Source organism: Strigops habroptila, chromosome 4, assembly GCF_004027225.2.
Source record: "Strigops habroptila isolate Jane chromosome 4, bStrHab1.2.pri, whole genome shotgun sequence".
In the NCBI taxonomy this organism is placed as follows: Eukaryota; Metazoa; Chordata; class Aves; order Psittaciformes; family Psittacidae; genus Strigops; species Strigops habroptila.
Window position 1 is genome coordinate 80,292,949 of NC_046358.1, and position 144,179 is coordinate 80,437,127.

Below are 144,179 nucleotides of genomic sequence, written 5' to 3' on the forward strand. Positions count from 1 at the left end.
TTCCCCAGCTTTACCTGGTGTGGCAGCATCCTCTGATGAAACACGGCAAGGACAAAAAATTTATAATCATTCCATACAGAAAAGCCAAGAGGACACAGGTATTTAAGAACAGTTTAGCTATTCAGTGCTCCTTTACGCATGTACCACGCCTTGATGTTAATAAAAGTTGCACACTGATACGGAATGGAGAAGTAGGCCCTTCAGGGCACAAAAATAACCATATTCAGAGCACCACTAAATAAATACAATGTAAAGATCAAATCACTCCAAATACTGAATAAATTGAAAGGCAAGGAGATATTAAAGAGGAAAAACAAAGTCATCCAGCCCTCCTCCAAGCTGGTATCTAACTGTCTTCAGCACAAAAACATGGATGAAAAGGAGGGTCAGGTACTAAGAGGGGACACTAGAAGTGGTCCCATAAATGGCTGAGCATTTCCAGTCCTCCATTTCCTTACCCCTCTGGCATCTTCCTGAGGAGATGTCAAGGAGGTGAGTAAAGGGCTGAGCTCTCCAACTGCAATACAGCAAAGCATGGGCTCAATCTCACATGGAATCAACCCTATAAAATATCACATCACCCCATGCCTGCATCCTCCCTGTCTGACACATTGCCACTTGTCCTTTCCTCCCACAAAACTACCCCGTGGCTCCTTCCATGCAGCCATCCTGCACCGTCAGGTACCAAACCCCCTTCCTGGGCTGCTCTGCAAAGCCACAGCCTTTTGGATCCCTGCAAGCTGGTCACAGCTGGGCTACAGTTAGCTGGGATCTGACAGATCTTCTCAGCCCCTGCCAGCTTAATGCCAACTGCTGCACCTCTGACCAGATGTTACCCTCTCCCTATCACTTGTGTGAACGCTCTGTTGTATGAATGATGTTCAACACTGTTGTCAGGACCAGTGGATGAGCAAAGCCCTGCTGTTCCTATCATCTCAAGCCACCTTCGCTCATTTTATTTAAATGAGCAGCTGCACTGGCAGATTCTGGGAGGATTTTGGGGATCTTGGTGATGAGCAGTTCTGCAGCAGAGATCTCTCCACTGGACCACTGCAGCCACAGGAGGGTGTGTGTCTTTAAAACCTTGAGCGTCCTCCTATTATTAAAATAATTTCAAAAAATCAGTGTGGCATGATGCTGTGCAACAGTCAAGCTGCTTGTTCTTTGCACAGCCTCTTAGATCATGTAGAAATAACGTGCATATGCTTTTGGGGCAGAGACCAGAGTTTATTTTAAGAGGTGCTTTAGGATCAGACAGTCACCGCTAGCTCATCACATTTACTATTCAGGATTATTGGACCACAAGTGACCTTTCAGATTCTTAAGACTTGGATTACAAAGGGCTTTACATACTAAGCCTAATGACTTGAATTATAGCCTTAGCATCCTGACAATCAGAACAGGACTATAAGCATTTTACTTTCTTCTATCCACAACACAGCTTGGGCTGGATTTTGAATCCATTACAAGGGTACAACAAGCCAGTGCCCATCATAGTGATCTAGTTGAGTTGCAAGAAAGATAAGATGACCTAGGTAAAGGTCATGTCTGAGAGAAATGGTAGGATTTTCTAGATAAATCTGATGAGACATCTGTCTGCCTTCCTCCAAGACAATTATTTTATCATTTCCAGATATTAAAAAGTCACTCTGAAATGCTACAGCACATTTTTATCCATGGGGCCGCAGTAGCAGGACACAGTATTTTGTCATTTTCAAATCTCTGCAATAAATTTTGTGGGACTGATATTATCTTCCTGTAACTGGCTGAACTAGAAATACTTTTCAAGAAAAAGAATACCTCAAGAAAAAGAATTCAAGTGTCAGCAACTTCTACGGCACCTGATCTTAAGGCATGCATGCTGTAGTTGTCGTTTTCAATCATCATTCACACAGTTCAACATTACAGTGAAATTTGTTTCCTCTCTAAGGTTGTGTTCTTCATTACCTGCATTCAGTTGCCTTTTGCCAGCACCGATGTTGGAGTCCACCGAGCATCCTTCAAATCATTCCTGCAGACAATTCAAAACACCAGTGGCTTGCAAGCTGTATAGCAGGTCAAAAGTTTAATTTGACCAATAAAGCAATTTTATGAGGTATACAAGACCCACAGCAACGATGCAAATAAAGGTTGATTGATGCATTCTGCTGGCTGAAATGCTGCTCTGTTAACAAGGAAGGGGAACATCGGCACAAGCAGAGCAGAAAAGTGTGCAAGACGTGCTGTTTGCAGGAGGACAGCATTCTCACATTCCCTTCGTTCTTTTTGTGGAGCAGCAACCATCTGTAACACTCGAGTCAGGAACAGCATAAACTAAGACTCACCTGCCATGCTTTCATCTTCTGCTGGGACCCCCCTCAAAACAAAACCCAAACAAAAATGAACAGAGACACTCTGTCTGCTCTGTGTTAACAGGGTAATTCAACAAGAGTCAGTATTTTCTCATTAAACAATGTCAAAGATACTCTTGATCTCTCTGCGGTCACTTTTTTCCCCTCCCTTTGTCCAAAGACAGCTGAGATAATAAAAAATAACTTGGAAAACAAAGAGGGAATCCCTGGGTTTTTTCAGAGAGCCAATGAGTATTTTCAAGGACCGAACCAATCTCTGGAAATAATCGTCAAGTTCACTGTAGTTTTCCTTCCACAAACTGTGTTCTGCAGTTGGCAGTCTTGGCTTTTCAAAAGAAAAGTGATACAATGAAGTGCAGAGAGCTAGTTCATGCCATATCACTGCACAGGTGATAATTTTCGAATGAGTTTTGTTTAAATATCACAGACTCAGAATCCAGGTATCTACACCTGGCTTATTTCAAAATACATGTTAACTTCTGCATTGCCTAACTTTGATGAGCTGTTTTGCTCCTCATCTTCTTTGCTAATTCAGTCAGATGAACTTTTCCATGCATCAGTTAAAGTAAGTTATAATCTGCTCAGGAGCTTGTACAGGAAGGAAAGAAGGATCCTGCTGCAATATTCATAATGCAACCATCCGCTCACTGCAGAATTTCCATCTCTGAGATTAAGCAGCATATTAAAAGCATTGGAAATAAAAATTATCTAAAGGGTTTTCTTTTTTTTGATTAAAAAAAACATCTGTCAACAGAATGAATTCGGATTGAGGTATGTGCCCCCTACAAACAGTACAAGGACATCATTTCTAAGAGCAGCTATCACTGTGGCTGCACCTTCACTGAATTTACCCTTCAAACTGCTGTAGCCAGGTGTTTCCTTCATGGGACTGGAAGTGGGATGGGACGAAAACAGATCATGCTTCTGGGGTGAGTTTCAAGTTCATCCACAATGACTTCAACAGCTTCTCCAGTACCTATAAGCAGCAGAACATGTCCAAGGGATTGCAGCCATCCAGAGGTTTTATAGGCTGCTGTGAAGACACAGATACTCTGTATTTCTATTATAGTAACATGATCATCACAAAAAGTGAAGGACTAGAAGTCCTTTCTTGGGCTGATCACCTTCACTGGTGACATCTTCTTTGAGATGTCACCAGTGAAGTGAACTGGTTTGATGATGCTGCTGAGCACGCTTAGATTTGACCTATTTAATGCCAGCAGTTTGTACACAGAGCCTTGCTTAAGCCAACCCTGGTATTTTCAACTCTTCTGGCCCTAAGCGCTAAGCACAAGCAAGAGTTCAGAGAAGCTCTGTATTTATTCTTTCCGGCGTATCTCAGTGCCCCATTAAACAAGGACAAAAGATTTCCTTATGTAATAGGGATAGTATTTGTTATTTTTAACGTTATGGCAGCCAGGATTTGTGCCAGGTGGCATTTTGCCTTAACCAGGCAACTTCAGGAGGTTACATTTCTGGCTGTCATCCTTGCCCTCTGGTATGTTTGATGCCCATACATGGTTTCTTGGCTCTCTGTCGCCATGTCTATCTGTTAGCCTGTATTTGTGACAGCTCACGGATATACCAGTCTTATTTAACACAGTAAATCAGGGTGCTGGGCAATCACTTCAAGGATCCTGCATGAGCTTCTGCTTCCAATAAAGGGTACTCTCTTTGTGAAATTCATGATATCTATTTATACGTATCTATGCTACCAGAGAAACACTATCACTGTAGCTTAAGTTTTCAATATGCCAAAATAGCTTTAAAATGGCTTGTTTAGTCAAATTAAGCCCACAGAAAGTGGACAAATAAAATGGTTGCACCTCTCAGCAGCTCAAGACTGAAAACAGGCAGCAAGGCCAAGGAAGGCATTAAGCTGTGGGCTGAGCATCCTGAGCAGACGAGATTCTGTGGCCTCATGTCCCAAAGCGCTCCACAAACAATGCTGCTCACTTGCAAATTCCATAAGCAGCATCACTGTACTGGATTCTGGCAATTTCATGGAGCTTAAGAAAGCCTGGCTGATACAAAGGATGCTGCCAAAGCCTTTTGTATCTCTAGACCAGTACATGGAAACTGTGTCAACATCCTCCTTTGGGTCCAAAGATGCTCAACAGCAAAGGATGATTTTCACAGTGCTGTAGCTAGACTGAGCTATTTACAAGCAAATGAGAGTGACAGATTCTGTGTGCTATGGCTTTCAAGTCTATAAAATGCACGTGGGATCATGAGGAGAAGAGATGCAAATTGTCACTGCAAAAGGCTACATGGTATTTCAATTAGCAGCAAACCTTCTTCAAAAAATCTGAATAACTAAAGCTAATAGGAAATATAATTCCACCTTCTTATGAATAGGAGAGTTACTTGGAATCTTCAACTATGTGCTCACATAATTTAGGGGTTTTTACTTGTTTGCTTCTAACACAATCCCTGTTCATTCAGTCTCCAGGCTGGAAGCACAGAGAGGTAGAAGTTGAATTCTTCTGGCCATTTATATACATGTGGCATTTCTTGGCCTTTTAAGTATTTGATTTTGAAACCTATTTAACTTTTTGACGTAGGTGTTTTCGTGGGTTTTGTTGGGGAATGCCAAAAATTTTCTGCATGTAGGGGAAAAAAAAAATCAATAAGAGAAACTGTGTGACTGTTGTTCTGTTTTTAACTGAAGGGCCCTCCCTCTATGTCTATACCACCAAACTTTCTTAGTAGCACAAGCTTCTTATTCAGCTTTGTTTTGACAAAGAAAGATAAACCACTGTTTTGCTTTGCCCTCCCCCCACCATTTACTCAGTGGTTTTATTTAGTTTGGTATTCCCTGCTCCTCGGAGGGGAAAACAAACATATTTTGAAAAAATCATTATTTTTGACCTTATTAAGTTGTTGACTATGTATGTTCTTATGAGGAATTTAAAATAGAATGCAATTATAAATTACTGCTAAAACGAGCTTGTCCTGCAAAGGCAAGGACATTTAATTGTGTCCTTGTATGACTGGAATCACTGTAAACAACTAATATTCCTATTTGCAGGGACAGAAATAACTAGCTCATTCAGCTGTACAGAAAGGAAGACATAAAAGGAAACCAAAGGCTAAACCAGAATAAGCCACTGGAAAGTCTTATGTCAACAAAACTGGATATAAATTAAGTAACATCAATGCAGTATTTTGACTGCAAATGAACCAGAATATTAAAATAGGTTTTAAAAGGAACATTTGTGATGAAACATCTATGACTAGTTCCTATACCAAACGAATAGGAAAGTTCCTGCTTATTTCTTCTGTGCAGGATCAAACCCACACAGCAAAGTTGTTTCTCTAAGCTTTACTATTATTTTGTAGACCTAAATTTTTAAATCGAGAATTGTAGCAGAACTGCAAAGAAAACACTGAATAAATGACTTATCAGTCACACACAATGGAAAATGACATAATTAGAGGTTGCATCACACCACATAGGCGTGAAGGAGTAAAATTGAAATTACACAGACAATTTCCATTCTTATGTTTTCCAATTTTCTGAGTGCTTGACTTTGCAACTTAAATCTCTTTCATGATTGTTTTTTTCTGACATGGAATTGCAGATACGTGAGTAGATTTTAATGTTCATTACTTTGCCTTACTCAGTGGCAAAAGTGAAGAAAACCCAAACAAACCAACCCTAAGCTCAAACCGAAGTGCATTTCTAAGCTATTGGAAATGATGGGGGATGAGTCAGGAGTCATCTTGCTTTAAAATCAACAGAAACACAGCAGAGCTATTCTCCAGTGAGAGGAAATAAGGAAATAAGCTACACATTCAACAGCTACAACACACCCTTTCCAAATATGAACAGAGAATTCATTTAGCCAGTAATTTTATAACCATGATAACAAATTAAAATTGGGGGCAGACAACTGAGAACCAAGAAGATGCACAATCCATAGCAAGGATCAGCCAAATTAAAGGGAACTTTCTACATTGTCAATTTTTGAGTAATTAGTACTTCCATTAGAGGCACAGTTCCAGCTTTAAGCAATTCTAAGTAATTACTGTTCCTTTATTTCGCCTAGAAGTCCTGACTTCAGCATTCTCTTAGGATATGAATTCTTCTAGCCAGAGCTACACAATACAGATTAACTCAACTAGAAGACAATTAGAGTGGGCAGATGAAGATGAAATTTGTCAGTCTGCACACACTGTTACTTCTAGCCTTGGATGCAATTTTTATTAACACAGTAGACTGATTTAAACAGAGGCAGAGACATGGTTTTGTCCTATCTTTATCCGTACGATTGCCTAAGCTATAAGTGATGCTGAGATCTGAAAATTCTACATGACCAAATGACAAAGTGAATGAAGTGCCAGATTATATCTTCCTGTGCAGCTTCGACCAGCTACAGGAATTCAATAACTGATTATACACTTAATAACTTAAAATACATGATGGAGGAAATCTTGCTATACTTATTCATCATGTAATGCAAATTCCTAGATGAAAATGCCCAGCTGAGCAGGAAGCAGAAGCTGGCCTGGTGGTGAGCATATGGAAAAAAGAGAATTTGATTGCCAGAGATGTTATTGCATTTGCATGCTGTGTTGGATAAGCTGTCTGGGTGCTCACAATCTTGTCTCTAAAATGGGCCTGAAAATACATCTCTCCCAAAAATGTGTTTGTTTTTACTTTTTATGGGTGTTTTGATGATGACTTGTTTGCCAACCGGTTGAGGATTCTTAAGAAAAGGGGCAAAGTAAAAAAGCAAAATGCAATTAAGTGTCCTTCCTTATTTGCACTACAACATCAAGTATAAGACAACACTTAAAATATTTCATATTGAGCTTTGAAACCTAAGACATGCTCAGTAACAATGCAAAGCAGAAGTTTTACAAGCCTTTTACCCGATTTCGAGACACCACTGACCACTGAACCGTAGCATACACCAAGAGACACGTGGCAAAGAACATCATACTTTGCCTTCTCTACTGAACACAAACATAGCAACAATTACCTTAGTTTTTAACTTCCGAATTTTCTGTAGCTGTAAGAAGCAGAGGCCAAAGACTATGTCCTTCACCCAGGAATCTGTAGCACCGAAGGAAAAGTTGGAACTGCAGCTGAGGAAGAGGAGAGCAGAGCAGGACCTCACTCACAGAGGTCTTTTACTGCACTGGTGAGAGGCTTTAACTGTTCTTTTCCAAATATTATTGTTCACATGGACTCCAGACTGGCAGGCCTTATGTGCTTTTAATATTGATTGCTATAAAAAGAAATATGATGTTCTTGATCTACAAAGCCTCACTTCTCACAGATTTGTCAGTGCTTGCACATGATCAAAACTAAGGTCCAAGAAAGGCAAATCTTGCCAAATCTGTCAAAATCATAAAAGGTTCACATCTTTTTGCTGGGAGCTTACCTTTACAATCTTTTTTATAAGTCCTCTCCAAAATATAGTGCAAAATACAGTTGTAACATTCTTGTGCTTTTCGGCTACGAGGTATATTAAAAGCACAATGAGGACTCACAGTTTTGTGTGACTGGGAAATCAAAAGTGGCAATTTTCAAATCTCTCTAAAGAGAACACGAATTCTTCTCTGACATCATTTAAGCTGAAAAAAAGACACTTTGAAAACTTCATCTGTGAGAAATTCCTATTTTTCCTGATGGAAAGAAAAATGTATCAGGTCATGCTTGGAGTGACAGCAGTTTTTCCCAGCTGCATATTCTCAGACATAAAATACAAGGTCCAATGATCTTTCACAAGTTCACTAAATGTCAGTATCACTTCTCTTTATTACAGATCCTTTTCACCAACTTTTAAACTGCGAGGTCAGTTTTATATAGCTCTGGGCCTCAAAAAGCTCTAGGCCTTTGCTGCATCCTCTGCAGCCCCCATCCAACCTCTGCCCCATGGTAACTGGAACAGTACCTGAGCTGCTGCTGAGGGATCAGCAGCTCAGCAGAGAGGCTGTTCACTGCTGCTGAATTCTGCTGGAGTATCCATCACAGTTATTGTGTTAGAGCAGGACATGCTGGTCCCTAGTCTTTTTTGGCTGAAAACATCACCTTCAAGAAGTCAGAAAGCGTAAGTTATTTGTTACTAGCAATATATTTCATACTTCTAAAGATTTGCACTAATCCATGACTGTGAAGGCTGTCAAATCCACTCAAATGCTTCTTATTGAAAAATTAGGCCTGCATATCCATAGATCCTTCCCTCCTCCCCTCACCCAAATTAAAGCTGTAATTCCCAAAGACAGCCACTCTTCTTAAACACTACACATTTCATATAGTTGTTATTAATAAAGTATGAACAATGTTTGCAGAAACATTAAAGAATCAGGTCAAGAACAGTGACTGAATACAAGTGTTATTAAATAAGCCAATCATCCAACTTTTGAGTAATTAATGTCCTTGTTTTCTACTTGAAAGCCTCATATTTTCAGCATGTTCACAGGAGACAAATGTCTCACGTCAAAGCAAATGAACACAAATTAACTCTTTTGGACGCCAGTTACATGAGAAAGACAAAAATGCAATATTGGCAGGCTGGCTACAAAATGTTGCAGCACAGCACTTCTCATCGTAGGGTAAGTTTTGGTACAATCAGATGACTTCACTACATATAGTCAAAGGATTTAGTCTGTTCCCATCTGTGCATTATCTGAATATCTAAACAATTGCCATAATGCATTTGAAAACTTTAAAATATAAAAGGAAAACTAACAAAGCTGATGGTATCTCCAGATCACCGTGTGAAGTACTAATAAGCAACTGTGTTATACAACCCATGTTCAACAGACTGAAAATGATCTTTCCCAAATCCAAATGACATACTTCTAAAGCTGAAAGTGATAGATTACAGCTGGCTGAGCAAGCACTGTACTGTATGCTCATTTTAAAAGCTGCCATTGTAAAAGACCCTCCAGGTTTTTTGCTGGTTCCTTTGCACTTCTTATTAAGAACTGTAAAGCTCCTCTTATTTAACAGTAATTACAGGGGGAGGTGGAGAAAAACTTACAAGAAAGAGAGGTTTATTTTTCTAAAGATAGGCACTTCAGATTACTTTTAATAACATGTCTACGGACCAAATATGTTATTTTTATTTTATCACCTCAAAACAGGATAAATATTTGCAATTGTAAAAACTTACGTGTACAAAATCTGAACACCCAGTATTAGGATACATACAGTATTAGGATTCTTATTAGAAAATATGTCTCTACAACCAATTTATAGTCTCTGTATATGACAACCTGTTCTTCTCTCCACCAGGCAACTGTTAAGACAGAAAAACAGTCTCAGGACAGCAGCTGCAGAACTTGACGTATGCGCTCGCACTTCTCCAAGAGGTCTGGGTCTTCTGCATTGGCATCATCGAATTCCTTCATAAAAGCTTCAGCTTTCTGCACAGTTAAGTCTCGTGCATTGCCTTGAAGCCCTTGCAGATAATCCAGTAAAATGGTGAAATACTTGTCTGGAACCTTTAAAGAAAAATCAAGAAGAAAATAAAACCAACTGTTTAACTTTCTTCTCTCTTAATACTCATTCACAATCATGTCAAAACACCACCTGAAAGATAATTAGAACTGCATGGGCTTTTGTGTTTGCCAGTGCCCACCTCTGAGTGGAAGTGTTTCTTGCCAAGGTTCAAGCTGCTGGGAGGGATGGACCGTGGTGAGAGGACTGTCATGTGCTCAGATGGGCAAAGCATCTGAGAGGAAATTCTAAGCAGATGTGGAAACGCTGATCAGCAAATGCAAACACCCCTGACAATGAGCTCAAGGCTGAGAGTTGTTGGTATTAAAAAAACCCAACTACTAGCCAAATCCTACTTTTGGAAACATGTATGCAAACCCTACCAAATTCAGTGAGAATTGCATGCACATGTCTGAGGAAAGAATTTTGCGGGAATTACCCTCGCCCCTACCCAAAGTCATTTGTTTGCTGAGATGAGACACCACCCACCATCAAACACTTTGACAGAATACTCATACAAAGGAAAAGAATTCGATTTGAAAAACAAATTGAAATTCAGACATATGGAAATAATTTTTAAATCATGCTGACTAAAACTGATAGGCTCTACTAACAGGCCTAACATTAAAAGCAGTTTAGTCATCTCCAGTTGCATTACCTCCATTTCACTTCCTTTCTAATTAACTAGTCACAGGTTAAATTTTAGCTTATCGGGTACAACATACAACTTAAATGAACATTACATTAAATAATCTTGGCACTAGCCTAGCAAAGGCTGCTGAATTATTTATTCGATATTTCAAACCAGTGTATTTTCAAAAGCATTAGGTGAACAGATCTGCACTGAAGCATATCTTAACTTTATGTTGTGTATCTATGGAACAGATTTCAGCCAGTAAGAGAATATTTTTGCTGTGAATCAGGAGATGTTAAAATGACCTAATCCTGCAGATATTTTCCTCCATGTTTAACTTTACACATATAACTTGACATGAGTCAAGTTAAACACATACGTAAGTATTTAAAGGATTGGAGACTCATTATTCGAGGGCTGTTTCAATTCTGCAAAGTATCAACATTTCAGAGAAGACAGAGCTTCAACAGATACTTAATTTATAACTTAGTTCTCCACTGACATTTGGCAGCGTAACTTTGATCACTGAAACTTCTATCACTCCAAAAGAAGAGGAAGAAGGAATATTCCAACAGTGCCTTCATCAATCAGGGGTACTTCAAAGTAATAAATCAAAACTAAAGTCTGCATTTAGCCTCATCACTTCTACACTATGGAAAACTTCCTAATTCTTCACACAAACACTCCTGCATTAAAGAAACAATACAGATACAAAAAAAAATATTTTACAGTGACTAACACTGAAACAGATGGTATGTGAAGTGTTGCTATAATATACAAATTAAACACATTTAAACATAATGAAAAATGCCTATATTTTTGCAACCTTTTTACTCAGAGTAAGCTGGTACAAATAACAAGCAAAGACATTCAGATACAAGCAATCTTGGCATGATAGTGCTCCTTTAATGCAGATGCTCAGTACAGGGTTTTTAAAGCTCAGCAACATTTCTATGTTTCAAACCTTAGCCAAGTTATCTACGCAATTTACACCTCTTGTTCTCAGACCTTGTGGTATAGTCATATCTCACTCCGTGGAATTAGTTATTATTGTATCATTTAAGCAAAGTGCTTGAAGGCACAATTAAAAGCCTACTCTAAACTTAGAAATACTAAGTGTGCAGACAGACATGTGGCTGCCTGAAGCCTAGAAAACATGTAGTATTTTGCCCTAAGGATAAGTGCTCAAGTGTTCAGAAAGTCTGATTTTTTGTTTTAACGCAGCTATTAGGTTTATCTCAGCAAAAGCTTACCTCCTCAAAAGCAAAAGCCTCAAAGAGGTAAGATAGTATCATATTTCCTCTTAACTTAGACATACAATAGAGCTGGACCAGCAAAAGTGGTGGCAAAACTAATGAAATTCAATTTTAATTATCAAATACAGTAGTACAAGACCTGAATTTCAGGGACTCTTGGTGTGGTTTTATAGGAAGGAACACAATCTGTCTTCTAAGATCAGTTTTTGGGCTGGCTTGAAATTGGATATCCAGATCTCCCACCACGGCTCTGGCAAGTGGAAGTGATGCTTATGGGATTTTATTATTATTCTTTTTTTAAACTGCTTTGACATTTTTCTTGTTTCTTTTCTCTCTCACACACTAACCTTGCCTCTGTTCTCTTACCAGCTAATATGCACTGGAGCTAACATGGAAATATCCCAAAATAATTACTGTCATCAGGGAAAAAGGGCTGAAACACTACAGAATAGTAGCAGGAAAAGAACAGTTATCACTTTTAAATTATACTATGTAACTCTGGAGGTTTCACGCTTTTTAGACTTGCAGATGCCCACAGGTTTTGCAAAACAAATACAGGTATCTGCACAGAGAACTTCAGCTTACTGCAGCCAAGCTTGCTTTCCTCAGTCACCTTCTGAGGAAGCTTCGGAAACCCCTCCAGGCCCCTGCAGCCGAGAAGCTGAAGACAGCTGATGTAGTTCCTTTCTAAAAATGCTGTGCCAGATGACAAGGATCAACAAATGATGTAGTGTTTATTTTATACGGAATCCTGAAGCAGTATGTACACTGTAGGTATACGGGCTTGGCTTGGAAGCTGTCAGCCAACCACCAGATGGATTTTAAAGGGACATTAAAAAAAGCCTCACGTTGCAAAGGATTTTAAAACCTTAACTTGTTTCTCATAGAAAGAGGCCTATCAGTACAAGAAACTCAATTCACTCCTTTGCATGGCTTTTCAGTAGGCATCCAAGTGACACCATGAGATCAAAGATGCTGTTGAGGAAGGAAAGAAACTCATGTCTCCTTCTGTATTTTAGTCATGCTTGGATGGATATCCAACAGATTTTATTCTGTCATGGATAGGAAGTTGAATTGCATATAAAAAATATTCAAATGAAGATGGTCTGCCCTTCCCACAGTCCTGATGAAGAAAGAGACTTCATCATCTGCTTAATTACAAGCACTTGAGCAGTTCTACTAACTACTGCATCTGAATGCAGATGTTAATCATTATGTAAAGTTCATATTCAATGCATCTCTGATTATTAAAATACAAAATATGTGAATTTAAATAAATCATAGCACTTTCAGCAGATTAAAAAAAGGGGAAGTTTCATTTCAGTGTTGAGAAATAAGGAGTTAAGCTGTGTTTTGATATATAACACAAATGCTACTTACAGTTGATTATTTCCCAGTATATTTCAACACAAAACCCAAAGTAAACAGGTAAAAAACTAAAACCATCATTCATTCTGCTCTGTAAAACGATTTCTAGGTAGTTTTAAAGAGCCTACACTGATTCTGAAGGGTTGATAAAGACTTTTACAGGAACAACTTAAAAACAGAAGTGCAAAAAACCTAGATACCTACAATCAAATTTGTATTCTGCAACTAATCTCTTTCAAGTCTGATATTCTGTGAACACTTTTGCCCTTATGAAACTCTGCTTTTAATTATCTGGTTCTCTAAAAGTATTTTTATCATAAAGGTAACACCCTATGTCAGGTGATTGTCTTAAGAGCTGCTGAGTAATTTGGGTTAGGAAGATTGGTAATATTCAAATCCTGAAGCGCACACAAAAAATCAGCAAAACCTAACTGAATGTCAACTAAATGAATCAACAAGAAAGGCCCTGTGCAAACAGCTGGATGTTTGCTCTACTGAACAACACAATGAATGACTGGAAACCCCCATTCAACACCACAATGGCCGGATGCTTATTGGAAATTCAATCTATGTTGGTTTTTAAGTTATGAAATGAATGGATTTCAGTAATGAGGCAAGCTTATCTTCTGGTTATACTTTATGCTTTTCACAATCAACATCAGGTTTCACTTATATTTTAATGAGAAAGCTATTTTAACATCTTGGCAAGATGGCTGCACATCTTATATGGAGCCAGAGATATCTAAAGCAATATGAGAATCACAATTTATAGTATTGGGTTCCACATTGAGAAATTAAGGATGACTCAAATTCTCAGTAAACTCCAGATTTATATAAAACATTAATCTGCTCTATTTATGCTTGACATATATCAAGTATAAAAATGACATATATAAAGTATAAAATTCTAGTGTACACAGGGGAATGATCACCAACAAAAGAAAAAGATTAATTACAAGCAATCAAAAAGATTCCAGATTTTATTAAAAACAAAAGTAACTGATTTATAAATTATTTAAAAACTATTAGCAAAGTGCATGGCTACTACTGGCAACTTTTTGTTAATAAAAATAGCTACAACTAATGTATAAAACTTTACATCATATTTGTTCTGAGAAGAAGCAGCATTAATACAAACCTTCTCTTTATCATACATGTGCAAGAGAAGCCAGGTTTGTCTTGTCTTTTGAAACTTCCATTCTTCTGGGTTTTCAGACCAGCTGTAGTAAAAAAAAAGTACATTAAATACCATGATTGAAACATTAATTATTAATAAAATATTTCCTACAATGACTCCATGTAACTTTATATGCACGACATAGAGTTTCATGACACTCTGTGAAACAGATACTAGCATGCATGTTGTGTGAGTGGCCAAAAAGAACACAACGAACAGCTACTGGGCTTCCGTGCAAGAAGTGAAAAGATTATAGGAAGACGACATGGCCAAAACTGTCACAAATTTTCATCAGAAAGCACTTTTTCCTTGAAGTTAAAAATCAAGACCCACTCCTCAGCTTTGACCAATCCTTTATGAGAGGTCATTGCCCTCATTTGACCCACAACAACCAAATCCTTACCCCAGCTGCAGGGCTACTTGACTATGCAGGGAGATGGAGGGGACAAGGAATCAAGTTTGGGTTTCAGTAAGCTGGTATTTCACTATAAATTGACATGAAATTAAGCAGGCTCTAAAGGACTGGAAGGAGAGACTCATGCTACACAGTCACCTCAACAAAGGCTGAAGCCCATCACAGATGACTATTCTAGAGTAGAGAAAAATCTTTCTTTAGGAGCATATGTTTTAAGGCTGGGATTTGTCTAAAAGTGACTTAAATATTGGTGTTCACAGCACAGGAAAGTGCTTTTTAGGTCTCACTCTCCCCAGGAATTCTGATTCTAATATGTAGCTCAAAACTTCAGGCTGCTTCAATACTGTTAAATTGAGTGGATAAAACAAATGATTAACATCTGCAGATGTTCTTGGACTATTTAGCGAACACATTTTAAATATGCAAAGTTTTAGCTGGGTTAAAATGTCACAATTACGTACATCTTGAACATGATTTTAAAGCTGGTATAATCTGTTTTAGGTGAAGAAAGAGACCTTTATTTCTATAAACAAAGAGCAAGCTAGCAAATCTCACTATAAAGTCTGCTTTTTAAAAGAATGTGCTTGAAAATTAGCATCTTACTATGTACAAAATCTGTCAGTACACTGAAATATCATTTAAAGATCCAGAAGAAAATCTATGAGGAGAAAAAACAGAAATTTTTACACTTATTTGATTTTTCTCTAAAAAACAAGTCTCCAGAGGGTAGCATTCATGATGCCTTTAATGTTCCAGCTTGTTTTACACAGCAACAGAGAGCAGAGAAATCAATTGAAAAGCCAGCTGGGTATGAGAATTAGTATTGTTTAAACACTGCCAAGTCTAATAAAGCAAAAGTCCTCATATTCAGTGAATGTTGCACCAGCAAATACATTTTTCAGTCAATTCAATGAAAGAGGAAAAACCAAGACCACAAATTTGTGCAGAAAAGTTTCATGGAAGTCCCTGCAGAAAACCCAAAGAAAAAAAAACTTATTGTCTTGATTTTCAAATTCATGATAAAGAAAAAGCAGCAACAAGTCATTAGGGTTATGACCAGCTAAACTCAATAAAAATGTCTGTAACCAACATATAAGGTAAAACTCAGACAAATAACAGGAAGGATAAACAAAACACAAATAACCACAAAATATCATAGTCAAATTAAATCCACAAATAAACTGATTTAGAGGTCTCCTTTGGGACATTGCAGTAAATGGGCAAAAGTTTGCAAAACAAATATTGCACAAAACCAGAAGCCCAAAAGCTGACTGCCAAAAGTTACAGAATTAAATAAAACAATATTATTATCGAGAAACCATCATTCTCCCATCACCACCAACCTAGAAACCAAAGTATGTGCAAAATAAAGCTCATTCAACCCTCGGTGTCACTTGGCTTTGCAGCAACATGCCCAACTGAACAACAACTGTCAAAATACACCACCTGTAAAGTAAGGAGTTGACAGAGAATGGACTCTTCATTAGGGACTGTAGTGGTAGGACAAGGGGTAATGGCTTCAAACTTAAACAGGGGAAGTTTAGATTAGATATAAGGAAGAAGTTATTCACAGTGAGGGTGGTGAGGCGCTGGAATGGGTTGACCAAGAAAGTTGTGAATGCTCCATCCCTGGCGGTATTCAAGGCCAGGCTGGACAGTGCCTTGGGCGACACTGTTTAGTGCAAGGTGTCCCTGCCCATGGCAGGGGGGTTGGAACTAGATGATCTTAAGGTCCTTTCCAACCCTAACTATTCTATGATTCTATGATCCTATGAAGTAAAAAGGGCTTTTCTTGTGGGTGCAGTTTCTGGGGAAAGGAAACGCAGTAGCTCCTAACTGAGAAACTGGAACTTCTGCAGGAAGTAATGCAGCAAGACTATTAAGTCCTTCAAAAAACACCCCAAAAGACAATGATGGTGCTTGCTGTTAAAAGAAACCCATTCTTTTATGAGGTTCATCCTTCTGAACAACTACACGGAAGATGTTATACGAAATGCTGTCTATTTGCACACATGAAGAAGAAGGTAAGTTTCAAATCAGTTTTTATGTTAAATAAACCTGGAAGCAGTTTCCATTTTAATCTCTGCAAGGTGACAAGAACAAGTTGAATGACATATCTGTGACTGCATCCTGTGAAAACAGTCCTTCTTCTAACGAAAACCTTTAACATGTTTTTATTTCTTTAAACCATACTATGTATCTATGTATTTGTGATTATATTCTTTGGTTAGACACACCTACATAGTACTCTGACTATTTTATTCTCTGCTAGTTTTACGTTTCTATCACTTACAGTATCACCTGACGACTGTTAGACATTAACGTGAAAAATACAGCCTGATTTGACTAATCTCCTATAAAGCTACAGGATGTTAAAATATCTTTATTACCTAGTTTATAAACAACTGAGACCAACAGAAGAGTGCACTATAAGGTTAATTGCTCTTATTAGCCTATTACCAAAACCATATGCTCTCTTCTAAATGTTAAGGCAAGCCATTATACTTCTGCATCTAAGACCCCACATTGACTTTCACTCTAGTGAACTCTCCTGTAGGAAGAAACAGAAGTTTCAACTAGTCTTCCTGAAAGGTTTTGCTCTATATACACCATAATAACTGATATAAATAACAAATTCTTTAACATTAGCAACGGCAGGAAATAACGTTTGTGCCTATTATAGCACTGGAGCTGCACAAACCATTTCTTTTGCTTTGCATTCTGTCCAGTTAGACTCAAATGCTAAATGAGTACGGTAAAAAGAGTAGTATTTTCCTTAATAGACTATGGGTGTACTCATATTTTCAGAGAATGCTCCCAAGTTTTTAACTGGTACTTTAACCATGGCTGCATCAATTCTTGTTTCTCCCCCTTCAGGAAAATGGTCCCTCTCTTAACTGTAATTCCTATCAAACTGTGTGCAAAATACTCATGATAATGGATGCACAACCTTTAAGACAGATAACCTGAGGTTGCTCCCTGTAATTGCCCCCCCCAGCAGTTATTAAAAGTTTTCCACTGATTCCTATGACTATGACAGCTTTTTTCCTACTATGACAGCTTTAAAACCTATGGAAAGTATCGCTCCATGACAGAGTGAGAGGGGTGTCTTGTTTATCAGAATGACATCATTAGTACATTTTTAGAAATGTTCAACTTTTAAACTACAAAAGTTGAAGCTCTGTAACACAAGAGAAGTCTCATTTTGCTGTTTATATGCAGATAAGCTTCCTTGACATACTACAGCAATAGAAAAGGCTTTTCCTTTGAGTGATAAAATATACAGAGTAAGACCAACTACATTATAGTTTAAAAAAACCTTTTTATGGACAATCACAACTTCTTCCACAGTTTGAATTAATTTGGAAGCCTTTAGAAGCATCTATATCCAGATCTAATATAAACTACGGAATTGGATCAAAAATATACATGTGTAAAACATGTATTTTTCCAGCACGCCTCGGGCTAATTTTCAATATATTGTACAAACACTAATTGCCTTCTTTACGCAGTTAATGTTTGAATTTTTTTTACAAGCTCCAGCTCATTGAAAAAACACATTGGTTGACTTTAGTTAAAGAGAACTTTTATGTTTGTGCAAACGATCTTCCCAAATGGCTTTGAAATTGAAGATATAGAGGAAATGAATCAAATTAATCAAGCAGCTTAGGGAATTTTACATTTTGGAGTTTGGACTTTAGCATGAGAGACTCGTGGAAAAACTACCCAAGATTCTCACTGGTTTATCTCATAAATGACTTTTAGTCTCTACATTAAAGTAACCTCACACAGATCTGTTCCCAAAACATGGGAACATAGGCAGTATAAGTAGGCAAACAAAAGACAACTGGTAGTGTTCAGGGCAGAGTGCTCTCTGGATGTCCTAGCAGAAAGGGAAGGGGAAAGGAAAGTAGGCAAATTGGTTCCAGAAACACAGTAAGAGACAAACATTATTGTTACAAATTGGATTCAGGAAGACAACACAAAGCATCTGCTCAGACTACTTGGCCAGGACAAAACCCTACAACGCTATCACAATTATTCAATAATCTATGTGTATAAAAACACTGTGCTGAGAACCAACCATTTTACTCATTCAACTTGAAAAGATTATTGGGTAGGAAACAAGTCTTGAGAGACCAGAAAGACAGACAGATATGTGACTGTTGAAAACCTTCTGGAAGACACAAGAGCACTGCTGCGTGCCAAATGCAAGGACACCTAGATTCACCTAAATCTGCTGCTCCAATTTTGTGCCACTGGTGGCCCAGCATGGATATCTGTCCAAGGTAAAGCATACAGCCCCCAAATTTAGATTTCTCCAGCATCCAGCCCACACTTAGCATCAGGGAATTAATCCGAAAGGTTTCTCCGGCCGTGAGGACCGGGTCAGAGTGCTGCCTCCTCTTGCTTTCCTGTGATTTACCCATGAGGACTCTTGTCTCTTATTCTCTCAAGCTCCACTGAGTCTCAAAGGAGGGACAGAGCAATGGATCTGGTCCATTACACCACACTCAAGGCTACACTGAAAAGATCTATTGAAAACATTAAAAGCAGCGCACTACACTACTATACAAAAATTGTCACATTAGAGTCATAGAAATATAGAATCAACCAGGTTGGAAAAGACCTTTAAGATCATCAAGCCCAGGACTGTCAAGCCCACCACTAAACCGTGTCACTGAGGGCAAACTGATCTCCCCTCATGGCTGCCCCTCACGATCACCAGTCACAGCCACCCCTCATCTGCCCCCTCATAGTGGCCCCACACTGTATAACTGCCGACCCTAACCCTCATGGCCACCCCTCATCTCCCCTCAAGATCTCCCCTCATGGACACCCCTTACGTCCCATGGCTGCCCCTAATCTCACCTCATGATCTCCCCTCACAACCACCCCACCACTCCCCTCATGATTTTCCCTCATGGCCACTGCTCCTGTCCCCTCACGATCTCCCCTCATCCCTCATGGCTGCCCCACCTGTCCCCTCTCCATCTCCCCTCATGACTGGCCCACCTCTCCCCTCATGATCTCCCCTCATCTCTCATGGCCACCCCTCCCGTCCCCTCACAATCTCCCCTCACCCCTCATGGCTGCCTCTCCTGTTGCCTCACCCTTGATGGCTGCCCCTGCTCACCCCTCACGATCTCCCCTCGCCTCTCATGGCCACCCATCCTGTCCCCTCACAATCTCCTCTCATCCCTCATGGCTGCGTCTCCTGTCTCCTCACGATCTCCCCTCGCCCCTCATAGCCGCCCCTCCTCTCCCCTCTCAACTGCCCCACCTCTCTTGTCATGGTCTTCCCTCATGGCCGCCCCTGCTCACGGCTCACAATCTCCTCTCACACCTCATGGCCGTTCCTCTTCCACCTCATTTATCTGCGTACTTTTCTGTTTTGATACACTCAGTTTTTCATCACCATGAAACCTGTCTTTAGGGATCACCTATGTTGTGATCCCACGTGCCCCACAAGGAAGACTGAACAGAAGTTCTGGTACATCATTAAGGCTTGTAGGCATCAAGTTAAACGTTTTACTTCCGAAGCTCTCTGCAAACAGTGCAAAAGGTTCATTGCTGCACTCACTCCCTATCCGTAAAATGTGGATAGCAGGTGCTTCCTCAATAAAGAACAACCATGCACTAAAAAATTCCCTTAAAGAGATTTAAAACCTTGCTTAAACACTTGGCACTCAAGTGGTTTGCTGTAATATTTCACAATGCAATACATACAATAGCAGCAGCTTTAAAATACTGCATTTATGTTTAAGGTGCATTTATGTTTAAGGCAAGCTCACTGCCCTTATAAGGCCCAAATCTGGAACGTCTGAATGCTGTTATCAAGCCAGTTCAGCCCTGAGTAACATCACATATGGCCAACAGGTGAGCAGAGGAACCCAGCACCTCAGAGCGCCTCCCTGGAACTGCTGGAAGCAGCACGGAGGGAGCAGAAATTTGGCATAAGCCCATTCTTGTGGGAGAAGAGCCATTTTATGGATGGGGTTTTATATGGCTAGATATTAAAAAAATATGTATGTGGATGGAAGTTTTATATATGCCCTACAGCGCATATAGTGAAGTAGGAATAATATTTTTTTGTCCAGTTATAACACATGCAATTATTTAAAGGGAAATGTAAAAGTGTTTATTTTTCTTGGACGTATTCAGAATTTCTTCTTCTTCTCTCAGGGGCATTTAAAATGAATTTGCTTTTATAAAGATATAGTTTTTGAATGTCTGTCAACACTTGCATGCCCAGCAAGTTGCCTTGCAGTGTGCTTCAGTGCTCAATGCAATGTAAGAGGAAGTCTAATTCCAAGTGCATGTGATGCTCATGTTCTTCATTTGAAAAAAACCATCCAAAATTTAAACTCTAAATAGATTTCAATGACTTGACCTGAATGGCTGTAGTTAAAATCTTAGACACACTAGTCTGTGGCAGAACTCAATATATAGGTTTGAGAGAGAGTCATAGCCTTTATTTTAACTGTGTTTTTCTTGTGTTATGGATGACTCTGTTTACCTGCCAATTTCAATTCCTGGACAAAGTTAATATATTTACACTGCTATTCTCAAATCCAGTTTAGATGCTGATTAAATTATGACTCAGATAGAGGTTTTCCTTATTTTCCTGGAAGACAAGAAGAGACACTAACAGAGCTCTTTTGCCAGAAGAAAACTTTCTAAAATTGTCAACAGATTTTAGAATCAGTGCCACATTTTTGGTTGAAAATCCTGGCACCATTTCTCAATCTGTGGTTTAAAAACAATTTTTAATATATTCTTCCATCTGGTTTAGACACAGCATAATGACTAAAGACTTGTGAAAAGGCGAGGGGAGGAAGCTTTTTTTTTCCTCTTTTATTTAAATTTAGGAACCACACATACAGGAAAAAATAAACTTACTTTTTAGTGTCCCATTTTTGTCCTGATGTCCAATATAAGGACAGATTGTATCTGACTGTATCCGTAGAGCAAACTACACAGAATTTTCTTAGAAAGTATTTATAAAGCAAAAGGAAAGGGCCTTTGTGCCTCAAAGCAAAGCTTTGATTAAATCTACATAAAATGTTTATCACAGCGTATCTTTTCTTATATGTACTTTTATCACTTGCCATTATTTGTAACGTTTTATATTATGTTTGCATCCTGAAGCTTCAGCCAAGCTAGAAATCCCCTTCCTCCTCCACTGCAGGCACTGTTCAAACGCAACATGAGACATCCCCTTGAAGAGCTTCAAGTATAAACAGATGAGACAGATGATAAGTGGAAAGGCAAGATGACCCAGAAAACTGCAACGATGCGTCAAAATCATACAGCAGGTCATCAGTACAGCTCATATCTCTTATATGGTACAACACACATAGGGTGTCTTACTGTGATTCAACTTGTCATGCACACCAACCTACCTACATATGCCGAGAGTGTTCCACTGGGAAAAAACCCTTTAATTTATTATTTTAATTCTTTTTCTAATACAGTTATTTAGTTGCTGGTATCTGTATTGGCCTGCCTGCAGCAAAATTGCATTTTGATCTGAAAATATATTTATAGTAGTAATAATATGCTAAGAACTTTCTGTTGTTTTCAGTAATAACAAAAAGGTCAGCAGTAGGCGTGAAAGCCCACCATTAATATTACTGTATTATTAAGCTAAATGTGCTTTTTATTTTACATACATTCATAAAAAGAAGACAAGGCCAGAGTTAAATTATCACAGAAGAAGAATAAAAAATAGAGTTTGAGCCCTTCCCAGCCAATCTGTTCTGCTCCTGCAAGAAATATACAACTAAATATACAACTAAATGCTATCCCATTGCTGTGCTCAAGTCCCATCTCCTCTCCAGATGTCCATCTTTTCTTGCACTTAATTCTGGTCACACTGATGCCCAGACCAGAAATAAGAAAAAGGGAAAATGAAAACAACTGTTATGCCTCCCTCCCATGAAGAACATCCTGGGTGGTACGAGGAGATAAAGAAGGTCCTATAGCCTGTATGAAAATCATGTAAGAAGCCAGCTGCAAGTAAAAAGTTGGCAACAATCCATTTATATAACTGCTTTCTGATGATCAGATGAGGGATATGCTACCAGACCCAGAAAAAACAAACATGGTCACTTCTCTTCTGCCTTACCATATTAACATCCAACTGTGGTACAGAATACTCCTGCCAAGGCATGGATTCAAGCTGAGTTGCAACCGGCTCATTTTCATTGCTTTTTTATTTTAAATCTGCTCAAAAAACTTAAAAAGGTTCTCTCCCCTCAGCATCTCAAAGAAGAAAAGAATAACAGATCAATCAATTAAGGGCATTTTTGCATTTCAAAGGAAGGATTTGAAGGGCACATAGGTTGAAATCAGGCTGAAATCACTGCTTATGACTCTGATTCCATGTTGTTGGGAGAAGACTAGGTTCTGGAGTGGTTCTCAGCTGGAGAAAATCCCAGTGAGCAGTAAAATCACTGGATTTTACTACTCACTGCGATAAGCAATGCAAGTCCTTTCAAGCCAGATCTAGAAGATTCAATTCTATTGCTCAGTGCCACAAAACTACAACAGTAACATCCAGTCATGGGTATACAGCTAGTGGGGCATTAATATACCCTAATCTTGTTCTGGGTCTATACAAAAAATTCTGTCGTTTCAGCAGTGCTGGCTCATACCTATACTAGCTATACTTAAAATATTACAGTGCTAATGAAAGAAGAATTAGACAAGTTACAAAAGGCTGCTATCAGAAGTCAAGTATTTACTAACATGATAAAAAAAGTCAGTGTAATTTTAAGGCCTATCTCAAAGCTAGCAATGATTAAAAAAACCCAACAAACAAACAAAACAAAACTAACTTCTGGCTTTTAATAAGAAAACACCAAAAATCTATTAAAGTGTCATGGTTTTCCGTATAGCGGTGCTTAAGAAAATGCCGGATAAGAAACCAACTTCATTTATCAGTGAAAATTTTTGAGGAAGGATGAAGAAAGGACCCCTTCGAGAAGGATTTGAACACTGAAGGTGTTGGCTTGATCAATTTTGCTTTGAACCAGCCAGGATGCCAAAGTGCCAATTTATTGCTCAGTACACTGTGTGGAAAGTTTGTGTTATTCAGTTATTACGCATGGGCTATGTCAAGAAGCCCTGAAGCTACATAATGACGCTGGCACCCTGTGAAGGTGTCTAATCCAGCTGGGCCTCTGACCAGGAACACTGCTGAAAATGCATTGGTTTTTATAACCAGGTGTTGTTAACTCCAGGTTGGCTGGTTTTGTGCTGCTTTTACCTTTGGAAAGACCTAATGGGCTTCCAAAGCCAACAGGATCAGAAGTGCTCTTCTGCAGTTCCAAACTCCAGAGTAACATTTGACTACAATATGAAAAAGCAATGCTCTCTCTCTACATTAATGAGTTCCCTGTGTACCAAATGCCTACCTGCGCTAAGTCCTAGCACCATGCACACTGTTCCTTTCTGGCTCTCAGCATCCAGGATATCTGGTCCTAGTTGCAGGGAGCCCAACTGGCCTCCTTTCCTCCCCACAAGATTCAAATCCTGTTCCTGCAGACTTCCCAAAAGGGCTTGCCTTGTGCCTCTTCCACATCACTGGCTTATTCTGGTGATGATGTTCTAGGCACACAGAAGACATTCTGGATTGTCAAATTCTTATCGAGCCCCTTTACTTAACTGAGTTCTCTTAGGAAAGTATTGAAGAACACGTATTTATTAATTTGGATGCCAGCCCTAAATGCACTGGCTAATTAGACATATCTTATCATTGTTACAGGAAGCCCCACACAGCCCTCTCCAAATAACCCATCACACAGATGGCTTTTACAGTGTGTTTGAGAGGATACCACATTTGGGTTATTCTGGACCAACAGCAAGAACATGCATAGAAGCTTTCAAAAAAACCAATGACCTGTCAACCACCCTTGTCATTTTTTACATACCAATTTGGACACCCCATGCCTGCATGATTAGGAAGTATGGCAGAAGCAGAAGGAGTGTTGCAGACCCCTAGCCATTTGAATTGCCTAAATTGTAACCTTACAGAATGATTTATTCTTTTTGCAGAAGAGTTCTAAAAAGGCACAAGCCAATGAATATATCAAGATCAACCTAAAAGTGTACAGCAGCTGACAGCCCACTCACATTTTCTTGATTTAGCTGCTGTGTTCAGGTATCTCTCACTGCATAATAAAATCTGCTGCTGCACTACGGTATTCAGGACAGTATCAGATTCTCCTCTTCTAATATCCTGTGATGTGCATTGCACTACTATGATTTTAAGTAATCTATGCTTAAAGAGGCTGATCTGCCAATTACTGCTTCCTGCAGATGGCTCTCATTCCAATTCAATTTTATTCATATAAAAGTAATTACTGATACCTTTTGGGGCATCATCATATTAATAAACGTGTGAAGCGGGAGACGAGTTTTATTAAGGATCCAGTTTTATTATTTCAAAACTATTGCTTGCTATTCTAACTCTGTCTAGGAAGCCCTGACAGCTCCCTGGAGCTAATTGATTAATAATCATTGCCAACTGCATTTTAAATTTTAATTTTGGCTTTGGCTGACTAGACTAAATGATTCCCTAGAGCTACGAAACTACTCGCCACTATTGTGAGTATTTGGGCACTGGATGAATAGTTTGAATGTGTTTGAGGAAGTGAGCAGCAGTGTTAGTTCTCCTAGATGTAAATTTTATGACACAGAGAAAACATAAAACCTTCTTTTTTGCATTTCTGCCATGTCAAGAACACAGCCTGAATGGAAGAAGATGAGTGAGTACAAAATGCCTTTTCTCAAATCAAGAAGATGGGTTAAGGATGGGATGCCTGGGCTCCGGGCCAGGCGCTAGGCAAGGAGTTTAGAGAGCCAGGGGAAAGCAGACTTCAGAGGCTGGGAGGAAGAAGCTATGCCTCATACACCTTCAATGAAGCCTCACTGCAAACAGAATTTCACTAAAATAAAGTAAATAATCCCTGCAGTCTGCTTTTAGTTTAAAAATACCAAAAGCTATTTTGTTGTAACAGTTAGATGTGAAAGGGGCAATTTTAATTATTCTGGTTTTATCTGACCTGAGTAGTGCACGAGTTTTCCTCAAGACAAATGGAAAAGGTCAAAGTGATTGTGTGAAGCGTTGAGCACTCACAGCTTCAGTGAGCAATGAAGGTGTCTCATTACTGTCAGGATACAGTCTTGAAGGAGACTGGCCTGTTATTAAAGACTTCTGCTTTTGAATTTCCCTAATACATCTCACAAGGTTTCTAAAAGTCATTTCAGATGAAATAATTTATTAAAGCTGCGTAATCATTCAATTAGATGCAATCTCTTTTGTATAATATCATGGACAGACGAAAGCTGGATCTCAACGAGAAATATCTAATGGCTGCATTTAATAAACTCTTAAGAAAATTCATTTATACTAAATTTTATTTTACTGGAAATGAGAGTCATTAAGAAAGGATGCATTAAATTTTCTTAACTAGGTTTGGAAATAAAGACATTTTACAGGAAAGAGAATCAGGCAAAGAAACCTTAACTATTTTTACTCCAATATTTATGGACTTCACACACATAAGCTAGTTTTCCCCAACTGAGGAAGCACATTACAGCATGACGGTTAATTACCACTAATGCAATTTATAGCTGTGACAACATATATGTGAAAATGAGGAAACTCAAACATCCTACTGCAAAAATTATAAACAGATAAAAGCAAGCTAAACTTTGGAAAAAATCAGTTCACCAGGAATGCATGGGAAGCCTCCTCAGGCCCATGAGAACAACTTAAGAGCCGCCAATCTCATCTGATACATCATCATATGTGGGAGAAAATTCTTATGTATGTGACTGAGAATAAAAGTGTTGTCTGCAACCTCCAGCTGGCTAACTCAGGAAATGTTGCTCCTAGTTTTATCAGCAGCAATAAAGTGGAATAAAGCTGCTCTGGTCATTTGTAGCAATACTACAAAGGATCACAACTGTGAGGAGACCCCAACCACAGAAGACAGAAACCTCTCCCAGAGTAGCAAGAAGGGTTTGGAATATTAATCCACACATTGCATGTCCACCCAGAGACTAGTATAGTTGCTAACTGCCTTTAGGAATGTCTTGAGATGCCACTACAGAAAAAGTCCATGCAAACTCCTCTTTCAGAATAAGGAATTGAGAAAATCCTGCAGGTCTCTTGGGACCAGACGTTGGTGTAGGGCCAAAGAAAACAGAGCCTGTGTTCAGATGAGAAGAAAGTTATGTCTAGTTTCCCTCCTGTCACTTGTTTGAAAGGAGACCCTCAGATAGTACAAGGACTTTGGTGAGTCACAGACTTCATCGCTGTTTAATTTACCCATCTGAAAAATGGGGTAATATAACAATTTCTCAAAAGCTGTCATAACAAGAGGGAATACATTAGTGTCAAAATATTCTTCATGCATTTTGACAAAATACAGTCATGATATGCTATCAGGAAAGGTACTATGGAAAAGCAAATTACCATTACTATGATGGGGAGAGGATAGAGAAAATATCTTTTAAATGCAAAAAATAAAAATCCCTTTAAAGATGGGGCTGGTTAGTTGATAACATATTTTTCAGCTGATCCTGTAAATGATAGATGTCAGATGAAAACATTTGTGACTTCATGTTAATGATGCTATTAACTACATTATTTCCCTCTGAGAATGTTTGAACAAAATGCCCAAGTAAATATTTTGACAGCTTTGTTTCACGCTGAAAAAATGGTAGAAGCACAAAGAGACAGAAAGTTTCAAAGTAAATCACTCTGCAGCTTCTCCTGAAATATGCTTTGAGCTGTGTACTTCTGACCTTCCATAAAATTATGCAAAGATTTAAAAGACAAATTATTTGATTTGGAGCCATAAAGCAGGATTAGAGTTTCCTAATCTATTTCTCCCTTTTTGTTAAATTTAGTGACCACTTATGGTTATGGAAATTACAAGAAGAAATCTCTTTCCTCTGCCATAAACTAAGTAGGACAATGAGCAGATTTAGGGAGACAGAACAGCTCCTGACTCTGACGGAGAAAAATTTAGTATGGACATGAGCTTCCTTTGCTTTCTCCTCTTAAGCCATATGTTAGGGCTAAGCAAGCTACTCCAAAAACATTCCCGACAGAAAAGAGTTTATCCAGAATATGAATATCTAAGCCATAAGAGATTTGGTTCAGGGAAAGCAGTGTTAGTCCAGCTGCTCTTCTAAAGCTCAGCTGAATGTGTTGCATCATTAGCATTTACTAATTTGGCTGGAAAATCATGCAATCATTGATGTTTCCAAAACTTCCTACTTCTCAATGAGTTGAAATACCACAGAGATACCTGCAGCATCTGAGAACTTCCACACACAACTAAGCTTAAAAGTCTTAGAACATGGTATTTCAGAATGTTCAAAGCAATCGCCTGTTTTGTCTCTAGAAACCAGAGCTGCTTACCCAGCAAGCTAGAAATGGCAAAATACATCCAGAAACACCAGTATGGAGAGGACTTGCCTGAAGTGACTGAAATGATATAAAAAAAGTAATTCTGTCCATCTGGAGCATTTCCAGTAGAGTATTAAAGATACCCAGAATATATTCCTAGGGTTCATTTTCTTCCCAGAAGTTCTTGGTAAAAATAACTAAGATTGGCTCCAAGCTACGTAAAGTTGTTTTTTGTTCTTACTTTTGGTTGCTGTTTTTAGAATCACACAGTAAATAACACTATTATTTGTCAGTATTAGCTTTAACTGACAAGTTTATCTTCAGTAACAGCTGAAGAAGCTTTGGTGCCCGCTCTGGCACTGGAAGTTGTATAACTTACAAATGACCACCATGCTGTGCTTGAGCTCATTTGTAGTGAGCCATGACTTCTTAATTCAGCTTCATCTGGGTGTTAACCTGGTTATTCAGCTTCCAGACCCAAGTTGGTATTTCTGCACAGCACTGTGCAGACAGCTTCCTCTGTTCAGCATTAGCATCTCTTTAACCGCCTGCATTGCAAAGTTGGACTCGAATGGAAGCGCTGCAGAATGAAAATGTTGCATTCCTTTTTTTGGTGAGACTTCACCAGGCAAAGCCTGGATCACTCAGTCTGGATAGCTGTTTTTATAGGTGGAACATAAGGAACAGTAATCTGCATGCACTTACTAAATTAAGATGTTAATGTGCTTCTTGCAAAGCAGTGAAATTGTTGTATTGGAACCACAAAAAGCAGCTAACCCACCAAGAAGTTAATAACAGTTTAAAAGCAATTCCTGAACAATATGACATCTTGTGGATGTCATGCAAGGGTTAGAAAAACACTGGCATGGCTCCAACACAGTTCTGCATATCACTTGCCATCAAGACACAGGAAAGTGAATCCAGAAGCCAGTGAGTGTATCGTAGGGACTGAAAATCATCAAGTCTGGCTGCCGTCAGACATCTTGACTAAACAGGCAAAAGCTGTATGGTGCTGTTACTGAGAGTGTAACGTGACATTCACAGAATCCTAAATGCATGGTTTGAATAATCAGATGATAATGAGAACAATAACATCTGGAAATGTATATTGTAAAGCCAGTTCTGAAACAGGCGGGTATCTGACTTGCTGCAGCCAGGCTGAAGTACGATGAGAAGCACTGTCCCTTCTATAGCCAGTGAAAAATTTATTATGGCTATAGCTGGCATGTTTATGCCAACACTGTCATTAACACAAAACTGAGTAATAGTTTGAGGGCAGAAAAGAAACCCAAAGGTTTTTAGCACGCAGCAAATTAAATGTGAAATCTCAACGTGTTATGTCTCAAAGAAGAATCCAATGTTGTTAGCCACAGACCAAAGCCGGAGTGACAGGGAGCAGGAAGGAATCACAGACTCTCAGTCCCTTCTGTGTGAAGCTGGAAGGTGGCTCCAGTAAAACAGCATGTTGGCTTCCAGGACTTGCATTTCCAGAACTTTCACAGACACACGAGTTCAAAGAGCAATAGATCACATCAGTGTACGGAAGAACTAGCAACAGATGAAGGATTATGGATGTACTGATTCACCAAAGGGGCAGCGAGACTGAGAAAACTGATAGAGCCATGTGAAGGACGTAAACACCAGGACAAGGAGAAGTTCTTTGCAAAATGTGGGGCAATACAGTGAATTAGAAAACCTTGCTCAATCCCAGGTCCAACACAGCAGTGCAATTTTTCTGCTTCCTATACCTAACAGCAATCTTTGCCTTCTGCAGAAGATAATATGCTTAAGTGTGTTCACAGAATAGCCCTAAGCAGCATCAAATCTGTGAAGTGAATATGCCCTCTCTGCCTACCCCCACAGGAATAACTGCTGGCATACCAGCACCCTAAAAATAGGAAAGGTGTGGGCATTGCAACAGAGAGCTTTGTAGAGTTTGTGAGTAATGCCGGGGCTGCTAGGGAACTGCAAACAAACTGAGGCGGCTTCATCAGATGCCACGGGGTACTGAAGTTACACAAGGGAGTGTAGGATAATGATAAGGTAAGTCACTCTTAATAACATGAGACTACTTTGCCACGGACAGAGATAGTGGCTTCCTTTAAAATAAGGAAAGTCTGTCCAACTGTCAACATCAATTGGAAAACATTCAGTTTTACAGACACACTGATTTACGTCAAGGAGAGGAATCCCACTTAGAGGCAGGTCAGGCCCTGGTAGAAATTAAAAGTCAAGCAATATAGAAAGTTGGAGAAGTGCTAAAACAAATTCACTGATCTCCAGAGTATTAGGAAAATTGCAAGCCTTTGAAATCAGATAGTAGCAAGTGCATGCCCAAGTTCATATAAAACAGCCGCAGAACAACGCCAAATGCAAATTTATCCTGTATCTGACTCTCTGGATTCATGAGGCTTCTTATGGAACTAATGAATCTGACAAAATGACTAAAAGCTTGTATGAATAGATTAATTACATCCATAGATAATGCTTGCCCCAGAACCTTTAAAAAATAGCCCTGTGATTATTAAAGCAAAATTAACCTCCATCAAGATTCCCCTAATCTTTGAGGAAAAGCTGCTCTTTCAAGACACCTTAAAGGCCCAGCTGTTGAAGGGAATTCAGCAACATCGCTGTGTCTCATTACAATGGTTTCTTTTAAATTCACATACTATTTTTTGCTACAGGCTAATTGAGATTCATCACTTGAGCAGTTCTCTGATATTTTATGAAGCTCAAGATAACTGATGAGCTTTTATGTATGCTGCACCTCCCTATCAGGAAGAAAACTCATTCTCCATCCTGAAGGGTGGGGGAAGGAGAAATGACACTAAATGCTAATGTTAGTTGTTATCAAACCCAAGGAGTCTGTCTCTGGAGGGAGAAAAAAAGATCTGTGTATGTTTAGATTTCTAGTGCATCAATTACTTTTAATATCTAAAAACTTAAGCCATTGATGGTGAAACATCAAAAAGTTTGAAATTAATAAAGATTAAGGCCAGCAGCAATGAGAATTACTTGAATAAGTTCAGAATCAAACATCAAGTCACCACTGACCACAGCTAAAAAAAATACTCCATGAGAGGAAAAACAGCTTCAAAATGTTGTGGATCAACGAAGCAAACTACATCTGACACAAGCCCACTCAATGTACTTTAAATTTAGAAACTGTTTTTCAGCATTAATAAGTGAGGTCATATTTGCTCAGAAGCTCTCCCAGTAGAGTCACCTGGCCCCAAATGTGGTAGGATGAATGGTCAGTGATTTCCTGAAGGGTGACAGTCATCTCAGCTTTTGGCCACAATCTCAAATGCTGCTGCCCTATTTACCGCCCAGCACAAGCCTCTCCTGGTTCCTTCAAAACTCAGAAACTTCTTAGATGCAAACACTGAGTGAACACTAAGCCACCAGTTATTAATGCCCCTCTCCACATGGCCAGCAGGAGTAAAAACCTGATATACTTTAAACACGCTATTTTAATCTATACTATATACACACAGGAAGAGAAATAGTATTAAAAATATCAAAATAAATGCTTATAGCAGCAACCCTCAGACTTCTGTATTCTCTGAAAGGAAGAACAATGTTTCAGCTTTAAAATCTCCCATGCTTGGCATTGTTTGTTATAAAGTTTGAGGGAGGACTAGGATCTGTTTCCATTCTGCAAACACAGCAGATAAAAACTGCCCTGGGTTGTACACGGCTTTCAGCAGCACAGCCACTGCGCTCAGCAAAAACCACCTTGTGTTCTGCAGAGTCAGACTGTTTTCTCTCTCGATGGGAAATTCTGTCTGTCTCCACTTCTGTGTTTCTGCAACATGCCCTTGTTTTGTATTATTCTTATAAGCATCTTTAAAAATATCTCTGACATTCTCTGCATCTCACCTACATTTAAATTAGGGATGGGGAAAGTAAGATCTATAAAGCAAACTGAAAAGACAATGCCATGGGAAACATTCTGGTGACGTATATTACTAGTGTAATATAAACCATTACAGCGAGAAAAGAAACATACTCCAGCAGCTTATTTTTAAAGTTTAAACACATGATAAATAAAATTGCAAGGCTTAGGAAATTCACAGCAATATCCAGATAAGGATATTATCTATTACTTCTACCTTGGTTGATATCAATCTTGTAATTCCACATACTTCCAGTGACATCTTTTCAGATCTCTGTCTATGCCTTTGATGGGTGATGGAGAAAACCATATGTGCAGATCCATAGAGCAATGAACTTTCTAAGCCAAACGCAAGAACAGAAGCATTCCAGGAGAGAAAGGCTTGCCAAGACAAACAAGTTCTGCCAACATTTTAACACCACAGAAGGTCAGTTAGGTTATAATTAAGTCTAATTACCATTTTCATGAATTGCAACATCTTTTCACTTGAAGGCACTTAGTGCTCAGAAAAAGATGAATTTTTATTTTATATTTTCCAAGAATCATAGTAATGAGACATTCTAATCTTGGCTTTAAACCTGAATCACCACTTAACATCATAAAGAAAAAAGGCATGTCATCATTAAAAGAAAGAGACTTGTGCAGTTTATTCAACCACTCATACTTTCTCAGTCCTGCTTTTCCCTATTCCTATGCAGTGATTTTACAGGTTTTCCCTCTTCTGTTCAACGCCACTCTGGATTTTTTCATTATTCCACATTTTCTTTTTTCCTTCTTATAGTTTTATAACCTTTCTGCTTCACTTTAGCTCCCTATTTTTAATCTTCTGTATATCTTCAGATCTTTCTCTCTGCTCCCCAGCCAGCTGAAGAATCTGACTGCAGTAGACTTTCTTCTATTTCCACAGGCATGCCACAATTGCTGCGTTAGACAGAACTGCATTGGGAAACTGCCTGAGCTTATCTCATCAAGGAAAAAGGGGAGATAAAAATTGGTGAAGCAAAGACATTTTTTTCTCCCCTTTTCCTTTTCCCACAGGTCAACAGAAAACAAAAGAGGAAAACAACAGGAGCCATTTGGCTGCTTCTCCTCCATCAGGAGTGCAAAACCTGGTTCATGTTCGTCCTGGTCTAATTCAAATGAGAAATCAGCTGAAAAGCCTGGTCTATCAATGTCACCCAGCTCAATGGGGAGACCCTTCAGCACCCTTAGGTCTGGCTGGGGGCTGCAGTTTGCTAGTGGCATCAGCTGCTGTTGCATGTAGCCATCTCACACAAATGGGGAAAAAAGCCTCTCTCAATGGCTAGGATGGGCCTCCAATAAAATGATAATTTGACCTCTCTGGAGGCCAGCAAATAATGAAGGATTATTTGTTTTCAGACTCAAATAACAAACCTGGAAAACTGGAAGAACTGGCCAGCCTGTAGCACACTGTGCCCAGCAGCAGGGAGGTTTACAAAGACCCCCAAGAGGGGCACACATCGCAGCGCTACCGAAGACAGCCACATGCTTTGGTCTAGCGCTGCTCTTCGTGAGAAGCATCACTCTGAACCCAGCCCTGTTGCTGCAGTGCTGGTCCTAAAGCCATCAGAAAGGGCAGTACGCAATTAGTGGTCCTGCCCCCCACACGCTGCATGCCTTACTCCCTCCCATTAATGCTCTCTTCACTAACTCCTCTCAACTTAAAAGATGAGGCACATCTTTCTGACAGTCACCTTGTGTCTCAGTGAAGAGAGAAGTGCTGCCTGTGGGCTGCCTGCTACTCCCACTTCATTTTTTAAATGGAACATTAAAACCTATTACAGAAGCAGAGCCTTCTAAGCACAGGACACTCCCCCTTTTATTAGCTATGTTTTATTTCCTCCAATTAAAATCTTGCTAATTCTCCCTGACCTTACTGCTTGAAACAGAAATTTATTCTCCTGGTGAAGAATTCCACATACCAGAAAAGATGAATCTGCATTCTTAGGTAACTACTACTTCTAAATATGCGTACGGCCTACAAAATAAGTTTCATTTTCTCCTGCAAAAGTCAAAAGCCCAAATGTGTAACAAAAGAAAAAGTCTTTCACTGAATGCTTTCTAACATTTTCCTTTTAAAGTTATCAAAGCAAATTTCACTAAAACAAATCCAATCTTTTCCTGTCATAGGCTAACACCTCATACAGTTGTACTCTCATACAGCAAACAGTCTCTTAATAAATAAAAAGGATATTTTCAGTCATCATATGGTACTTCAAGTTCCACCTGTCCTACTGGAGATTCACATGTCATCAGGGAATGAAGATGCCACTTCACTTAGCAACCCTTACGTCATGTAAGGATTTTTATTGTAGGTGGGGCAAAACAGAAATCCACAGCACCCTTTTGTTTACTTCCAATTATATTCATCTCTTCATCTATAAGATTAATTTATCCTCCCACATATTATTCATGCCTGTATCCCTACAAAAACATGTAGACTGAAACCCTTGACCCACTAAAGTTGCTGGGGGTTTTGCAATGGACTTTCAGAGCCTGGATTTTAGTTTCTCTTCCCCTGCTAATACATTACTTCTCTCATTACTTTAAATCCAGTTGTTTCTTTTCTCAGTCTTGCTGAGTTGAAAAAACATCTGAGGTAAAAGGATTAAGCTGTTTTTCTGTAATCTGCAATAGTGCAAGATGGGCTCAGCACATTTTGGGCTAGAACAGAGCCTATGGTTATGTTTGCTTGGCAGGTCAGCATCTTATGACTGCCCTGTTAGGTCTACAAAATTCAAAGTGTCTGTTGCTGAAACAATCCCTCACAACCTATTGCTGTACATATAGTCCTTGAACGGTGTATTACAAGCCCAAATGACACAGCAGGTTTACTATTTCAAGGTCATTTGGTACAGGTTAAGTGAAACTCTGGGGTTAAATTGGTTCAAATATTAGTTCAATTAGAGTTTCATATACTCTCATCTAACAAGGTGAAAAGTCCATACAGATAACAGTGGAATATCAAGCAAAACCCCACAGCTTGTTCCTTTGCTTTCCAAACCTGAAATCTGTAATCTAGAGATCCGCCAGTTACTAGCACACATACCAGAGCATAGTCCGAGCAGATGGTTCAAAGCCAACTGTCAATCTGTTTGCAGTTCAAACCTGTGGTGAACTACTCCAGCTGTTTTCCAGATCGAAAATATTATTGTCATTTTGCTATCACTGCATGCTGTGGGTTATGCAACAAAAATGCACGTGTCCCTCTGCCTGGAATGCAATTAATTTCCTCCCTCCCCACTGAGAGTGGTAAGTAGCAATTCAGACAGTCTGGATGCTTCAGTTTTGAGCATGGCCAGAGATACAACCCTGGAATCAATTCACATGGTAACCCACTATTTGTAACATGCCAGCCTTCAGGAGGTCTTACAGACAGGGCATATTTTGCAGTTTGGAAAAAAATAAGCACTATTGTCCTGTTTATACATGACCTCTTACTGTCTGTAGGGTACTAGGAATGCTCTGCTGTAGTTAAACCATAGGCTTTGCTTTATGTTGGAATATTGAGTATTCTAAATAAGTGCACTAACTAGATGAAGTAATTGCTTCTGATCTGAAATCAGCCACTACACTTGATGTGTACTTTGGTATGCAAAAATAAGGCATTGTACACTGTTAACTTTAAAATAGTAGCATAATCCCATTTTAATTTGCAAATATCCAAACATGGTGCAGGTGGTTAAATTCAGACTGTAATGCTTAACCACTTCATGCAATTTGCTTATATAAAGAGAACAACTGGAACTCCTTTGCTTAGAACAGTGCACTCCAGAAACAGAACTAATTTCCTCAATGCAATCTTTTCTGCAACGTGCCTTTCATCTTCATAAGTGCAGCTAACCCAGTGGTATTTATAACAGCTACAAGATCAGAAAGACAGGAGCTGTCTTCCTCTATAAAACGTTTGCACCATACTTAACATCTCTCAGTTGTTTCTGTGATACAAATGCAAAGGGGTGATCAACTGTATGCTTGGGTGTCAACTGAGATGAAACATTAACTTAGTTCTTAACTGCAGCAATTTCCTTTAATGTGTTATTACTTGGTCCAGCTTGTTCTGGATTTCTGGCACAGTTTACAGCTTACTCCTGTTGGGAGCACCTGCAGTGGTTCTACTAGTCCTACCTGGTTAAATAGGCCAGAGCCAGCTCAGATCCTGACTGCTTTTTGGGCTCCACCTTTTTAGTAGAGATTCCAGCTTCCCTCATCAGCTGCTTTTCCTTCTTCTTGCGCTCCTTTTTTAGTTTTCTTTCCAGTTTCCTCCTTTCCTCTGCAGTAAGTTCTTCCTCTTCTTCTGTTGCCTGAAATAACATTTTAATCAAGTATTAATATTTCTATAGAAAAGCAAACAAAATATGCATAAAAGCAATTATGCATATTTTGCATACACAACGGAAGGATACCGGTAATACTTAAAACCAGAAGCTTCAAGCTTTGTAATTTTACTGCTTACTATACTTCCATCACCTCTCTACTCTGCTCAATTCACAGCACTGTAAATATTGCACTTGAAGGAATCTATAGAACTGCCCACTCCAGATGACTCTACTGTTCTCAGCAGTACAGTAACCTGAGCACCTTCTAGCTATATATTAAACATATCTAAAATTTGTTGTGCAAACCCCTGTGTACCTCGGGAAGCAGGAGAGATTTGGACACTATGAAGCCACCTCTTCCGTGCAACCTCCCAGTAGCAACTGAGCAACCAAAGAAGAATGGAATTCTGCAAACAAGACTCTTACACTGTATTGGTCTTGCTTTTAGATATTTCTAAGCACAAGATTGGTGGTGCTAGTTCTTAGCTTATATGATAGTTACAGATCTCACAGAGCCCCAAATAAAACTTTGATACCTTCATACGGTTTAAGGAACTGCTGCTTCTCAGTGACCTCCATTTCAGCCTGGAGAAGAGAAGGCTGCGTGGAGACCTCATAGCAGCCTTCCAGTATCTGAAGGGGGTCTATAAGGATGCTGGGGAGGGACTCTTCCTTAGGGACTGTAGTGGTAGGACAAGGGGTAATGGGTTCAAACTTAAACAGGGGAAGTTTAGATTAGATATAAGGAAGAAGTTCTTTACAGTGAGGGTGGTGAAGCACTGGAATGGGTTGCCCAGGGAGGTTGTGGATGCTCCATCCCTGGCAGTGTTCAAGGCCAGGTCGGACAGAGCCTTGGACCACGTGGTTTAGGGCAAGGTGTCCCTGCCCATGGCAGGGGGGTTGGAACTAGATGATCTTAAGGTCCTTTCCAACCCTTACGATTCTATGATTCTATGATCAGGCAGTGCCATAAAATGCAGTCTAAAGGTACACACAAGGACTGTAATGATTTGTGAATGACTTCATTAATTAATCCATTTGCTCAGCAACAGTTGTACCAGGTTCAGTAAGACAACCTGAGCAAGTGACAGCTTCCTTGCTGCCCGCTATATTTATAACATGGGATCTCTGGGTAGAGAAAACTACCCACTGACAGCAGTGGAAATGGCATGAATGTAAGGTGGCCCAGGAAATGTCTACCTTAGCTGCACACGAATAGACTCTGAAGCAGACTACTATCTGACAAGGACAGAAAAATGGGAGATTGCATGTGAGCGCTTGTTATTTAAATCCATGATTCTTCTGCTCAAAATAAATTTTCTGGTATTTCTGCCAAATCTGCATGTCCCTTGGACACTTCAGCTATAAACTGATGAAGGTGGAGTATACAGAGACAAGTGAGGCAGTCCGGAGGAGTTACCCAGGCCTACAGCAGCTGTGTTTGCATCTCACATCTCAAGATCGGGGAAGATAAAGGAATTTAACCGCCGCTTCCAAGAACAGTAATTATGTTCACAGAATGGACTTGGTTCAGATCCAGCAACTTTACTGTAGCATCATACTTGCCAGGTAAGGACCTCTGCTAGAGCTTTGGAAACCCACGGAGGCCAAACTGAATGGGAAAGAAACGTTCTTCCTTCTCTCCCTGCTCCCTCCTCACTTGTTTGAGGAACCCATAACTGAAACCTGAATGCACAAGATCAACTGCTTTATGGAAAGGTTGGTTAAAACCACTTTATAAATAAAAAATCTTTAGTGTTGTATTAATTTGTGTTAGTTGAGTGCTTCCAAATGAAAAACCTGACATGTTGGTCTTAACAGTATTCTTGCTGATGTTCAAGCAGAGGATAGTTAAACAAGGCAATACCTGAACACAAAGACACCTGCTGAGGACTAGTATTTGTTCAGTGTCAATTCATGTATTGTCTAACTTGACTCTGACTCATCTTTTCAACTTTTCTGTTTTCAAAGATCAAAAAAGGGCAATAAAGCAGAAATTAGAATAACCAGAAGTGGGACAGTAAAGAGAATTTAGGTTGGGGTTTTTTTGTTTAAAATACTTTCAAGCTACTTTCATGGAAAAGCCAGCATTCCTGTGCAAACACATGCGAAAAAGCAACATATGTTGCATTTACATAGAAGACATTTTCTAACTCATGCTGAGAATAGAATAATATTTAGGGTGAAGGTAGGTACGTAATTGTTATACAGGAAACAACGTTTTCAGTTGAAAAGCCACCCTGGTACTTACTGAAATAACAACCCAGCCGCACAAAGCCCAGGCAAACACTGAGGGTGGTCATTTATAAAGTGTTTGTAAAAGATGACTGCAGCAGCTGTCCAACAGACGACACACTATGGTTAATCTTCCTTTAAAAATCATGTAATGAATTTGTTTACTTTTCTGCGAGCCACGAAGCTTTCAAATAAAGTGACTGTGGCACATCATTAGAGCTGGCCTGATAAAGAGGCCTCTGCTTCTTCATACTTACAGTAAATGCGTATCTCTGTACCATCCCTTCCCCCCCACATTCCTGGCATTATCAAAAAGCTTTTTATCCCTCTCGCTGACCGCTCCATTAAAAACAAAACAAGTTGCTCCCTCCCTGTAGGTCCCAACATAAATACCGAGCCCTAACAACGTTTGTTTCCAGCATCGCAGTGGATGCACCGTGGGCTGTCTGAAACAAGAGAATTGTTCTCCCTGTGGGGCTGGTGCTGTCCTGGGCACGAAAGAGTCAGGATTTACAGCTGGAGGTACCTTCTGCTGGCCCACAGCACCATCCAAGGAAAATCGGATTCATCAGGCTTCTGTTTGGGACTCCCAGCACACATACTGTGAAAGCGCTCGCAACCTTACAGCTCAAACAGCTTTTCTAGTTGCAGCTATACTTTTATCCATCCATGTTGACTTGATTAATCTAGCGGTACACACCACAGTCTGTACTTGACTGATTTTTTTATCTGAAAACCTCAATTTTTATGCGCTTCATAAACCACCTACATTTGGTGGTACATTCTCCACTGAAGCTGAGGGTAGTTTTATAACAATTCATACAGAAAAACCAACACAACCAAAACCAACCTTCCCCAAAACCTGGGACTCAAAAGAAAACAAAACCAAACCTTTCACTGGAATTTAAAGCCCAGTTGTATTTATTTTAGCTTGGGTGATCTCTGTTACAATACTCTGCTGATGCATCTCTCCTTTCTTTAAATCAACAGCCTTATTTTTTAGGTTTGCTTTCCCTGAACCATTAGTGTGACTGTTCTTTCTGAAAGATATGCCCAAAGTTTGTGAGCCATTTGGATTAAGAGTTTATGTATTATGTCATTTAAATAAAACCCCCCAACCAACAGCACTTCATTGTTTTGAGGTCATAAATATTCCACGTTGTCTCCTTCTATATTTATAAAGTGACATCACAATTTGTAGTGCCACAATTTAGTCTGAACTACAACATTGTAAAGTCCGTATTTGAGCGTGTGAGACACTTGTTTATTGATGTGATAAATTTAAACCACATGCATCCAGAAAAACACACCACTTGCTTATTTGCAAAACCTGCTGAGAGCTACCACACCACCTTGGATTGTGGGCTCATTAGATCTCAATCTAAACAAGGTCAGGCTAGGTCAGCACACTTGAATGAATGACATTCAGAGGAGAGCCAGTGTTCTCTTGTGATTAAGGAGGTGGGAGTCTTCCACTTGGAAACTTTCCAGAAGCCCTGAAAAGGTGCTAAAAGGGGTATTGCCACTGGATGCCATATTGTGAGTAAAAGACAGACCCTCAAATCTTTAACACCTATGCTTATAAAAACCCGTATCATCTTTGCAAGGGTACGGAGATGTCAGCTCAGACATCCCAAAGCTCATACTATACCATGTCCATCTGCATGCAGAGAGCTGTGACTGCCAACACAGTGCCCTTCACCAATGCCAGTCTCTAAATTTCTGAATTTTGTGTAAACATAGTAATATACTGTAAATAGCCTAAGACATCAACTAAAAATACTTGGAGGCTTCAGCTGTGGCAGTTTTAGACAGCAGTTAAAGCTTTCCATTATTCTTTGTAATCTGGAAATATTGCACAAATTTAAAACATTTTGTAGGTGATCTTTAGAAATGAGCTTACCCATAATAAAAGGGGAGCCATCTCAAACTGAAGCATTTAATAGTGTAAAGCAGTGCTGCTAAGCAATTCAGAACAGAGAAAAATAACTATAACTGCAAGAGAAACTGGCAGAAAGATGCCCCCAAGACAGGATTTCTTGCAGCTATCTGACCCCTTTTTCTGCAAAAGTGTCAAAACCAAACAGATGAAGTTTTTCAGAGACTGCATCTGCATAAAAGCTTTTAGTGCCAGAGGACTATAAACCGCAATAGGTGGGTAACCTAATACCAAGATGGTATTAACAGCACACTAATTGTATTATGTTTCAGCAGAGCAGTAAGTGCATTTTTTAATTTGTTTCCACATTCATAGTTACCCAAAGGTCCTTGGCTCCATACTTGAGTAGAACTGAAGACATCTTCTAAAGACTTCTGTTCCTTCTCCTTGCTCGTCACTGTTTCAAAGACTCCTACATTTGCATCCCCAGTTGCCTGCTGCCAGCAAAGAATAAACTTGACAGATTCAGAAACTCTGAAGAAATCCCACAATGAACTGAATACTCATTTATTACAAATTTGCCTTTGGGATTCGTCTGTGTAGGTCTGTCTGAGCTTTCCGCCTGCTCAGGGGTTCAGCTTCACTGCCAAACCTACAGCAGTAACCACAGACCAAGCCACAACACCAAATTTACTACTTATTAGTACCAGTGAATCCAGCTCCTCCAAAAGCCAATAGACTCGTATTCTTTTCTACCAGCACAGCAACACAAGTCTGTACAACAGCAAAGCAGGCAACATTAGAAATTCAGAGGAATAAATTATAACTTGACTAACAGTGACAAATGTATGAAAAGAGCATCAAATTTTTGAACTCCAAGGAGAAAGATGTGAAAATGGATGATAAGGATTATTTCATAGTAGGAGCACTGTATTGCCTTGTTTGTTCATTAAGTTCATGTTATTTCATAACTTTTAATACAGAGAAATGTCAAAAGAGGCTTTGTTCACTGACCAAGAGCTGACGTGGAGCTACCAACCCATCGCATAATGGCTTCTGCTCACAAATAGCCTTTTGCCCCAAATATGCCCCGTGCAGGCTATCAGCATGCAAAACGTCCTGTTTCTGTCTTACACAATACATTTGATCCCAGATAAATAACTGGCCATCTGCCAGCTTAAAAACAAAAAGCGGAATCTACAAACACTGTTCAAAACCTACAAAGAAGAAAGGCTGGCAAACCCTTAGATGCAAGGTTCATAAAAGAAAGATTGACAAATGATTTACTATCTGAGGCTTGCCAAAGAACTGTGCTACGACTACAGCTATAGAATTTGCATAAAATAGTTCACGGCCATATTGATTTTAAATAACTATTTTCTATCATTTAGCACCTTATGAAAAGAAGAAGTATGATGAAAGAGGGCAGATGAAATTTCATTAGCATGCCAAAAGCATGTTTTGAATGAAAAGTAACATTTCTGGAAGAACCCCCTCATCTCGCGTCTGTAGCACTCACAGAAGATGATTTTGGAAAAATTATACATTGCTCAAAGAAAAACAGATTATTTTTTTTTTCCCATAAAAGTTAGGTGGTTTTAGAATCTCAACTCCCTACAACAAAACCACTGGGAATTACTTACATTATATTGATTTGGAAAGGTTTCTGTAGGTGCAACCTGGGCAGAAAAGCCTCAAACAAGTTCTGCAGGAAGCCAGATTTAAATAAGAACAGGCTTTTTATCTTTCTGATCCAGGAAAGTGTTCTTTTAGTGGCTGTGTAAATGCCAGGGGTTTTTAAGCATCCTTGTGGACACAGCCATGGTACCTCACAAGCGCAAGTGATCAGGTAGCATCCAAAATCTGCAGCTGTAATTAAGAATAGCTGCACCTTTATTAGCTTGAAACCTGGCTTAATTCACAACTATGTGATCTTTACATGTTTCACAGATTTATAGCCAATTCTGAAGAGCACATAAAGTGTTATCATTAGAAACTGCTGCATAAGAAGAAATTGAACAATTTACTAAATTAAATGAAAGCCTTTATAAGCACACAGAACACCATGATTCACAGAACCTAGCCTCTTGAATTCCACTTTATAGATTGCTTGCTCCTATAAAATACATACGGTAGTAGATTATGATCTAAGGCATCAATTAGTATTGTATTTTATTTCTCATTTTTCTCCCCCAGTATCACAGTCCTGAACACAACAGAAATATTTAAGACACCACCACGACTGCAGGCTCGGGGAATGCAGTTTTGCTTCATTTGCAACTACAGCCCTGCCAGGAATTCTCACATATTTGTTGGAGGATTTTTGCTTACTCTCTTCCCATTAATTAAACCATGTTCACCAATCGGGAGAAGATGGAATTAAAAAAAGGAAACCCCTTGGAAATCATTGGTATCCACATCCCTGTGGCTCACATACAGCCCTTTTAACCCGTCCCCAGAAACACACGCAGAGGAATTTTAATAGAAGGAGCACGAGGCTGTCGCAGCACTCGGTGTTTTCATCACCACCAAAGTCGTCTCCTTTAGGGGTGCTGATGATTTCTTCTGAAGCTGAAACAGGCTTTGGGCTGTGAGAGGAGGCAGGAGCAGAGCGTAGGCTGTTCTGAAATCCTTGCTGGAGAATTACATAAAAAAAAAAAAATAAATAAAAAATAAAACAACCCCAAACCACGAGCTCGATCTCCTCCAATGAAAGAGGTACCACAGGGTGTAGGCAGGTTGCCAGGCGAGCTCGGCAGCGTGACCGCACTGCATTGAGTTTCTTTAATGAAAGCCAGGAAAGAACACATTACACAGTGTTTCTTCTGAGAGCCAGCTAGCCTCCAGTGATTGAAATCAATAAAAACAGTCGGCAAGGGGCCCAGTGGGGGAAGAGAGAAATCTCCACTACAGCATTCAGTTTGCTTTCCACTTTCTCCCTCCCCCCTAAAGTTAGACTCTGAAGATCACCATGACAAGCTACTTTGCTTCCAGCGCTGGGAAGACGCTGGTGGGGATTTAAAGGAAGCGAGCGCTTTCCTTCGCCTCCCTACCTTTGCTCTCCCCCCCGGCACGAAGGAAATGAAAGGCTTTCTTGGAATTTGAATCCTGCCCGGAAAAACTTCACTGGACAAGTGCATCATTCTGCATTTCAGGAAAGGGATGGATTTTATGGTCGGAGAATGCTAAAAGGTGAGAGGGGGAAGAAAAGCAGGAATCTGATTCAGCCAGAGCCCATGTACAGGCTAGGATGTCCACCACGGCGGAGGGGACCTCTGAAGCTGCGGGAAGGGCTGCAAGCAAGCGCCTGAGGTCGGCACAATCCACATCCTGAAGGAGCCGGAACGTTGGGGAACACGTGACCGACACACTGACCCAGGTAAGCAGAACCACTTTTACCGACTCTGTACCGCATCCAAGACTGGAGCGAGACCTTTCTGCTCCTGCCTCTACGGATTGCCCCATGTCCTCCCTCGTTAACCTCAGGCATGTTAACACTAAGCTTGTCCCGTCTGAAAACATGTCATGCCACTAATCCTCACTGAGCTATAAAACATGCACAAAAGCCCTTTGTTTACCATTTTTGCGTTGAAATTTGCTAGTTGACAAGGTAGAACAAGTCCAGCCCCTCCAGGAGCTCACGCTCCGGGGCCAGGAGGGCTCGCTCAGAGCAAGGGAACATGACTGACACCACACGCTGGAGCTGACTGCGCTCTGAGAGAGTGCCAGTAATGAATTTCTAATATGGTCCATATTTATCTATTTTATTTATGTATTTTAATCACCATAGCAGCCACATACAGTACATACTTGCACCGAGCTCCATGTGCTGATCTGTACCATGAATTGCAGCAACTTGCATGCATGGGGGCTCGCCTGATTGTTTTGTCAAAAAATTACTCGTTAAAACAGCCGAGGGGGATTTCTGGCACACTATTTAGGAATGACTGACACAGTATTACCCAGCATGTGATATTCTGACATGACCCTGTGCATGCAGTTCTTATACAGATATCCTACTCAAAATGGGAAAGACACAATCACAGCTGTAGATCACAACATTCTGCTCAAGTTTTAAGCCAACTTCAGATTGTTTATCTAGATTTCCGTGAGACATGAAGGGTGAAATCAAAGCCTGCCTTTTTGCAAGGCAAGCAGAAATTATGATAGCTGCATCTCTTTTCCAGCAGTGGCAGGAATTCACTAGAACAGATAATGAATAGATGCCTGTGGAGCAAGAGCAACCATGCTTGCCCCCTCCATGCTGGTCACCATTAGATGTTGACAGGAGCACACATGCTCACTGCCAGAGAGAGCTGTGGAGGGACTGGATGCCTCCACTTCCACTCAGTGTTTCAGCACCTCATTATCCCAGTCCCGCAGGGTACACAGTCTGGATGACTGATGCTAAAGATGAGACTTCCCAGCATCTCCTCCATTTCAGTACCAGCAGACAGAACGCAAGAATTTAGTCCAGCAAGTGCATACGTATTTCTGCAGGTGCAATGTTGCTCTTCCTTTAGAAAACACAGCCTTTTAAGGGTGATTTTATGATTTTCAAATCACATGGAAATGGCAATGACCCACACACTTGAAGAGTGACCTGGAGAACACCTCCATAAGGGACTGTTATTTTTTGCAGATGTTGAAGCATTTTTAACGCATGAAGTGTTCTGATCAAGCTACAAAAATAGCTGAGGCAGGATTTAAATAGTAAGAAGTTTTTACACTGATTTTATCAGTCCAGTTTTGAACTCTTCACACAAAACAGTCACAAAATTATAGCTGAGAATGTCATTAAAGAACAATAATTCACAACATAAAAAGTGAAGTTATGATTCATAACAGAATACGGCCCCATATGAGGTTTTGGGCATATCCACAGACCCATGATCCACCTTTTCAAAACCTGCTCCATGCCTCCCCTGCACAGATGCTTTGCAGAAATGACAGCACCTTCATGGCTCAGGAATCACAGCAATCACTCCCACACCAATCAACAAGTCTGTTTTGCACTGCTCTTGGAGCTAAATTTATCCTTATGCAGAGGAACTCACTGAAGTCTTTACTTAAAATTTCAAACAAGGAAAGCTTAGGTGGGACTTAGACAATGCAGATCACTTGTACCCACATTCTCAAGCTCAAATGATATTCCTCCCCTTACTCCCTCAGCAGGAAATGTAAATATTATCTTTAAAGCAGAGTGCAGGGTATTTTTGTTCAGTAATGCATTTTTCAGAAGCTCAGGGGTCTGAGTTTCCACAGCATCTACTGTCAATGGAATGTGTTCTTTTCAAACACACAACATAGAAGCCTTTTCCCGTTCAGAAGTTCTGACCAAACACAGATATTCTGGCAGTCATAACCCAAGGCAAGGCTCGTCAAAGTGTTTCAGTCACACCAATGCTATTAAAGGAGATTCCCTAAACAGTAACCCAGTCCTTCAGACTCCTCCTTTGAGTACAGAGATCTGGAAGAATCCCATGTTGCTCTGATGAGTTGGATACAACAAAACAGAACCAATGGGAACCTATTTCTCACATTTCTACAAGTCTTGATAGTCCAGATCTACAGGAGCACTTCGTCCTCAAAAACAAATCACATCTTCACCATAGTCAAGAGCTCCTAACAGCTCATGCCAATCGTCCTTACAGCCACTTTTACTGGTAAAAGAGCATTTTGAAAGCAATAATAAGGTTTTGCAACAGTCAGCAAAGTAGATGAAATGAGTTTAAAGGTGGAAGAACAAACATACTGTTTTAATCTCACCTATCAGAATCTTTATGAAGGGAAATACCTGGGAATCTACAGAACAAGTGGAATACCTATTCCAAAAATGCTGAAATTCAATAACAAAAGTGCAAACACCAGGGTCTGCTAACCAGCTGGGTAGCCCATCTTGGGTGAAACACAATACTGGTGTCTGTGCTGGTGGAAAAAGAGTGCTGCTATCCCTTTCAAATGAATATGATCTGACACTTCTTGAATACTGTAAAGCTTCAAGGTATCTCCTTTCCTATTTACACCAGTGGTTCATGTCACAGTACTGGATTCATTCAGCTGAGTATATTTAGTTTGCTCAGTCTCAAATTGTCAGCTTCTCTGTTACATGCCCTTCTGACTCAAAAATGGAACATAATTAAACATATAGTTGGAGAAGGTACAATTTTCCCCCACTTATGGGAAAGGCTGGTGAAGCAGAACACTAGTAATTAAATGAAAAATCCATGGTTATCAATCCCTAGGAAAGGTGGCTTTCCTCACAAGTCAAACAGGAATCCTTACGTTTAACTCAAATTTTGTTAAAAACAAAAAGCCATCAAAACACGTAAAAAAATTCATACCTCTTTAACAACAAGTTGTCATTAGCTTCAGCTCTAGAGTACAACAGGATCTATACCTAGAGGGAATTAATGTCCTTGTGTATATGCACTCTACTTTGAAACCTTCAATATTCTCCCAGACCTCAACAAAAGTTCTATTCATTAATTTCTTATTAAATGAAACCAGCATCACTTGTAGTTTGCTACACTAACACCTGTTGAAAACCCCAGAGAAATATTCCAGAATGTATTTCATACACACTTTTAAATACACCCAACTACACACACATATGCAGGAACAGGCAATTTTCAATTTGTCATGAATGAGACCCAGAAGGAGACACTCAGGAAGATGGAGTGGGCAGGATTCATTTCTTTAGCAGAATGTTTTCATTCATGATTCGACAACCCTAAAATAGACACCCACAGCATTGCCCAGAACACAAGCAGCCCCTCAACTCTCCTGTACATTCATACCATAACAGCTGAGCACAAGGGTATCAACAACCTCAACTCATGTCTTGCCGCTTGATTTGCTTTATAGTAGGATAAATGGTTTGGGAGACAGAGAATTGGACCTTAAGTTTGGTTATGAAAAGAGAGATGTCTTAACAAAAAATAAGGTATGAATGTGATGGACATTACAGATTTTTGCATTTGACTTTATGCCTAGTGATAAGCAGAGATGGGTGACTTAGATTGGGACGATTAATTTCTGTGAAATTATTCTTGTAAATATATATAATTTCCATGAATAGACCTTTGAACACCTGTACGCAGAATCTGAACTTGGTTAAAGAAACAAGTACTATAAAGCTCCGCTTGTATCTCAGGTACAGTTCAGTTCCCACTGAACATTCTGGTTTAGGATGTTTTGTCTGAAGGGGAAAGGTAAAGGAATAACATTTCTAAGAGCTGGCGCAAATTACATGATGTAGCTTTTTTTAGGTCTGCCTGCTGCTCTTCCAATCACAATGATCAAGTGCAACTAGTTCTGTCTCGTTAAACATGACTGGTAGGAATTCCATCCATATTTCAGCATTTTGAAAGTCTATGAAATTAAAGTGCAACCCATGCCCAACCCCTACTTATTTACCAATGCTTTACATGCTTTCTGTTCTTGTGAGCTCCCTGATTAACTATACATCCACGATACTAACTCTTAAGCTCTCCAGACTTATCACACAGTCCTGGAATACTGAAATGACATCTGATTTTTATAGCATCAGGTATGCCCTCATATGCTTTTGGGAGGCAGAGCAGAAAATTGAAAAACAATTATGATTTAAGACCCTAAATCAAAACCTGTTGACTGTTTAGTAAAAATGCTCTATAAAACCTGCTTGTATTTCAACAGACCACACTGAAGGATATCACTGTAAAAGCAGCACACAACAAGGTGGTGGTGGTGGCTGCTTATTTTGGAATTAAGGCACCTAGCAAGTCCACGAGAGATGGACTGTTGTGTAGAATGATAGACCTGGGCCCTAGAACTTCCACACAATGTAAAGCTGAGCTTAGCTATTAGAGGAATTCTGCAGGAGAGAAACACAGCAAGCAAAATAATACAGTTTGCACAGCATTCTTCAACTCTCAGCTGGTAGTTATTTTAGGGAATCAGAGTTCAGAAAGCTGCCATACATAGTTAAAACACTGTCATACAGTGTTTTAACTACTGTAATTAACATAACAGTTCTGGTCTATGCTTTCTAATGTTTAGATATGTGACTCAATTCTAGTTGCAGTCAGGCCTTCTAAATTTCAGGTTTTTTAGCATGAGCAGAGCCTTCTATTACTACACCGCTGGGCTAGGCTTGGCCAAGGGCGAGATACTGTGGTTAGCACATCTTCTACATTCATTTATCTAATGACTAACCTGAGATGCCACTTCATAATTACTTTGAAGACTCCTGCTGCTCTAAAGAAAGCCATGGGGCTGATTCTAATGTCCAACCTGAAGAACAGTGATATATACTGGAGAATGCAAACGGCACACAAAATGAAAAGAAGAACATAAACCCTGCATACATGAGGCCCTCACTGGCAAAGTATATAGAATGTTCTTAAGTTGACAGTTTTATAACTCTAAATGGTTTTGCAAATGAAATCCAAACAAAAGAGCAGAGATGTACTCTAAATCACTCAGCAATTGCTGCTTAGAAAAACCAGCAACCACTAACTCCAGCATACAAAAAGAGTTGCTTTAAGTAAGCTTAATGAATGGAAAAAATGTCAGATTTTTTGTTGCTGTTCCTTCAGCTTTATTTTCCTATATTCTTGAATCTATACACATAATGATTCAGTTCACTCTGACAAATACTGTATAACCAACCATCAATCACATCAACTTTTTATATGTTGAGAGAAGTCAGATACCAAGTGATAAAACGAGTTCAGGCAGAGGGCATATGTTAAGCAGCTGTGAGTCCATTTAAGCTGTCTATATGCCTAAAAGCTTAATGTCATTACAGAGAGCTCTGATTTCTTCCTTTCCCACCTTACACTAGAATATGACATTATATATAATAGAAATCATTAAATTACAGGAAGAAATACAGTCACACAGTGACTGCAGCAGTACAAACAATATGCTTATAAATTAGATGTAGTATATTTTGCTTACAGTTCAAGATTACACAACCAAATACTTCTGTTTAGGCTCTAAAGAAAGCTTTACTTATGAATAAAAGAATCTCAGGTAATAGTTTCAGATACAATTTAAACCGACATAAGTTAGTATTGCTGCCAAAAGACACACTCTCCATTTTCTCCCACCTCTTCCGCGGGTTGGCACAAGTGTTTGAACAGTCTTGTAAACTCATCTGGGTTAAAATCATCTCTCTATCCCCCCCAAAAGGTTACTTGAAAACCAAATCAGTTCCTTAATTCAATTCACTGTGAATATTTCTGCCAGCAAAAGAGGAGGTGATAGAAAGGTGGAAGCAAGTGTCTGTGCAGCCTATGGGATCACATTTTTTTGCAGCCTCTGGCTGAAGACACCATTCCTCAAAATAAATAAGTGTAAAATAAGTAATGTAATAAAAATAAGTGTAAAATACGTAATGTTGCTATGTCCACCTTTCACATATAGCGATGAACTTCAGCTTGCCAACTCTCAAATTATCAGAGATCTTTTGGTATTTGGTGCTTTTAGGAGTGCCATGCATTGCACAGTTTTGGACTTTCAATTATTTCCGTCTCTGGAATAGATGGGGTAATACAAGGAGAAAAAAAAAAAAAGGTTGACGTATGTGCTAAACCACATGAAATACCACAAAGGGAGAATGCAATGGAAGAAAGGGAAACAAAGGCAAAAGTAAACACATGAGAAAAGTGGAAGACAAAACCCTTGAGCACAAAAGTAATATGACTGGAATAGCTGTTCTTCTACATTTAGCGAGATGGCATCTCCCCAGACAAAGTACAGGACACAGCAGGTAAACAGAGACACCTCCAAATGGAGAACATGCAGCTCTTCCTGCTTGTTGCTCAGATATAGATGCTTAACATTGACTACAGAATCCAAGAACATCACCCAGAAGGCAGCTACTATTTCTCAAAGTTAAGCAAACAACGAGGTGGTATTTTTAAATGTATGATTTCTGATTTTTTATGTAACCCAAGACTACCAAAATGTATGCTTCACATTTTTATTATTCAAAACGTGTCAGGCACAAATCAGGCTATTGGGAATCCAAGAGAACCATTTTCCTTCTACACAGAGGGTAAGCATTTGTAATTGGACCATGACAACATGGACCAAACACCTTCTTCACTAAGTATTTGATAATTTTGATTAAGATATTTTTCTTGCAGACTCAAGTAAGTAAGTTGAAAAACATTAATAGATAACTAGTATAGTAATTTATAAATGTTTATAGTGTACTGAACTCACATTTTCACAATACTGAAAGTATCAGCGTAAAAGAGAAGCCCCTCTCTGTTCTTAGGTGAGCTACTTGTTCCATTATTTTCTCCCTTTAGATGATACTTTCTGGCTGCTGGAGCTGTTATTCATTGAATCACAGTGTTTAACTGCTCAGCATATACACTGACTTCCTGCCCATCAAAACCTCTGAAGCATAGCTTGGAAACAAACAGCCAGGGAAAGAGACTCCAACTGGAGCTGTCAGGTTTTCAAGCCTTTTCAAGTTATAACTGAAAGGAGAAGCTGTGTTTTATAATGAGCAAGAAAATCCCCTTCACTCACTACCTACCCACCAGTGTTCAGCAAACACATCAGAAGCAATTTTTTGCTTTTGTTGCAAAAATCTGTGGCTTTGCTTGCTTATTCCGAGATGGGTAATGGCAGCAAGTCAATTATTAAACTGCTCTAGTTGTTTAACAGATGAGTTCAAAATGAAATTTAACTTTAATAATTTAGTTAAATGTTATCCTCTAGTAATAACCCCTACCTGTAACTTTATTAAGATCTAATCTAATAAAGAAAATAAATTATCTTCACAGACTATCCAAATACAAATATATGACAAGGTGTGGTCAAGGCAGTTAAAGAGAGAGGAGAACAATACGCGTTGCCATCCTCTGTCCTTCCTTTTACATTTCCTCTTGGAGTTGCATCATGTCTGAAGGCATCATTCAGTTTGGCAATTACTCAAAGCAAGCAACTGTCAAAAATTAAACTCTAGGAATTGTTTAAAAAGGCTCATAATTATTTAAACAGAACATACAATAATCACTGGAGGCTGTAACCTCAAACTGGGGACACACAGTGATGTGCTATACACTACCAGCAGAACAGAGCAGAGCAAACTTAAGAATCAATTGAGAATTTGAAATCTTACTGCAAAAACTTTAATTTGGTCTACTTCAAACTCTTAAGTCATAGGAAGCATGAGATCTAATAGAATCATAGAATTATAGAATAGTTAGTGTTGGAAAGGACCTTAAGATCATCCTGCTATGGGCAGGGATGCCTCACACTAGACCCTGTTGCCCAGGGCTCTGTCCCACCTGGCCTTGAACACTGCCAGGGATGGAGCATTTACCACTTCTTTGGGCAACTTGTTCCAGTGTCTCAGTACCACCCCCACAGTAAAGAACTTCTTCCTTATACTTCTATACTTATTCCTTCATACTAATGATTTAGATTACTACCAGGATCTTGAGGCACAGCCATTGAGACAGAAGGCAATCAGATATCTAAATCAAACACTGCTCTCAAAAAATAATGGAGAACCTCCACCTGGGAACTGTGTTTTAGTGTCAGGACAGAAGACTGCTCTGCCTTCTGAACCCACCCACTTAAAAATGTGTTTATCTCAAAATCAAGTTGATGTTCAATTACCATATTACCTTTTTGCCGAAAATATACAGCTAACATAAAAGTAACTCAACAGATCAGTGTAACTACAACAGAAATAAATCTGACACACATTTGCTTCTCATGAGCAAAAAGGTAAAAGAAAATTACACATTTCTAGCATTAGACAGCATTACAATTTGACTGGTCTTTCCCTAGTTAAACTACTAGAATTTAAACACACAACTGTGTTATTTTAACATGAATGCACACAACAGGAAGAATTATGCAAGTTGCCAAAACATTTGTTTGACCAGTTTTCATCAGAAAGGTCTTTTATTGTGACCAAAGTACTTGGGTCATTGGTACAGAACTAATGACACATAAAAGTGTTCAGGTACAAAATGTCTAGTTCTTCAAACGTTAAGTTAATTTGTTTTCTAAACTTAAACCAATATTTGATCAGTTGATCAAATATTTGACATGCATTTAGCTAGTTATCTAGTTAGAAAAAGGGCAAATGTATTTAAAAGGACTTTTTCCCCTTCAGTCACTATGGAAGGAAAGTTAGATTTTAAGATTTTTTTTTACCTGTCTCAGATTAGACCCTTCCAAACAGATTATTGCTGTAAGGACACTAGTGGTAAGTGGGAAACGATTTAGGAGTAGGAGTGCTTTAATAGGAAAGAACAGATCATAGAATCACAGAATGGTTTGGGTTGAAAGGGATCTTAAAGCTCCTACAGTTCCAACCCCCTGCCATGGGCAGGGACACCTTCCACTAGACCAGGGTGCCCCAAGCCCGTCCAACCTGGCCTTGAACACTGCCAGGGATGGGGCAGCCACAGCTTCTCGGGGCAACATGTTCCAATGTCTCACCACTCTCACAGTGAAGAACTTCTTCCTTATATTTAATCTAAATATCCCCTCTGTCAGTTTAAAGCCATTCCCCCTTAGCCTGTCTCACATTCTCCTGCTGTACACCTCAGCAAGGAGCTTCTCGGTGACCTCGTGAGGAGGGGATTTGGCCCAAGTAAAGAAGGAATTATACATCAGTGATTACTTTACTACACTATCATTTTTCCATAATATTTAAATAAATATCCTTTTGAACAATACAGTACTCAAGAAGTAAGTATTTTAGGTGCAAATCTATAATGTTTCCACACACACACACACAAAATTGCCATTAATAACATGCAGCTCAGGTACTCCTGAAGCTTTCTTCAAGTGCAGGTACATGCTACTGCTTGCTAAGTGTTGAACCATTGAACAGTTATCCTCTGCAGTGGAATACGTCCCTTTACTATTTAGGTGAAAGGAATCAACATTTGACAGTAGAAACATTCCTATTAAAATCTATGCAAAATTTCTGACAGGCTGCAAAAGACATAGTCTAAAGAAATGAAAAGCATCATCATCCCAAGGTTTATATTCAGTTTAAAACTGGAAGTATGATCAAAAGACTTGAAAAAGAGTTGTTACTTGGAAATGAATAATTAACCCGGAATGCCTCCTAAACTGTTCAGCACATAAATTTACTAGAAGTAAAAGCAGAAAAATAACTTTCTAATACAGTTCCTCTTACAAGCAATTGGCAAGGGTTTTTAAGCATTTTTATCTATTCAAAAAGTAGATCTACTCCCAAACTGTTTGTATATCTTTCCCTTTAAATAGAAAAACTGCTTTAAATCCTACATTGAGAGGTGTCAGAAACATAACCCATATAAAAGAGCACACAGACCTCTGAAGTCTTCTGAAATCCTTAACCCAAAATAAAAGCCTTAAAGCTTTCATTACTTTCTTTTTAGCTTTTTAGAATAAGGTTTGTATTTGAATTTCCATCAAATTAGTGTTATTGTTCCTGCTACTGTAACAATTTCAAATATTATTAAGTTTTGTTATTCTGTCTGAAAACTTTCGAATCATCTGTCTTCCTTACAGAGTTACACGGTTACAGTAGGACACCAACTGTAGGTTCTCCACAATCCTCCAAAAGTTCCAGTGAGGGAGATGCCATTTGTGAATTCTACTTCAGCATATGTTTAGTATACGAAGTTATTTAAGTGCTGTACAATAAATAATACAGCAACATACGCTTTCAACACATTTGGAAGTAAAGTCATAAAAAGTCTCGTTTTGGCCAAAGTGCAAAAATGTACATGCAACAAATGTTGCAAATAGGAAGCCACAAAATCCACTACAAAGATGGAAAAATTTGTAGCATTTCTGTGGCTCTTTCTCCAGACTGATAATCAGAATTAACCCTAGACCATAAAATACCTAATTTGCTTGGTTAACAGGGTCTTTTGTAGCTCCGTCTCCATCTCACATGCTCATCTGTACATGAGGAATAAGCCACAGCAGCACTTCAGTACCTTCGTTAACATAGAATCCAGACTACAAAGAGCTCCAGAGTAAGCAGAAAGTGGATTTATGGTATTGGTACAGGCAATGTATTTTGAAGAGCTGTAGTGGCTCCACAGTAATTAACAACATCTTGGGATAATTGTTCACAGAGTATTTGGCTTGTGGTGACTCTCAGGCGGTGATCTTGCAGAAATCAGTAATTAGAAACTATTACAGTAAGATTTAGAAGGCTTTGCCAGAACAAGCACTGGACACAGCATCCTCCCTCAGGAAGAAATGGACAGAGCCTCGAGCAACATGGTCTGGTGTGAGGCAACCCTGTCCATGGCAGGAGGGTTGAAACTGGGTGATCTTAAGGTCCTTTTCAACCCTAGCCATTCTATGATTCTATGATGGATGAAGGTGTAAGCTGCACTGCCACCCATTCTTCTGTAAACGCTTAGGTGGAGACATCTCTGACAAACCTGAAAATACTCCCAGTGCTCATGGGGGGACTCTGGTCTACACACATGTGCCCAGTCAGTTGTTTCATGTCCATGTCAAACAGGGTAGGTACCACCAAGGGCGGGAAAGATCTCCAGGGTTAGTGCTAGGAACACTGCTCCTGGTACACAATGTAGCACAGGGCTTCTTGGCGTCCTTCACTATGAGCAGTATTGCTGGTTTGATGCTAGTGTTTTGTACGATGCCTGGATCATTTGAGATGCTTTTGGTATGAGATGTCAGCGGAATCACTGGCTTAGGCTTTCCATTCTTGTCTACTGAAGGAAGAGATCTGTCTCCAGTTGCTCAAGATGAGTGCTCCCTTCTCACCTTTTGAGTACGTTGAGGAGGGGGAAGTAAAAATGCATGGAAAACTTGTAATGATAATTCAGTCTTGAACGTTTATACAGCTCACCTGGCTGACGTAAAATCACTCACAGTTGTGAGTAATTAAAAACTAACTCAACAGATAAAAAGTGTTTGTAGGCAAAACCACAGTTGGATCCTCCCCTGCAGTTTGTAAAACTGTCTAGTAAGGTCTGAACTTCTGTATTTGCTCATATTATATCTGAAGGCATCTCAGTTCAAATGGTTTCCTGATTAAAGATAACATATGGGACCAGAAAGAAAGGAGCCTCCCCAGAGCTGTAGAATCACTGCACATTCAGCACTGAATCACTACACAACCCTTTAACAGGAATGTTATTGAAATGCCATGTCTCATGCAGATACCAAATCTAAACTAAACTTGCTGTGCTGTGCCTAAAAACTGCAACGAATGAAAAAGAATTCATCTGCTCTACAAAGAGGATCTGTGAAGAGCGCTTTTACCCTGGGAGCCAGCTTATCAAATATCCACTCTGGAAGTTTCGAAAGGAAACATTAGCATTTTTCTACTTTAAGAAAGGGAAAACGAAAATCTTTGACTGCAACTCTTTCTCAGCACCAGATGCATTATACCAAGTCATGATAAAAACATACATTCCTGGTTACTGAAACACTGGTGGGTTAATACAGGGGAAAAACGCACCAAGAAAGTCAGACTTTATCTGCACTGTTCTTACAGTGGGTTGACAATGTAATAATTTGAATTTTTTCATTTTCATATTATCTCTGATAGTTTGTTCCTTCTGCTTTGATTTACTGTATAAAATCTCCAAAATTATAAAAGTACATTCCTATTTCAGTCTTTTTGGTTTCACTATATATTTTTATTACCTTATCAGGCCTTAAATCCTAGGAATGCCCTTGCTCTGTCTGAAAGAACTAAAACGCTCTTATATACACATGTAAAAAGAACACTTAGTATTCAATCCTTTTAGCTGCAGAATCAAATGCACCCGATGGAACACAACAAAGAATCAACGTCGGACATACATTTCAAAGACGTTACACAAGTGATCAAAGAAAAAAGGGAAGAAATCTAAATTAAAGCTACTTGCATATCAGACTCTGCATAAACTGTTGAGTCTTTTCAGTGGCATAAATACGTTTCAGACTGTGCCACTAATGTGACATTTTAATGGTGTGAGAACTATAAACAAACTTCTTAAAGATAGATAATAACCTATGAAGTCTGCTATGCCATTTAAAGAACCAAATAAACAAGTATACATCTTTCTTTTCCTGCCAAAAGTGGACATCACACGAACCCTGGCGATGGATGCTATAGACCCGAGAATATTGTCATGTTTTCTGGACAATGAAGTGAAACCACAGAAACCAGCAGGAAAAGCAGCCAAGCTTAGCCACCGTATTTGGGCACCACGATCCTATAAATACACATGTAGCACCTCAACATGGCTACAACCATCATTCTCCTTGTAAGAAAATGATTAGTTGTACTACGCTGATAATATACTCTGAAATACCCAGGAATCAGAATCAGTTTTCATGTAATAATACCAGAATGTGTTTCCACACTTGAGTAATAACATTCTTCTGTAAATGTGCAGCAAAGATGTGTGCAGTGAAGGACCAGTAAAACAGATCCTGAGAATTATGCAGCATCTAGTCCAATCCAGTTATCAGTAAAGGCAGGGGAGGAGGACACAGGAGGACACATACTGAGCTACCATAGCTTACGTTGATAAAGGAGCTGGCTGGAACTACTCCTCGTATGAGTTCATTACATACTGTGAGCATGACGCTATCACAGAAGTGCTTAAAATGAAAGCCAACAATACAGATTCCTGTTATTTTGCTTGACTCCGGGAAAAAATCATTTACCCTGAAAGCTTTGTCTTCATTCATATCACAAACAGTGCAATATGTAATACATTATCACGTCACAAGAAATATCCCTTGATTTCATCTAATTTTAAAAGAGACAGAACTGGGTCAATTTGATATACGACGACGCTGCTTTGTTTATCAACAAATAAACTACTGCCCATAATTCAGTTTTAGGAGTGTATTATCTAGCCGTTTTATAATCAAGATCATTTTTACTACTGGAAATGATATAAACTTGGACGACAATAACATTCAACATTATCAAATGGGAGGCATCAGAGTTATGATTTCTAGGCACAAGTAGTAATTGGATTGGAAGGCAAAGTTCAAGAAAACAGTAATACCCTTGTGTATTAACAGAAGGCCTGTTCTACTCTGTAGTGCACTACCCAAGGCCATTTCCTTCCTTAATATTAAAATTCAGCCTTCACTCCATCTACAGAAATTTATGACCGAGTTCTGTGTATAGCTTTAGAAACAAAGAGACCTGGAATATGAGACCCAGCATGTTATAAATTCTTAATTCGACTATGAAAGTCTGTATATGCACAAGTGGAGAATGTTTAAAACATGCAAAGTTCCACACTGTGCAACAGAGTGAATTATTGCTATAAACACTGCAAATGTCTTAGTCTCTAAATGGAGCTGTATTAATTACAGATTTGATGTTAAGATCCTAGATATCAAACACTGAGGAAACTGGGCCCACTCTAGATGAAATGGGAGATGGAGAACTATAATCACAAAAAGGAATTCTTTACAAATTTGTCTTAAGGTGTGTTTTCCAAACTGTGGAAATGCAATATGCCTGGTTTTTTTTCAAGCAATATGCCTGTTTTTTCTAAGTGCCTTGTAAGCACTGCCAGAAAACCTGAGCATGTTCTTCTAAGCACTGCTGCTGTTAAAGTCGGTGCCTTTGGTAGGACCTGTACTTGAGGACTTGCAGAAGACTGAAAACTAAGCTGTTGCTTCTAAACAGAGAAAATAGTTAGCTCACTCAAATCCTTAGCTGGTTTTTCTTTTGCTCCCAAAGAGACACTTACCTCTGGCTTGAATATCATATCTCAAAATTAAGCCAACAGCAAAGAAAAGGAAAAGAAAGTCTGGAAAGCGGAACAAAAGCATGTTTACTCTGCAAGGTGAATCAGGGGAATGGCTAGAAGGGCAGAATTATAAATCTAAATGCTTAAGCTCCAAACAAAATATTAAAACATCAAGCTCAAGCTTCAAAGAGTAATAACAAACCCTGAAGACCACAAGTCTGAAGGTACGCGTCTGGTCTTCATGCCTCCAATAGTTCTTAGTAGGTATTTATGTCAAAACAAATGGGTGGGCCACCAAGAATGTGATGTAGCAATATAAACCACACCACTTCTTCCTCATTGCAAAATCCCAGTCTTCTGTGTCACAACAACACATTCAATCCAACTTCAGCTTCCGCATTCCACAACAACATGTTCAATTCACCTTCAGCTTCTCCATCCAGGAGCACTACAGTGCCTACTGTCCTTTCCTCTGTCTCTCTGCTCCAATCCTTACCTCTAGTAACACTCATTACTAATAAAAGACACGAAGCCAGCTCTCTTTTTCTATGCCTTTTTACAAGGGCATGTAGGGATAGGACAAGGGGAAATGGCTTCTAACTGAAAGAGGGGAGATTTAGTTTAGATGCACAGAAGTAGTTCTTCCCTGTGAGGGTGCTGAGGCGCTGGCACAGGGTGCCCAGAGAAGCTGTGGCTGCCCCATCCCTGACAGTGTTCAAGGCCAGGTTGGACACAGGGGCGTGGAGCAACCTGCTCTAGTGGAAGGTGTCCCTGCCCATGGCAGGGGGTTGGAACTGGATGAGCTTTAAGGTTCCTTCCAACTCTCACCGTTCTGTGATTCTATGAAACTGCTCCAGCTGGTCCCTGGGCCATAGCATTGCCTTCAAACACCAAAACCAGCTTTTAAATCCAGAATAGCTTCACTGTCTTACATCAAACTCAGAACCACTATACTGCATTACCCTGGGAGAATGGGGAAATAGAAGGAGGAAGAAAAACCTCACTCAGTCCACACAGTTTGGCAGCAAAGTAGAATTGCCTAAATCCATCAAGTAAAATTGCATCTCAACTGTAAGGTCACTTTCAGTATTCAAATGCAATTTCCTCAATACTTTACCAATCTGTAAGAAAACATCTGATAGACAATTAGAAGGAACTCTGCAGACACCCTAAGACTGATGCACCTGCATGTTATCTCAACAAAAATCTTGACTTGCCAAACTTAGCATCCTGTACTCACTGTTCTGGCAGGTGCTGCTGGGGCTACTTACATTTCAGAAGCAGTTCACTGATGGACAAACAGCTCTAAACTATATTTGGGAAAGCATCCCACCTCTCAAACTTCCTGTTCAGTCTGTCTGAGCGCTTATGAATAAATAAGAAAACTCACAACATACCATTAAAAACTGGCAACTATAAAAAGTAAAAGAATATAAGTAGATTATTAAGTTTATAAGCTTAATTATAAAAGATTTCTACAAAACTGAGTGTGCAAATATATTTACATAACAAGTGATGACAAAAACCTCACAGGAAATACTGGCAATTCAGACTGACCTTCAGTGGTGGGTACACGCGCAGACCCTCTTGAGGGATTTTCCGTATTTTTCTGCTATGTTTTGTTGGGGGTTTTTTAATAAAAGGATATTTTTACAAGTTCATGGTTGGGGTTTTTTTTTGTTTTGGGGGTTGCCTGGTTTGTTTGTTGGTTTGGTTTTTGTTTATTTTTAACAGGCTACAGCCATGGCAAAGTCTGGTTTTCCTTCTTTTCTTCTACACTTACATTTTTCAAGCATGCCATCAAACATCTTCAGAAAGGATGGGGCACAGCATTCATTCTGCTGCTTATTCTGGATTAAGTTACTCCTTAAAAAAGAATTAAAACCCAACAAATAATGTCCTGCTCAACTGAGAAGCACATCAATTTCAAGGGGAGGCCAAATGCCAAAAAGAACAGGGAGCTAAGAGCTGACACACACTGTACATGTGAACCCAAAACTGGAAAGTTTAGTGCCATACTAAAGTTGCCTGTCAGAGGTAGCAAAAGACTCCTGTAACGCAACAAGTTACAAGCAAAGGCACTAAACTGACACTAAAACGTGCAGTGACTTTATTTGTGGAGAGCAGACTCACAGGGCTACAATGCAATGGCAAAGGCAGCATCTGCCACTTGGAAATACCAGCTGAGAGACTACAAACCTAGCATCTGTGCAGGTCTGTGTGTACTATAATCTAGCATAAAAATATTAATTGCAAAGCATATCGAGTTAGGCATGTCAGCCTTAATATTTTCTGGTGATTTGGACAGGGCCAGAGGATAAGATAAGCATCTTTACAAATCCACTTGGCTTTACTTCAAATCCAAAAGCTTGTTTCTAAGCTGCACAAGAACAGGAGACTACGTAAAATCAAATCTGGAATGCAAAGCCAACCCAGTTCTGCTCATCATCCTCTATTCTGAATCCTGTCAGCAGCAACAGCTTTTTCTGTGCTCACTGTCCTTCACTGAAATACTCTACAACATGCAATTATTTTCATAAGATTTATTTTCCTTTTTTGTTTTTTGGGGTTTTTTTCAGAGCTACACTTATCTTCGGGACAATCTGCAATCTTTTATTGTAAAAAAGCATTGCATTTGTTAAGTTTACACTAACCAAGTATTATCCTTGGCACTGATGAGTTAAAAATTACTGAGCTTTCTTTGCAGGATTTAGGGTGTTCTTTTTTTAATCAAGCTGCTAAGTATTCCCCATTTATCAGTGCAGATCAGCTTAATTTGCTCAGCAGCTAAACTTGGAGCAAACAACAGTATTTTCAGAACAAATACATCAAGTTAAAGCGAGGGCAGTTGTGGTTCATCTGAATCATACGGCTCCAGATTTCAAATCTAAGCTAAGGAAATAGAGGTTATGACATCCTGCAGCTGGGACAAGTAGTGTTCATAAAGCAACATTAAATCAAGACTACTTAGCCAGTTCAGGCAGTTGCTTGTGTGGAAGTGAAAGATCCCATGAGAGCATTAAAAAAACAGAAAGGTTTTGGTGTCCTGGCCAAACCCCCTTCCTTTACTTAATGCTACCAGGGACTAAGTTTCTTCAGAGCAAAGGACTGTGGAAGGTTGCTGCCAAGGAATTGCTACTGATTTATTTACATCCAATCACAGAGAACAGGAATTAAGCACTTTGTAAAATACTTGGGCAAGTTAATTACAAAAGGTCTTCCCATGCTATGCAAATGCCAAGTGACTGCGCTTGCCATTTGGTGGGTTAGTTTTCAGGAGCAATTTGGTGATTTGATTCTGTGATAAGGCTACACAAATGCTAATATCAACACAGAGACAGAACAGTGGCAGGAAGAAGTAGCTGGGAGCTTTAGCAGAATCACAGAATCATCAGGATTGGAAGGGACCTCTGGAGATCAACTAGAGCCCCTGCCAAGGGGAGTTGGATTAGATGGACTTCAGCAAGGCAGCAGTACACAGGCTGGCAGTGGAGGCAAACACAGCTGAAAGTTTTCATTCAGTCTGGGGCTCTAAGGAGACAAAAAAGGACTTGGTCTAGAAATGTTACTTTCCAGTCTCCCATTCAGTAGCAGTTTAAAATCTATTTATTGATACAATAAGCACTGATAAAATACCCGAGAGTTGACATTTCCATTTTAAGCAGATGAAAAAAGTTTGTGTTCTAAATTTTGTGAGACAATACTGGTGGCTGAAACAGAGGGACCATTCACTGCTTCGCTGAATACCAGAACAACTGCATCTGTAGCTTTTTCTTTTAAAGCCAGGAGGAAGCATGAAAGAGTAGTACTGATTGGAGACTTCCAGGACACTATCTGGATGCCAGTGTCATGCTGTGTAAACATGTGGATCCATTAGACAATTGTTGGAAGCTGTGAGTTCTAAATTTGATCTACTGATAGGACTCATGCTGTTTGGAGAAAAAAAAAGGGGGTTGCGAAACCACACAAGGAAAATGTGTCAGACTTGTTAAAAGAAAGTGCAACATGAACAATGATGCATTGGATGGCCTGCAGCCTCTGAAGAGTCCTGACAGCCAGAAAAAAATGACCTGAACTCTTAGTTCTCAAACTGTTAAATAAATGTATAAAACGTATTCCAACCTGAAAGTATAAAAACATTTTCATAGAGAAAAGATCATATTCACATGCAGAATACAAAAGACTTTACTTGCAAAGATAATCTGCAGCAATGATTTGTATCTTCTTCTACATTTCTACTGCCTGAACTAATGAATCAATTTTAGTGAAGCCTGAGTTCTAGGGCATCCTCAGTGATGGTCGTCCAGAGAAGGGAGGGGTAGTTCACTGCCTTCCTTCGGTTTGTGCTGGCAGCACAATGCTTTTTGCTTTATAGTATTTAATGGTCTAAAACACATGTTGAAATTAACATCTTCATTAGCTATACAGCTGCTACTCCTTATCTCTTTCATTTTTTTTAATTATAGCACTGCAAAATTTTATGTTGTGATTCAGAATTATATATGATTAATATGATACGTTATTTCTATTTGTTAGAATATAAAACACAGACCTTATGAATAAAATCATACATTACATCTGACATTTGAAAACATACTCCATTCTTAAGCTATCTAGAAATACTATGCTCATTCTGTCCATGCCTCAAGTTCATTTCAAACCGATTAACTGGCTTTTTATTCCACACAAGTTGCGTACATTAAAAGCCTAAAACCAGCGGGTTCAGCTCCCAGCAAAACTGCAAATGCACTTTAAGGCTGTCACTACAAAACTTGTTATTCATGTCCACAGGCTTAGAGATGTGAAGAGCATGAACAGCTCAGCATTTCAGATATGATTCATGTTGTGATTTAATCATTCCTGAAACATTGTTTACTACATAAAAGAAATTGTACTTCAACAAGTATCAGAAAGCAAGAAAATCAAATCAATCCAGAAGAGCTACTGAGTCACTAAGGAGGAAGGCAGCCAGATCCATGTTATTCTTGTGTATCTGGAGGAGGTCAACAGTAGCAGAGCTTCTCTTTGCTGACTGCTGGGTGACCACTGCAGCCAGAGCCTTTCTCCAACCCACCCCAAGAACTCCGTGAGCACGCAACAGTGGTGCTTGGGATGCAGGTCTCAGTATTGCACCTTCCCATGCACATAACCAACTTTGTGCAACTTAGCCAGCTGAATTCCATGTCAATCCACATCTCTAATTCTAGTCACATCAATATGTAAATGGATGTGAGCCACAACTATGGCACTGAAGGACTGGTTTAGTCAGGAGAAGCCATCTCCTACGGCTTGTCCCTACGTGGCTGGAGCTCCCAGAGCTCCAGAGCGCATTACATCTGTTCCACAGGTGGGACTTGGACAGCCAGGCCTCTTCACACCCACCAGTTTAACTACTTACATCCTTCTTCCCACCTAACACACACAAAAGAAAGGAGCTCTCCACATCCATTTTCTGCTCTAACGCACAGCACATCTGCCTTTCCTTGAACACAACTTAAATCTGTATGAAAGTATAAACAGAAGATCTGCTGTTTCTTTGCATGAACTTGTGGCACATTCATCTTTGATTTGAGAAGAGAGGCCAGCCCAAGACTATGACCAAACAGCCAGCCACTGCGGCATGGTCTTAAGACTGCCAGAGTTGGTGTTAGGCAATTTCCACCTGTGATCATGTTAGCCATGGAAATCCCTTTCTCTTAAGATCACGACCACATAATAACAACAGTTTGTGCTTCTATTTACTATTCTTCATCAAATTATGAAACTAAAATTGCAAACAAAATACTGGCTGCACTGTTTATTTTTCTTGGGTCCTTACACGCCAGCCGCAGTATGTGAAACCGAGGGCAATGAGAGGGCAGGCAGAGCAGGGGAGCTCCGACTGTAACACGAGGTAGTAAAAGCCAGAACCACTGCTAGTAGTAGAGAAAAGGGGAGGGAAAAATGTGCATTAAAAAGAGATCAGATCTTTACAGACTGTTATTGCACCTCTCAGTAAAACTTTACTATAAACAGAAGGAAGTAGCACAGGCTATCTTATACCATTTTTTCCCCGAATAAAGTATTCTGCTTACCTCAAAATTCAGCCATAATTCAGTACCCTTGAACCAGCTAATCTTTCTCTTTAGGGGGAAACTCATCCATTCTTAAAAGTTGTCTTGCTGCCCATATATTACTGTTCAATCATTTATCTAAGCTAAAACACTTAAACCTCTACAATGCCTATATATGTGTGTATATATATATTTATTGCAAGATAGGGAAATTAGTGCTTTACTTAATTTTTCTTCTCCTTTAGATAAGTTACATGTGCATATTGAAACACTGGTTAGAAATTCTGAGTGGTCAGATACATTATACTTTTTATAATTTAATAAAATATGCTTGTTCTCCATCATTTTTTCCCCATAGCATGTAAAGGAGCACATCTATATTCAGTAACCCAAGTGAATAAGTGTAACACAGTATGCCAAACCCACTGCTTTTTACAACAACGAACCAAGCTGATGTTTATCATAGTATCATACTACATGACAAGTATTTCATACCAGGACTGTTAGGTGTCAGTTTTAACCCACCAAGCATGACATGCTCAATGAGGAGGAGGAACTTACATTTCTATTTTTAGACCAATCTACAGCTTTTATTCAAGATCCTCAACTCACCTCACAAATGTAAATAAACCCATTACCACTACTGCGATATATTAATTCTATCTAACTTCTCAGTTGCAGTGAAGTCAGAACACGCAGCAATTCAACACCAAAGATGAACAATTATGCTATACATTTTCTAATCACTGGATGAAAGCACTGTGTATTGTAAATGCTACACAGAACATGGTATAGACGTCAGAAAAAAATGAAAGTGATCTGTATTAATCAGAATTGATTAAAGTTTCTTTTAATTTCTTTCAGCCCGCTACAAACAACTGTTTCACCTTTCATTTTTCTTTTCTTTTTTCCTCCCAGTGGCTCAATCTCAGGCTGACACTCTCCTGGGCTGCACCTCATGTAAGTACAGCTATAGCCATACACTGTGACTGTTGTTGCATATGTTTATTTAACCAATGTAAAACAGTGAAAATATTTACCCAAATTGGGGCTTCTAGACCTGCTATTTACTTCTGTGAAAATGTACTGGATAACTAAGTCCTCACTGAACAGTTAGCCAAGACAAGCACTATGTACTTCCAGATTGTCCTTCTCAAAGATGACAAACCAGCCATCTAAGTAGTCTCATACAAAGATACACCCAATTTACTACATCTTTATAGGTTTGTGAAATCTAAGATCATGGAAGTCCATGATCCACGATCTTGAGGCACTCCAGGGCTCCTTGCCAGGCAGCAGAACCTCCGTCATAGAGCAGAACTGCAGAAACAGACTGGAGGAACACCAGCTCTCAGAAGATCCTAACTGGCATTATTTCTCCAAACTGCTTGCCAATCCACGTGAAGAAGGAGTCGAGGCTGTAATGCTCTTCCCACCTCCTCTATTACTGGGCCATCGTGACAGTTAAAACTGCCTGAAAGCCCACAGCCCACATTAATCATTTTCATACACCAACAAGGGCCCATCAGGGAGAAGGAGAAAGGCAAAGCCAACAGCCAGTCAATCAGCTTGGAGTAATTCCACAGGGAAGAGAGACCTTTACGAAAGCCAAACAGATTAAAAGGAAAGAGACACAAAACTCTGTCTTCTCCATTCATATGAGCACTGCTGGTGCAAATACCATCAATACTCAAATACTCTGAGGGTGTATTTGAATGCAGCCTGACAATGTGCTCCAGGGCAAGGGCTGGCGCCTGCTCACAGTGGTGGGGAGTAGGTGAGTTGTTCACCTCGGTCTAGTTAATGAGAAAAGGACTAGAAGCCAGAAATTACTTAATGTTAATATCAGCTCTGCCAGATCAAGTGCTGTTCTGTTCCTCTCAGCAAGTCACTTCATCCTTTTCCCGTTCTCCTATGCACAACAAACTTAACATTTTTGTGCCCAGTGCCCATCTCCCCAGTGTTTAATTCCCAATTCAACATTCTAGTCGTAAATGCACTGCCTCCCTTTTACTTTGATAAAGTACAGTCAGTATCAATAGGTAACACTTTTTAAAAACTTATTTCCAACTATTATGAAACAGGAGCTGGATGTTTATGAAGTAGTTATTTTTTATGTCAGTTTACCATAGGGCCTCTTTAGCCACAGGCTTAGAGCCGGAGGCCCCAAGGCATTTTTGGGAATGGAAACTTTTTGAGTTCAGCTCTTAACAAATTTCCAGCCTGCAGTATGTTTTTCATTAGTCTACATGGTGTTATAACAAATGATGCACTTCCTCTTTCATTTTATGATTTTTTTTTAAAACATGCAACAATTTTTCTGGGTCTGTTTTTTATTACTTTCAATATACTCCACCACACTAATCTTAGAGTCTATGTATAAAACCAGAAAGGAGTAAGATATCAGCTATAAGGTTCTAGTTTAAATCCTTCACTGAAGGCCAGTCATAAACCCATTACATGTATGAAGCTCCATGGGCAGCCATCCTTTTAGGGGCCATTCTTAAAAAATAAGAAATCCATTATCCCAAAACCTAGAGTTGGCCTAGAAAAGACTCCCCTAAGGTACACACTCAACTAAAATGTTTGATCCCACTGGCCAGATACAAAACATACAGCAACCTCCCTAAGCCTCCATGTAACAATTACAAAGAGGTCCTTTTATTGCATAAAGACCAACCTGATAATTCTCTGTATAGTTTTGGGCCCTTCAATTCAAGAAAGCTTCCAGTAAATTAGAGCAAGTTCAATGGAGGAACACCAAGATAGCTGGGGCCAGGCACAGTCGCCCTGTGATGAGAGGCTGAGGGAGCTGGGGTTGTTCAAGCTGGAGAAAAGAAGGTTTTGGGTGGACCTAACAATCACCATGTTGCACCTAAAAGAGGCTTAATTAACAGACTGATTGAGGCGCTTTACAAGATGCACGGTGGGATGAAAAAAGACAATGGCATAAGTTGAAAAACAGATGGATTCCAATATAGAAAGAAATATCTTTTTTTTACCATTATGACAACCAAGCTTTGGAAGAGGTTGTCCAGGAGTTATACAGCCTCCATCCTCAGAGATTTCCAGGATCTGGTCTGATCTCACAGCTGACCTGCTTTGGGCAGGGATTTGTAGAGAAGACCTCCTAAGGTCCCTTCCAACCAGAATTATGCCATGGTTGATTCAGTCCAGTAAAAAATAGTTGAGATTTTAAATACCAGAAATAGAATGTATCTGGAATTTACTCAGACTGTCATCTTATTTTTTCTTGCTCCCTATCATAATTCCAGGCATCCTGGTTTGCTAATTCTGTGGTCCAGTAATTTTTTTAAGTAATCATAGAAAACCATCTGTGGGTGATGTTTAACCTCAGACTCCCAATTTCTTAATTGAAATCTTAATAGAAATCTTCCACTGGTAGTTACAGCTTTTTGAAGCAAAGTCCAAACAGGAGAAAAGAGGGAAATAAATATTTACCTTACTGGGTTTTGCACATGCAATGACAACAGCCATCAGTAAACTTCATAGTCAAATACCTGTGCCACAGTTTTAGTATTAATTGTATTAGTTGCCTCACTTGTATTAGTTGCCTCAACTGTCTCTCCCTGAACGCAGCTCGTAGAGACACTGGGTCTAATCTTTCTTAGGGTGAAGTGCCATGATCCATCAATTGTCACATTGGATTCTTTGTATCATGGTATACAAATATCAATGTACTTATAAACAGCAGGTAACAGTGACCCAACCAATATCCCAAATATTTTAATCCAGCAATATAAACAAACCATAGTATAAGGGAAATGAAAGATTCTCAAAAAAAACCAAAACCCAAAACAAACACCTAACTTTTCAGAATTTAAGTCTCTGTCCTAAAAGCACATCTATCCACATTTAAATCAAGCGAAAGTTCTTTGTGCTGTCTTGTCTTACCCAAAACTAGTTTGGTGAGCTCTGCAGGAGGTCAAAAGTAAATGTCTTTAACACTGCACTCTCAAACATCAGCTCTGAAATGTTTTCCAGGAATGTTCATCTCCTTTCCAGATGCGTTTCCACCCATCTTTGCTAGTAATTTAACAAATACATAGCACAGACACTGCCATTATTCAAGATAGGCAAGATGAGCATGTCAAACAGGTTATATGCTCCTCAGCTAGTGCAAGCCAAGCTCACTACATGTACTAGGGATGCCCTTGCATCCCCCCATTCCACCCTGCTGGCTTGGTATGTGTGCCACCTTCTCATCCACAGCCATGCCAGGGGCTCCTTTCATTATCCATCTCTCCTTCACAATTTACTCCTCTCTATACCTTTGTTTCAAGAACACTGGTGAGGTCTTTTGGAAGAAGAAAGCTGAGAGAGTTGAGAAGGAGAGTATTAACCAGCATTCATGAACAATAACTGAACTAAGATCAGTCTTTAAGATGTATTATCCCAGCAAAATTCAGAGTAGGGAAAAATACAGAAAATACATCTCTTTCTATGGGGTACATACATCTGGAAATACAGTATTCCCTCTGCTGACCTTTCCAAGGAGCGGCAACTGTCCATTACACGTCCCACTGTATCTATTTGCCTCTTTTAAATATGGTTTATATATAGTTGATGCACACACATTTTTTCAGACAACCTTCTTTTTATATTTTCCCTCTCTACATAATTTTTAATAAGGGTGTATTTCCAGGGGCTGACAGCATCAGGAAAACTAGGCTATGCCAACAAGAAGGGATTCCAGTCAAACATCATCATGTCTAGCATACTGTGTTTCATTTACAAATCTTTGATTTCTAAATGAATGGCAGTTCAAAGTAGACATTAAACACAGATACTTTGTGCTTATGTATGTAGAGATTGTTAAGAGATTAAGCCACTTTTAATTAAAGACTTAAGCAGGTGTCAGTTCATGATACTCTTTGAATTTGGTTTAAACAGATACATGTTCCATGATTACCCAGCAACGCACTTTAAATACAAACAGAATCAAAGAGAGCTTCCTAAACAAAGCGAAGGAAAGCTACTTTGTCGGGTGGTTTGAAGTTTGGTACTACTCATCTGTCATAAATGTAACATCATATATTCAGTTGAAAAAAGCATTCTACAACACTTCACAATTAAACAAAAGCACTGCAAACAGCCCTACGACACAGAACCCCAGGCCACTCAAACCTATTAATTTCAGTGGGGTTTTGTTCTGCCTCTCTATATGCATCTTACTATCCAAAGTTAATTTGCAGTATCAAGGCCTAAAACTGATAATTTTAAAGCATTTTGGACTCACATAACATGGAAATGGAATTATTTCTAAGTATTTTTTCTCTCAGTGTCATACTTTAGAGTGACAGTGAGATGAAGAGCACCCTGTTTCTCCATTACTCAAAGGTTCTTTATTTCCTTTTTTTAAAGGAAATCCAGAGATTAATTTAAAGCCATCTGATGAAAATACCTTAATATTTACCTTCATATTTTGTTGTAATATACCCTGAATTCAAGTGAAGCAATTTCAAAAATTATCCTGGATGCTTCTCATTTCAAGATGTTAAATATTGGCTTTTATGAATTTCCATTACACATTGTCTGACAATATTTGCAGCTCTGGACTACATGAACTGACTTAATTCTTACAGAGGTAATGATAATAAAGTTTGTACAAGTTGGGCGCAGGTGGTGGTTTAGGATTTCATATTTATTACAAGTCCCCCCTTTCCAGGTCTAATTTCACAGAAAGTAAGTGTAAAAAATGGTTAGAACTGCCAAATGCATAAATTCCCTCAATCCTTTTTACCTATTGTATCGTCAGTAATAGCTACCCTCAAACTAGTCTCCTAATCGTCCTTTAAATGATGGCACTATACTTTAGCATCTCTGCAGTGGTGTAGACCTGACACCTGAAGACAATGAAAGAGCACACATGTAATCCCAGAATTTCAAACTAGTAAATCATAACTGAAGTCCCAAAGCCAAGACAAGGCCATTAGTAGAGCTGTGGGACTAAAACGAGGGAGACATGAGGAGGGACATGAGGGAGACATTGAAAACAATGAGGGAGCATCCCAGCGGATGACTGGGTCAATGCATGGTGCGTAGCTGAGACAATGGCTAACACAGACAGGGTGGCAAAGAGCACAACCGCCAAACCAAAGGACACTGACTAGCCGGAGCTACCACCTACTGCAACAAAGTACCAGCCTGCATCTTGGGTGCTGATTAATGGATGCTACAGCATGACTGCAACGGCAAAGCTGAAAAATAGCACAGGATGATTAGCATGAAAGCACAATTCTTGAAGCTTCAACTGATCCTAAAGGAAAGACAGAGCACTCATAAAAACTCAGTTTCCATTTTCAGATACTTGTTTCTAATTCTTTAGTATTAACTACAGCAATACGGCACACAGAGTAATCTGAAAAGTTATAAATGGTAGAAACCAAGATCTGTTAAACTGCTTCAGCAGTAAGGTATAAATTTGGAGTAATTGTAAAGGCTTACATCTCAAAATATGCACCAGTGCAACTGAGAGCTACAACCAGCTCCTGAATTTCACCAGGCTCTTGTCTGGAGACAGCGAGAGGAATCTCCCTTAGCCAGGAAGGAAAAACTAATAAAGTCAGGTAAGATTCTGTTAGCAGCGATGGGAGGCACAGGTTATTAAGTGGATCTTTGTATGGCTGCTCCACCTCCAGTTTTATTTGCTGGGAGGTGGTTATGTAACTAACACAAAAGAAAATCACCATTTCTAGGTTGTTTTCCTTTGCAAGCTCTGCGCTGCCAGGAGGAACTGAGAGAATTCAAAAGCGGCTTCCCTTCTGTTGCTCCTCTGGGTGTTTCTCTTTGAAGTGGCACCTTAAGTGGCTGCTCATTCACAGGGTTTGTAAGTAGTCTTTAAAGCAATACATTCCACCCTTCAAGCTTAAGTACAGAAACATACAATTAATTAAAGCAAGTCAGTGGTGGTGTTATTTCAGCCTTTTATTTCTACTTGGTGTCAGACTCTACGACGCAGGTACTCTTTGTTGTAGGATTTCAGACACTCTGGAGAAAATGCTGAACTTTATAGACTGATCTGATATGGTTTGAGAAACACATGAACAATCTAAGAAAACAATTTATCTATTGCTTAAAGGAAAAATTCATTATAAAATCTAGAAACAGAGTCAAACTCGCACTCGCTCTAACTACTCTGCAGTGTTACTGAGCTATATTTAACTGAGGGTTTAACCCTTTGTTCTGATAGGGTTTTTTAAAACACTTTTTTTTTCCCCAAAAAAGATGAGTAAGCCTAAAATTAAACATGGAATGACCGCAAAGTGGGCTGGTTAGCGGACCCCAACTATTCTATGATTCTATGACATTTGTTAACTGACAAATGGACCACTGATCTGCCAAAGAGTTGTAATGCAACAAAAAGTGCATCTACTGCTGCTCATAACAGCAGCAGCCAAACATCCCATTACTGGTTCCCAAATATTTTCCTGGTGTTGAATGTTTGTAAACCATCCCCTTGCACTGCTGCCAAACTCCAGGAACACTCTCCAGGACAGTTTTAGTCCTTAACTAAAAAAAATCTCCACATTATTAAGAATTATTATGGAGAAAAGATTTCAGTGGATCTGTCCTAATGGAATGGCTCTCTCCCATTTCCACATAGCGTGTGCATTGTTTATTTTCATTCTTTGAGCACAGGATTTTATAGCCATAATTATCTCATTTTCTCATAGTACAAACAGTCCAATTTTTATTCATTGAGGCCAACATTTTTCTTGCATTCCTCCTCTGTTTTTTTTTTTTTCTTCCCTTTCAAATTAGCTATTAACAACAAATACAATAGATTTACATTATCAAGATACCTGTTGGGGTAGTGATTTCATTTTAAATGAACACAGATCAAAAGCAGCAATAGTAAAATGGACACCTAGAGGAAATGATGTTTTGACTCCATCTCCATTCTCCATATCCTTTAAAAGAAATAGTTCTTCAACCTTGCAACCTCATCTTAAAAGCTTTTTGTGCAATAATTTTCACCAAAATCTGGATTCTTCAACAAGCAATGTTCAATTAAGCAGATTTTAGAAGCGAGGAGCTCTTCATGGTCGGCTGCTTATGAAATCCTGCTAGCTAGCCAGGCTTGAGCATGCAAACTTGCTGCTTTACATCTTTTTTTAAGGGTTGAAGGGTGGGGAGAGTGCACTCAAGCATTTATTAAGGAAGATAGTAAAGCCCTGGACTTACTCCCTTCTTATATATCTCCTGTTTCTCCTGTGCTGCAAAGTGACCTGTATGTAGTACCTGTAGCCTGTCCTGTAGGCTTCGCAAAATACATCCAGAGGGTTAAAGCTCTTCCTTCATAGCCACCACCTGAGGTCTAAGGGAGCTCAGGAAAGAGGTGCTGAAAGCCTGGTAACAGGAAACAGTCAGGAGCAGTGTGTTATATTCTGTATGTTTGGATTAGCCAACATTAGCTAAATAAACTGATTTAATGTCTAATGACATTTTTAAACAATAGCTAATACAATTATCCAAAGTATGCAGAGAATAAAGATGCACACAGATGCACCGGAATATGTCTCCAATACATCCACACATGCAATGATCTAACAGTGAATTTCAACAGTTTGACCATCCAAATTAGAGGTCAAACATAAAGGAGTACAAGTTAAAAAGCCTACTGACTAGAAAAGATGCAAATACTCCTGCCTTGCCTGTTATCACTCCCATTTGTATGCAGCTATCAGGCTTTGTCCTATGTTTTTAGCATAGAACCATGTTTTTGAAACAGAATTGTGGTCTTTTCAAAATAAATAAATAAAGGCATGCTACAGAAATGAATCACAAGCTCTAAAACCTTTTGGAAAGCTTCTCTGAATTAGCTGGGTTAGCGGGTCTGAGGGATTTTCACTAAAACCACATAAGGATCCCACGTCAAGCCAGCAGAGGAAGGAGCTGCGATGGGTCCAGGTGCTATTGCTGCTCTCCCAACCTCTTTGCCACTGACCCTCTCTTTGTTGGAGGCTCCTGGAACGATGGAGCTGACACAAGAAAATAACACTCACGCACCCATGTCAGCAGCTTGAGTTCACTGTGATACCCCTTCAAAGGGTGCACCTTCACAGTCCATTCTGGAAAGCAAGCCAGGAAGGTGCAGACACACACATCCCATACCCTCACCCTCACCAGAAGGGAAGCTGTGCCTTCTCATCAGTGCATCCCAGTGCATCCAGCTACTGCAGCAAGTTTCACCAGAGCTCGATTGCGAGCAGCCCTTAGGGAAAAGCTGGTTGAATTTCTCAAAGCAGAGATGCTGGTTCTGAAGAACGAATGCATGATTAATGGGGTTGCAGCACTGGCACAATTGTGGTTGCCTTCTTAAAGTTTTCCGTCAAAGTTCTTACAACCTGAAATATTGTAGCAGATTAAAAAAAATGAAAGGGTATAAAAGTTGTGCTCATATAAAAGGCAGTTCTAAAGCAACTAAGCTAAAATTTGCAAGTAAGTCGTGCTTACTTCAGCTGATTTGCACATTCAAGTTCAACTTTAAGTAATTACCAAAACATTTTCAGACATGTTATGAATGAATCCCATTCATCTTACATCTACGCTTAAAACAACAGTACTGCAACATAAGAACTGTCAGTGAGGGCTGGCCACATCCCATGCAAAGAATGAGATGTCTGTCCACACCACGTTCCCTTTATCACGTACCACCAACTCTTTGTGCTTCTCTGCAGGTACCATCATTTCAGCTTCAGATAAAAGCATACTGAGGAATATTTCTGATAATCCTTTTAGATGGATAACTCTTTTACATGAATAACTATTCTTTATAAACAATTTACACATGGGCATGAAGGGCCCAAAAGTACACCCACTAATTCACTAATGCCACAGTGATACTTCAACAAAACCACTTCAGCTCATAAAAATAATATTCTGGCAACCACAGTCCTAAATAACTACTTTCACTTTAACCTTGTGATTTGTTTAATCCATCTGAATCACTAACTCTACCTAAGTTACTGCAGAGAGCACTGCTAAAAGATGATCTTCTGAAAGTCATTATATTGCTGAAGAAAATTGAACAGAACTTCTTAGGTTTTGTCTTATTGAGCTTCTGTAAGTAAAAAATACTACCAGAATTATCTATCAATTCATACAAAATGCGGCAGCGTGTCAGAAACATCAGCATCTCAAACGTGGTGACTTCATCATCTGAACCACTACAAATTATTCTTTAAACAAAAACCTGCACTGCTCAAATACAACTTTCATATTTCATATTAACAAAGTTACTTGTAATTATGAACTTTAGGATTGTGAGTTAAATTCATAGAACCATCAGCAGTGAGAACTGTATTTGGGGGACGATGGACAGGGAACTGCCATATGTAATTCAGCATATCAAGCCAGTAGCAACAGTGCACTGCATCTGAAAAGGAGATCCCCAAGCTCCTGTGATCCCTACTGCTTAGTGACAGTGCATGAGATTATGTGGGTATTTCACACTCTTACTGGACTCCCATCCGCTGAACTTGTACCACATGCACACAAAAAGTATCTGGCTTGTGTTTAAAGGTGGTTTAAGTATGGGCTAATTTTCCCTGGCAGGTCACAGAAAAGGCTCCACCTTCACTGAGGCTGGCACTTGCTTACTTTGCAATAAGGCAGAGTTAAAAATTAAGTCACTAAAGTAAACCTCAAACATCCTTGTTCACCATTTCACTTCGTCTCCTTGCAGCTCCCTGCACAGGACTGGGTGTCAGCAAAAAGCCCTTTGAGTCTGCCACCAGAAATACCTGGGCAAGTTCTACAAGTAGAGATATTGTTAAGATTTGGACTTTTTGGTCAAAGCACGACCGTTTCCTCTGCCCCACAACTACCCCAAGTTACTCCAGACGATGAGTGACAAGCATAACTGTGTAGGGGATTATGTATCTTTACAAACAAGCCTCAGGGAAAGCACGCGAGACAAACCCAACCAGGGCAATATAAAAACTCCCAGGCTGTGGGCACTGCAAACTGAACACGTGATGGACTGGCGGGGCCTATAAGAGTGAGCAGCCGCCTCTGTAAAACCAAGAGAGCAGCAGACTTGAAGGAGCCACGTTATTACCTTCCGCTCTCCCCGGAGACCAAAGGAGTACAATTCCGTCTCCCAATCTCTGCGTTTTTCTCCTGCAAAAAGCCTACACGCTAAAGTTTATGAGGCCTGAATTTCAAAAGGAAAGCACGCTTCACCTTAAGCTCTATGCCCAACTGTCACTGGTATTTTATCAAATGTAAATCAACAGTGTTTGAGGGTTTTGCTCTGCGTTTCAAAACACAAACCACACATAACGGCTTAACCAAATGAGTGATAAGAATGAAATATTACAAACCATTAAAAAAAAAAAAACGGAAAAAGCATAATCCTGGGCTGCCCCACATTGTCTCCTCATAGAGATATGACTTCTGAGATTAAAGAAGGGCTTGTTTATTTAACAATTTGTCCAATCTCCAACAATAGAGCATTCAATGGAAAATATTAACATGGGACCTACAAACAGAGCCGCTATCTTATAAAGATTGTAAATAGAGACTTGGGGTTATTTTACTTTAATATAAACAGTAAAAGCTTAGCCAAAAGGAACAAAAAAACCCAACTGATGTAGGCAAATACTTAGATCATAAATAGTGACAATCAAAGTTCTCAGGTGTTAACCTTAGAGCCTCTCTTAGAGCCCTATTGTGATGTTTTAGCTAACAAAATCCTGTAGGAATAAAATTAAGCAACTAAAAGTATAAAATAAGAAAACACATGTATATCACATACACTAAAGAAAATATAATGCTACATATGTGCCTAACATGAATGACAAAATCTTCATTCATTTTAGGCTTCAACTCCTTTCTGGTTGATAAGTGAAAGGATATATTACACTTTACTGCTTTGAGGAGGAAGGAAAACATATAAATTAATTCTTCATTACAGTTTTAAAAGGCAAATTATTTAAGGACTATTTGTATTCAAGCTAAGTAGACAGAATCATGATATTACATGCTTTTTATTCAAATGGAAAGAATTTACATTTACCTACCATCTCATTAAAGTCAGATGATACAGCAGCAGCCTCTTCCTTATGTTTGGGGTTTTTTTTTCTTTTAATTAAAATGTTCTTTTCAAAAGCTTAAAATAATTCTGAGGTTTATAGTAAAGTATTTTCTAAAGCGTTCACTGGCTCTTTTTCAGGTCTAAGGTTGGTTACTGTCTAAACTCTATAGAAGCCAACTGGATGTTACAGGCTTTTGCTAAATAGCATTGTTTTTCAGAGCTGGGAAGGGATATGACTCCCGACAAACACAGCTGTGATGAGTCCCTCTAAAGAAAAGAAAACGTTACTAACATATTATTTTTGCCAGTTTGGCTTATCTTGCTCTGGGTTTATTACTATTAACATTCTCAGCTTTGCAGAATAGCTACTCCTATGGTAAAATTTTCTTGCACCAAGCAGCTCCCCCAGTTCGATGCAGCCGCTATTTGTCTCCCATTACGTACCTACAGCAAAGCCTGAACTGTTCTTGGACCACAGCAACGTCCTTTCCAAAAAACACCCCTGAAAGCCCCTTTCACCGTTATGAACACAGAATGCAGGATAGTCCTTATGGCAGGATCAGGCCCCCTGCTTTTGCAACAGACCTTTGTGCCAATACGAGCATGCAGCTGAAGCTTAAAGGATTACGTGTACGTATGTGCAGGGGAAGTCACATGTATACACAGAGCCCGGTGCCACTACCCCGGGCAGCGCAGTGGCGTCAGCGGTCTTTTCCTAAGCTCTCCCGTTGTTTCCTCCTACAAGAGACATGAGATATTGGAGTTTCTGCTGAGCTCACTTTGAAAAGGGTCTCACTTGATGGGCAAAATGTTTCTGCCAGCCATCAAGCAACAACAAGGCACTGCCTCCCAGGTGAGATTTTAAGAAGTTCACCTTTTAGATTTCTTTCTGTTTTTAAGAGCCTAAAACCAATTTGCATTAATGCACATAAACCTTGGATCAGTGAAAATGAACAGTGCCACTGTCAGAAACCAATGTTCAGGTTTTAGATAACGGTTCTTAAGGGACAATATCATTGTTTAAGTTTGTCATGGTCCTACTTTTATTTAGTTGTCCAAAAGAAAGCTGCATTAGGCTTTTTCTTACACGTCTCTATTTTCACAATCTCGCACGTTAGGCTGGATTTCTCATTTACTGCTTCTTTATGTACTGAGTATGTGCTTTTAAGTTTGTTATTAATCACTCTGAATACAAGATCTCAATTTTTCTGTATATTAAATCTAGCAGTATAACAGTATAGCACAAGTATAGCAAGCGAATTGATCAAAAGTTAATCTAATTAGTCTTTAGTAAGGCAAAAAAGTTCTCAAAGTGAGATATTTATGAATCTTCTATTCACAGCATAATAAAACACACAGCAAACCATATTGTGAAATATTACTGCAAAGCTGCTAAGAGACACAGCAGTAAGTAATTAAGTAATTAATCACAATTAAGCTTCATTTTCATTTATATTCTAAAAGAAGGTAAGCTGAAGGCAATCTTCAAAGCACCAAAAAATTTCCTAACTGCTTTCAGGAGAAGCTTTGAATAAGCAGAATGACTGCTGTCCTTTTTAGCCTCCATAAGCATTTTTAACTATGCTAATCACCGTGATATTTGCAAATCTGCTTTCTACTGTACTTAGCAGAAGACCTACTTTCCTTTAGGGGTCTGTCAGCTGAACTTTATGTCCTTCTTACAGAAGAGCTAAAGCAGCACAAAAAGGCAGCAACCTTTTTCTCATGTCAGAATCACATCCTTCACGTATTTGACTGGCCCCATCCAGTGTCCCATGGATTTCAACAGAAGTTGGACTGGTTCTGAAATGATGAAAGAAAGTTAATCAAATGTCTGCACAAAGTGATTTATGTGAATGTCCATGGTTGTGATCTGCACGTCAGAATGATTCATTTCAACTTCTGCATGCAGGGCCTGAACATCAGATAAGAGGTTATCAGAATATTCTGCGTATTTTCCACAACAGCTAAAACACGTAGGGCTCACTTAAGTGAATAGAGAGGCAAGTAGGCTCCAGTGACCTCCCTCCAAACTGCGGTTTAGTGTTCGTATGCACCCTGTGTCCGTGTCAGCTATGTAAAAACAACCATTTATCAATCATTACTGAGAAACTGGCTCTGTGACAAACTAATTACTCCTCAAACCTATACCCATTAGCACAGGAGGAAGCAGATTATAAATTTAATTTTCTGGTGAACTGACCCAGCCTGGACACCAGGTGCCCACCAAAGCTGCTCTATCACTCCCATCCTCAACCGGACAGGGGAGAGAAAATATAATGGAAGAGTCATGGGCCAAAAGGACAGGGAGAGATCGCTCACCAGTTACAGTCATGGGCAAAACAGATTTGACGTGGGGAAACTAGTTTAATTTACTGCTAAATCAAATCAGAGTAGGATAATAAGGAATAAAACTAAAGCTCAGAACACCTTCCCCTCAGACCTCCCTTCTTCCTGGGCCCAACTTCACTTGTAATTTCTCTGCCTCCTCCCCTCCCAGTGGTCAGGGGGACAGGAATGGAGGTTGTGGTCAGTTCATTACACGTTTTTTTTCTGCTACTCCTTCCTCCTCAGGCAAGGACTCCTCACACTGTCTCCCTCCCATGGGAGACAGCTCTCCACAAACTTGTCCAACATGCTGTTCCTTTCACGTATTCTCACTCCTCTCTCCAGCTGCAGTCACCATTGTGCAGCAACTTCTTCCCCTTCTTAAATGCATTATCCAGAGGCGCTTCTACTGCTGGTGATGGGCTCAGCCTTGTCAGGCTCATCCTGGAGCCGGCTGCATTGGCTCTGTTGGACATGGGAGAAGCTTCAGGCAGCTTCTCACACAAGCCATCCCTGTACCAAAACCTTGCCATGCAAACCCAACACAATTTTACATATCAAGGCTCTGTACAGCTCCTGAAGTAACAAAATCTGCTACAGAAGTAGTACACTCAAGGTGTAACTTCACAGATGTTTTTGTAATGAGAGACTTTAGGTTTAAAGAGTCCTGGTTTACAGAGGTCCCTTTGAACATTTCTTCCCCAAAAATTTCTTCTGGGGTTTTTTGCCCTTGAAAGCATTTGCCCAGCCTCATACTGGGCTGGAAAAACAACACCCATTAAGAATATTTAGGGAAGCATCCCCATTCATACACCTGTGAAAGTAAGGCCAAGGACTAAAGTGAAAATGATCAAATACTTGAACCTGTCAAAGTCTTTGCCAGCATCCTAAAACAGAAAGTGCTAAAGGTTATTATTGACTTTTTCAAGTTTGATAGAAGGGTCATTCCATACATACAGGGGCAATGGAGAGCCTTATAAGAAATCAAGATTATTGGTAGAAAATATTGATGAATAAGGGGTAAAAAACCCTGACACTGATAAAGTGGAGCAGGGATTGGCACATGACATGCAGTAGATGGACATTCAGAACCCATTCATGTAACTAAGATGCCTTTTAATTAATTTCAAGCCCTTCCTAAGTTAAAATCCCTACTCCAAATCTTACAATCTAATAATAGCCACCCTTATATCAGGAATAATATTATACTAGCCCACCTAGCATGCAAAATATTTTACTCAGACATTATAAATGGAATAAGATGCAATCAGCAAACATGCAAGTTCATCCAAAAGGCAGCTAAAAAATACCTCCTTCAACAAGCAATAGAAATTAAAAGCCACAGGAGTGTCAAGAACAAGAGGTTCCAGACTTGCTGACAACTATCAGAAAGATTTCTATTCATCTCCAATGGATGTGACACATTTTGAAGTCATTTCAGCTACTCTGCTGAGGGCCAATTTTCCCTTCGAACTCTAAACTCAAAGCAGTTTCATACTCATACTTATAAATGTTATCTGAGAAAGAACTATGTCAATATTTTTGCATTTACTGGAAACCTGGTCCCTGCAGTTCGAGTCTGTTTCGCAAGAGTCTCCTACATGGGCAACGTGATGTCTTGTTGATAAGTCACAGGGTCAGCTTTCACTGGTGTTTCTAATAGGAAATGGCATTATATTATAGTTTCCAGGAAAACTACCATCTGTGCCTCCTGTCAGTCTTTGCAACTGGCAGCAAAGTATCTATGGGGAATGTTTTCATGCTGCCAAATATCAGCAGCGTTCCCTGTCAGAAGCTCTAAGCATGGCTGAAGCTAACAAACAGTGGGTTAAGATAAGAGCTGCTGTTTCCACTCTGCCAACTCATTTACTAAGTAATTCCAGCAGCATCGGTGCGCCTTTGACGCTCAGTCCCTGGGATAAATTCAGTCTGCACTATCTAGAATAGGGATAACTTGCATTAATTTTGATTGGCAAGAATCTGTCTTCTTTACTAGACTGATGCTGATTTACATGGACCAGAAGCAGAATGTTCAGTTCATAAAGATTCCCTATTCGGAACATGAGCAACTCCAAAATGCTAGAAATGTAGAGATCTAGCCCCTTGCTATCTTGTAAGAAGTGCAAATGATCTGTTTACACCTATGATCTAAACAAATAAATTAGCTACACAAAAAGATTTACCATAAAACTGTCTTATAATTTTATATTTTCTCAAATATTAAAAAGGCTTTAGCAGAAAATTTTAATTTCATCTCTATGATCTGATGAACTTTACATGTAAGAAAGGAACATATCAGTTTCATAACTGATACGTTTCGCAAACATTTCTTCCCCAAAACCAGGCTTAACTGACTTGTTCTACAGTTTAAGTGTCTGTAAATACTGGGAGGGGGGAAAAAAACCTATAGTTAAACATTGATGGTTACCATATAAGAAAGATCCTTCAATGAAATCACCCAGCTAGTGCATTCAATTCCTTAAGTCATAAAAAATGAACTAAACACCTTCATTAAAAACAGTGAGACAAAGTGTATCCATAGGGTAAATCTACTAAGTCCCAGCTACTCTGAACATCACCATCATGACAGCAAGAATGCTTTCTGAAGGTGCATGCAATCTTTGATAGATCCACTGAGCTGAAGTATTTTATATGGCAAGAAACTGCAAGTTACCTTCAGTTTTAAACTGAATGAAAAGATTGGCTACAGTTAACAGGCTTGTGTGCTCTCCAAGAAAACGAAACTGTATGTTTTAATTATCTCTTTCGGTTTCTGTGGCTCACCAGTTATAAGCACAGTGGAAATTCTGCCACAGGTTAAATTGTTGTAGCAACTTCCAATCATTTGGATACTGAATTTTATTCAGGTTTGTTGCCACTTGGTTTTAAAGTAGGATAGTTGCATGAAAATCAGCCTCCAAGTGCTCTGCAAACATGGACCAGGAACTACAGTGGTGCTAACTGGCTGTTTGTATTCCAACACTGAAAAGCACCATCTATTCTGCTGATGCTTAAAAGCTGCCACTTCTTGTATTCCAAGTAGTCACCTTTATAAAATCCGGAACTCAAAGCATCCAATGACACCTGTTTTCTAACACTACATTCATTCTAATTATTCCTGTTATTTAATACACCTAAGTTACTGGAAGTCAGTATGAATACCAGGAAAACTATAGGGGGGTTGGTTTTCATATGACTCAGTTTTTAAGAAAAGCATTACCTAGTGATAGCTGGGCATCTCGGAATTTCATCTCATTTCCGAAACCCAGGCAGCTAAGGCTTGAAGATGAATACAGGTAACTGTTGCATAAATTCATGCTGCCTGATGGAATACCTTATCTTTAGAATTGCACAAAAATAAGGCATTTTGCTTTTTGCAGTAATGAAATCTCAACCCACAACACCTCCCTGATGTATGAAAAGCTGCACTGTTCACTCTACGGTGAATCCTTTCTCACAACACATAAATGTTATAAAAGAAAAGGTTTGTCAGGTTTTCCATATAGAGGCTCATTCGGAATTCAGTGATAAAGCTAAGTCAGGAAGAGGTGGAGCAGGAGACCAGTCACACTCATCTGATACTGGGACACTGTGAGACGTTAGCAAAACACGATGGGGTTTATTGAGTTAACCCATGCAGAGCCCCAGTGCAGCTGTTCCTGAGCAGCTGCGAGGAGGGCACAGCCGCCAGCAGCCTAACTCCTGCAGAGGCTCCATTACAAAGGAACAAACAGCATAGAACAGGAGGATTTATCTGTAGTGGCAGATGTGCCTGGCAGATAGCATCTGTGTCTGAGCACGGGACTCCTTCCATGCAGATCTTTAGTGGCCTTAATGCTGGACTGTCTCCTTTCCACAGAACTTAAGGTCTCCCCATTTTGCAGGAATTTCATTTGCCTCCTCTACCCCGTAGCACTTTGTTATTACAACCTTCCACACCACTACCACAATGCCATTCTCTAACAGATATAACAGGCTCTTGAAAACACCCTTGGGCAGTTTTTATTATGGTTTCCAGAGTAGTTGATCTTTTTTGTCTGTCTTTATTGGCGGATATTATCTGTTCTCATAAGCTTTAAGCTGCTTAAAAATTGAGGGGAGGGGGGTGTGAGGAAAGAGAAAAGAAAGCAAATACAGTTATCCATTGCTGATGGTTACACATGTTGTTGTGAGCAATTGCTATGAACTCTGAAGACATAAATTCTTCAGTTCTAACCTAATATAGAGAAGATGTGCATCTTGAAAAACAGTGGCCATATCCTAAAATCAAGTTTTCCTCTCTTTCTTCCAAACCAAAGGAGTATCTGAACTCACTTGTTGATGCTTACTGACCAGCAATTTGCAAAGACTCGCTTCTCACATGGCCTTATATAGATTCCCAAAGAGATGAACAATCTAAATAGAAATAAAACGTGCAACTGACATTGTTTATAATTTTAAATTATATGAAATTATATATATTTATATAATAATAATAATAATGTAAACAAAAGGCTAACACAGAAGGAAGAAGGCCAGGGACAGTAAGCAGTTTCTCATGGCACAAGTGGGATCTGGATAACCAGGGAGCTGATATGCAGATAATTTACTACAAAGATGGTGCTTCAGAATGAAAGGAACAAACAAGTGACAGCGGCTGCCAACATGTGTGGAACAATAAAAAAGGTCACCTGGCAAGTGAGAGAGGGGCCCACAGGAAGGAGCTGAAAGACATATATTCAGAATTTCTGGGAAAGCAGAGGGGGAGCAACCTCAACAGATGACCAAAGCAAAATGCGATGACCAGAAGCATGAGTATCTCTGTACTCATTCAACATGTAACAGAAATACACCCTCACAGTTCTTGGGAATTCTATTTTTATTGTTGACTTAACATCCCTAAGAACAGCCTGAGATGTCTCATGGGAAAGTAACGGAGAATTAAGAGGTGAAACAGTATCATACTTAGAAATCCTGTGATAAGTCTGATACAATATGTGTATATGTGTCATGAGCAAATGATAGGAGGTGCAGCATTAACTGTAACGGAGTCATCAGGGAGAGATAAAGGGGAAAACGAGGGCCGGGCAGATATGAAAAACAAGGGGGTTTTAAAAAATAGCAAAAGGGGGAAATGTACATAACCATTTATGTCTGGACAGAACGAACACTTAAAGGCATTACACTGGATCAGGGGAAGGCAATAAGCTATAAAGCTGTAAATGGGCTCCCAGCACTGAAATTGTGCAGAATTTAGCATGAGTTGGCAATAGTCAAAGGACTTCTTAAAAAATTTTTAATTATTGTCATGCTGCTACTAAAGCAAGTTCCTACTGCAAAGGGAAATTTCAGAGTTATTTTCAATGCTACTTTATAACAGGTATTCTTGTTACTTAGTCATGGCTGCTTTCACATTACATTGCACTGAATTAACTACATTGTAAAATAGAACAGATATCGATTATAAACACAGCACCTGCCAAACTGGTCAAGGATTGCACCACAGACAAAAATGACAGGGTTTGAAGGGGCCTGTTTTTCAGCCCAGCACCCAGAATCAAGCAGGATTTTCTTCTCCACTGATGTTAAAAGCTTCAACAAAACCAAAAAATTTTATCTGAGCTGTATCATTGTATTATAAACAGCAGCAACTCCTCAACCACATAGGGAAAGTATATTCTGAAACCTACTTGCCTGCACTGCTGCATTCCGCCCCCCCCCCCACCCCGGGCAATCTACTTTTACTTAACTGTATATCCAGCCAGCAAGTCTTCTGTTAATCCCTATGGTATGTATATAAGCTAGTAAGCCTAAAAATATGTCATGCTACCCAGACTGAAAGGTAACAACAGTGTGACACTTCATTCTCTCACACTTGAGAGGTCACAGTATGTTCCCCTTGAGGTACACCTAATTGCAGGTATGCTGTTTTCCAGAAATACTGATCACCCACTATTTAAAGTATTAATAAATAATCCGTAAGTAATATTTAGAGCAACACTTTCAATAAGCACCTTTCAAACCCTGATGAGTAGCTGACAATGGTTTATGCGTATATGCAACACTTCTGGCCAAGCTTTTCGCATTCCTTAGTCTTGATCTGAAGCAAACCTGTGCCATGCAGCAAAGCTCTGTGCAGCACTCAGCCTTCTCCTATGGTGTATCCGTCTCTGTAGGAATTAAGAGATTCTGTGAGAACTCTAGAAGACCCAACGAAGGTAGGAGTCTTAGGCCTGTCTAGAAACTCACCTCACTGGCAACAGCTTTATTAGCTATCTATGGTTTATAATGGCGTTAAAGCTTGTGAAAACACGTATTTAGAGGTTAGATAATCTAGATAAGAGCTATGTCACATACAGACGATAACAGACCAAGTAGACAAATCATTCATTGTCTAAACAAAAAAATTTGCAGAGCAAGATATAATGCTACAGCTGGATAAAGGTTTGGGGTTTTTTAAGTCAAATAAAATAATCAGAGCGTGGAACGGTCATGCTCGAAACTGTTAACCAACCTGCTCTGCAACTTGGTGGTGCATTATGAATGAAAATGTCTGAAAAACAGACTGCAGCTAGGAACTCTGTAATATAAGGAAGCAACACTTCATTAATTTTTCTCATTAAAAGTTCATTTTATGTATTTTTTCTAAAGCAATCTCTGCCACCGAGTGCTCTTAACTTTTTGTGCAGTGTTGTAAGAAGTTTTTCTTAAGTACCTTGTGCAAATTTGTACCTATATAAAACCACCTTCAACTTCTATGGCATGTAAAGAAATGGATACTCGGCCAAGTATCAGAATTCCAGAAGTACTTCTACACTAATACCTTTCCTACCTTATTGTTTCCCCAGTGAACTTAGGGTGATTCAAGTCCTTCTAGAGTTTCGAGGCAGCAAAGGCTTGATGCCAGTTTATAACACAGAGTTATCCATAGTATATACACAATTCTGTCTGTGGACTATGCATCAAACAGGAATGTAGGAATTTTCTGCCATGTGAGAGTTGCAGTGGTTTTACAATATTCTTAATGAATTATTAAATACAAACCAAGAAGTACAGACCTTGCCTAAAAAAGACCCCAAACTGCAATCACATAGAGTAACTTAACCCAAATGAATAACCACTTTTAGTGTTTCTCTGGTATTTTTGCCATAAACACCTGCTTACTTTTTAATTAAGGGAGTTTTCATTGGTGTTTATTTGCTATGGAATAAAACCTCAGAATCTTTAAATATAAGACAAATTATTTTGAAAAAGGCAGCTCTCAGTTTTGGCTGATAATGTCAGTTAAAAACGTACTTTGAAGATAGTAACTTTAGTTCATTACTCTGAGAAGTTTCCATATAAACAAATCAACAACCACAGAACAAAATTCAGCATGGCATGAATTACCAACCAACAGTTCAAAAACTCTTTCAAGAAATGATCCATTTTAAAGATGTGGAGAATATACACAGAATAAATACATCCATTAATTGCGAGTGACATGCAAATACTCCTGAGAACAATCGTCTTTTCAACTTTTCAAAGAGAAAGCAGAATTGAATCCATAACACCATCACAAAATGAGGCTCACACTGTAAAGCCTTTTCAAAACCCTAGAAGAACATCCAAATTCAAAGTAAATGCTCAGCAACCTTTTCTCCCAGCTTGTATTCCAACCTAGCTCACCTTTGCAAGCAGCACAAGCACCTGTGCCCTTCGTAGTACATGAATTCTTAAATACTGATTGTTTAGGATGTATGGCCTATAAAAATGAAACCTCAAAGCTACATATTCTCATCCCAGGTTAAAAGTAAAACCCACGCTCTCCAAAGAGAGCTGTTGATTGCACTTGCAGGGAATGGAACGGCACCTCCAATGTCCCCAGAGAACCCCAGCGCAGATGACAATACCATAACAAACCTGTGGGCTCCGGCAGCCCGTATATTTTAAGTAGTAAATCTGAAACCCAGAGACTAAACTGAGCTGGATCCAACAGCCCGCTCCCCTCCGAGCACAGCCTCTCACTTCTTCAAACTGGCTGTAAACAGGGAAAGGGAGGGGCCTGCCGCCTGCCAAGCCAAGCAGAAACTTGTGAGTAAGTTATAGAGGAAAAACAAGTGCAGCGCAGGCAGGCACGCAGAGCCGCACGCTGCCCAGGCGCTGGCGGGAGGCGATCACCATGTTCTCTAAGCGAAACACGACAGGGCTGTGCAGCCAGCTTCCTTCCTCGGAAACGCTGCTTATCAACGGCGTGCGGATCCGGCAGCGCGGAGGAATGTGAAACGTGAATTAAAGGTAAGAGGCTTTACAGCAGCGCTGCCGAGGTTGGGGCCGTGGGAAAGGCAGGCTGGAGAGCGAGCGGCGGCTGCCAGGACGCTCTTGCCTTCTACGCTTAGAGTTCTGACTTTAATTTTCAGCGTGATAAAAGTATAAAATCAGGCAAGACCTGGGGAAGCATTAGGGAAGGCTGAGTCAGGCCACAGTAAACAAGAGGACTGCAGCAGTCACTTATGCAACAGAGTCAACCTGGGACTGCAAATGTACTTTTGACTGGAGAAGGGGTTAAGTATTGATTGATCGAGTAAAACAACTGCGCCCGAAGCATCGGAAGGACTTACCCAGACGTGGTCTGTGGAAACAAAACTGCCTTTAAAATGACAAGAGACACGGCTGGGTAAAAAATGCTGAGCTGGGCCCGGGCAGCACAGCAAACAGGTTCAGTGCCTTCACAGGTAAGTGACAATTTAAAATGGGTGATTTCTGCATTAGTGGCCAGAATACCTCATCTGGTAACTTAGAAGTCATCAACAAAATTTCTTCTGAAAGTATTGTTACTTTGGAATTTATTTCTGGTCATTTTGGAAGTAAGTTTTGTAATTTCGGAGTTAAGTTCTGCAATTTGGTACGGTTACTATTCAACACAATGAATTGCCAACCATTTCTACCATTAACATAGAATCATCGTATTTAACTGCAGTTAGAGGACATGAAGAAAAATGGGGTAATTACTAAAACACTTGTGAAATCGGACATTCTCCTACTTTATAAAATATAAAGCATGGTAGCAAAGACTGTTGATCTTCTGAGACAATATACAGGCAGGTATTCTGTGGCTGATGTAATTCAGTCTGGAGTAATCAAAGCTACATGCTTAAGGATAAACCTACATAATGGAATTACGTGATTGTATGCATGCCTTTGCTTAGTCACCCTTGCACTCACCATAGTGCATATATTTGCAATATCTAGTTCCAGTCTGCTGCTTTGGTTGAATCAAGTCATAACAGTTCAATGAGATGTAACTCTGGTTGCCTTCAACTGTGCAAAACAGCTTTTCCTTTTCTTTCTTAAAAACTTAAAACAACAGATGCTTCCTGAAAATAAATTGGGTGGTTTTCAGTGCTCAAGAAGTGTGACGATTGAAAGACAATATAAAGATACGGTACTTTCTACTCATATCAATACTATAGCTAAAGAACTGATTCGAGAAAACAAAGTGTTTCCTCTAAGGTGAGAAAGCAGGCTTTGATAACAATAGAACTGCATCTTGTGCTGCTGCCACTTATCTGAGGAAATCCAACATATGACAGTGGAATAAAAATTTCTTTGCCCAGTTAAACTTACTGTATTTTTAGCCTGATTTCTGGCACAGGCTATGGTATTTAGAAGAAAAATGCACACAAAACAACTGCAGTGGAAAATAAAAAATGGAAGTTGACATGATTCTGGAATACATTCTGTACTATGGCTGAAGTGTCAAAGGATTAGCACTAGAGAGCTGCAACCACGTATCCATATGCTTACAAAACCCATACCATATAATTTAGCCATATGGTTCATGGAGTATAGCATGTTGTCTAGTAACATTCATTTTAATTGCACAATGTTTATTATGGATTTGATTAAATCTTGTTCTCTCTCTGGAAAGAATGCAGGTACGTGTACTTGTACTTTCCTATACGTGCTGAAAGAGAGACACACAACACTGAGTATCTGACAATATCAGAGTACACGTGACATGGGAAATCACCTGCTGCATAAATTCTATGCTGTCCCAGATACAGGAATAAGAACCATGGCTTTAAGGCTGTGGATGTTTTGAATTGTACTTGAAAGATTATTTCTTATTTCTGCATTTTGGAAAGAGACTGTCCATGATTGCTTTGAAGTTCACTGATTTCAGTTAAAATGTTATCTCTTTAGAAAAGCAAAGATAGCTGGACAACAACTACTGATACTAGCATACTTTTTAAAGAATTCAAGCTATTTTGAGAGGAAATGATAGCTGATTCTTGCCTTTTTGGAAAGTTAGGCTGCCCTGGTATTGGGTTCCCTAGACTACAGAGGTCCATTGTTTTTTTCCAACTAAATGCTTATAGGTTGGAAGTCTGAATACAAACTGACCTATAAAAAACCCCTTCGCCTCATTTCCCAGTTCTCTCTAGTCTTTGTCAGTTTTATCAGTGATCCAGTTTACATCCACCATACTGCCTTGCAAATGCCTCCTAAGAAACTATCTTTTCAACATAAAGCTTATTTAACACCTTCGAGAACTCTATTCTTGATCTTATTGCTAAGATTTGTTTTTCAGCTTATAGCCTTCAATTCTTCAGCAGCTACTCTTTTATATTATTCACGATATAAAAGGTACTGTTTAATAATTTTAAAAAACATTGTACTTATCTTCATGTATATTATATCTGTACTTACTTTAAAGGTATAGTTTATTCACTTCTATTGAGTGTCCTGTATCGACTCATTTGCCATTAATTTCATTTAAATTAGAACTTCAGAATATGTACTAGTCTCATGAAATTCTGAATCACAGATGACCTTCTTGTAGTCTAACAAGATCAAAAGACATTTCAGTCACTGAGCTTAAATTGAACAGTTACATGAACCATATAATGTCTATCATTAGAATGTTTTCTTCATACTACATTGCATTTCACTTACAATGTAATATTTCAACAATACTTTCACTATTTCTCTCTCTACAGAAAAGCTGGTAACCAGCGGAGAAGATACAAAAGCTAAAATCACTATGTGGAGCTGTGAAGCCTTGAACAACAGTACCAAGAGCAGTGAGGACCAGCATCTCTGCCATGACTTCCACTTTGTGCTTTCCATCTTTTCCCTACTCTACCTCATTATATGTTTCCCAGTTGGCCTTTGTTACAATGGCTTGCTGGTCCTAGTTAACCTCTATAACAAAGCTACTATGACTATGCCAGATGTTTACTTTGTCAACATTGCCATTGCCGGTCTCATCATAAACGCTCTGGCACCAATGTATCTTCTAGGTCTTGCCAATACAAAATGGGCCATCTGGAATTCTAACAATGAAGTTTATATTACCTTACTTATTTTATTCAACGTCTCGTCTTTAGTTACCATGTACTCGACTACATTACTCAGTCTGGACTACTACATTGAACGTGCTCTACCTAGAACTTACATGTCAAGCGTGTACAACACCAAACATGTCTGTGGATTCATATGGGGTGGTGCCATGCTTACAAGTTTTTCATCTCTCTTGTTCTACGTCTGCAACCATGTCTCCACTAAAATAATTGAATGTTCCAAGATGCAGAACAAAGAAGCAGCAGATGCCATTATGGTCTTTATTGGGTATGTTGTACCAGCTATCGCTGTACTGTATGCACTTGTATTAATCTTGCGAATACGCAAAGAGGCAACACCACTGGATCAAGACACTGGACGATTAGATCCATCAGTGCACAGGCTTTTGATTGCCACAGTCTGTACACAGTTCACCTTATGGACACCCTATTATGTTATTCTCTTGGTAAGCACATTTACTAATGCACGAGGAAGAATTGCAGATGAGAATTACAGTCGAATATTACATTTTACCAAGATTTTGTCTAAATTCTTGGCTTTCTCAAGCAGCTTTGTAATGCCTCTGCTCTACAGATACATAAACAAAAACTTTCCCAACAAATTACGACGTCTGCTTAAGAAAATACACGGTGGGAATCAAGGGTGTTCTCATGAGCACACAGTAGTACAGCAGGTCATGACGTAGGTATGGAAAAACCCTCTGGTGCTCTGTTACTGCAGTACTTGCTGTACCAGTACTGGGACTGTGATATCGCTGTGTTGGTACTCAGAGCCGTTAATGTGAGAGTCCCAAGCAACGGGCTAGCAGGAGCTTTCCATTACAGTTCAATGAAACAGTCTTAATTTTCAAATAGTTAACTGTTTGCTGAAATCTTGTGAGACTCTGGCCTATGTGCTGTAAGACCTGTGACATCTAATACTTTCAGTGCACTGAATGGGTTACAAAGCATAAACTCTGTCTTCATCGCTTTAATATTCCTGTCTGAAGAAATCACTAAGCAGTTTATTGAAGTCTTGACTGAAGACACAGCACCTTGTATCTTGTATAGGAAAAGGTATTACCTTAATTTCTGTACAAAGAAGTAATAGTGCTATCCTTGATGAAGTAAATAGCGTTTTTCAATGAAGATGATAGAGATGATCTTTACTAAAGATCGTATTACCCAATTATACATGTCAAAATAGTAAATGTTAATTATAAATTAAATTATTTAATTTCTTTCTCCATCACTGAATGCCCTCTGAAAGAAGCCTGATTTACCATGTTCAGAAATTATCTTCTCACACAAACTAACCTAGGTTTTAACATTTATGGTAAATGGATTATTTTTTTTCTAGGTATAACAAAAATGTGTTTTAGTTTTCCAGTGCTTTGTTTGCATCCTCAAACATTTCAAGAATTCAGAAATATTTATTGACTAATTCTAAGGGAACTGAGAGATGTTTGTTCCGCATATTAAAATGAAGGACACAGTGGTTTACAAAGTTAAATCAAAGTTTAACTAGTAAATATCGTCTGGCTAAGTGTTACGGTCCACATATGTTCATGTAACAAGTAATTATCTTAATAATAAATATGTTTATGATTAACATTTTGTATTTTCAAGGGATATGTTTGCAACAAATAAAATAACATCTCTTTAATCTAAGGCATCACTGAAGGTTTGGAAACCATACCAAATCCCTGAATACATACAAAGTTTAAAAATGGGAATAATATCTAGGAATCCCAGTCAGCATCAGCTTTTTGCTGACTTCTCAGAAACAGAGTGCCTCCCAATGTGATTCTTGAATGCACAGTGCAAGTACAGTTTCTGTATTTCACAGTGGGGATGAAGAAATCCAATCCAGATTGCCAAGTTTTACCAAGTATATGAAATACATAAGAAACAACAACATGCTGCAGGAAGCAAATTAAGTTACCCACAACACCCAACAATGAAACATTGACCCAAGAACTCCCTGTTCCTAAGCTGCTGTTGCATTATTAATGACAGGGGGGGACAGAAGTTAAATGATACTCTGCCACTGGTTTGGAGGCAGCAAGACATCTTTGTCAGTCACTGCAACCCAGCAGAATCATTTCATTGCTTAATCTGTCACAACACGACTCAAATTCCATGTGACTTTATTAAAAAAATGTCTTTTCCAGCCTTTGGTGTAGAAAAAACATAGAGCAAGCCCAGAATTGAACCTTTTCCATTGCTTACAGCACAACATCTGATAATGGGTCCTCATTTGTCAACATAGAGACATGCTTAAATTCTAAGTGAAAAGCAGGTGAGGTACAGCCTTTTCAGATCTTTTCCCTTCTCATCAATGTTCCCCAAGTAATTTCTTGTCATAGCCATGTTTGCTTGTCTTCTTCATATACAAGCATGTCTTAAGTTGTCAACATCCTGATGAAAAAGACTTCCCATTAATCTTTACTTTTTTAGTAGCTTTTCATTTATTGATCTGTGAATTTTTTTAATCTTTAAAGCCTATACAGTAAATCACCTATTTCTGTGGCATTTTCTCCATACAAAACCTATCCAGCACAACTACATCAATTTACTTCATAGTTTTAGCCCGTTGATGAAAACCATATTAAGGAATGAAGCGTTTATCATTGTATCCCATTCACACATTAATATATTGTGCCTCTATGCTGACATGATCTTGGCTGCTCTGGTTGGGGTTTTTCCCCCCTTGAGAGGTTTTCTGTGAATTTCTACACATCTTGAGCATTCAAACTCACTTCCACACAGAAGTGCTTAAGAAAGAAATCTTTCCTTACAACTGTCAAGCAGTTAGGCTCCTCTTCTTCCCATCTGAAGAAAATCAGGTTTCCTAATGCACCACATTAAATCTCTCATGTAAAATCTGTTAAAGAAATTCTGTCCCATTATGCAGGAAAATTCCAGCAGGGAGGAACTGGCTTATCTGGTAAGAATAGAGGCTTCCAGAACTGGGACACTGCCAGAACTGTGTGGCTCAACAGGCAGCATTAAGTGCAATTTTAACTTACACATTGCTCCCTTACTTCTATTTCCCCCTTCCACTATGACATCTTACTTCCTGTCTCTCACAGGACTGCCACACTTATTTCTGTTCCCTTCTCTCTATGTTAAATTCACAGTTTCACATCATGGATCTTTTATCATTTCTCTTTTTCTCTTGTGTTTTTCACTTCTCTGCACTATCTGTTTAATTTTCATTTTGCTCCTTCGTTTCCAACCATGCTTGGCCTTGTACATTGGGTACTGCTCACCACTTACATGTACTTCATTAGACTGACTCCTTTACGATGACCCAAATCTGATTCAGTGAATTGACATTACAAATGGATTTATGTAGTAAAATGGAAGCTGCTATTTGAGAGATGGAGAAAGAACAAGTTTTTATATTATTTACCCATGAAAACTCAATTTTTATTCTTTTCCTAATCCCTTTTTTATTGCAGCAGAGTTAAGTACATACATGCATATGAATATATATATACACACATATACTAAATGTGATGGCAATCATAATGACAACGAATTTCATAGTTTAATGAACAAGTAAGTCTGATATCCACTCAACTTTTCTAAGAGTTAATTTGATATATTAGTTGCCTCAAAGAAACTGTGCCATGGAGCTGCCTGGTTGCTATTCTCATAAGGAGATTTTTAACTTAATTGCAGCACCCTCACATGGTATTTCTTGAAAAAGCAGTATCCCAAAAAGTGAGAACTTTGCAGCATCTATATAAAGAACAGCAGATGAGCAAGTGCAGTAAAATACTTCAGGAAATGTATGGTATCATAAATATGAAAGAACTTTTATGGAAAATCTTTAACATACAGAGTTCTCCAGAATGGGGCCTTTCCATTTCAAATACCTGAAGGTTTTTGATGATTGTATATAGGGGCTTATCTATTCTGCATTCAAATATGAATAAAACACTGTATATATGCAAGATAAAAAATCAGCCTACTGATGTATAAAGAATTTACAAAGAATTTATTAAATTATTTCTTAAAGCATATCATTGGAATGTAAACCTCTGAGCAGGAAGGTATACTGTATGTTTCTGTATGTGTATCCTGTATACTAGAAATTAAGCACTAGTTAAGTGCCATTAACAGTGTTATTTTCTCACAAAATGCAACTTAATATTTGAGTTGATCTATGGCTTACAGCCCTCTTGCTGAACCGCCAATCAAGTCAATTCAACTAACAAAAATGTTGTGCTCTGCTTCTGCTTGAATTATTAATGTAGCAAGCTCAAGAGGGGTCCTCGTTGGCTAACTGAGTAGAGGCCCTGCTTTCAAAAGCTTCCAGGGGAGAATCGAACTGAGTTGGTCTCCGAAGACATAATTTCAGTTAATGGAAGAAAGTGATCAATCACTAGAAAATTTCTGTTTCTATTCAAATGAAGAGATGTGGCCTCCAAAATGATGTCAAAATACTCTAGAAATGGACTTTCTGCAAAGCTTCACAAAGAAACTATTGACTCCTAATACATTCTCAATAAAAAGTGTTCAAGTGTATCTGGTCAGTAAGATGTGTCATTTGTTTTTTTGGCCTTCTTGATAAAAACCTATTGCATAGAAGGTTAAACCTGTGTTGCTTCACTGAATTAAAACATAACAAATTGCATGACTTGACTATCAAATCACACACATTATCAGATTTTCCAGGACATAAATTTGACATCATTAAAATCTCATTGTGCATCAGCGGGAATTTACCTGGGAATGAAAGGAAAAAGGCACATACACATGCCTTTTTTCAGCATAAAGAATCCTGCACCTAATAAGACAGAGAAACATCGTACCAGGAATACAAGGCTGGTGATTAATGCACATGTTGGCCATGTCCTTGTCACTTCCTCTCCTTTGTGCTGCCACAAAAGAGATCTCGGAAATCAGCTCCCTGCAGGAATTATCTTAGTTCCCAGAACAACATAATATAATAACACATACCTCTGGCATCCCAAACAAAATTTAGCTTTAAGAATATAATGTTGCTCCTGACACATTTATTGCAGTAACCACTGTGGATAACCAAAAAGATCAGTCACCATGGATCAGTTTACCCCACATATATGAAAATATTTTCTGGCTATACTTTCAAAATTACTAATTTATTCCCTTTAAGTGTTTCTGTAAAGTGTAGGAAGACAGCAGGTAAAATCAAACTCTATTTAAAAAGCAACTGTGAAAATGGAATTTGCAATATTATACCATTTAGTCAAAGCTTAGTATCTGACAAGATGCCCTTATTCCATACATGGGTTTAAAGAGTATTTAAAGAGTATTTAGAGTATTACAGTAGTTACTTTAATTAGAGAACCAGCATCCCTCAGCAGAGTGGTGATCTTTCTTGTGCTTCATTCGTGATAGCTTTAAGATATAACTGTCACACATAAAAAGGCTGTTTCTCATCTGGATTAGTAAAACTCCTTTTATACAACATAGACTTGAAAGATGTTAAATGAGAACAGTTAATTACGCAGCAAGTTAACAAGCCTACAGGTTTGCAAAGGGGGAACTTCTCTACAAATGCAAGTAAAAAGAGTTGCTGAGGCACGACCAGGTCAATAGATTTACACTAGTACAAACCAGGCCAGCACAGCATCAGAATCTGCCCTTTCCTGTCAGTACGAAGAGATTTCACTGAACACAACCGCATTTTGGAGCGGTCACAGAAAACAGGCATTTAACTACCACAGAATTGGAAAACAGGCCCCAAGGTTGCAAAGAAATGATGACATCACTACCAGAACTTGGTTTTGTGCTACGGATACATACAAAGCCAAAACCCCATTTATCATTGCTCAGTAAAAATGAAAGCAGTACAGGGCTCAGGCTGGAGATCTTCTCATGAGCTTTACTGCAGCAGCACAGGACTGGCAAGAGAAAACAAACACAAGAGTTTGGGCAAGTGCTGCTCTCAGTTCTGCTGTTAGCTGAGCACTTGGAGAAGTACTGACTGTCACCTAAGTTTCTGCAGCTGTAAACTGCTCAGTGCACTGATGAATCTGAACCATATGCTCCAAGATTAATTTTTGCAGTTTCTTGGTAAGCAAAACGTTGTCTATTTCTTAAATATCTCATGCAACACGTTTTCCAAGTGAAGGCAATCTACAGGAATCAAACCAGCTGCGCGGACTGCCATGACAACAGGTCTGAAGTGTGAAATGTTTCCTCTGTTCTATTTCCTTTAGCTTTCCATTATATATCAAAACACTTTGACATATGCTGAATACATTCTTTTTCCATCAGGAGAGAAGAGGATTTATTATCTTCTTTGTCACTCCACTTTCTTCCCACCAAGTCTTTTCCTTACCTTGGAAGTCCATGTGATTTCCTTATATTCCTTGCCTTCTACAGAATTGAGACTTTTAATTACATTCACAAGAATGGTCAAAATCATTCACAGCCTACAGCAGGCAGAATGACTGCAATGTTACAAATCAAGACAGTAAAATGGTTTTCTAAACACCAGATTTTTATCAAAGTATTTATGAATTAAATATACAAATATATATATAAAAACAAACAAAAAAAAAACCCCCAAAAAACCAAAAAAAACCAAACCAGTACCAAAAGCTCTTTAAAACAAACAAAATTTATAAGCAGAAAGAGAATCCATTTTCTCTAGCTCAAAAGTACTTGACAATGCATCATATGAAAAGATAGATAAGCAGCAGCATAAATACTCCCAAGTTTGAGACCTGGAGAGAGAACTGCCACTGATGGGCTCAGCCTTGGCAACTCCATCTTGGAGCTGCCTGGCATAGGCTCCACTGGACATGGGGAAGCTTCTGGCAGCTTCTCGCAGAAGCCACCCCTGTGACCCACACCACCAAACCCTTGCCACGCAAGCCTAATACAATCACCAATTACAAAATTGATTGGAAAGCTTAATTTTAGCAACAACGTTTGCAAATTTAAGTTAAATTTTAACTTGAAACAGATAGAATTTCCACAACTGTTTCTTAACTCATCTCTAAAACCTTTAAAGGATCATTTTGAAATTAATTCTGAAAGTTGTTGTCAAAGACGTTTTAGAAACTCCATCTGGTGGTCACTGGAAGAATAATCGCAGTTCCCAAAAGCAGTAAGATCAGTAAAACGAATTAAAGGATTTAAGTTAGTCATTAGAAGAAAGAAATCAGCCCCAGTCTCTGGCGAGACACAGATTTGTACTGGCTGGTCCTGCCTGCAGGCACTAAGGACATTGCTGCAAGTATTTCTAAGAAGAAATAAAATTAACCATAACTGCTACAACAGACAGGCTGCGAGGATGAGGCATGTAACAAAATATTCTGTTGCAAGAAACAAATCTCAACAACAGTTAATTTGGTTTTCAACGCAGCAGAAGGACATTTAAGCTATTAGGCTATTAGGCCTGATTATTCACAAGAAAGAAATATTTATAAAAAAAAGCATATGTTTCTTGTACTGTTTCATGAAACATCTGGTACTAGTCATTGTGGTTGACAAGATACTCAAAGATCAAAGGAAGTACCATTCCCATTCAGCTCCAGAGCATTGTAATTCTTTCTAATTAAGTTATGGTTTCACTGGTTCACAATGAAATAGATTTCATACATAATTAATACAGAAGTTACCAAAATTTTTCAGGTCAGCCTATGTGCAATTCAATAATCATTCTAGCACCTGCAGTGCTATGCAGAGACCAGCTCTCTTCTAAAACTTGCCATTAGAAAAAGCTTTTTTCCACCCTTTAATAGAAGTAAGAGTATTATTTAGAAATACAGGCAATTTCTGAGCTCTCACAGCTGAGTTATGTAGATGATCTACCCACACTGAAGAATTTATTTTGTGATTGATAGAAACATTACCGAGTAGTGATAATAAAAAAATACTCTTTATAAAACAACTTACATTACAAACAATGACCAAATAAGCAAATATAAAATCACTAATAATGAATAATGGGCAAGCAATCCTGAGATTTGAAGGCAGCAATTGCACAGCACAGAGCATGGCTTTTCTAGAATAAAAGGAAGAAATGTTACTCACAACCAGCCTCTGAGGCATAGGTAATTATTAATACCAGTGCTTATGTATACACATCTCCAACTTGTGCCTTTTTAACCCTCTCCAAGCAGAGAGTTCCATGCCGTGGCAGTAAGACTATCATATTTTACAAATACACACAGCTCCATGTACCTTATAAATCAGTGTGTCTGAATTACATTTTAGAAACCCCAAACTCAAACCAAAACCAAATATGCAGGGAATGAAATAAAAAACCTTGCATGTCTTTGTACTGTAAAATTCACCCATAACCAAAATTACTTCGAATTTCTTCAAGCTAGCAATTCTTGGTACAACTTCCTTCCTGGTTTAGGGGATTTTTAGTTGTTTGGGGGTTTTCCCCTTTTTTATGTCAAAGGCCTCATGTTCCGCAGTCTTTTAATCAAGGACACAAAAAAGACTAAATATACATAAAATTAAAAGCAAAGCCTTTCACAAGAACTATTTCACAGAGTGACTGGCAACTGTGCGTCAATGTAACAAAAGCTTTAGAATAGATGCTCTTCTCAAAAAATAAATCTTTTCCCAGGAATCCTGAGTTACTGCATTAATACAAGTGTCCTTAAGGTCACCAGTATTCTTAAAACCCCACCAATAAAAGTTTCTCATATGTAAGCTCAGACCTCGAATAGAGTCAAAGCAATCTATGACTAAGTGTGGCTAATATCCCACACTTAGGTTTTGTGGTTGGTTTTGTTACATAACACTAGAGGAAAAAATAAGATGTAAATACATGGTAATTGGTGAAAAATATCTGAAAAAAGTGTAGACTATTTCACAACTCAAAATTCCAGCAACACAGCAAGTGCTTTTCATCACAATACACTGGGGAATGGGCATTAACAAGCCAACAAGATCAGTACAATCTGATCGTACTACACAGGGACACTTAATAACATTACATCAAAAAGGCAAAAAATAAAATAGATATGTTAGTTGAGAGCAGAAGACAACACCAACATAGTCTAAAAACAGACTTCAGGCTCCTCATGCAGGGTTAGCTCCCTAACAATAATCATTACCCTCGAGTAATCCAGTCCAATCCTTAGAGTAACTGCAAGCTCACTGAAGCCTTTGGTCTCTGGCTGTGATGACTGTGGCTGGCTGGTGCTGCATCAAGCAAACGAGAGCTCTACCACTCAAGAGTGTGTCGTGACTCTGCTGAACAACTGACCACGATGATTCAGAAGGTAGGTGAGCAAGACACAATCACCACCTCCATAATACTTTACTAGATGGATCTGCTTTAAGCCAAAGAATAAAAAGACTGAAATCGCCATGATTTCAGCAAGCCAGAAGCACTGAATGGTGTTTGGTAGAGAAGACAGAGAAGTTTCTCTCATCTGGTACACATGTATATTGAGAGAAAGAGACTTCACTTCAAATTAAACCTACTGTCAGGGATCTGTACTTGATAAACCCACCAGTAATACCACCAGGGTCAATTAAGAGAAATTACTGGTTTTGGTCAAAATAAAAGGGGCTCTCATGTGCCTTCTTTATAATAACATCTGTCACCCAGTACTGGGTATATTTATTTGGTGTTTTTTTTTTTTTTTTTTTGTTCCTAATATATATTAGGAACAATAAGATGTGTTAAAAAATAAACAAGAGGTTTGCCCACCACAGCACACTGTAGGTGGCTCATGGAACTGTTTGTGTTACCAGCCTGTCCTTAAATAGCGTCACAGCATCTCGCAAGTGTTTAACTTCCGCAACTTCTACGTTTCCTGCCTCTGCCCTACCCAGAACATCATTATCATACATCAACGTTTTCCATTGAGATACTGATTGTCAAGAAATCATAAATCACTAATAAAAATAACAATGAAATTATGGTTCATCCCAAACACAGTCACTTAACCACCATTTTTTGCAGTTTTATGAAACAACAAAACAGTCTGATTGCCACTGTTCTCATATGACTTGTACCCTGTGATCATTTAAGCAAATTAAATAAACTATTTAATGGTTTAAGGAAAGACACAGCTGGCCACACAACAGCAATATCTTGGTTTTCTTTTAGTAACACATTAACTGTCACAGTAACAGTGTAGTGAGCTGCTGCCAAAACCACATCATGCATCTGTTATGAGACCTCAGACTAAGTTTTGTCTGCTTCCGTAGATGAGGCAGAACTGCAGCTATCAAGATAGGAATGAGCACCGTCAAAACAAATAAAGAATAAAGAATACGGAGTAGGATAACATTGATTTTCTAACCTCTTTTTCTCCTCTGACTTCCAATTTATTCCATCAGTCTGGAAGAATACATTTCCAGTAGCCAAGGTCTCCACCTGTAAAATGGGGGTACTGTCTGATGTGGGGCTCTGAATCTTTGTACGTGTTCTGAAATTGTCAGGTGCTACTTGACCCTGATTTAAAGTATGATTAAATGTTCTTGCCCTCTAAATACCACCAAATAATGAGGCTTAATGCAGGTTTCAGTCAAAGTATGAAATAAATGTTTGTAAATGTGACATAATTTTGAAGATAAGAGCTTTCTCTTACGTTATTTTTCTTTTCAAAGATGGGAGACATAATAAATAGCTTTTCTCCTTCTGCTTTTCTGGTCCTAGTTATATAATTTTTCTCAGTAGAGGGTAAGCTCCCTCAGAGCTCTGCTTTACACCTCGCATTGTCAGAAAACTAGTTACTGAGTAACCAGAAATGTGGTCTTAACACTGCTGTGTTAGCACTTATCTTCACTTGAGTTACTCCTTGCTCACTGATTGCTAACTAACCGAGAATAATTTAAACCTTTGTAAAGAGTAGTCTGAATATTCCTATGCAGTCCAACTAACTACTATGCTACGATGATCCAAACCAAAGTCAGTATAGGAATTAGAGCATTCTGAATAACATGTGTAAGCTCACAGGAAACTACATTTCACAGAGCCACTGAAGTACTGAAGAGCTGTTTTGGAGTACACCTACTTCGCAAAGAACATGAACCTTCAACCTGAAAGCTGAAATCTGGGCCACTGCTGCAACCCAAGACTCTCTATGCACATCTTTAGTTTCAAAGAAGTATTTGGAGCAGTGGAAATGTAGAACTAGTGCTGAAATATTTTCTCCAGGTAACCCACAACTTCGGTTTTGAAATCTAGACTCGTGCATATTTGTCTCATTTCACTTCTTTGAAGTGTTTTAACTCTTTCCACATGTTTTCAATAAAAGCGCAACAAGTAAGACACTGTGAAAACAGAGAGCACTGTTCAAACACGGGTCACAAATTATCTGCTCAACCTTATGAAAGCCACTGCAGATTATTAAGATTACAATAAAAATGTTCTTCCCTGTGGGCTTGGACTAAGAAAACATGATGCTACTGATGAATGCAGACAGAAAGGCTGCATGCACTACAGCAAAAATAAATCATGTGCCAACCCTTTCTGAGGCTTTAAGAACACTATTCAACACAGACACTAAGACGACTAATGTTGAGCCAGACCAAAAATATACCACAGACTCAAAATCCTGTCTTTTAACACCTCATGGTCATTGCAGAGCATCTGGAAAAATAATTTATTACATGTATACAATGCTGGGAATGTTCCAAAAGCCAGGACCCACAGAAAAATAGAAATACACCCAATTTTAAGAAGGGATCTTAATATTTTTCACATGCGTTACTTGTGCTGAGTTTTTGCCTTGTTAAGCAATGGTCCTTGCTTGGTATTTATTCAACGGGCTTTTCCTTTTCTAGACCTCTAGGACTTAAAACAGCACACTAGAAAAAAATGTAAATGCAAAGGCTGGCCAATACATGCTGAATGACTTCACGAACAGGGGAAAAAAATCCACTGGATGGCCTCACATACTCAGAAATGGCAGGGACAAATACTACTTTTCTGTTCAAAAAAGTATCTCCCTGCAGAGGATAATTTGAACTTTAAAGTCACATGATGAAATCATAGGTTTGCGAAACAGGCAACGTGTATGGTTTGAATGACTTAAACCAAGTTCCTGTTTCCTTTACAGAACTGTATGTTTTTGTAGTCAGCGAGCGTCTGGATTTTTCATTGTGATGTACAGCAGCTAAAGAAGTTATTGTAATATATACACTCTGCTTTCTGCATAAATAAAAAGGGCTATATGCTCCAAACAATAATTATATTTCATCTGACTATTCACAGTGAAAATCTCAGCCTGTTTGTATCTGTGGAGCATTTTCTTGAGAAGGTAAGTGCTTTATATTACTTTGACTATGCAATGTTTTATTCATCACAAGAGGCTCAGATTATGAAGTTATAATTTAAAGGTTTTAGTTTTCCCTTCTTTAACAACATTTGAACTACACAAAGTAAAATACTGTATCTGAGAAATATCCTCAGAAAGCTGAATCTTACAATAAAACTGAAATTTATAATAAAGCTGAGCATTAAATAGAGTAAATGTGAAGGCTGTTTTCTGGTAAGTACCTAACTCCCACTGAACCGATGATAGCCGGATGATGATACACTCTTCCGTGGTCTGGAGAAAAGACTCCAACCATTGCCTAAAAGCAGTATTTTAAAGGATGGACATTGCTGGATAATCCTGACTACAGAGCAGGAATTGTATAGGACAGGAAACACGTCAGCAATGCTGCTTGGATATTATGTTCAGTTACTGCTGATTCATTCATATTCTGGAAAAGTAAAAATAGAAGCTTTCGGATTCTCAGGAAATGGTTAATTTCTCAGAAGTTAAGGGTAGGATTTCGTAAACCTTTATGACCTCAAATACTTGCCCAAGTGTAAGAATTCTGACATTACAAGAAAGATGAATATAGCATTTTACATTTCAATCTTTCATATGCTGTGAGCTGCCCCCTTCTTTTAACTTGGCAGATGTAATCTGAACAGAAAGGACAAATTCACCCACAAAGATTGTACAGTGATTTCAGTGGTTAATACAGGACATGCCCACCAAGAGCTGAGTTTCATAAGGAATATTATGTGTATTTCTTTATGACTGCATGAAAGAATATTTTCCTTCAAAAAGCTGGTGACAGAATGCAGAAAAACTGCCCTGCCAGACTTTTTATAGAGGAAGACTTCTGGCTGCCAGAGAGAAACTCCCCATTTTAGGACCTCTTCTTTCTAGACTTCAAATAAACAAAAGTTTCCTTGAAACCAGGCTCCTCGTTTGCAAGAGTTAACCATCAAAGTGTGGATGGGAGACCAAAAACAATGAATTCTTAGAGACTAGGTTCCCTCAGTACTGAAAGTAGGCTTTTCACAACTTGTTATTTTTAAACTGTCTTCTGAACACTGTGCTCATTTGCTCAGCTCCATCTGTTGGAAGTGAGGGATAACGTATTCACCATGCTTCAGAGAGTAAAAATCAAATGTGTTTGCTTTAACTGCTGACACAAGAGGCAGAGCATATGATAGTGGGGAAACAGGGCCGGAAAATGGAGCAGGGAGAACAAGAAAAAAAAGTGAGGCCACATGAAGTCAAGAAAGGATTCACAATATACTAATGGTGGTCAGTTAAAACAAAATGAGGGGAAACAGAGGTAAAGAAAGGACAAATATTGGAGCGTGACAGTACAGGGAAAGATAATGCAAGTGGCATATTGCAAATTTCCCTCTTTAATCAATCTTAGGAGCAACAGGAATAGGCCTGGCTTCTGCCATAGCTTCAATATATGTGAGCTTTGACACGCTACATATTACTCTCAGTTACCAGTGAGTAAACAGAAATAACAGTCAGTTTACCTCATAGTATGTGCTGAGGAAAAAAAACCAACCATTCAGGTCTCAAGGTGTTTGCACTCAAAGCTGACAGATCCCTCTAAAAGAGTAAAGGACTCACGGCCCCCCACGAGCAGAGCATAAACATTACATGCATTTTGAAATAAAACGTATGTCCCTGCAGTAAATCTAAGACCCAGACAAGAACTGAAGGAATACCAGATTTTCTCACAGTAGAGGAAAATGACATAATAAATTCCTTATTTTTTATGATGGAAACTCAAAGTATTTGGACCAAAAATGTGGTCAGCTGCACGGAGATTTTAAATAAGAGACATGAGAAATAAACCACTGTCTGGTGCTCTGCTGCTCCCATGGAACATATCTTTGTATTTTAAATTAAATTAGTGTTACCAAAAAAGTCTACAAAAATTTGCAAATATGTTCATCTTACTACAGCAGCAGTTGCAAGCTCCTCCATCCCATTATTATTCTAAGCATATATTTAATGCATGGAATTAATGCTTTGGGAATGTTTTAAAACTGTAAAGGCTTAGAAATTGTAAGAGTTGCTTTCCATGGTAGATATACACCTTACAGTCATAAAAGTCTCTAAAGCCATCCATTCCAATGTAAGCAAATACAGAGAGAGGTTATCCCATCTGTGACTATACTCAATCCATCAGCTGCAAAGGATGGAAAGGAGTCAGACTTTTCTGATAAGGTCCAATTTATAATCTCACCTAGAAAACCCTAATGCAGCGACTTCATGAGGTGACGACCAATACATCTTGTGAAGTGTTATATACACATCTTTGAGCTGCACTGAAATAATTATGAAGAGACAAATATTGAAAAAAAAAAGTAAAAAAAAAAATTAGATTGTAGGATAAGGTCAGAAGCTAGAAATATATGTGTGACCATGTTAGAGAGAAGAACCTACAGCTATTAGCTTGTATTAAGTATTAGGCATACGTGATTGCAGCCGTTGGCAAACGAGCCTTTCCTACCACAATCTGAACTCAAAATTGCCAATTCCTCTCTTTCAAACACTTAGTGAGACACCAGACTCAAATACGAAGAGTCTGCCATTATTATTGTGATTTATTATTTTTAAAGCAGAATAAAAACTTCTAGGAATAATTTAAGGGGGAGTAGAAATAATATCAGCATTAACTTTAATCTGATTTGCCAAATGAAAAATAGAATAAGCTACAAACTGCTAGCAGATATTTCTTCTTCTGTGATGAACACGTTATTGAATTCTAGCTAGCATTATGCTCATACTGACTAACCACAGCAAAGCTGCAGACAGCTGCTTGTTTTGGTAAAATTTTGTTTCTGTGGGAATCCTGAGGTGATTTTCTGGAAGTTCACTTTAAAACAACACACCTAGAAATTTTTCCTTAAGTCACAATTTTAATACTTACACTGATTATAATCAAACACATACAGTTGCACTGTTATTTCCAAAGTGAGTATGTTAATTCTAGATTGAATAGATTACTTTTCTTTGATTTAAATCCATTCCCAGATGAGGTAATTTAAAAGACACACACTTTTATTAGAATAACAATGTCTAGGTGGAGAATCAGCGTAGTATTGACATCACTGTTACTATTTGACAGTAATGTTAAATAATGGTCTGTGGTTACGAGCATTGCAACCCAACTGAAACTATTTCAGGCACTCATTTTGACACCTATGACAAATGAAGCCTAAACACATCAATAGCCTCTACGTAATATGGTGCTGGTCTGTCATTAAAATATCACAACATGCAAACTGGTGGGTACAGAAAGAGAAAACAAGGTGATGCACTTTTACACAGTAAGTTGCAACTACCGGAATATGCTGCGTGAAGTCTAACATTCCTTACTTTGTCTTAAATGCCCAGAGAGTAGCTAACTAAAATTAAAATCCCTTGCTATGGTCAAAGATGAAGCCAGTGTCAGTACCAAGGCCAGATCCTGAGCAAATGTAATCAAGTTTTGGCATCTTGTTTTTCCTGTAGTCTGATGGAAGGCCAGATGGGTTTTTGTGAAACCCAAAACTATGTCCTTTGTTTCCTTTGCAATTATGCTGCCATAAAAGCCGAATGTTGCTAAGTTATTCTGAGAGTCTCTACAAGGACAGTGAGCACCGTTAGTTGGCTCATGGTACAAAAGTTGTTGAGAAGATGATGGAGACCTTCAGAGTGCCAGAACTAAATTCAAATATTCAGCTCTGCAAAAGGCCTGATGGGACTAGAAGGTAACACTGGAGACTATGGTGGAAGAGCTCAAAATGTAAATATTTCTTAAGCTCCTGAAACTACTGAGTGGGATGATAACAACAGGCTTTCTGCAGATGTTCAAGTGGTTCCACAGTCACAAAGTACCTATCCCTCACCAGATTAAGCTTCAAATCCCTCTTCTAACACAAGGTCAAAATTTGACTTACACTTTCCTTCATTCTTGAGATTTATCCCAAGTATTTAAGAAAATATAAACTACAGAAGTTAGAATTTCATGGGGTTTAGATTTCCAGGAAATAATAAAGAGAAATCAAAGCAGCAGAAGGAAGTCAGAAAAGCAAGTCTGTCAATCTCTATGGCTGCAGCTGACTGAACAAAATAGCACAGTACATCACTTTCAGGCATAGAACCAAAGCGAAGTAGAGAGCACTGCTGCTACTTGATTAGTGAGAAATTTTCTAGATTCCTCCCACCAGTCCTTCAGCATTACACATGGAACATAATTTAGAAATCAGACTGACCAGCTTTATTTCGAAAGAGATGGGGAAATCACTGGTATGAAGAAATATAAACGGCCAACCACAGTTGTGAGGTTTTGCGTGTGTGGCTTAAGTTTGGGCTTTTTCTTTTTAATTATTCTCATTCTTCAGTTTGAGCACTTTAGTACAAACTCAAGTCCTTCTTAGTGGTTCATACTAAAAATCAGGTGAACAGAAACAAACGCTCTACTGCAAGCATTTAAAATACATTTCCTCAATTAAGAAGACAACAGTATTTCCTCCCAACAGCTATCATCTTTGAAAAGATTTTTCACTCGATTTTCCTTAAGATTGTTCACATTTAACAATCTATTTTTAAGCGTCGATATTATATTGACTTTTAACTTACTTCAGAGATTTCCACCTGTTCTGCCCATCAATGCTTTCCTATATGGTAAACTCCAGCTCAGAGGTTAGAACACAGCCAGAGTCTGACCAGCCAACCTTTCCCCTCCTGCAAGCATACCTGTAACAAAAACCAACTCCTTGGGTGCATGGGTCCTTCCTGTAGTGAAATCTCTCAAGAAATAACCTTTTCTAGAAGGGAAGAAAGTATGTCCCTAAAAGGGGACAAAGAACACTGCTGAATCAAAACATAACTCCACTGGTTTATATAAATGAAATTATAATTACATAAGATTATATACACACTTAATCAAAGCCACTTTGATAAGTCAACTTTTCTAATTAAAACCAGTATTAGAATTCCAATTTTGAGGAGAGATTAGAAATATCAGAAATATGAAGTAGTGTCAGAGGTAACAACCATAAATGAACTGTCAAACAAGACACTGACTTATCTATAATGAACACTGCTTAAAAACATTAATGCATCTTTATGAACTTTTACCAATTTAAAGTTACTTTCACTTTAAGAGTTAACATCACTGCAATCCCTTTATGGGAAATGCATTATGTACAACTAAATATATCACTCTTGTTACCAGTATGACTGTACAGAAACTTCTGTAAGGAGAACTCCACTGTCCTGTCTTTGCCTGATGTGCCAACTACATACATTGCTTGTACAGACCAGCTTTGCATACAACGGAACAAAGTAAAACCACCAAACTTTAACCTAACACAAAATTGAAATCCTTGTGAGTAAAGAAGGTTCTTTCTTCTCAGAAAACAACATTCACCACTGTAAAACTGCCTGTATGTTTAACTTTTTCTAGTACTAAGGACCATACTTAATCAGACATTCAAAATTCATTAGGAATAGTGAGTCCATTATCTTGTTTTTCTTTAGTACATGTTATGTTCTCTTACAAAGCTTTTTGGCTTAAAAAAGGATCCTCCAAACATTTATATGGTCACAGAATTATTGTATCAACATATCATAGAACCATTACAGCTAACAGCCTATGCATATTACTCTTAAAATTCCCTATTTTCAGGAATTTATAACTCAGCTGTAAAAAATATTCCTTGCTAAAACTTTATCAATAGGTTTATAATGCACTGGTAATAATTTTCTCAAATTCGTGCATGCAGAAAAACATTATTTTTTGCAGTTTTATGCAACAGTTATATCTAAAGATGACAGTGTTATTAATATATAAAGATGCTTTAGTATGAAAACAATTTGTTCATGACAGTTCTTGAACATTCACATTGATTCTACCTAGGCTCTTCAGTACAAACTGCCGTTACAAAAGGCTTTTTTTTCATACCAGAAAGGAAACAAAACTAAAAACAAAGAAGGAATATGACTCTTGCCTCATATTGTGATTATCTTTGCACTTTCCTCAGTATTCAGTGTGAGCCCTGAGCCTGTGAGCTGAGTTCAAACAAAATCCCCACCCGTGCAACAGCACAGTGAAGCTATTTTGTGGCTGTAGCTGCAACCCACACTCTGGAGCTGCCCTTACCCTTTTTTGGCAGGATAGTGAGGAAAAGTGGCTCCACCTAATCCCAGAGCCAACTCCTTCCTCGCCTGCCGAACAGCCAACTCCCCCATCTATTCTACCGGCGACATGAGTGCACTGAATCCTGGTTGTATCTGCAAAGCTGAGCCACAGTGAAGGCAGGTCTGCATCAAGGGAGGAAAACGGGGTACTGATGAGAGCGGGAACCAGATACAAAAATAAAAAGGCAGATTTCTCTGGCTAAAAATATTATGCAAGTTAGCTTGGAATTAATATAGCAAAGTAAAATCCACCAAAAAAAAAAAAGACTACATTTATTCTGAACAAATGGTTCATACCCCTGACTGCACATAATATTTAATACAGAAATTACAAACTGTACTTTAAAACCTGTTTCACCTTCCTTTTCCATTTCAGATTCAAACTCCATTGAACGGGAAATAAGCACGGTGTGGAGGGAAGGATGGCTTCTCACAACATGACATGGATTGGTTACCCAAGCAAGAACTTGGCTTTCAACTCCCCAGAAGAATTCGAAGCCTTCATAGCTTCTCAAAATGTCATATCAAGACTTATGCACTGTTACATCGCTTTTTTTGTACCAACAGGATTAATAGCTGGCATATGTATTTTGATCATTTTCATAAAGAATTATGTGCAGCACAAAGTCATAGAAAACTTAGACTTGCTTCTTCTAGACTTCACCATCAGCAATATTATAATGATTCTTTTATCATTTACTGTCATCACTAGACCTGACTATTTAAAAGCAACTCACCTCGCGTGTAACGTACTGTCATTCTTTTTCAACTTCAGTTATTTCAATTCTCAGTATGTTTTCTTGCTGACACTCCTCATGCTATTACTCCAGAGATTTCCACCAAGGACTGCTCTCAGCAAAGCAACCCAAAGACCCATATTGTGTGTTGGATTTGTACTTATATACGCCTTCTGCTTGTCACTGACTGAGGCAGTACTGGTTGGCACAGATAACTACCACTTGGCAACAGACTGCCAGTTAGATCCATTATTTGCATGGCCTGAATATGAGATCATTAAATTCACCTTTGGATTTGCAATCCCATCATTTCTTCAGATACTCTGTTTTACTGTTCTCTTTGTCAAAGAAGCACGTGCTGAAGCTCCAGCCTTTCAACAGCACATTCGTACTTACCCTGCTGTGTACATTATAAGCATAACCATACTTATAAGCCGTCTCTTTTACAACCTTATGCTTCTCTTCAGGACAACATTCAAATTACGGAAGAGCATTGGAACTCCAAAGAATGAGCTTGTGATGAATATTGCAGAAATAGTGTTGTTCTGTGAGAGCTGTGCTAGTTTGGTATTTACACTTTGTTTTCATAAACCATGCAAGGATGAAATACTTAAAGTCATCCAGAACTGCCGAAGGAAAAACACTGCCAACAATCACCTGGAAATACCAGTAACAGCTACAACTGATGAAAATGGGTCTCAGTAATACCTGCTGTTCTCAAGAACTGTCAATCCATTTTACTTTTTAGTTTGTTTGTGGGTTTTGGATAGTTTTTTCACTTTTTTAAAAAAGGGTAATTGTTCCCTCTTTAGAAATCAAACTTGGACCGTCTTACAGCTAGCAGTTCTGACCTAAAAAAAGATTCTTAGTGCTAGTATTAGCAGTGATCTATGAGAAAACATGCAAGGTCTGAGGGTTTTTTGCATATATATATATATATATTTAAATCATCTACAGCATTACTTTAAAGCCAAGTAGTAAGAAAAGTACTGCTGCCATAGAAGTGTGCTTCTGTAATATTACCAATGCCCCAGCAAAGATGCAAACAAAAACATAGCAGAAAGCAACTTTGAACAAAGGTAAAAATCTGCAGCCAAAGCATTTTCTCAGGTGTGCTGCTTCTTCTGATTTCTTACCCTACAAACTACTTATTTTTATAACACTGGTAAATTCCAGTAGCAGCAGCAGTGAAGTATGGCTTAAGAATCCATTATAACCCTGAAATAGCATGTAATACTATAAGTCTACTGTAGCACTTGATTATATATATGCACACACACACAAACTAAGCATTTCTTCCCTTTTTCCATTTTCTTCTTCTATTTTTGATGGAGCCCTTAAGGTTTTTGTCTCAATTCTTGTGCCAAAAAAAAAAAAGAAATAAATTTCAAATTAATGGAAAGGCTGGTCCATAAAGGAAAGCTTTGGCTCCTTTGTGAGGCACTGAACTGGAAAGATCAACAGGATGGCTAATTAAAACTCTGCACAAGAATGAAAGCTTTTTGTTAATGTACTCTAAGCTTCAACTCTGCATTAAGACTTAGAGCAATTATTGATTTAAGCCATTCTTGATGAGTTCATTCCGAAGTATGAAGTCGCATGCCTTGGAAGAGTCCCACAATAATATACTAACTAAAAGAAAGGAGAAAAGCCAGGCCAGAACAGTAGAAGTGAGGGATGTTTGAAACTGGGCAGAACCCCAGGCTCAAACTGAAATCAGGGCTCTGCTGGAGGCAAGGCAGGAGCATAATACATTTAGTTTAGAATTCTTGGGTAAATGGTGCAAAATGGGGAAGAAAATCTGAATCAGCAAATAAAACAGCTGTGGTATAGGAGTTCAGCTGTAGCCCTGCAGAATCTGTAGCCAGTGCAAGCCAAGATGCAGGTGTGAAGTTTTAAACACTTACTTTGAGCACATTGTTACTTTAACTGAATTTGGCCAGGAGCATCTTAGACATTAGGTTTTGGTTTCAGCTTTTCCTCTCTAGAGCTGGAGAGAACTGAAACAACAGGGAAGTTACAAAATTGTACTAGGGCATGTAGTGACAGGACAAGGGGGAATGGCTTTAAACTGACAGAGGGGAGATTCAGATTAGACATTAGGAAAAATGAGGGTGGTAAGACACTAGAACAGGTTGCCCAGAGAAGCTGTGGATGCCCCACTTTCCAGGACAACCCTTTTCTGGGCAGCAGTGGAAGGTGTCCCTGACCGTGGCGGGGGGTTGGAACTAGATGATCTTTAAGGTCCCTTCCAACCCAAACCATTCTGTGATTCTATAATTCTATAAAGATGCGGACTTAGACTGCACAGTTATAAAAATACAGCGGTGTGATGAGGAAAGCTCAAGTGACCTGAATGCTTCTGAGAAAAGCCACTTTGATGCTTAAATATGTGCCTTTGCATGACACCCGGATGCTAATGGAAGTGACAGATTTGGTTTTGCAGTTGTATGCTTTGAAAGGTCTTCCTGACAGGGTCCAGATTTGTGTGGAGAGCTGGTGCAAATCAGCATAGGCTGCCTGAGACAAAGTGAGCACTGATCAGTCAAGAGGAACATCTTCCATAAAACAACAGCCAAGTGCATAAATGGAAGAATTATATTTGTTCAATAGTAATACTGTATCTACATCCAGTATTTAGATATGTGGAGCTAGTCTTAGACATCCAAGTCCTGAAAGTTATGGCCTAGGACTGCATCCCATGTAAATAAAAGGCAATACATAGTCTTTGGTCGGCTGTGACCATAAGGACCAACGTTTCTGCGAGATGCAAAAATCAACTGGTAAGATGTCTGCACTGTATTACGTCAGCCTGTTTTCCTGTTCAATTTTGTTCTGCTGCCAGCATGAACAGATGCCTCATTAAAGGACACTACGTATAAACGGACCATTATAGAACCTGGTCAGAAAGGAAGTATGTAGATAATCTTCTCTTTGAATATAAGACCCAATTTCATACTTGTGAAAGGATTTCTCAGCTGCCATCAGAGGTTTTGTTTTGCACCTGAGAAGGAGATTAAACAACATGGACAGAATATCAGCCCTGCAGAAAGAAGTTTGAAGAGATGAGTTCTAAGAGCTGTAGATCAGTGAAAAAGCTGACAGACTGAGTGAAAGAGTATGTCAGAAGATGCAAGCTGTTTATCCCAATTCACAAGAATATCATAGTTTCAGCTGTGCCATGGATAAGTAGGTTATTTTCTAGTGTGGGAATTATGCTCAAAGGATTCTACTTTATTCACTGCTTCTATATATTTTCTATTTGAGGATGAAAGAATAAATATTATGTTGTTTCTGAGTCCTGAGTTACTGTTAAAGGTGCCTAACAGAAAACCTAGTCAGTAAATGTTGGCTTTAGTTAATGTTGGCTGGGACCTGGAAACTGGTCGAATGGTGAGTGAATGTGTAAGGAACCTGAAGGTTCAACATGGGTGGAAGGATGCTTCATGATACTTTCAGCAAGGAACACAGCTAAAGCAGAACCATAACCAAATGTCCCAGAGAAGTAAAACCTGTAGAGCCTTACTGTCAGATCTAGGATTTGGGACCAAGTGCGTCTTGTCACGAATGACCAAGAGTGTGTAATCCTGGATATAGCTCCTGGCTGCAGTCTGTGAGATGTGGGTGCATGTACTCTGACCTCTTCCTTGTCCATGCCTACTGTCGTGGGGAAAAGAGTGTTTTCTGGATGGCCAGTTATACTGTCATAAAGAAATCTCTATGTACAATGAAAAGACTTTGTAACTGAATAGGAGAAAACAAAGGTAAATAGCAGAGAAGAGGTTGAAAAATTCATAAAAATAATTCAAATAGTTATGATTTAACTTACAACAATACACAAATGTTTTGCTTAGTCATTCTTGATAAAGTTACTCAGAGCTTACATTAAAATTCAGGACAATGAACGTACAGTCCTAGCAAAAATCTGCTTGTACCCAACTAGATGAGCACAAACACCCTTATCTGCAATAGAGGAATAAAAACAGTCTCCAAAAGGCATTCTAAAATAGCCTGATATGAGGGAGAAAAGAGCAGCTCTGGCTAAGATTAAAAGTCCTAATTTTAAATTATTAATAATTTTAATTGCATTTTTAAGCACAAAACAAAATTTCCCTGCTCTGAGAGATTTCTTTCCCCTATACCAGCAACAGCTTTGCTGAACGCTTACTTCTTCCAGGCTTCCCCTACTTTTGAACAGTATGTTCCAGAAGAAAAAGAGCATATATTTTTATAGGCATGATGTCAAAATTAACTGAAGGAATACACTGGAAAATTTAAAGAAGAATATTTTACTTCTGTACTGGTAATATTCCTTTCTTTGTAGGACTTTGGCCTGCTTTTGAATAAACCTTTCCATTCAGTAAAAGAAATGAGCTGGCTGCTGAAGTTTAAGCATGAATTTCTGAGTTGGTAACATTTTGGAAGAGAACATGTAGAGAACTAAGGACTCATCTTGCTAAACCAGCTGGCTCAAATCTGCTCTTATCCCACTGCAAAACAACATCTGAGCTAAAGAGAGACCGGATTTGCACACTTGACTCAAAACTCGAGCTGCTACGCCCATGTATTACTAAGCCCTAGTTACATTCTAATTCCAAACGTACAAACCCTGAAATGAACTGGTGTGATAGCACTCACATAATATCAGATCTCAGTAATCCAGCATTTAAGGTTTTCCTTAAAGAAAGGAAATTAAGATTTATTTTTAAATCTGTAGTAGTCAACTTCTGTATATATTAAAAGTATATATTCTGTATATATTAAAAGGGCTACAGCATCACTTATCTTGATTTTGAGGGAGTTGCAGAAGTTTTGGGGTAGGGCAAAAGCTAAAGCAATTCAGCCAAAACAAGTACTCTCTGTAACGTTTACACTACACGTTGCATGACAAATGGAGTCACTGACTAGAATGAAAGAATTCATTTCACTTCCATGTGGGTACAAGTGCCCAGCAAAGGGCTGCCAGACTCCACAACTAAAGTGAAACAATTGATGCTTTGCAGATTGTACTTTTTATCATATCTGGATAGAGCCTGAAGTCTTGTGATGAATCATCTTTCACTGGATAACATTTTGTGGTCCAGTTTTGTAAAATTTTTATACTATCCCCCAAGAGACTTGCAATATACACTTTAAGAAAAATAAAAACTTCTTACCAAAATAGTTTGCAGGGCGTTGTCCCTGCCAAAGAAAAGGCTGAACTCCTAAAACTTATTTATAGTAAGAAAAATGCATTCCGGAGTTACTGGCAACTGAAATGCCTAAACACAAAATCCATTCTAGCCAAGGTTTTCTGCGGGCATAGAACACAATTCCAATTCAAACTAAGTTTGATTATTTGCAAGAAAGGGAAAAGTACTGAGGACGGACAGGATAAAGCGTGAGGCTGCTCTAGAACAGGGTAATGGACGCAGGCAGATGTCATTCAGTGGCTGAAAGAGGTCACAGTCAGTACCCATGTAACAGAAAGATAAGAGAGAATTTGGAGGAGAAGACCATCTACTCACAAAACTTCAAGAACATTACAACAGCATCTCTATTTCCTCTATACTCACACCTCACACTTTCTTCCTCCTCAGCTGTCACCTTTTTGCAACACAATAGCAGATCCATATGTTGAACTCTGCTAAATTACATAGAATATCTTTTGTTATATCCACTTTTAGCCTCTTGGTGCATCTAAGTACATCATAGACAATTAGCGTTCCTTAAAGATTCTATAGTCATAGACAGGTTGAGATATATATAGAAGTTGACCGCTACAGATTTAAAAACAAACCTTAATTTCCTTTATTTAAGGAAAACCTCGAATGCTGGATTACTGAGATCTGACATTATATGAACGCTATCACACCAGTTCATTTCACACATATTTTAGCAACAAATAAGATAAGGTATGACAGGCAGAACTGTGATGCTTAATACTGTCACAACTGTGAATCAGAATGGATCATTAAGGCACTCCCTATGAAGTCCCATGGAATATCAGCAATTGACAGGGAAAGAAGGGTTCAATGTTCAGCAGCTGCTGAAATTAGTTTTAAGCATTTTATGGAACATGGAAGTGATGAAGAGTGAGATTAGATTAATCAGTAACAATAATTTGACTGCATAAACAAGACTGTGAATATGCTGTCATCTGGTTTAGGAAACAGGATTCAGAGGATTCACATGATCATCTCCTAGAGTATTTAGTGAAAAACACTAGTTACAATATAGTAATACTAGACTTGGCCTCTTATGCTTCATAGTTCTCCTAGCAAGAAAAACATGCTTCATGGGTCTTTCAGAAGAGAACTTCCTAACAATTCTGGAAGTATGGTTAAGTGACATATTTGTTATCATGAATTCAAACTAGAAAATTAGCACTCAGAATATTACATTTTAATAGCAAATCAGCTGATATTCACAGGTAGAAAACCAAAGACAGACAGACCAGCTGATTATCAAATCCAGGCCTCCAAAATTACAAACAACTAACACCCAGAAGCTAACATTATGCATAAAGGAAAGTAAAAAGTCCTCCTGGCCCTTACAAGACCAGTAAAAGTTCTGAAGGATGGAATTAAGTACAGCAAAACCACATGATCGGCAAACAACAAAAGCTCTTTATAACCCTGTTCTTTAGGACAGCAAAAAATCAAGACCTTCAAAGCTGGTATCACAAGATTTTTCTAACATCACAATTATTGCAGTATACAACGCAATCATATTTGTACACTCCTCAAAGCAAAACACTTGAGGCTCTCTGTCCTTATAACCCTGCAGAAAGACACTCCAGAAAGCCATTCCATACACAGGGGAAGTCATCTGTTCAGAGAATCTTTACCAGCACTAATTTGTGCAAGGTTTCTTTTGGCTAAATGATAATTTAACCCAAACCTATTTGTGAAGAGCCATTGTGTAAGAGCATCTTAAAACCCACGTTCAGTAACACAGCAAAACTCCTGTGTTCCTACGCAGAGCATGTTACAAAAAACCAGCAAATCATGTATTTGCCTCAATGGCACTAGAAGGCAAAGTGCCTTCTACTCCCAAAGCCACTTGTGTAAGGAACTTTTGCTTCACTTTTCTACAGATGAGATCTTTTGTAATCTAAAGAGATTTGGTCACTGTAATAGATGTAACACATCCATTACACTGACCTGTTAATTTTTTACTCCACCCTTCTGAAACTGTAACGTTGTCTTCTTGAAATCCTAAATGCTGAAATCCAGTTCATCTTATTCCTGTAGCAGCAGAACACTGCATCAATGCACAGCATATCTGTTACAGCATATCCATTAATGGCACTTAACATTCAGGAATCGGATCACCGTCATCCTAAAAAGCAATTTACAGAAATTATTTCTTTTATGAGAAAGAAAGGTTTAACTTTCTTCCCATTCTAAGAATCCTGGCCACCAGCAGGTGGTGTTTCTGGAAATGTCAAGTAGTTTTTTCCCCCCTACAGATGAAATGCAAAACTCCACCTGCAACACCGGTGGGTTTATGCAAGTCTGAGGCTCCACATTCTCTGCAAAATAGGCTCGTTTTATCCATGTGATTTTCAACTGAGCAATCCTAAGAAGCGTGAGGATGATGATGTATACCTGAAAATTTAAATACAAACAGGCAAAATGGGATCAACTTGAAGGTAGGAAAACTGAAATTTATATTGTCAGTTTAGCAAATGACCTTTCTCAGCTGCTACATTTCTCTCAATTGAATATTTCTCTTTGGATTGTCCAGAGGCTTTTAAAATCATACTGCATATAACAGTAATTATTGCTTTATATTTCTGTAAAACATGCTTAGTTGCAATCTGCAAATAAATCTCTTTATTATTGACCAGCTGAGCTGTAGGTTCGAATGGACTATATAACTTTTAAAAATGCTAGAGGCAGAAAGTAGGATGAAATGAACATTATATACAATAAAATGGACAAATACGAGAGAAAAGATGCTTGACTAGCCCTAGTGAAAAAGAAACCAGCAGAAACAGGGTTAATTCTAGCCTTATAAGGCTGTTCAGCAGCACTTCAACTGCACACAAATTAGAACAACCCTGGGAATCTATAAAGCTTGTTTTATTGCCAAGGACATGCAGCAAGATCTGCATTTTGCTGTTGTAAACTATCCTTTATTTAAGACATTTTAAAACAGAATAGACTTTTATATGATGTTTTTTACTGCTGCATCATCAACAGGTGGCATTCGCTGCAGCTCTGCACACCTAAATGCAAGTTCTCCCTGACACGACTGTTGAAGTTGGCACATCCATTAAGCGTGTACCCGAGCAAGAAACAGCCTTCTGTTGACCGGAGGAAAATCAGCTCTGCAGAAATGGAATTAAGGTAAAATAAAGTGTTTCACAGTACATGGTTACCTGTAATGCTTGTAATTGCTTGGCTTTTGGTGGCCTTTCAGGTGTAATTAAAACCTGACCACAGACGAACCTTTTAAAATCAATTGCTTAGACTGTTAACTTGTCTTTTATTGTATTTAAAGCAGTTTTACTGCCTTATTCAAAAATAAAAGGGTGTTACATAAAAATCAACAGCTCATGTCTGACTTCCACAGCTGCTCGAAACAAACACCAAACCTTCTTCAAATAAGTGTAATTTCATATGGCTATTTTAACGTAAAGATTAACATTAATGATGATGCTTTAAAACATAGCAACAGCTACTGTGTACTTATGCCTGTTTCATTAAGAAATAAAAGCTTTCGAACTGATAATCTTTATTTCTTTAAGTGTCTGCTAGCTACTTCTGTTAACATGAATATATTTAAGCAAACTCAGAACTGTATTTCTGACTGAAAATATTCTAACACTCCTACTCCATTAGTGGTCTGCTCCTTTTTCTCCCCCAGACTGTAAATCAGCAGGAAGCGAGTCATTAAAATGTGGAAATATGCATGAATTTTACTCGTAAACAATTCAGCTTTTTTTAATATGTTTTCATGTAATTAAAATCAAGGGTTTGGGAGAAAGATGAAGATTAAAGCAATTCACAATATTTAAAATTTCACACACAGTACCCTGGGTTATCATTTTATCGCTGTTTTATTTGTTTGGGGTGTTTTTTGTTTGTTTTATTCCTTTTAAATAAACTTCCAGCAATCCTTTAAGTCCATACCATTTACCACATATATGTAAACAAATCAGATAACTGATATTTTCCATTCCTGTCCGGAAGTCTGTGCAATGTAATTAACCACAAAGAAAAGCAAATTGAGTATAATAGTGTTGGTGTAAATCAATATGCTGCTTGTATTACCTTCATTTCTAAGACTTGCTTTTCCTTCCTACTGAAAGCTGGAGGAACCAATTGCTTTTTGTCTGTTGCCTTCTCAGATACAGACTCTGCTACTTAATAGCCTTACAAGATGATGATGAAATAAATATATACACCATATATATATAGATAAGGTTTTTCATCTGTTGACTAAACTCGCTCATTTGATTTTCTGTATTTTTACATTTTCCAATACTGAATCATTGAGGGTACACAAAATTCTTACAGATCTGCCCTCATGACATATTATAATCTTGAACAAATGAAATAATTTTAACTGAACCTTCGTATATATATTCAAACATACTGTTTCCTACAACCTCAGCTGTGGATGTTAAGTTAGCAGAAGCCTATGGCACATGGTATGATGCTGGAGCATGAGATTAATCGTTTTCCATTTGCAAATTGCAGATCCAAGGATGTTCACTGATTATTAAAAGAAAACAAATGGAGCTAAAATTCTACCTTCCAGCCTGCATGAAGAAACACCGCTGATGAAAAGCTCTTGTTAAAGACACCCAAGTACCATAATGGTAAAAAGATTCCTACATGATCTTAAGGCACACAGGAACTGCAAATTCTCTCATTTGCAATGTATATAGTGTCCTGTAAAAAAAAACTTAAGAAATTTACTATATGTACTGTTATATTTCAGTCAATGTTCACTAATTTGACTTCTAAAGAATTTTAATTTCCTCTATGAAAGTGTACACCTTTTTTCATTCCAATCAAAATGCTTACCTTGAACTTGGTTGAAAACAACCAAAAATCTGGTTTTTTTGGCATTACCACCAAACTGTGAGTACTACTATCTTTTCTGCAGATATTTCAACCATGGAAACTTATTCTGCCTCACTATCACCCATTATATGTAATGGCACAACTTTTAACCTAAATGGATCACATTTGTGTAATGAAAGCTTATCTTCTAGATTAGCTGATAAATCAGAACACCAACAATATGTTATTGGTCTTTTCTTATCATGTCTTTACACAATATTTCTTTTTCCCATTGGTTTTGTAGGAAACATTCTGATACTGGTTGTCAACATAAGCTTTCGTGAAAAAATGACTATTCCAGATCTTTACTTCATAAACCTTGCAGTAGCTGATCTCATTTTAGTTGCTGATTCTCTCATTGAGGTTTTTAATCTTGATGAAAAGTATTACGATATCACTATTATTTGTACCTTTATGTCTTTGTTCCTTCAGATCAACATGTATAGCAGCATTTTCTTTCTGACATGGATGAGTTTTGACAGATACATAGCACTGGCAAAAGTAATGAGGTCCAACATATTTCGCACTATGCAACACGCTAGAATAAGCTGTGGTCTCATATGGATGGCATCTATTTCTGCAGCACTAGTTCCATTTACAGCTGTGCATTTACAACACACCGGAGAGGTCTATTTTTGTTTTGCAGATGTAAAAGAAATCCAATGGCTAGAAATAACCTTGGGGTTTATTATCCCCTTTGTGATCATCGGTCTTTGTTACTCACTAATTGTTCGAGTTCTTATAAAAGCCCACAAGCACAGGAGTCTTCGTCTGCGGCGACAGAAGGCTCTTCGAATGATTTTTGTTGTTGTCTTGGTTTTCTTTATCTGCTGGCTACCCGAAAACGTCTTCATTAGTGTTCAACTTCTTCAAAAGAAAAGCGAGCCTGTCTCTTCAAACAGCCCATCCTTCAGACATGATTATCCTTTAACAGGACATATTGTGAACCTAGCAGCTTTTTCTAATAGCTGTTTGAACCCTTTAATTTACAGTTTTCTAGGGGAAACCTTCAGAGACAAACTGCGACTGTACATTGAACAGAAAACAAAAATGTCAACACTGCATCGCTTTTGTCAGGCTGCCTTCACGTCTGTCATTCCTGACAGTAATGAGCAATCAGAAGTTTGATTTAGGAGTGGTTGCATAAAACATGACTGTGAAGTTGTGCAAACAATGAACAAAATGCTTGCTACTAACAGAAAAAAGTGCATTTGTGTGTGTCTATATATATATGTTAGTATCACTCTATTGAGTATTGAAGGTTTATATTCAAAATGTTTTTATGACAAGACTTAAATGTAGAAGCATATGTTTTAGTCAGATTTATATTTAATTATGAACAGGATTATTAAAAGCTGAGCACTGAAAGAGCTTTATTTTGTATTATATATGTATGAACAACAATATAGAGGAAAATTTTACCAAGTTACAAAGACTCCAGTGTAACCCAATGATCAGAGATGCTACTTTGCTGGTGTATATAAGGTACTTCCACTGAAATAATGAAGCTGCCATAGCAGTGGGGAAAAAAATCATTACAACTTATTGACGTGGAGATGCAGAAAACATTGATTTTTTCATCCAAATATGCTAAGATAAATTACTTTGCTTAGAAGAACTACAGATTACTATTGTCACTGTATCCTAGCATGTCTTCCATTATGAGCTTTCTTTAAATCTTAATATAATCCTAGCATGGTGGTGAGTTTTCGTCTCATAAATGTAATCTACTGTTTACATCAGCACTGGATCAAAACTGAAATCATCTGTAACTATATTGCTCATCTCAAAGAACTTCACAGAAGCAAAATGTAATGCTTCATTCTACCTTTTAAGGATTGCCCAAGACTATCTTTCCCAGGGCAGACATAATTGTGCCTTTTGTCAAAAAGACCAGTGCACATATACCTACTTTCATATCTGCCTTCAGATTTAAATGCAAGTTACACGAGATCTCTTTACATTTAGCAGCCCATTTTGATTGCCAGAACAAACTGCTGTGGCTTTAAAGTCACATTCTGCAAGAGAGTATAAAAATTGCTTATGAAAATGACAGAAGCCCAAGTTTTTAGAAAGGGAGAATTTATGCAATGGGGAGCATGATTAGTTATTATCAGATCTGCACTTTGTGCAGCCTTCATCCCATCTCTAGAAACTACTGGCCTTTCAAGATTTTAAGATGCATGTTGGTTGCTTTGTTCATCTAAAGATTAATTATACTAAGAAAACAAAGGTTAGTACCATGTACTTGATAATGATAGGTTTTAATTTCTGCTAGAAAATAACTGGGGTTTAGATCTGATTGATGTTTAACACAAGTTACTGCTGAACTTGTTCAGAGGAAGCTATAAAGTTCCCAGAGATTAGTGTGCAAGATCATTAAAACATCACTTGCTGCATCTCTGAAGTGAACAAACTCATTTCACCTCTGTGCTCACTGAGTTAAGCACCAGAACTCTGCAGAATAAGATGCTTTGTTCTATTTTCAAATGTCATATATGAATTAATTAGCACATTAATGGATTTTAAAGGATTTTTAAAGATACACACAAAACAATGACTAAAGTTGCTAAGCAATAAAGAAAACAGTGAAAACAATGATTCCACTCATATTTCTCACGAAATATTTAGAGCTTCCTAGTGGAAGCTTTGGCCACAAAAGACCTGACCTATAAACAGAAAGGCCACAAGACGATGACTGAATTTGAAATAGATAGCTAAGATATTCCTGCAACTGAAACAGGAACTTCAGGGTGGAGTTTGTGGCAACTGCTGATTATCTGCAAGTGACTGCTAATCACAGTCTAAGGAAAAATGTCATTTAGTCACATCTTCCCTATAGAACACCAAATAGATCTTCTCCCAAGAAAGATGCAAGCAATGTCATGCCTCCTCTGCATAGAACAAATCACTAAACACTTAGCAAGAAACATCACAGCACTGTGCTCCATCACGCACTGCCCTTCTTCCTCATTATGTTCACTTTAGAATTAGCCACAATTACTCATGTCCTATTGACTGCCAATGTACATGAATCACACCTTGAAAGACAGCTATTTTAGACACCACAGAACTGAAGGAATGGATAATTTTCTTGGCAATAGAATTCCGTGAAGTCGGACACATCTTCAGAGATTACAGATGTATTAGGTTTGTGCCATCTTGACACTTGCCATGAATAAATAACGTATTTGGGGTTACAGGAATAAATTTTCCCAGTTGTAGTTGTTGCTTATTTTGTTTTTATAGGAGTAAACTTCTTTCCCCTCCTCCTTCCTTCCAATAAAGGAATCTGGGTTTTGATCAAGGCTGTAGTAGAAGCCCTTTCATCACCAGTGTAGGTAACAAACCAAGAAAGCATCTTTGCTCAGAAGCTTATGATAATAAACAGACAATAACAACAAATACCTGCTCATGCATACGATGAAATAGCTTGTTTCTACATGATCATATGCAATAATGTCCTGATATCACAGTGAAATCTAGGAAAGAACAGATTACTATAGCATGAAGAAAACAGTATTTACTCCACCTGAAACAACCTATTGCATGTTTAAAACCAAATTACAAATCTAAACTACCTGATGAGTTTCCCGAAGTCAATATTTTGGCACAGGCTTATGAACTGTGCCAAAAATGACTAAATTTAAACATACTACTTCCTTTAAATAAAAAGTACTCTCCCAAGTGGAAAAAATTGCACACTTATTCCCAAAAGTTTGGAGGTTTTTAACAGCAACTATGTACAAAGTAGTATTTACAGAAATGCCATACAGCTTTCATGTATTTGTATATAGAACACGCTTTCTGCAGCTCATCACCTTGCAATAACTCATTACCATGGCTTATCTATGAACCAGAAAGACCTGTGCTTTATGTAGTTTTCTTTAAAATTGAAGAGCATGATGAACAGCAAACAAAACCTTTTCTGAAGTGCAGGGGAAAGAGGAAATCGGAGTAAGAATTTTGATACAACTTCGTCACTTTTCTCTGGTCTCTCATGAACTGTTTAAGGAAAGGATTCCATCTGCCTTTCTAAAATGCTAGACTGATAAAAACTATGAAGTTTAAAAACCTGTTTATCATAGATGCTTACAATCTTTGCTGTAATAGACTTTATCAAGTTTCCAGACAAGAAAAGTCTAATATGGAGGAAAGCACACAGAAAAAAAGAAATAAAATTAAAGAATCCCTGAAACCATTAACTGCTTTTGAAAATAATACCTTAACACAAAAAGGTCTTGAAAACACAGAGTATTTCTGAATATCTAGAAAGAAAATAAATTCAAGCTGCACAAACTAGCACCAATCTAAACCTGATGCGACTGAAAGCAACGGTCTTCCCTCAGTTGTGTAAAAATGTATGAGCAAAATAGGTATCTGAGACCATTTTAATACATTAAAGAGATGCTGTAACTTTGTATCCTTCTAACAGTTTTGGGAGACACACTAAATACTGACTGTGCAGGCACATCACATCCACATCTCAAAAAAACCCTCACAGTCTGTCTAAAGTTAAAGCTTGGTGCATTTGTGAGAAGTGCTCCATGATGTGAGGGCATGTGACAGGGAATTTGAATCAATGAGTCAGGCAACCCCAAATTCTCTGCAAGATCTTGACATAATACAGGCAAGACGCGAGAGAAATCCCTTTCTTCTCCTTTCAGCTCCACAGAGAAAATGAGAACACTGGCATTCAGAACAGTAAATCCACCAATTCCAAAAGACAAGATACACTATAAACAAACAAATAAACCACAGAATTCTTAAAACACTGTTTTCTTCAATACTGTTTCTAGCAAATGACAAAGATACAGATTCATCTTATATTCCCCCAGTGTAATCTGACATCTATATTATTAATCAAAAATGGCTTATCTGGCATAGAAAATCCATTCTACTAAATTTGCGAAGAGGCAAGCTCATAAAAAAGCACTGAGCACAGAGTTTTAACATGAAAATGATTTTAGAATTTCAGACTAAATATCTGTGTTTTAAACAAAATTCACAGGCTGTACAGTGCAGGCTCTAATCCTTCTTCCAGCCATCAAGTCATGTTAGAAGCTAATGGAATTTTTTCCCGTGTAAGGATTTTGCTGTATTCTCTCAGCTGTTTATTGAGATTGCAGAAGGGAAAAGGTTGTCTGGACAATTTTAAATGGTTAGAATCATCACATTAAAAAATGCATTAAAAAATAGTTTACCGTTAAGTAAAAGCATGTCAAGTTCAACTCTGATTATCACTTAATTCCATTTGAACTTGTTTCTGCATAAGTAGGAAAAACAAGTTTGTGTATGAAGAAGGCAGGTTTGAATTTTAATAACTATTCATGAAGGTGAACCAATGAATTAATTTGATTTTGATTGAAAACAACAAAGATAAGGGTTTGATTTTCATTTAAGGGACAGTATCCTTCCGTTCCACTCCAAAAGTCTCATCTTACCCATTTGGATCATCAGACAAATATTTAAAACTCTCATCCGAGAAGAGCATAGGGACAAATTCCTTAATTCGATCGACTGAATTACATCTTTGTAACATAATCTTACATCTGCAATGTAAGTTTAGGCTTACTTTACTGATGACATCTCCAGCAGCCCAGCAGTACACAGGGAGATCAAACCAGTCCTCCTTTAGAGACTGTTCATGTTAAGAAATTATTATTACCTTCTGCTTAATAAATATGTCACCAATAAACCATTTCCACCTCGGAACTGCACTTTATCTTATTTATGTTAAATCTGCAATGACAGAGGATAGGGAACAAGCAATTTTTAAGACATGCATACAGACCATCTTTTCTGTACACTCTTAAGCTCTGCTGCCAGAGAGGTATATTGCGGTACATGCCTTGAGCTATGTTTTAAAGAGAGACAAGCTAGATTTAAAAACCTGAACACCCTCCATTCATATTTATAATTTAGGTGTCCTTTCCTCAACTGTATTGTCCAAACTATTTATTCCACATTGACATATGACACACCAAACTTTCAGCCTTCAGCTTTTGGCTTCCTTTTAGACTTCCATTCCATCTTATGGCAGCATGACACAGCCAGGAGCTAAGAATAAACACTTGCATATTGAGCCAGCCACCCAAGATGACAACAAAAGAGCAATGCCTCCTCAGGATTTCAGACAGTGCAGATCTGCTCATTGCTTTCAACTCAGTCTCTTACATGCCACTTCAGTTATTTTACGTATGTCCAGTGAATTCCACTACAAAATCTAGAGATGATTTTCTGAGTCTCATAAAACCTGTGTGAGACCGTTTAGAATGGCTTTTGAAGTTGTTCAACCCTGGTGACAAAACCACATGCAAGTTTCCAACCCATGATCTCAAATCGTTCAAAAAGTCTGCTACAGATATATACAGAAGTTTTAAAGTTCTAAATGTGCATTACCAAAAAGTAAAACCTAACTTTTTCAATATACCTACTCTAAATAAGTATTTAATGCAGCAGGGTAAGCCTTTCCAAAGCAGCAACTTTGCTTACAAGACCCAGCTCACTCGACCTGCAAGCAAAATGACTGAAAAAGGTTTAAAATCTTTTCAAATTGCATGGAATGTGTTTTCTTGAGAGACTTTAGAAAAATCGTGAAAAAAAGACATACTAAAGAACAGGAAAATTGTAGGAATATTGTTAAATTATCCTTAGAAATTGAAGTTAAAGCTATTTTTACAGAAAGAGCTCGGTGGTAGAATTGCCTAATAGTGGTGGAGATAAATTGGTTTTCTGCCTCAGCAGCAAAAACATTTCCTTTCCTGGGCATTCTCTCAACAGAAACGATAATATAATGGCAAATAGATTTTCTTCCTTCATTCTCTCCCCATTCAGAACTACAAAAGAGAAACAGCCTTTACCTGACTGCAGAAACCTTTTAACTCTTGTGTTCCAGTACTTACTTATGAGTGAAGTGCACACAGCAAATGGAGAAAGAAATCAAGGCAAGAGCTCACTTAAAAAATGTGATTATATTCTAAACATCCATCTGATGATTGAGTAGCAAGACAAGAAGATGATACAGACAGTGACACCTGTGAGAACATACTTACAAACATGCTTGGTTTTCAAATACATAAAGTCAGAAGAGTTACTTCTGGTATTAAAAGCTTACAACTCTTAGAACAGTGAGAAATGTGATGTTACTGTCGTATTGTAATGTAAAGATGCCTGATGCTGCATGGCCCTGTTGAAGTGTTGTGTGAGCAGAAGCGGACACTTGCTAGTGGAGGCACTGCTAATGTTGACATCAGATCACAGAGAACCTCATGGCATCCTCAAGGGGTCCATACGGATCCCCTGCTAGATATGTGCTCTTCTTGACTCTCCCCGATACAGAGTGAGACCTTTTGGGTCTTGGCCAGAAGATTTTATTACAAGACCTATGAAAACGATCAAAAAAAAAAAAAAAAAACCCAAAACCCCACAGATTTGTTAAAAATGCTCTTAAAAAATCATGGAGCTACAGACTTTGATGATGGAAAATTGGAATTTCACAATAAAATAGGAAAAACTTGTCTATTCCAAAGGTAACTAGAAAAAAGAACAGACAATGAGGTACATGAAGGCTCCAAAGTCTACTGTGAGTCTCCCACAAGGAGCTTTGTATTACAGTTCAGTGTAGCAGTTATTATTAACCACCTAGTTATTTTACAAGTGGGTAAATATTAAGAACTCCCATTTATGGTTCAGTATGTAAAGGTAGGATAGAATGACAATTATTAAAAGCATGCATACTTAAGATTTGCTATTCCCTTTCTATAACCTCTCTGCTCCCTTTTTAAGCGATGCAGCTCTAAGTCTTCACTACATCCTCTGAACAGTTTCAACATTTCAGACTGTAAGATGGTAGGAGCAGAGCTTTGTCTTCCTTTGGGTATATATGCTGTTTGCAAAAGCCTGGTTTACAGATACAAATTATTAAGATAATGCTGAGAAATTTAATAAAACATTAATTAATGATCTTCTGTTCAATGTCCTGCAGAACTCTTGTGGGATTCAATTAAAGTCAGGTAAATGCATTCAAAGACAGAGTCTGGTTCTTTAAGCAATAGGTTTCCCAAAAACATTCATGCTTGTACCATCATTATTTCAGGCAGCCTCTAAAAGTCTAAAGATAAATTTTCTGTTCTAATGACCTGTTGGATGTAGCAGACAAGCACTTTCCAAGTATGTATTAATGTCTGTGGCTTTGATCAAATACCCAAGAGCCATTTTATCTATGCTGTAATTTATTAACATACATAAATATACACTAATCTTTCATATGGTTCACAATATTAGATTGAAACACAAAAGGTATTTTAGAGGAGGAAACTTCTGGTGAAATAATTCTGGTTTCTCATTCATACTGTGGAGGCAGCCATCATCCCCCCTTTATCTGATCCAAAACGTAATAGTTGTTTTGTTTTTAAACCTATTCCATCAACACACAATGATTTGTATTTTATTAAAATCCTTACACTGGACTCCCAGGTTGTTTAAAAGAAGAAAAAGGTATCATTCTGTCAAAGATGGAGGGAAACAGCTGCTTTTTAGAATAAGCATATTTTAAATATCCAAATCTGTCATATTTGGGGCTTTTTTTTTGATAAATTAACACTAAAAAATAGTACCAAGAGCAATAAAGAGGAAGTAACAAATCCACAAGCATCAGGCTTTTATTAACATGTTATACTGTGCACACTTCCAAGTTTCAAGCCCTGTCAAGAACAATTGCCTCTGAATGCCTATTTCTCTGCTCTTTATCCTCTATCAGAGTATAGCAAACATTTATCCTTTCAAGCCTACAACTTAATTTCTTGCCAAGTGGAATACGTTTTGTGAATTCAAACATGCAATGGGACTTTATTTTTTTAACTGAAGTTACAAATATTTCGAGGTTTTGTGCCAAATTTTCTACATTCAGCAATTTGGGCCTTGTCCAGCCGTTTTCATTTATGATGCCTCTCTCTATGATGAGTTAGAAGTTATTAACACAGAACCCCCCCAAAAAATCACAATTACCAAGGGGCAGAAAACAGTGTTGTCACTGGACTGGAGATGAGCAACACACAGTCAAGCAGCCTACCCTCTGCTCCTTACTCCAACAACTGCTTGATGACTGTTACTCACCAAATTCAGCCCGCAAGTGGGAATCCTGTGCTGAATTTCAATCTTGTGAAGGTATTTGCAGCTAAGTCATGAAAGCAAAGATTCACACTGGAAACCTAACAAGAACCACCAAGGAAGGTCTCACCACTAAGTAAAGAGTAGGGGCTGAGAGGAAACATCAAGTATGTGCTCCAGGAAGAGAAAGAAGAATTTCTCTTCTTAATAGCAAAGGAGGAACAGTTGCGTTTCACCACCAAGCTCGCTTTAGTACCCTGGCTATATTAATAAAAGCAAGGATTTAACTTTGAATGTCTACAGATTAAGGCAAAAACCTGGAATTAGCATGAAACTCTTGCTGGTTAATATGTAATGAAGAATGCACAATTCCTTTAAACAAAAGTAAGAAATACACCACATATTGTTTATACCGAACACAGTTGGGGACGTGAGCCTTTCGCCTGGGAAAACCATCTTCAAAGTAGCAACTGTTTTCCCAGCTGTGAATACTCTTTCCTGGGAAATCTACTCCTACCATTACAAAAATAATTTTCAAAGGAATGTAAAATTATTCAGCCTAATCTATGCATATCCATATTTCAGACACTATTTTGTACCTCCTTCGACATGTCTGTTTACAAAAGGCCTCCTATTCTCTATTAACACTATACTGTGTCACAATCAAATTTACCTCTTTTAATAAATAAATAAATGTATGGCTAAATTAATAAGATTATTTAAAGCAACTCTATCAATATTCTGATGGAAAAGTGTTCACAGGAAACAAATGTTTCAGTCCCGTAAGCAGCTGCCCACAAAGTTTGGGTGGTTTTTTTTCATTTTCTTTTTCCTAATTTGAGAAATATTGCATAGATAAGAAAACAGACAAACCACCAAGTAATGTGTCACACAGCAAGACAGAAATGCCAAATGGATTTACAGCTTCATAATTGTTTTTCAATATCAGAAGGCCATCGTACAGCCAGGCAATAAGAAGCCAATGGGCCAGCAAACAGCAAACTTATCTCTTCATTCAAGTAAAAATAAAAGTACAAATAAACCAAGAATAAACATTCAACTGAAAGACAGCCCAAAGAAAAGAGAAATAGGCCCAATATTTCAATTACAGACTGACCAAAACCAGCAGACTAACAAGAGCACACCAATATCCATACTGACATTTAACTTTGCCATTTTGAGAAATAGCTATTACCCACACCACACCCCCCTTCTATCACCAGACCACTGCTAACTGCTGATGCATCCTTACATCAGGCGTGGGGAGACAGAGGGCTGGGGGAAAAAGATGAAAAATTATGTCTTCTCTTCATAACATGGACAAAACTCTATTTGCATGTTAGAAATACTTCAAAAATGGTCAAAAAGACAGGACAAGATAATTATTTTATGAGGTTATGAGAAATAAAATTAACTTTCTGGAATTTATTTTCTTTTTTTCAATATTTAAAGTTCATTTTCTACATATTTCTTAAACAAAAATAATAACCCTGGATAATGTTCTTTACTGAGGGTGCTGAGGCGCTGGCACAGGGTGTCCAGAGAAGCTGTGGCTGCCCCATCCCTGGCAGCGTTCAAGGCCAGGTTGGACACGGGGGCTTGGAGCTACCTGATCTAGCGGAAGGTGTCCCTGCCCATGGCAGGGAGCTGGAGCTGGATGAGCTTTAAGGTCCTTTCCAACCCAAACCATTCTGTGATAACACTAATGCATACAACAGAGCACTAAGCTAGTAAAGCAAAACAAAACAAATGCAGGAAGTGTTGATAGTGGAATTGCAATGCAAGCAGTTTCCAAGATACATTTTTAATGTATGTAAGATATAGCTACTATTGGTAGCCTGGTAATCAGAAGACAATCTTGCAACACCACACTATGTTGTAACTTCATCGCATTTTTTTAGGATGGGAAAATACAAAGCAAGTTATTTTGATACTTACAAGATAAACTTCCCATTAACTAAAGAAAAATAATTAATGGAACAATAAAGGATTAGTGACTTTGTTTGCAAATCATCCACAACTCATTATTTCAACAACAGGCTTTGGTATGAATTAGTGGGTTGTCAAATAAATAAAATACACTTTCTGGTGATAGCTTTACAGTATCTGCTTGATGGAGTTTGTAGCACAAATGCCTGGTTTGCATTCATTAAACATTCAAATTACTACCCCAGTTACCTGATGACAAGCAGCATTAGAGATCATATCAAAGTAGCATTCCCAGCTATTCCACCAAGCTCATGCAAAAACATTTATGTCCACAGCTTAAACATAATTTTACGGGGTTTTCCACCACTACGAGCAATGATTTTAAAGAATCATTTTTCTGTGGTTTGCTTTCCTGTAGTACTAGTTTAATAACTCCTTATTGGTCTTTCTGACAACCTCCAAAAAGCTGAATAGAGAAACCTTTTCACTATTAACTTTGCCATTTTCCATTTAGTAAATAGATCTTCCTGTTTGGGCACCTGCACACAAGTCCTCTGAGTAAAGAAAGACCATGAGCTACTTGTTTATTTGCCATTGTTTGTACTATCTGTATGGAATCTCAAAAATTAAATTCCTTTCCCACTGATTATGCCTTTATCTGGGGAAAACTTTGATTCCTCCTCCTCCAACCATTTGCAATGCTGATAGCAACAAACATACAAGGGAACCCGCCCACTGTATGAGCCTTATCTAAAGTACCTTTCAACCATGAACAATTTGATTCATAAAGGCTGACTGCCTCTTAATTACTGTAATTTTCCTTGAAGTTACAATGTTTACTAGACTAAATGGGGAAAAACCAGGAAATTAATATTGTTCTCTACGGATAATAAACTGCCTAATAGATGGTCAGCTCTGGAAGAATTTCTTACTGTTCTGTGGAAACCCTGCAGCTCTGAAAACAGCAATTGGAGAAAGAAGTTTTCCCCTTAAAATTATAAGGTTAAAGGATCCTTTGATACAGCGAGGTCATTCTGGGTAGAACTCCAATAGCCTTCATAAACAAAGCAACCACAACATGTTGTTGCCTATCTACACTGTTGTGTCAGTACTGCTGTTTCAATAAGTTTTGTGGCACTAAGGCTGCTGAAATTTTGAAAAGTGAGGAAATCCATAAACAGAAGCAAGACAAGGGAATTACAAACAAGCACTTCTAATGCTTCTGTTATTTCAAGATGACATGTTAACAATATATTTTTCTTCAGAGAACTGAAACAATATTGATTTGTCTCAGACAAGGTCCTTCTGAAAGTTTTCTTTCAGAAGCCAGTATTTAACTTCAAACCACCAGTAAAGATGCCACTTTTTAAATCTCTCTTCTTTATGCCTGTGTCGCTTGACAAGTCAAAAGAATAAATGCAAACTATCAGAAGGATTAACATACAAGTATGTTAGTAAACTACAAAATCAATGGGAAAAAAAAAAAAGTAAAACTGATGTCCAGGCATTTAAACAAAACAAACAATAAAAATCAATGTTTAAAATCTGAGGTTTATTGCCAAGTAGCTAAATAAAAGAGTAACATTACGAAAATCTGTCAGAATAAACACAAGTCTGAATTAAGTTTTAAAACTTGCATTGCTCAGCTCCACTAGACATGTGCCATTCAGAACTTTGTGGTTGTAAGATCATTCATGAAAACATTTATATTGGTCTGGAATTGCTCATTGCTATTTAATATAGACAGAAGAAATTGAGTAGATGAAAATCAGTAAACCACCAAGATGAGTCTGAAAGGTCAAGCTGTTCCAAGGCAAAATGCTTTGGTCTTAGGCTGGTAGGAGTTTTTGAAACAAATTTCAGGAAGGAATGATCAATGTACACTAAATCCAGTCACTTCAGACACATTTCAACTTGCCTGCTTGCAGCTCTACAACAAAATCAATTAGAGATTTACATTTTCCACTTTGGAGACTAAAATTGCTGTACTAGAACAGGAAAAAAAAGTAAATCACAAGAAAGTAAAGTGACTTAGTGAACCAGTGAAACTTCTCTCCCACCAAAAGCAATCTGTTATATAGTTATCTTTTGAGTTCTTTCCATCATATATGAGGCTTCTTAGGAGAAACTGGAGTCTACCCATCCTTACTTTAAGAACTCCAAAAAAAAGTTTTCTTTAATTCAGTTGCTGCATTAAAAGTCAATGACAGTTCATCAGAGTCCAGTCATCGTGATTCAGGAATTTCTGTAAATATATCAAGGTTCCAGTTTATTTTAAAGTAACAGAAATAAAATTAAAGTAAGGCTGCAAAATAAACATTCTCAGCAGTTGCCTTAATTTTTGTTCCAAATTTCTTCTTTGGAACCATCCTGACTAACAGAGCACATCACTGCAGCCTCAGAGCTCCTCCTGATCTTCCTGTACACACAAAGCAATTTTACCTTGTTTTCTACTACATTTTCCATGCTGTCAAGGTTTGGTGACCAAAAGATTTTAAAGCATAACTGCCACTGTGACTTAACTGAGTATTTCACACAAAGCTGGGAGCATACATCCTGTACAACAATCACAAACTGGCAAAGAGGTAACTTCCATTAACAATTTCTGAAGTAAAATTGTTCAAGTTCTGCCTAAACATTTTTCATTCTCAACAGCCATTTCAAACAAAAAAGAAAAAAGTGGCCTACTAACTTACACTTTCCTACTATCAACAGTTACAGTTTATAAAGCTGATGCCAAAATATGGCATGTCATAGGCCTTATATGGTATTCCCTAAAACTAACACTATATACATGTTTAAGCCACCCACTGACACCAAGTTTTATAATTCTAGGAACTCTTGTGCCTAGTGGTGTTCCCTAATAGTATTAAGCATTCTTCTTTGCATTTCTTATTTGCTCTTTTTTTTTTCCACAGCCAACAGTCTGCATGGCCAACAAAAACTAATGGGGGGCGGGGGTGGTCCAAGAACTTACCACTTGGCATCAGATGGTCCAAAAAGGCCCTACTTGCTACAGGTTTGAAGCCCAACAGGAACTTTTTCTACCTTTACATGAAATTATACAGACTGTCACAGGCAATATATTTTTAATTTTGGCATTTAAAATTCACACAGGTTTATGCTGGAAAATTATTCTCACTGAAATTGAATTATGGTACTGTGAACCAAAAGTCTATAATACACACCCTACCAAGAAAAGGAGAAATATTCCCTTTTATTAAGCTGTAAATACCAGATTTTCTATTTTTGCTTTGATATAGACAAAGATGCAATCTTTTCCTACTTAGGAACATTTCTGCTGAATTCGTAACTGCAGGAATTTACAGACCTCTGACTAGCTACTGGCCAATAGGTTGGCTTTTTGTATACTATGCTTCACAAACTCTAAATGTAAGAGCTAGAGACACTTATGCATAGAAAAAGCTCTCAAAAAATATTCTATCCAATGAATTTTATTGAAGTCTAATAACAAAATAAGTACTACTTTTTAGTTATATGATCTCCATTGAACTATACATCTCATGATAAATGAACAAACAGCTTTCACATATGTTTTATGTTAGATCAGGAAACCTAAGAGAGTTTTTAAGACCATGCCTTAACATCACCTTGAGAATTTCTGAGGAAAAAAACCTTTGCCTCCTCTTCTCTGCTTCTTGACATTATCAAACTGCTTCATATTTCTTTGATCCACATTCTACAGTAACTACTCGGAGCAGCAGAACTGAATCGCCCTGTTTATGTACCATTTCCATCACAAAAAACTTACAGCTCTGTTTCCACTTAAATAACATCTCGATATTGCTAATTTCATTTTCATAAAATTAATTCATAAAATGTTCAGTAATACAAAGAGACTGCTGACACCTTCTGGCCACTTGACATTCTGCCCAAAAATCAAGAGGGTTTCCAAGAAAATCTCTTTCATGTTTTTCCAACCACTCAGGATCACATGAAGACTTATGCTATGCCTACACTGCCATATGACAGTTGCTTCAAGCGATTTAGTCCACCTTTCACCCGCATTCTCTCACCCACTCTTTCACAGAAGCATCCGAAACAAACAGAGATCATGTACTCTGACTGATAAACCATATCCAGATTTGGCCTAATTTAGCTTCACCTTTTAACTTTCACTCTGGGTATACTGCATCTAGGAATCATTGCAACTGAATCAAATAGTACATTCAGATTCAGTACGGAATCTCTAAACCCCCCACATCACAGGTAAGAAATATCCACATTTTATTGTATTAAACTACATTTTATTGAATTAAATGCTCAAAACTTGGGGAACCTACCTGCAGGTTTTGTTTCTTTTTCTTTGGTTCAGTTTCTGATTCCATCTCTCCCTTTTGGGCCACACAGTGCTTTAGCTTTTTTCTTTTTTCTGCCTTCTTTTCTTTTTTTTCCACATTCATTTTTGACATTATAAACCAGAACTATTCTGTAACAGAAACCACCAAACTGGAATTAGAACCTTTTTTCATATTAAATGTCAGTCTTGTATACAGGGTTATACTATAATTACACTGCTATGAGAATTATTTGTGACTACTTAACTAAAAAACATATGTCTGCACTGAATTTTTATCTAGTTTGGAGAACTTCCATTGCATTTGCTTTAGGAACACAGCATAGTTAAGCTACTGTAAAACTAGAATGTCATTCTCCTGCAGAAAACTCAACACCCGCTGTCCTCTCAGGCCCCACTGTGTGAAACACTTCACTGACCCTCCTGGCAGTAATCCCCCATAACTGATGCTGTGCTTGCTGTAGTCTATAGCACACCACATTGGACTGTTTGATCAGTCGTCCACTTCAGGTAACACCAGTCATTCCTCTCCTCAAAATACATGTGACTGTTAGTCATCTCATTAATTCACATATATGTGCATACATACATACCCACAAGCAAAAAGTAAGCCTACCTGATTACTAAAACAAGCAGTTTTAAACCACAAGTTCTCTTTAAAACTTCAAGTTTGCCTGGTTTTATATAGATTAATGAGGGAAAATATGCTTAAAGAATTATGTCTCACGACTTTCATCTTTCGTTTTACACTGACTTGAGTGCAAAGGTGAACAGGAGCTGCAGAGAACCTGGTTGTAAAATGAGGTCTAGATGTAATGGCACATTATTTCTCTGAGAGAAAATCTGATTTAAGGGGCTTCCAACAGCTGCCCCAATACAGTCGCTTTCTGTGTAATAGCACAAACACAACAGTTGTCTCCATCACGAACATTCAGCTTGAAGCACACTCTGAAAGATAAATCAGCCCAAAACCCAGGCACCCACACAGCCTAACCCACACAGCCGGAGGTAGTAAGAGCCTGCACCACCTGACAGAGCTCGATCCCCGGCACCTCCACCGCAGGGACACTTCAGCCACGACATGCGGCGGGGCCCGGCGGGAGCAGGCCCCGGGCGGCGCTGGGGAGGCTCGGACCCGGTGCCTTCCCACCCCACGACGCCGGGGTTGCGTCTCCTTTCCCTCCCGACCCCCCCCCCCCCCCCCATGCGGGGCAGAGACATCCCAGGGGCACCCCCCGCCCCATGGCGGCCCCGCGGGGTGCGAGACACCGAACGCTCGCGTCCCCCCGCCTCACTCGCTCCCCTCACGCACCTCACGGTCCCGCCTCCTCCGCACATTTAACTGAGCCCCACGCTTGGCGCCGCGGCCCGCCCCCTCCCTCTGACTGGCTACAAGGAGAGAACGGAGGCGTCTGATTGGTCTTCGCCATGCCAATCCGCCAGCTGGCCAATAGGAAGCCGCGCTCAGGCTTGAAACGCCCACCTGGAACACGCGTGCTGAGGAGTGCTCGGCCGGCTTCTGGGGGCGCGCATGGCGTCACCTTTCCGCGACGGGAAAAGGTCTCCGCCTCCTGCCCCGTGTAGGGGCGGGGCCGCACCGCCCTTCCGCGGCCCAGGTGATTGGCGCCCGGCCAGGGACCCGCCCGACGGGGACCCCATGGTCTGGCAGCACCCGCCCCTGCACTGTCCGTGCGGGACACCCAGTTTCCGCACACGCAAGCCGGAGCGCTACTGGCAACAGCAGGCTCTGGTATCACGCCGTGCCAGCTGCTAACGCGGTGCGATGCGTCTCTCTGCACAACAGTGGTGGTGATTCCTTCCAGCCGGCAGATCCTAAAGGCTCCGTGTCTGAGGCAGCGTTATCTGCTGTCCTCATCGGGTCTGAGGGAATGTGATGGGAAGAGGCGAACGCTGCGGTTTGAGAGGGCGAGAAAACAGCTCCTAGGACTAGGTTTCTAGGGAACAAATTGGTTTCCATGTTTTCATTGTCTATAAATACCATGTGCACAAACATTCCCATTTCCCCTCGGTAATTTGAGGGCAAGAACATTTACCACAAGCTCACACATTAGATGGAGCATTTCTTTTTGTGACAATCTGAAACGGGGGTTTTGTTTTCCTTAGGTTTGATCCCAGTAGCAGCTGAGGTGCCAGCTGTGGTAGCAGATGCTGGTGGCAACTCCCTGTATCATGGCATGCACTGACAGTAGGAGGTAAACCTGCTTCCTTCTCCTGTCGTTCCTCTCCTTCCACCTCTTCCCCCCATCATAGGGTGCCAATCCTGCTGTCCCTGGCAAAGCCTCTAGGACATGGTTTCCAAAGGAAACCACTTCCCACACCACCAGTGGGGTGCACAGCATTGTGCAGGAATGCATGGCCAGTTATAGAGAGACATTATAAAAGTCCTAATACTGTAGCAACATGCTAGGGATGAGTGATGGCATTAGAGCACACACGATAACTAGCAGGTGGTGGTATCTAAAATTATAGAGTTTTAATTTCAGCTTTTGTTCTAATGTGAATAGGGAAAGCATGTTTTCTGTGTTTAGACTTCTTAAAATAATGATTGGGGTTTTTAATTACGTATCCTATTGTGACATCCTGTGGTTAAACACAGTATTACAGACACTGTCACGTCACAAATTTGACCACGATTGCATAAAAATAGACTATATGGAATTAGCAGTAGTAACTCACACCTACACTACCTACAGTTTCGCAAATTACTGCCTTCCATATAGCTTTGACCTTCCCCAAAATATTCTACTGCATAAGACATTAATATTTGGCCCAATGTGGTAAGATTGCACAGGTATTTTGTTCTGTGTTGGCCAGAAATTACATTGTATCTGCCCTTCCAGATGAAAGGCCTACAACTCACCAAGGTGGTTGTTTACACACTACCCCTGTTGAAGGCCGTAAATCCACATTTCCTCTTTAGGCAACATTTGTACTATAAGGATTAAGCCTCTTCAGAGGCACACAACAGTCTTTGCACAGCTGCAGTACACCTCAAGGTTGTAGAAAGCATAGGCATTTACTGCACTTATGCTCACATCTCCTACAGTATTTATCAAAGATAATTTTTCCCAGGCCAAGGAACACTGCATTTTCTGCTGTGCAAACTGCTCATCTTCCCACCTCAGCAGAACAGCAGTGGGCACTCATAGCTGCAGGTGATTCAAGGGACTGCAATTACCCTCCAGTTAGTCCTAACCAACATTCCAGCCCACCAGCCCCAGTGTGCAAAGGAACAGCTCCAATGACACATGAAATTGAGGTCTTGACCTCCTGACACCATCAGTAAGCCTTGGCATTTTTCCTCACAATTAGCTGGATGAGAGGTCTACTTAGATCCCAGCTGGGGAATTAGCATTGTTCATTAACAGCACATTTCCATTTCATCAACCCACAATATTTCAAGCCTCAAGCTAAGCAGCTGGATATTCATGCAGTTTTAAAGAGCCAAGATAGCTGATCAGGATAATAGATGGAGCATATCTGTTATGTCTCCATTTGTTTAAGCTTTTCAGGAAAGCAGCAAGAGTAGCCTCCCTAGACAACACTATTTTGGCCTCATTCTCATTACATGAGGCAAATAGTTAATGCTGCTTTCTCCAACTTCCTTTTTCCCCTCAACTGCAAAAAAAAAAATACCCATGCAATTCCAGGTTTCTAAGGGGCAATAAATTATTAAGAATTACACTGCACATGCCCCTGTGAGCACTAGCCTTCAGTGAATTGCTTAGGGAGGGCCTAGGAAAGCTAGGTATGGCTTTATAAATCAGGTACTTCCAGTGACAGTCAAAAAACAAGAGGCAGTTTATATAAAACTTGCTTCATGTTGACGTATGTCATTTGTCAAGCAGAACACTGTACTGTGTGCCAGGTCACTTCCAAAAGCATTGAGATGTATGACAGCAGCTTGTATTTCAGACTTTCATCTTAGGAGACTCATAGTACAGACTTAGCATTACCTAAGCTAAGGTGGCTGTCTTTATCACTAATTTCAGTCACCTTCCTACCACCACTGCCCAGCTTCCTCCACTGAGTATTTTTCATAGTATTAAGATCTTATTCCAAATACAAGAACAAATAAAGTTAGCTTAGAAAGGGCAACAGTTTATTGAATGCACAAAACAATGATACAAAAATAAGTTAATTGCAGAGAAAAATTTAAAGATCTATAGACAAGATTAAATAGACAGAGGTTTGATCCAGATGTGAAAAGCCTCCATCATCTGCATCTGAAAGACATAAGAATGCACTGTAAGAGTTACATGCCCAAAACTTTCAGTCACAAGCAGATCCAGCATGTTAGGGAAGGACTTGGGCCATTTACTGTAATTCCAATGCTTGCCATGCTTTCCTCAGCATTCTGCTGACACACCATTTTTCCAGAACTTGACCAAGCCTCACATGGAGCAGGTAGAAGACCAACCTCCCATTACAACAATTTGATGTCCTAATGCTTCTGTCAATATAGCTACTGTAAGCACTACAGGATGGACAAATAAATATTCAATTATGCTATCAGAACCCCTCTACTACATTCTCAACACCAACCAAAGGTGACCAACTCTAGAGCAGTTAGAGGTATGACAGCAGTACTCCTACACCATGTTGACACAAGACTATTTTTAAACGATGTTTGTCTTTCCTTCTACAGCCTGTACCTGTTGTGCTGCAGACTCCCATTAGATGGCACTCCCATTGCTCCCATTGACTTGAAGGCAGTTTGAGAAGCTCTCATCAGAGCAGCATATCTACAAAGAAATACAACCAGGCTCAGCACCTCTTATGCACACTGCCAGTGAAGTTTCACTCTTCCATCCAGTTTAATTATATCTGTCACACAAGTCTTAAAGTCCTATTGTACAGAACAATGAAGGTGCATCTGCCTGCAAGAGATTTTTATTGTTCTTTGTTACTTTAAGGTGCTGGGCAGAACTTCAGGATTTAGTATTTGGATCCAGACCCCAAAGGGTACTTGAGTTAGCCAGTGCCTCTTCTCAATTAGCAAAGACTGACACAGGTAAGCTTGGAAGAATTTTGGGAAAGCATTTGACGAGCTTTTATCTTGGCTCACAGACTTCCAGAAACTAAGTCTGAGATACAAAGAGAAAATAGTAGATACTTTATTGACCTGACCAGTACTTTACAGAATTCCCTATTGTCTGAGCTCCCCGCCAGCCCCTTATAGTAGCTCTGAAATTTCAGATTGAGCTCAAAGTACCATAAATACAGCTTACCCTGCCTTGGAGATGGGGTGGCTGCTGCCTTTACACTCATGATCCAGAGGATGCCGATGTTTTATGCAGAAGTTACCACCACACTGTTCACAAACAACCTTCATCATTTCTTTCCTTTTGCAGCCTGGCTTTAAGCACTTGTTTGTGAAGATCTGAACAGAGGACATAAAGCTGGTGTTATAATTAAGATGAAACAGAGCAAGCACATTCTGCCATCACAAGCATTAGGCAGGCAGTCTAGACTTCAGCAGCATTTTCCTTACCTTTTGCCTTTGCTGTGCTGGGTTGTATTTGCAGTCCTTATCCATGTGGGCTCCAACCACGATATCTGGTATTTCCCCCTTCTTTACAGGGATGGGTGCATTACAGAGTGGACACACTGGAACCTGCACATTCTGAGCACATACAACACAGATTAGAACCATAAAATGATTCAGGCCGAAAAAAACTTTAAAATTATCACATCCACTGTTACAAGTCCAACTCTGGTTTTCTGTCCTTCCCCTTCTCTTACCCATGGGTGATAGTAGTGAATTCACAAAGCATTTTATGTTCTAGTCATTTATTAATGCTTTTAAATGTAACCTTCTCAAAGGTAACTGCAAATCATTATCCAAAACAGGTAGGCAAACTTTGCCAAATAAATTTATAGCAACATATTGGCTAGGTTGACTTTAAGTATGCTTCTAGGCTTTCTGGAATGGCAGACTTTTAACACTTCAAAGCCCAAGTATGAGCCAAAGACCAAAGTCTGGCCCCACTTATTCTAGTTATTTCTTCTGTAGTTTCATGTTTGCTGTTCTCCAACTGAAAGGCCTGGAGCTGCAGGACGTTTTAGGCCACAATACATTACTTAAAACATAAAGCACTTCTCTCTGGGACAATGTGGCGTAAGTGAAAGACACAGAGGTACTGACCTCTGAAGTGTTGTGTTCCTATATAGTCAAACTTCAGCTGTATCATTAGCTCTTGTGGTTCCCCCATCCACTTTTACTGAAACCACATGTCAAGTTTCAGAGCAGCCTGTATACATGACTTGACAATTCAGCAGCGTGAATTGCTGACTCATGTTGAGGAACTTACTTTCTTGTAGGCAGAGCTACACTTGTGGTCATCATAACGGATGTGATCTTTACAGAAGACCTCCCCACAGGCATCACATTTCAGAGGAAGGAAGTCTAGAAGAAAAATAAAAAAAGAAAAGATTCTCATGGATTAGAGCTGGCAGCTGTAAGAGCACTCACAAAAGGCTACAAAAATTCAAAAGTAAATAACTTCTGTCTAGTCATAAGTACAATTACTTCCACAGAAAGTGTGTCATCATAAATATTAAAACTAAAGAAACAAGAGTGATGCATTTTCCCTCTTTCTATCCACAGCATTGGACTCACACAAGCCATAAATACCCTGAGGGCACCCTAAACACAGAAACTTTAGCAAGACACCAGTCAGGACCTAGGAACTGAAGAACAAAGCCAAAGCTCAGACTCCAAAGCAGTTTTATTCTTTAGAAAGCAATCCTTAACAAGACAGGAGAACAAACCACCAGGGCTCAGCTGTTACTCCCTCCCCTGATCCACTCAGGAAGGATCACTGAACCAGCACTGGTATCTGCGACCAACCAGAGCACCCCACAGACTTAGGGTGCAACATCTAGACCCCCACAGTACACAAGCTACCCAATCCCTTAAGCACCATCCTACGAGTGCTGCCTGGGGGAGCCAACTCACCGCCCAGGTCATCCCCGCTCACAGCTCCCTTCGGGCAGCGCAGGGAACCCTTAACCGCACCCCGAGACCGCTCCTTACCCAGCTGCTTGCAGGTGCGCTCCGAGCAGTGTTCGCCCAGCCCCGGGAACTCCATACCGGCACGGCAACAGGACCCTCGAACTCGGGACCAGACACAGGGCCCAGGACCTGCCGCCGCCTTTATGTACCTCCCGCTGACTCAGCCCGGCTCCGTACCCACGTGCTGAGTCATGCTCCCACCTGCTCCGGCCACCACAGATGACATCACGACAAGCCGAGCCAATAGCGTCGCCCGCTCTCCATCGCCGTCAGCTGCGTGTTGTAGGCGGGCGGCCAATCGGCGGGCGGGGAGGGGTGCTGAGTCATGCGTCGGGGGCGGGGCCATGACGGGGCGGGTCGGGGACCGGAGCACAGGGAGGGGATGGGGGTGACGGGTGATAGCGGGTGGTGGCGGGGACGGGGACGGGGACGGGGACCCGGACCCGGACCCGGACCCGGACCCGGACCCGGACCCGGACCCGGACCCGGACCCGGACCCGGACCCGGTCTGACCCGGGCAGCCCCGCGCAGCCCCGCGGCTGTGAACACCCCGTCGTGCACAGGTGTGCCCTGTCTCAAATGGGGACACGTGTATCAAATAAGGAGACATGGGAGCGTGCCCAGAGAGCCGTTGTGGGGCTGGTTTGCTCCAGAGAACACTCAGCCCTTTGCCTCTTCCCTTTTCATCTTTTCGTCCGGGTTCAGGCACCATCCCTGCAGGATGTGATGCTTAACTCATGCTGCTGCCAAACTTATAACAAATCCATGGAGTTGGGTGGGAGAGGGTGTGCTCCTCGCAGCAGGGTGATGCTCAGGGTCCTGCTGCAGGACTGCGGACTGGTTTGGGTGGACAAGCCCCAGTTGCAGCTGTGGGTTTGCACAAGTCAACTGAATAAAAAGCTTCCCGGTAGGTCTCTGGTTTAAAATGCTTATCTCACTTGAACGAGGCACCGCGAGATCAAGGTGTAGGTTAGAAATGTTGATTTTTGAATGTGTGTGACAACACTGGCTTCGTGTAGAGGATGTGAGGACTATTGGTGTAATGACATTTGTTACGGGATTGAGAAATGACAAGATGTTGTTTGGCCCCTGCTCTCCCTGGAAAACACCTGGCTTTGTCCTGCAGTACATGACTCAGATGCAGAGTGGAGCCATGAGAGCGAAGAGGAGCTTTGGGAAGGCAGGTGGTGACTGCAAAGGCCAATTTGGGCTGTCAACACTGCAACTGGCATGTGCCACTCATCTGTCATCCACGTCAGCTGGCCACATGGTGTTTGTATGACTCCCGCTGTGTGTGCCAGCTTACAGCCAGCCACACCGGTGCTGTGGCCTTCCCAACAGCACAGTCCTGCTGGATTAAATGATACCATGTCATCAGCCAGACACTTCCAGGACTTCATACACATATTAATTTTAGCTCTTGGATCCATAAAATTACCAAAGGTCCTCATTTAATGCCATTCTTCCAAAGAACAACTGTGATGACTGAGCGTTTGTCTGCCACAGGTCTTTGGTTTGCACAGGGCAATCTGATTTCATCTCCTCCGCTGCAGTGCTTGCTGCATGGGGTCTTGAGGGATGGCCATGCCATGTCCATGTTTGGAGCATCTACAGCCCACCCTGGAGACACCCTTGGGGTGGGACATAGCCCCACAGGGAGACACCAGCTCAGGATGAGAGCAGTGTGAAAGGCAGTGCTGTGCCAAGAAGACCATGTCCTGCCTCTCTGCCTCACATGGCTACAGACTTTGGAGACTGACGTGAGAAGAGACCTTCTGGGTCACTCAATTCAAGTCTCTGTTAGACATATAAATACTTCATTTAATTCCTGTCATAAAAAAACCAAACTCAATGTTAAAAGCAGTTTTTTCCAATCAGAAGGCTGTCTCCCTGCTCTCATGAAAAGAAGACAGCTTCATGTTTCTAGTATAGAAGTTTTCCTGGCCATGTGCCTTTAAAGCAGTGCTGTCCTTTGATTTACATAGTTTGTTCTGGCTGTGTTTATAACCAGCAGCTGAAGGTACCAGGCTGATGCTGCTTTGAATGTGTAAGTTAAAGGCATCATTGTCCAGCTGTGTCTTAGAAGAGCATTCTGCAGTGGTAGTAGGTGTTCCCATGAGACATCGCGCTGTTCATCTGCTGAGGGTCCATCCTTGGGCTGTAGCTGCCCTTCTCCCTGCCAGCAGAATCTGCCTTTCACGTTACATTTGATGCAAACCCTGGTGGTCTCAAGCCCAGGGAGAGCTTTAGCAGTCAGTGCTCTTTTTAGCGCACAGATGTCCCTGGTATTTGACAATACAGCCATGCAGCATCTTCCACCAGGTTCCTTTGGCCAGGTTCCAGGGAGACCTTAGAGCAGCTTCCAGTACCTAAAGGGGCCTGCAAGAAAGCTGGAGAGGGGCTTTTTACAAGGGCCTTTAGGGACAGGACAAGGTGAAATGGCTTTAAGCTGAAAGAGGGGAGATTTAGCTTAGATGTAAGGAACTTCTCCACTGTGAGGGTGGTGAGGCGCTGGCACAGGTTGCCCAAGGAAACTGTGGCTGCCCCATCCTTGGCAGTGTTCAAGGCCAGGTTGGATGGGGCTTGGAGCAACGTGGTCTAGTGGAAGGTGTCCCTGCCCATGGCAGGGGGTTGGAGCTGGATGAGT

At 39.1% G+C, this 144,179-nt stretch overlaps 5 protein-coding genes across 13 annotated transcripts; 3 read left to right on the plus strand and 2 right to left on the minus strand.

Moving 5' to 3' along the window:
* Nucleotides 1–8,584: 8,584 nt before the first annotated feature.
* On the minus strand, nt 8,585–41,265 carry C4H7orf50 (chromosome 4 C7orf50 homolog). The gene is made up of 4 exons (XM_030485135.1): nt 40,821–41,265; nt 36,137–36,312; nt 14,204–14,285; nt 8,585–9,812 (listed from the first exon to the last, which is right to left on the minus strand). Exons 1-4 carry the CDS (start codon nt 40,860–40,862, stop codon nt 9,630–9,632), a joined length of 483 nt encoding a protein of 160 aa, XP_030340995.1. The 5' UTR covers nt 40,863–41,265; the 3' UTR covers nt 8,585–9,629.
* Nucleotides 41,266–43,234: 1,969 nt separating this feature from the next.
* On the plus strand, nt 43,235–94,445 carry GPR146 (G protein-coupled receptor 146). 4 transcript variants are annotated; one of them, XM_030485126.1, is made up of 3 exons: nt 43,235–43,820; nt 65,130–65,171; nt 89,565–94,445. In XM_030485126.1, the coding sequence occupies exon 3, from the start codon at nt 89,609–89,611 to the stop codon at nt 90,611–90,613; it is 1,005 nt and encodes a 334-aa protein (XP_030340986.1). In that variant the 5' UTR covers nt 43,235–43,820; nt 65,130–65,171; nt 89,565–89,608; the 3' UTR covers nt 90,614–94,445. The 4 variants fall into 4 exon arrangements, with proteins under 4 accessions (XP_030340986.1, XP_030340987.1, XP_030340985.1 ...); XM_030485127.1 differs by lacking the exons at nt 43,235–43,820; nt 65,130–65,171 and adding an exon at nt 77,023–77,128; XM_030485125.1 differs by lacking the exons at nt 43,235–43,820; nt 65,130–65,171 and adding an exon at nt 86,642–86,859.
* Nucleotides 94,446–101,899: 7,454 nt separating this feature from the next.
* Nucleotides 101,900–112,372, plus strand: LOC115607624. The gene is made up of 2 exons (XM_030485124.1): nt 101,900–102,151; nt 108,714–112,372. The coding sequence occupies exon 2, from the start codon at nt 108,760–108,762 to the stop codon at nt 109,777–109,779; it is 1,020 nt and encodes a 339-aa protein (XP_030340984.1). The 5' UTR covers nt 101,900–102,151; nt 108,714–108,759; the 3' UTR covers nt 109,780–112,372.
* Nucleotides 112,373–117,043: 4,671 nt separating this feature from the next.
* Nucleotides 117,044–120,654, plus strand: GPER1 (G protein-coupled estrogen receptor 1). The gene is made up of 2 exons (XM_030485123.2): nt 117,044–117,410; nt 118,767–120,654. The coding sequence occupies exon 2, from the start codon at nt 119,190–119,192 to the stop codon at nt 120,261–120,263; it is 1,074 nt and encodes a 357-aa protein (XP_030340983.1). The 5' UTR covers nt 117,044–117,410; nt 118,767–119,189; the 3' UTR covers nt 120,264–120,654.
* Nucleotides 120,655–134,495: 13,841 nt separating this feature from the next.
* Nucleotides 134,496–141,743, minus strand: ZFAND2A (zinc finger AN1-type containing 2A). 6 transcript variants are annotated; one of them, XM_030485129.1, is made up of 6 exons: nt 141,554–141,743; nt 140,829–140,923; nt 140,009–140,140; nt 139,746–139,897; nt 139,170–139,259; nt 134,496–134,625 (listed from the first exon to the last, which is right to left on the minus strand). In XM_030485129.1, exons 1-6 carry the CDS (start codon nt 141,606–141,608, stop codon nt 134,508–134,510), a joined length of 642 nt encoding a protein of 213 aa, XP_030340989.1. In that variant the 5' UTR covers nt 141,609–141,743; the 3' UTR covers nt 134,496–134,507. The 6 variants fall into 6 exon arrangements, with proteins under 6 accessions (XP_030340989.1, XP_030340994.1, XP_030340990.1 ...); XM_030485134.1 differs by lacking the exon at nt 141,554–141,743 and adding an exon at nt 140,663–140,738 and having other exon boundaries at nt 140,829–140,908; XM_030485130.1 differs by lacking the exon at nt 134,496–134,625 and adding an exon at nt 136,338–136,374.
* Nucleotides 141,744–144,179: the final 2,436 nt, after the last annotated feature.

Bases quoted from the DNA above. Each gene is read 5' to 3' on its own strand.
- C4H7orf50 (XM_030485135.1), bottom strand. From the start codon at position 40,862: ATGTCTTCAGTTCTACTCAAGTATGGAGCCAAGGACCTTTGG. The intron at 36,313-40,820 runs GTAACTATGAAT...ATGTTATTTCAG, and splicing joins ATGGAGCCAAGGACCTTTGG to GCAACAGAAGAAGAGGAAGA. The intron at 14,286-36,136 runs GTAGGACTAGTA...TTTTTACTACAG, and splicing joins GCTCTGGCCTATTTAACCAG to CTGGTCTGAAAACCCAGAAG.
- GPR146 (XM_030485126.1), top strand. From the start codon at position 89,609: ATGTGGAGCTGTGAAGCCTTGAACAACAGTACCAAGAGCAGTGAGGAC.
- LOC115607624 (XM_030485124.1), top strand. From the start codon at position 108,760: ATGGCTTCTCACAACATGACATGGATTGGTTACCCAAGCAAGAACTTG.
- GPER1 (XM_030485123.2), top strand. From the start codon at position 119,190: ATGGAAACTTATTCTGCCTCACTATCACCCATTATATGTAATGGCACA.
- ZFAND2A (XM_030485129.1), bottom strand. From the start codon at position 141,608: ATGGAGTTCCCGGGGCTGGGCGAACACTGCTCGGAGCGCACCTGCAAG. The intron at 139,898-140,008 runs GTAAGGAAAATG...TCCTCTGTTCAG, and splicing joins CAGCACAGCAAAGGCAAAAG to ATCTTCACAAACAAGTGCTT. The intron at 139,260-139,745 runs GTAAGCTGTATT...ATTTCTTTGTAG, and splicing joins CACCCCATCTCCAAGGCAGG to ATATGCTGCTCTGATGAGAG.